Genomic DNA, 119328 nt, shown 5'->3' with positions numbered 1-119328 from the left:
TCTGACAGGGGATGCAATCCCCTGGTAGCCACAACTCCTGCCAGACACCTCTAGCTTTGAGAGAAAATGCTCCATCTGTAAAAAAGAAAATGCTTACCAGGTAATGGGAAAAAAAAGATGAAGGAAGGTGGCTACAGATCATAGTCAACTGAAAGAAATAGAAAGAAAGAAAAGAAATTAAAGCAAGACGATTTGCTGAATAATTCACCTGAGTGGTCCATTCACCTGCCATGATCCATTTGATGAGTGGAAAAGACCAGCTAGGTTTCTCTGAAATGAGAAATGAAAAATCTACATGCTATCTTCATGTTGCTTTTTGATCCCCTGCATCAAGAGTACAGACTGTCCAGCCTTTCTATGCAAAAGCGAAAGCCCAGGCATAGTCCCACCACCACCGGGAACCAACGCCCTGCAACACTCGACCTGGAGGCAAGAAGGCTCAGGTGACCCCCCCCAAGCATGCCCGGCATCACGTGGGTGTCAGGGTGGCATATATGGTCCTGAAAAGCATTTGCAGTGAAACTGCTTTTTGTCTAAAGGAGTCTGGCAAGCTGGTCAGACCAATACTGCGCAGGGATTACCGCAGAAACTCATTTTACCCACGAATACAACTCCATCCTGTCTAAAAATGCAACATCCTAGCTGCTTAGCAGTACAGGTCAGCGTTGAATGCACCTTCCCTGGTTGCCTTTCTGCACTGCATCTCCATTAGACTTTTCTCCTTCCTCCTGGGGACTTATCCTAGTCATTTTTCTCTCTGCAATCATAACTCCCCATGACAGCACTGTTCTCCTGGAAATGAAGCAACCAACAAACTGAGCGGTCAGAAAACAAAATTTCCAGACAAGCTGAGCTAAACAAAGAAAATGTAAGGACTTGCATCCCCAAATTCTTAGCTAATTGAACTAATTCTCCACTAGGCCAGGAAGAAGAAGAAGAAGAAATGGAGGAGCACTGCTGGTTTAAAACTTAGGTACTTCAAAAGCTGCCTAGCACTGGGGAATGGAACCTGTACCCAAACTGTGTGTGCTGAGCAAGGGAGCTATGTAGACACGGGGGATTGGTCAGGGTGACAGAATTTCTTCTTATTAAGTTACCAAGTATCTCTAACTCTTTGGACATTCAAATATTTTGGAAAAATCTGTTTTTTGTATATTTTTGCTATGGTTTGAGTAACAGTATGCTACTGTACCCTTTCAATAAACATGAAATCATGGTTAAAGCACCACATAAACTAACACAAGCAGCTGGCTAGTTGGCTTCGACATACAGAAACTTGTAACGCTATCATCAAACCCGCTAAACAAATCTTACTTGCAAAGCATGGTGTACAAATACCTGAGTTTTTAAAATCATTACTTCTGGTGTAGTTTATTTTCTTTCTTTTTGTATTTTTATGAAAACAACATGTGTGCTCCGATATGTGAAATTGAGCCCCACAGGCATTTAGCTAATAGCATCCTGTTTCAGCAGTGGATTGTTCAGCATTTTAAAAATTCAAGCCACGTGAAGCTGAAATTTACAAAAAGACTAAACGAATTCATCTGCAGCAAGCCTACCTTGCCTTTTAGGGTATTTGCTGCATACCTCACTTGGCTCTTGTTAAACTCTTATGGCAATTCTACCAGGTGTTTTAAATTACTGACAAGAACTGATTCAGGTGAGCAACATCAGTTTGATAATCAGCCCATATATGAACCTTAAAAAAAAAAAACCAAAAAAAACCCAAAACCAAGTTACCACCCAGAAAGACTGATGCAAAGTTTTAGAGTTTAGGAATATATAACACTATGCCCATTTACAGAACTGAGATTTCTCATCTGTACTCTAAAACATATTGAGACATTTGGCGTGTAGAATAAAAATTAAGATTTACAGCCTTCTACGTTTAAAAGAAACATATTGGAGGGGAATAAGGCCAAACAAAATGACTAAAGAATCTGGAAAGATTCACAGCAGACGCAAAAGTAAAAGAAAATTTTAAAGCTGTAAATTGCTCCATTTTATATTGATTTTAGAGGTGTTAGACAACCACAACTCAAGCTTCAAGTGTACTAAAACATTAAGACAAGTTGTGGGGGTTTTGTGCTGTTAATATTTCTGGTATAAAACTTGTCATTGTAGCTGTATGTTTAAATCATTATGCTATGCTCTTAAACACAGCCTTTTAAGCAGAACTTTGTGCATCAGTTAAGAAAATGCAGCCAGTTGTGTTAAGAAGCTACTTTTTGGATGTGGACTTTATTCTAATAAACATGACAGCTGTTTAAGCACAGTAAAAAGCTATGGTAGCGATTACCTCACTGCATCGTCTGTAACACTACAACAAATAAAACCACTTTGAAGGTTATTGCAGTCTTTCTTCACTTTGCTCCCCTACATGCACAAGCGTCTGGGACAAGATAACTGTACGCTCCCTTTTTCAGATGAAAGACCAGATGGATAAAGTCTAGTGCTGTACATAGTTTTCTCTCCAAAATATATAAATGTAAAGGCAATGCGAGATTCTGTAACAAAAAAGCTGAAATTGAAAGCCTCCTTGTTAGTTTACGTAGCTGCAGGATTGACTTTAAAAGCGTGTTTCTCAAGCCAAGCAGCATCCTGAGAAAGATGTGCTCCCTTCGGTCCCTGGGTAAAGCAGCTTCCCTTCCATTAATCATCCCCTTCAAGCGTGGTTTCTGGTCCTGCCTCGAGCACATGAGAGGAGCCTCTTGCCAGCCCGCATCCTGTACTGCGGCAGACGTCTTCATCTAACAAATTCCAGTTGTTATGGCAAAGTCACAGAGGGAGAGGGGAAAAGGCGCTTTCAAACCCCGGCCACCTGTGGCTCCGGCTTCATACGGACTACAAGGGCCCTACTGAGCTAAAGTACCATCTGTCCCCATGCTGAGGCTGCCCTTTATACCAAAACAGCAGCCTTTTAATGGCAGAGTTTAAAAGCCCAAGTGTTGAATGGATGCCTCCCAGAGACAAAAGGCTGCTTGAGAACGTTTTTCAACCGTGTACCCGCCAGACTCAGCCGTATGTCACACATCTGACGGGTGCGCCTACACGTGGGCATCATTTCGTGGTCTCATGTCCTCCTGCCAGGAGGACAGAGCTTGGCACGCCGGTCCATGCCGTGGCCATGTGTGTCCACCCAGAGACTTCTGGCGAGAGTCTGAGCAACTTGTTTAGCGCTTGCTCCTCTTCCGAAAGCAGGTTACCTCTGGGCTTGTCAAATAATACACTAAATGCTACATACAAGGCGTGCAGAAATTTGACTGTTTTGCGCCTACTGAGCTTGAAGTAGTTGATGTCCTTCTTTGGGATACAGACTACTATCTTTAAAGGCAGAGGTAAGCTTTCCTCCAAGTTCTATGGGTGGAAACCAGATCTACTTTACAGACAGTGGCGATGTAACAGAGCAGAATATGATTTCTGAGCCTGTTGTTTTTTTTTTTCCTGGGGGTTTTCTGGGATTTTTTCTGGATTTCTAGGGGTTTTCTTTGCGTCTTTTTGGGGGAAGCTATCTAATACAACCGAGCTACTCCCATTCACAAAAGTGAATCATGCTTCTTGAGAGAGACCATTTAGCAGGATGCACAATGCATTTCTAGAGATGCAGGAAGCCTTCTGAAGAGATGGATTACACACGAAAATTCATGTCATTCCCACCCTTATCAGTAGCAGTCACATGCAGATAAAAAGGGAAGAACGGGACCTTTATTGTTGGAGTAGTTCCTCCCAACACACAGGGTGAAAAGTCAGTCCAGGTCTGTTAAAACCCCTCTGCCCGAGAAGTAATGAGACCAGTGTACAGTGGTGTCCCATGTCTGGATAACTGCCTTAGGTGTTCTAGCTGCGTAAAGTAAATATCTGCCTGTCACTCACGAGCAAAGGGAGGGTGAACCAGTTACTGTTTATGCAGCGCTACAGTTGGGATTGTGCAAAACGCAGAGTGCATTTTAACACGACACCTCCGTGGGCTCGCAAGAGTCCACACGCAACACGAGGATCAGTGGGATGATAGAGGTGTGAATAGGTATCACACAGAAACATCGCTCGTTTGGATCGAACTCATTCAAACAAGCAGAAACCAAATGAAGTTTACACAACCGCTATTAGCTTCAGCATGCATGCTGGCACTTGTGATGGCGTTCGGGAGAAGCCAGTTTTGGGTACTTAGGCTGGCGTTTGAGCAAAGCATCAAGACCTTTAAGGACCACAACCAAAGAGGGTTCTTTCAACAGAAAATTAGCAGTGGGTCTGCTCGCGTTGTTGTGTAAAACGAGCAGGGAAGCAGGTGCAGATGCTCTTGGAGGTTCTTTTGCAAGGCTCGCAAACATCGTTACAGCTCCTGGGTCTCTTTGTTCCAGCCTGTTGCCCTTCCTTTGGTTTCCTGGTTCATAGCAAGAGCACAGCACAGCACCTCTCTCCTGTCTTTATGACAAAATGAAGTGTTAAGTGACTGGGTTGCAGTTCTTGTCCTACAACTCCGCAACATGTTGCAGTTTGGTTTAAACACTGGCAAGTTCTGTCTACAGCCTTTTTGTCTTCATGCGTGTGAAACATCGGGGAGCGTTACAGAAAGTACCAACAATTGACAGACACGAGGTCGCAGCAACAGAATTCAGACTTAAGTGCTGCACCTCTGCAAAACTAATATTGTAATTATTTAAACATCAGACCCCTTGCTTATGCCAGATCTCTTATAAGTGACTGTAATTACACTGGAAATGCCCCAGAAGCAACCAAGAACATCGTTCTAGGGACTTCCCAGATAAGAGCATTAAAGCAGCTGTAGCTTCCTTCCCTTCCACAGTCTAATCTCTTTGGAGAAGGGATTAGTTTCACAAACCAGTCTTACGGGCAGTATCGTAACACTCAGGCACACAAGCACAGCAAGATCCCAGGAAGCCTCACGTCACCCCCACGGCCCTGCAGGGGAAGGTAGCCGGAGGGATATCTGTGGAAATTGGGTGGCAGCACCAGAGGAGGAGGAGGGAGCCCATCACTGGGAAGGAAGGGCAGCCATGGGACAAGGCTAAGCTGAAGAGATGGAGAGGAAAGGACACGAGGGCAGGGAAGGGACATCACAGGGCGACCGCTGCACCGTTTCCGCTGGCGGTGGAGAGGTACTTCCACGCACGTAATGTATACATGTAATAGCGTTCAAACACATCCTTACAGGTGAACGGTGGTTAAATGCTTTGCTGCGTACGATCAACTCCTATTGTATCTCTGCCTGAATTCTGCCCGTGTGGGTGATGGTACCTTCTCCCTTCCCGCGTACAAGCCTCACCTTTGAACTTCATTTTACCCGGGGGGCACCTCTGATGTTTTATTTCAATAAAGGAAATGGGCATATTCTGTTTCAGAAAATATAATGTTGTTTTCTTGTACTTCCATTTCAGTACACTGCGTGTGAGCGGTTGAATCCCTTGGATTCCAGAAAACCGATTCCCCATAGCCCGACGTTCCACCCAGTTGACTTGAGGTAGAAGCAATTAATCTGTCAACGGTGCTAAAACCATCACAAAGCTACCACACCAGTTAATGAGGAACGGGGGGGGGGGGGGAAACCCAAAGGTATAATTAAGACAGCTTCCCGTTTTCGCTCAGCAAGCCTGAGCTGCCAGCTTGGTGAAGTAGATATGAATCTGAATTGCTAAAACCATTTTCTGCCCTTCCCTCCGTGGTGCCACTAGCAGTCACCGTGTTGAAAAGATCTCCTCCTTTTCTTGCCCCTCGCTCTCAAAAACATTAAAAAGTAGCAAGTTCAAACTAATGTTGAGAATTAAAGCATAAAATGAGACTCCACTGCCAAAATTACTCTGTCACTCAGACACTAAATGTGCAATTTTTATTAACCATGCCTTCTGTACACACTGGAGAAATGCGGGTTACAAAGGACCAAGAAGAAACGTCACGATTATTTTTATAATAGAAATGTATGTATTTCAGAATACATAGAGCATTCAAAGTTTCCCCCCTGCAAGCAATGTGCGTTTTAATAAATCGCTTACGCCGCGGGGGGGGGGGGGGAGGAACTTCAGGCTTCACGGCAGCTGTTTTCTGTACAAATCCCAAGCACGCGGTGGCTTTATTTGACACAGAATCACCATCACCAGCAAGGGTAGCGACGACACGCTCGAGGCGATCCCCTGCATTACGGTGCCACCTTCAGGAAACGTGCGACACGGCTCCCGCCTTCGGGCTCGGGCCCTCCCTCGCCCCGCTCGCTTCCTCACGGAGGCGCGGCTTCTCGCCGCTCCCCACGCCGGCGTTTACCCGCCGCCTCCCACCTTCTCCCCGGCTCCGGTTTGAAAACCCTCCTGCGCGGCATTTGCGCAGCGAGACGCCCCTTCCCCCCCGCCCCCCCCCCCATGCGTCCACACGCGTCTGCACACGCGCACCCCCGCGCCCACGCACGCACGCGTGCAAGCACCCCCGCGCCCACGCACGCACGCGTGCACGCCCGCAGCCCAGCGGGCCCCCGCGCCCGCCTGCTGCGCCACGTGACCACGGCGAGAAGGGCGGGGCCAGCGGCAGGCCCCTCCCGCCCCCGCGGCGTCGCCGCGGCGACGAGGCAGAGCGGCCCGGCGGTGGCGGCGGGCGGGCCGGGGGTTCGGCGGCGGCCGCCCGGCAGGCGCCGCCCGCAGCGCCGCAGTGAGTGGGCGGCCGCGCTCCGTGGCGGCGGGGAGGGGGCTGGGTCCCCAGCGGGGGCGGTGGGCGTCCCGCCTGTCCGGGGCCGGGCCGTTCGGGGCGGGGGCGGCCCCAGGGTCCCACCAGGAAGAAGGAGCTGCCGGCTTAGGCTGGAGCGGGAGTAGCCCGGGGTCCGTCGTCTGTCGCTGAACAGGATGGCTTCTCCCTGCCCCCGGGGCTGATTTGAGATGGGCCGGGTCACCAGTGGCCTTTCCTCGCGTGTGCGAGGAGCTAGCCCGCTCTTCAGCGCTGGGCTGGGGAGCGAAAGCGCTGTTCGGGTCAGGGGTGCAGCGTGTGGAGATAGGGATCCCGCCTGCTTTGGCTCCAGTAAGGCAGGTCCAGGCCTTGACAGCCTGACGTGTTCAGAGTTAATGAGAGGAGGTGAATTCGTGTTTATGACAACCGGGGTGAAACTTCCAGGCCAGGAGGTCTTTGAGTTTCGTAGCCCGAATAAGGGAGAGGAGAGTTGCGCTCCCTTTTCCTCAGTGGGCATATACTAAGGGAGGTAACGGCACGCTCTTGGGAGATAACTGAATGTCATCAGGTGAAACTAAAATTGGCATGGAAATGGGCATTTATTGAAACTTAGAGTGGCGCGGAGGTGTTGAAAGATGAGTAGTCTGTGTTCCTTCTGGACACCGCCCAAGGCTGGAGACTTGAAAGTCCGGCGGCAGCAGGTCTCACTGAAACCATTACTGTCCCGAAACTCACTGTACTGCTCATTACGCTGCAGCAAGAGGTTTCACGGGGGTGGGAAGAGGTAACCTTGCTGGCACGGGGCGGCAGCATCCAGGCAGGTCACTGTTGAAACATTCTGAAAAAGTTGGTGTGGATCATTTTGGTTTGAAACCAAAGCTGGTTTGGAACAAAACGAGGGAAAATATTTCCAGCAAATTGGAGTTCCTGCTCTTTTATATGCCCCGTCCTGAATGCCCAGTGCAAATAAGTGAAACAACGTATTAGCCTTTTGAAGAGACTTTTAAAAAAAATTTATTTAAGGCAGTATATTTGAAAGTACAAATATTTATTGTCAATGTTATTAACTTCTTGCTTGCAGCTGAGCAGTCATGCTTTTAAATAATTGCTGGTCTTTGATTAGAGTAATGGATTTGTAGTTAATCTCAAGAACTGGATCCACCTGTCATGGGACCTGATTACTGTCAGCTTTAGTAATACACAGTCACTACAAAGAAGGTTCTTGTAGCAACAATTTGTCTGTTAGTTTGTTGGGGTTTTTTTGACTTTTAAAATTTGTATCGGCATACATCCTGTACTGTGCTGTACTGCCGGTTTTCATCATTGAGAGTAGTACCATGCTCTGTGAACGGTTTTGGTGATTTCAGCAGTTACTGTAAACAGGTTGGTGAAATTGGGTTGTTAAGTGTTTTGCTTATCTGTGTGGGAGGTCTTTATCGGGTCATATATCCTAGTTTGTATTTTAACTTGAGAGTAGCCTGTTTAGCATGCAAATGTAAAACTTTTGGTAATGCATACTACTTGTACAGCAGAAATGCAGATGATTTGCTGTTATTCATTACAATTTGAAATGTAATTCAGACCTGTAAAATAATTTAAAGTTGTTTCTAATGCTTAAAATAAAACACCAGTAATATCGTAAAAGTGAAAATTTGCTTAAATTATTTAGTACTTGTTCAGATTCTCTAAATTTACACAAATTACTAGATTCTTTCAAGCTATTGTGTTTTGTCCTCTGTTTGTCCCCTGCTTTAATCCTTCCTTAATCCTGTGTGAAGAGATTATGGGCAGTATGTTATTAAGAGTATAAAACAAGCTGTTGTTTACAATAGGATTTCTCTTTTCAGTTTGGTAGCTGACTATTATGACAATTTTACATTTTAGAGCTTCGTATCACTGAGGAAATAATTTCATATAAGCTTTAGGATGGGAAAGGCCGCTTCGGAGGCTTGCGTTAACCAGAAAAGCTAGATTGAGCCCTTGCTTTTCCCCAGGTTGGTACAAAAGAGAAAACTGAACTGCAAATTTGAAAAAAATAGAGACCACAGAGAAAAAATTGCACACCTGAGCTGGGCACGTGTGGTGCAAAGTATGAAGCGTGCAAAAGTCTGTTGTAGTGAAATGTGAATCTCTAGAGCATTTATATTCTAACTCACAGGCTGACAAACCAGGCTCAGACCAGGCTGATAAACGCAAGTACTTGGCAGCCTCATTTATTCTAATATCGGTGGACAGTGGCGGTTAGAGTCTTGCAGGATCCAGCGCTGTACTTCTTGGTCAGCAAACCTCTGTCACCCTCCACTATTTCTTACGGACTACTGTGTGCCCTAGCATTGCTGTAAAATTGACTGTTTAGTTGTCCACAGAACTCTCAATTTTTTTAGATACTTCTGTTTGAAGGATGAATTCTCTAAAAAGTTGGAGAAGAGCCTAGGGTCAAGCGTGTTACCTGCAGTCCTTTTTTTCACTGCGTTTGGTTAGTTTTCAGTTGATGATGTCTCGCTGTAAGAGTTCCCTTGTTTGCCTTTTTTGTTAACTGTAAGTGACCGAGACAACTCTTTCACAAGGGTCATTCGATGAATGGCCTAGCATGCATCAGTGTGGTGGGGAATGTATGCAGTGTTACAGAACAGACAAAATGCACAATTTTGTCTGTCATGTTACATTACATAGGACTTCTGGAGGGAAGAAACACTTTATGTGATGCTGTTTCAAGTGCACGTGCTGAAATGATAGAATTGGACAAAAGGAATAATTGTAAAAGCAGTACATTTATACTCCAAAAATAACTTGGAAAGCTGATAGGATTTCGGCACCAAAATTAGAGGACTTACAGGTCAAAACTTGAGGTTTGAGTCTAGATCGGGGTCTGTTTATTTCAAATACAGAGGTTTTTATCTTGGTATTTTGGTTCACTTTGTTAGCAAAAAGTTGGGCATGAAATGCATGCAAGTTCTCCAAATTTTTAATGTATGTAACTCCATGAGTTCAGGCTAGGGCCATCTTTGGCAGATATTGCTGAATGCCCCCCAAAAACCATGTCTTAATGTATAATGATATTTGTTGAAACAGAGAAATGCAGGCACCCAAATCCTTTTACATTTAACTTCACTTCATGTTATATGTCTGTGTATATCTATACACAAAATGCATGCACAGTTCATCGTTGCTGATGCTTTAGATGCAGATGCTGTGTTTTAAAATGTGTATTAGAATACATTCAGAAAGTGTTTAATTTGTTTTTTAAATATATATATAAAAAACTAACAATTGATAACTTGTAAGATATGAGTAGTTAGTATGTATCTTAACTTGGCATAAACACTTGATCATCTGCTCATTACTGGAGTCAACAAATAGTTTTGTTGAAGAAACGGCATTATTCATGATATTAAAGACTAGAGCGCATGCAGGCACTTTGGGGAATAAGATACAAAGCTGAATTCTGAGAAAAACAATAGGCTTAAATATATGAAAATCCAATTTAAAACCCAGTCATAATTTGAATTGTCTATGACTGTTATTTTTTATTAAATCTTGTTTTTAGCTTTGTTATAGAATATGTTATTAACCAGTGATCTTATTTTACTGTAGCAATGGCTTTTTGGGGGGATGGATAAAAACTTCTTCACATTTTTCACTGCTAAACTGGTGGTTGTCTGGTGCAAAGATTATAAATCCAGATGTCCACTCAGTCACTTGTTAGTAGCATCTTGACAGCTGATGTAAGATTCCTCCCTGGTAACAGAAGCAACAGTGAGCAACAAGGTGCACATTACGCCTTCTCCAAGGAAGCAGCATGTCAAGTAATAACAGGTTAGAAACATCGGTGTGTCATCCAGGCAGATGTTTCCCTTACACAGCAGGCTAGTCTACTCGAGAATGCTGCTTTCACACTCATAAGAGGCCAATTTTATTGTTGAATTTTGCCAGGCCTGTAAATCTCAGGCCTGAGGCTTGTTACCAGCTGAATTTGAGTTCCTTAATCTGTTTGGACAGCCTTACCAGCCTGTAGCTAATTCTGGACTAAGGATAAGGACTACAGAGTTCCATGCTGAATTCTGCATCTCCTATAGAGGTAGGCTGACAGTGGATGCCAGTTGATTTGAGCTTTATTTTGCATTTTCAGACAGCAGAGGCAAAAGGCAGAGATAACGCTGGAATTCAGTTAGCAGTCAATGGTTTGTTTGTGTTTAAGCATTTGGGTTGCAGTGAGTAAATGGTACAGTGATTGGTTGTTAGTTTTTCCTAGGCCTGCATAAAGAAGTGGATGACTATCATGAGTTTGCATAAGTGCCTTAACATCAGTTTTTAGGATTGCGTCTAGTAGGCAGCCGGCGGTAAGGTTCGAATTAGGATTTGTGCATAGGACCTATGGGAACTGGCCTTCACCTGAAGTGTTGTGACAGATAGTATTGTGTACAATGAAAGCTAGGGTTCAGATTCAAGTTTGGATCAGGATTCAAATTAAGGTTTACATATATTCACAGATGAAGATTCAACATTGTTTAATGTGAATTCTTTTCCAAATGACAACTCAGATCTAGTCTTCCATACCAATGCAGGTGAGCTCTATATTTCCCTCTGCAAGCCTTGTAAAACTGAACAATAGACTTAACTCTCCAGCCATTAGTGTGCCTAATCCTAACTGTGGCTGTAGACTAAGAATTCTGTGAACTTCAGAGCAGGATATCCAAGTACGTTTACAACAACTCGATTTACCTTGGCGAAGAATGCAGCGTTTATCTTGCTTCTTCACCTCCCTTCCTCACTAACTTCAAGCATAGCGAGCCTGCTTGCACTACAGCGTTCAGACCCTAGGTTTACCATAGCACCCTGTGCAAAATTTGGGTCCTTCCATCTGTTCTCCCAAACTTCAGCCCTGCCTTCGCTACAGATTAGGAACCTGCTGCTATCTGCAAATTAAGAATAAGGAGTTCCATCGGAGGACACCAGCCTTAAATACACTTCTCTGGTTCTAGGGAATTATGACAGTAATCTTGACTCTTCAGTCCCTGCTTACTCTAACTCTAATCCTAGACTATGCACCTTCTGTGGTTTGAAGGATTTAAAGAAACTAGTTATATTGAAGTGTGCTATTTAAAGAACATATACAGGTCTGGGGGTTGTTATTGTGTTAGGTGCAAATAGTAGAGTGTCTCTTTCCTAAAATACTGTGAAATTACATATTTCCCCCCCCTTTTTTTTTTTTAAGGATCGATGTGAGAACGACTATGTTCTTCTGTCTCTTAAACTTCATATCTGGATCTCAAAGTAGCTGTAATTTGGAGGAGACTAGTGAATATCCTGCTCCGTTATGAGAAGACATTCACCAATGTAAAACAGGCTGGAAGAAGATTTCTCTAAGAAAATCAAAGAACATAGAATCCTTTAATAAAACAGAAGACATTTAGTATTTCATAAGCTTTTGGCTATCCGGGTCTTAAAAAAAAAAAAAATATGAACCGTTACACAATCATGAAACAACTAGGTGATGGCACCTATGGCAGTGTGTTGATGGGGAAAAGCAACGAGTCAGGAGAACTTGTGGCTATCAAAAGGTATGCAACATCTAAATTCAGTAAAGGTATTTGCAAAAGCTTAAAGATTTTCACTTTTAACTTTATTGTCTGCCATCTGCGTAGAATAGAAAAAAATGTCCACTTTTTTAAGGATATTAACATAACAAAATTAATTTTTTTAATTAAGATGCTCAACAAGGTGATCATGGGTCAGACTTCAGCTAACAGATCAATAGAGACACATCAGTTTGTATAAGTTACTGATTTATCTTGGCTTACAAAATTGCATGCTGCTTTTGTTCAGTTCGAACGTGCTTCTATCTAAAAATGTTGTTAGGCTAACACCAAAGGAAAAGCAAAACTGAATGTGCAGTTGATTAATTAGAGAGTTTGTTTATGAATTGTAAGAATACCCATCTTAACGGGTAGATTTGAAACACCTTCCCACCCCCCAAATCTTTTTAGGCACTGCATTAAGTTTCAGATATTGCTACAATGATAAATACCAGGTAACAATCTGGTCAGGTAAATAAAGGCTGTCTCCTTGGATCTAATGAAGTTGTGTTGTGCGTAATCATCAGCGTTGTCATACTTGCCTAAAAATATTATTACAAAACAACAAAAATTGTACTAGAGGAGTGGGGAAGTTCCCCTTGTATTCCTGCAGAATTGCAAGCAGGATGTAAAGTGTAAGTTGAAATACCAGAAATTGTGTGTTGCTAAGATTTTTTTTTTTTCTCCATTTGTGAATTTACTGCAGGAAGATAATTGTAATATAATTGACTTTTGTTTTAAGAATTTCTGAGAATTTCAGGTTTCTCTGTATACTGCTAGTACTGTTACCTAAGTTCTTAATATTAATATAAGCTAAAAAAAAAAATTGCAATTATTTTCATTATTTTTAGGCAAAAGGAACAACATTTTGTGGGAAGTGTTTTGCATTCTCATGATTTCAAGATTTGGAATTCTTTTGTGTGATTTTTAAGTTTGGGATTTGAGGGAGGACAGTTTTGGTTGTTTACCAAATAATAAATAAATGTGTAAAATAAGTTTATTTTAAATTAAAATCTTGGGTTTAAATCTCTTCGCTCTAGGTGCTAGAACTTTACAGAAACACAGCAAATAACATGATATTCACAACCCCATCCCAAGATCTGAGCAACACAATATTCATGTTTGTATCTATGCAAGACTTACAAATAAATGTATTACACTTATATATAACAATTAGTTTAGAGACTACTATATGTATGTATGAGTATTGCTTGAAAAAATGAAACCATGTTTATTTGGTATTTAATACCTTGGAACAGGTTTGTAAAAATGACTGATCACATCAGATGCTTAATTATAATGTTAAGCAATGAAGATACTTTGCAGATTTCAAAAATATAATTTTGTTTTCCTAAAATGCGCAGCTTAGGCACAAAGAGGTGATTTGTCTGGTTTGAAATACCTGTGTTTTATGTACAGTGTCACTGTTGCTTTCCTTGTTGTTAAGAGCACAATTCAAATAATAAAAGGGATTTTGTGTCCCTGATGTTTTTATAAATACCTTGGAGTATCATGGTCTCTCTGGCCAACTACTCCTCTAAAAATACGTTTGCAGTGATTAATCGTCAAACACTTAAATTTCTAGCAATTCTAAGAGTTGAGTTTGTTTTTAATTATGTTGCTGATGCATATTCCAGAATGTTTTAAATTCAGTTCAAAATACAGCTAATGCTACACTTGGAAAATAACACGTTTAGATTTTTTGTTCTAAAAGCATTCTGTACTGTTCACTGAAAATACTTTATCTCGGACTTGTATTTCAGAATGAAAAGAAAGTTCTATTCATGGGATGAATGTATGAATTTGAGAGAAGTCAAGGTAAAGTGGTGAACGTACCACATATAAAAATAAGTGTCTGGTTAGGTTTGCATGAAGGAAAAGGGCATCTACAACGTCCAAGCATAAGGCCAAACTCTGTGAACTCTTTAAATGGGGGCGACAGATTCCACAAAACCATGGCCTGCTGCCACGGCTAGAGCTCCTGCTGCTTTGTGGAATATCCCACTATTCTCAAGCAGTGGCCACGTCTCGTAACCAAGCCTCTTGTCTTTGAGAGAAGATAAAGAAATTTATTTTGTCTGTGTGTGTGTTTTTGTGTCTTATTACCCTGCACTTCCACTTTACTGCCAGATTTCTAGGTGTATATCCAGTCTTTGTATCTTGTATTTGGGGCATTTGTAGAAAGCACTGGGAGTTTTGGCTAGCCAAATGGTAGAATAACACTTGAAATCCTGGGCTTAAATTCCAAGTCATCCCATGTTTCGGGCATCTGATTTTCTGTATATACAAAACTCCCTAACAAAGGAGTTGGGTATCCATAATTTAGGTGTAACTTACTGGAGATTGCACGTAATCAGTATCTCCAAAAAGAACACCTGTAAGAGAATCCTTGTTCATGAAAGTTTCATAACAAAAAAATTGCTGGGTTTTCTTATTCAGTTCTGTGAGCAAGAGCTGTTACAGTTTCAGAACTGTCTTTCATTGTAGGGAATTAGGTTTTTGTGTTAATCTTCAGCCCAGCTATGATGTAATCCCTAGAAATAGAAGATTTAAACTACTATTAGTGGCGTTGCTGTTTTTATTTTGAAATGCTATTTTGTTGTTCTTTGAAACGGAGATTACAAGATAAATATGGATTATCAGATGGACATGTTTTGTAAATTCTGTGCTAGAAACTTTTACATGTTAAAAAATTTAGTTCTGATAAGGAATCAAAGTCACTGTCGAGTTATCTGAAGCCATATTTTGCTCTATTACAGTCTCTGAAGAAGCTAAATCATGCCAATGTAATAAAATTGAAAGAAGTCATACGAGAAAATGACCACCTTTACTTTGTATTTGAATACATGAAGGAAAATCTCTATCAGTTAATGAAGGACAGGTATGTCTTTTTCACAGAACGAATAGTGTGCTATCATGCTTTATTTAATGATTCTTATGCTATCTTGAAGAACACATTGGAATTTCTGGTTTTGGCTCTTCTTGCAGCCCCGCTGATGTGAACAGGAGTTGCTGCACCTGCTTATCTGAGGGTAGAATTCTGCATTGCTCTGCATTACAATATTGCATATTGTAATGCTTTTGGAAATAACAGTTTGTTTGGTTGTTAACACGATAGTTTGCATGTCTTTGGTGTGTAGAGCCATGAGAGAAATTCCAAATACTTTTTTTTTCTTTATTAGCCTTCACTTTAATGTATGAAGGATTGGATAAACACTGTTCATTCTGCTTTTGCTCATGGATTTGGCTTAAGGTGGGGATGGTCATCTGCCTGTACATGCATGCATGCCCATAAGAAAGACCTATATATGGACTAACTGTGTGATGTTGCAATCTTGGACAAACAGTACGTAGCAAGGCTTGCAAGGTGGACTTTGGAATAGGACCTGCCTTTTCAATAACATTTTTCTTTGCTGAATTCTCTTGCCTTTAATGTGTGTTTCCTTCAGACGTTGTCATGTACCTTTATCTCCTAATGAGCAAAGCTCTTAGGTTCGCATCCCGAGATAGCCGCTAGCGATATTAGCGCAATGTTACCCTAGAGCTGAGAAGCATTGCTCTCAATCAGAGTTCCCTTAAGGCTACCACTGGGTAACACACCTACCACAGTGCTGCGCTGTGCGGTCTCTTCCTTGGTACATTACTGTGCATTCCACGTTCATCTGGTCAAGCACACTACTGGCTGACCAGCTTCTGCAGAGAGACAGGATCATGAACCTCTCTGCAGAGAAGTCCCTCTGCAGCACTTAAAGTAAGTGAAAGTAAGGCCTGGCAGCAAGCGAGTTTTGAGATAGATGGGAGTCAGTTGCATCTGTCTTACTTTGTGCACAAGGCTTGACGGGTCTGTTTTCGTCTGTTCATGATGTGTTGTGCAAAATGAAGAAATATGTATGTTCTGAAAATACATTATTTTTTTTAATTATGTGAAGTTGTTAATCTGTTTCTTCACAGACACAAGTTGTTCCCCGAGTCAGTCATCAGAAATATGATGTATCAGATATTACAAGGGCTAGCTTTTATCCATAAACACGGTAGGTTTCATACTAGAGTTTAATTGTGTAGCACTTTTTTAGAAAATAAGATAATGCACAGTAATTATATGAATAAAAATATCTAGCAAAGGCTATTAATTATCTCTAATAAAAATTCTTCTTACCTGCTTCAAGTATGGTGCATTTTTTAAACCATACTTGAAGTTACACCTTGTTGTTCTATAATCAGATGTTCCTCTTTCTTTTTGAAAGCATTGGATATTTTTCATACACTGTTCAGTGCTTTTTTCCACCTTAGTTACCGAATGAATATACAAACTAAAGAAACCTGTATGCTGTGCATTGATACTTTACAGATGGCAGTTTCTGCTGTCTTGGGATACTATAACTAATATGATACCCTACATCTAAAAAATATTAAAATAACTTGTTCACTAAGAAATTCAAAGAGTCTCCTTACCAAATACAACCTGGATTTAAATATTTTAAGAGATGGGACTTTTCTAGCAATTACAAGCACAGTCTAAATAAGAGGTGCTATGTGTTCCCAACAACAACAAAAAGTTTCACAGCATTTTACAAAACTTTTCATTCTGATGTTTCATATCTGTCTGCACACTGCATTCTGAAATACTGGTATTAAGCTCCTTTGCATTTAAAAAAGTAGTAATTCACTCTCTTGCTCAACTCTTTTATTTTGTACTTGTCCTTCACATCACATTGGTATCCCTAAAACTTTCCAAAGGCAATAAAATATTAGCTGAAGATGAAATAAGAAACAATGTTCCCAGCCGGATCTCTGGCTTTCTTATACCCTGGCAAGGCCTGTTGATGAATTGAAATAAATAATTAGTTCTGTTCAGTATTATCAAATACCCAGAAATTGCCCTTTTATGTCTTTCTGATGAAGATCATATACTGCTCTCTGATTATTAGCATCCTCTTTTCCTTCCTCATTTCTACATGAAATAAATGAGAAAATTAGAATTTAAGAAAAACTGCCATTTCTAAGTTACAATATTAATATTTTGTTTTTACCGTAAGTGTTTGGGAATGACAGGTATGATAAATTTGAACATTTACATTGTACTAATAATTTCAGCCGATTTCTTACAGTGGTTGTCAGTTTCTGCATGCAGAAATTGAATGCTTTATTGTAGCAAGTGAATTTCAATCAAATTGATTTATATTATAACATTGTATATACCAATTAAACAGCAGAATTGATTTGCGTAGCAACTTAACCGCTTTCCAGGTATGTAGGTGCTCAAGCCAACAGTAAGCATTAAAGAAACTTTATGTGCCTGCACTACTAATATTAGCATTCCTGAGCAGAATTTTGATATCTTTTCTATGTCTGTGTCTGCAAATTGTTGTCACAATGATAAATAAACTAGTTAAAAATCGTTCAAGGAACTTTATAAATCAAGTAAGTGTGTCAGATGCTCAATTTTCCATTATCCAAAACTGACAAAGCAGTTGTAGTTTTCACATAAGATTTCATTCTGAAATCGGTTTGTTGTTTGATATTGCTGCAATAGCCAATTCATTTTCCTTAGTGTGTTAATGACAGTTTACATTTGTTAATTTAAGAACACTTGGTGTAGTAATCACTGGAGGGAAAATGTGCGTGCTTGTTTGGGGGGAGGGTTACCATTCATTTATTTTTAATTTGGGGGGGAGGGGGGGAATAGAAAAAAAGGGGGGGGGAAGCTATATTCTTCCAAAACATCCCAAAGTAAATTTTGGATTACTGTAATAGAGGTTGCTGTTTAAGAAGTGGTGACACAATAATTCGCCATTCTTTTCTGTCTGGTCTTCTATAGGATTTTTTCATAGAGATATGAAGCCTGAAAACCTTCTCTGTATTGGACCAGAACTTGTGAAAATAGCGGATTTTGGTTTGGCTAGAGAACTCAGATCTCAGCCACCTTATACAGATTATGTTTCTACCAGGTGGTAAGTATATTGTATATTAAGAAAATAATACATTATCTTAACTAATCACCTTTCTCTTACCATTTAATTTATCTATTATTTCTTTCCATCCTCATAGGTACCGAGCTCCTGAAGTTTTGCTAAGATCGTCTATTTATAGCTCACCTATTGATATGTGGGCAGTTGGCAGCATAATGGCTGAATTGTACACACTAAGACCTCTTTTCCCAGGCACAAGTGAAGTAGATGAAATCTTCAAAATTTGCCAAGTATTAGGGACTCCAAAGAAGGTAAGACTTTCAGAAAAAGTCATACAATAGTGTTTAAAAAAAAAAAAGTTAAATAAAATTATTATAAAACATTGCATGTTATCTCTCTTTCAGAACATACCTATAAATTACTGTTTTAGTAAGTTTCCTGCAGACTTAAGGTTTTCTCAACTGTATTTCTTTTAAGCTTCCGTTAAGGCATGTAATGCTAGTCTTTTGTTGTATATTGGCATCTGTTGTATATAATACTGTTATGAGTAGCCTTGCTCTCCTCTGATGAAAGCCAGATAAAATTGTTTGATTTAGTTATTTAAAGCTATGCCTATTGGAAAGAAAATCAGAAGTCTCCTAGGATTTCATTTTGCCACAGCCGATATGCTTTCCTTTCCCGAAAGTGTAATTCTTCGAGGCTGGTACCCAGAGTTTGGAGCTTATAGAAGATACCGTAAATAAGACAAATTACGCTTTTCTTATTTTTAAAGCTTAAAGGAAACATTTGATCTCACACACAAATCTCTCATAAAATATTATTAGCAATAAAAAGTAATGGAGGAAAAATGTGCAGTATTTTAGAGAGGAAACAATTATTTTCAATTATTTTCTGGAAGGGCTAAATACTATTTAAAATTACAAGGAAGGTTTGGGTAGTGCATATAAAATGTATGCAATTATATTTACTACAGTTAAAAAGTTGCATGAACATGCAAGAGAAGAGTTTACCTTCAAAATTTTGAATAAACTGAAAAAAGACGATATAAATATTTTTTTGAGAATAAGAGATGGCACATGTATATCAGTACTTTATGGGCGCAAACAGAACTTTGTGAAATAACTGACTGAACACAGAGTCTGTAGATCTGGAAAACCTAAGGGTGGGAGAGAAAAACATCAATTTCATTGGTGTTCTACTGATACAAAATAAAGCATAATTCTTGTCCAGTAAAGGAGCTGTTATCACTAGAGAAGTGAGGAACAGAAAACTTAAAACAGAAACAGATTAAGCTTAGCTAGGAACATGCAGAGCTTGAAGTGGTGGGAAAACATCCAAGAGAACATACTGAGAAACAGGTGCAAACTCATGACAGAGCAGAGAGTAAAAGGTCAGAGGTGGAGAGTTATAGATGATATGTTGTGGAAGTGAAAATTGAGTCTAGAGGACTAAGTGAAGATTGCTATGATGTGTAAAACAGTGCTTGCTGTGACAATTGTGCATCAGAAAAAATAATGTGTAATATGAGCAGTATTTTAAGACTTGAGGTTTCAAACGTTAAGTTTCTTAAGCAGCTCACAAGTCTAAGACAGTAAGAAGAACATTTTGATGTATATTAAGAATATCTATGAAAGAGCAACATACTACAACTTCTGGAACATTTTCAATGTATAGCGTAAACAAGTTCTGGAAGTGCAGGGAAATCAGAGAGAGATTTTCACTGTGTGTAGTAGCAGAGCAGTGCTGAGCTGACCGCTGTGGTTTTTCTCTAACCTTGTAAGTAGTTGAACAGAAGCAAATCGTGACTGTTTACGCCCTGTCATTCGCTGACTAGCAAGCTGACTGCTTGGGAAAGCAGGGAGCTGAGTATTTCAGCGAAAACTCTAGCTTCTTCTAAAGACCCTAAGGGTTAGAGACACTGTAAATCAGCCCTCTAGGATCAGGAAGCTGTAATTATTCCTTTGTGCCCCTGTCATCTGCTGGGCAGACTTGGGAATTTTATCTCCTTACAACGATGCTAAGACATTCTTCAGGGAGATCACCATGTAAGAAGAGTATTTAAATATTATGATAGGAATTATCACAACAAATGATGCATTTGTTACAAGTGCTGTTCTGCATTCTGAAAACACCAGCAGTTATTTTGATAGTCTGGTTTTGCAGATAGTTTTACAAATAGTATTTTTTTCAGACATATATTTTCATTTATTCCATTATCCTGCAATAAGGAATTACAAGAATTACACCCAGAAGCTATCTTCATTCCAATTTGCCTTCCTTTGTTTAGGTCCATAATACCATACTAATGACTTCTGTGAGTTTGGGTTTTTCAGATAGTGACAGGTAACTATTTTGCTTTACTTTATAAATGAAGTTGCTTTATTTATAAAATGTTGCTTTATTTATTTTATAAATAAAGCAATAAGCTGCACCATTCAAGTACTGGTGTGATGGTGCACTAGGAGTATGCCTATTTAATGAAAAAGCTGATGATGATGTGAAAAGGAGAGATTAATGAAATGCATTTTCGTTAGTTGAAGGTTGGCAATGGCAATTTAAATAATTCCAGATTCTTTTTTTTATAAATTAAAATGTATTTTTCATTTTTTACACTTGTACTATTTTCACCCTATCCCTGTATTTCACCAGTTCAACATTCAGCCCTTGTTACTTCATTCTAAATCGTTCCTTTATCACTAGCTCTGGCAGACAGAATGTCACCAACTCCAGTAAAGGAGGGAGGTGCAGTGGAGGAGGGAAGACTACCTCCATTAATTTAAATGAACAAATTACTCTCTGAGGTGGAATAGGAAGTCACTTGAAGTCTTGAGACTTATTTTAACCAGACTTGGTTTATAATTATGTTTGAGTTCTTTGATTACCACAGAATGTGTTAATAGAGCTAAAACTGTAAGTTGTTGATGTACATAGACAGATGACTAGTAGCTAACATGGTATCTTAAGATCAAATTCCATCAATTCAATCCAATTTACTCCTGTAGCAGTGTAACAAGCTTTGTGGATAGAGGAGAAGCACTAATATCAGAAGCCTTACTGAAGACAATGTGTGACACTGTCCTTCATAACATTCTCATCAGCATATTTAGATAAACAAACTGCATGATAAGTGCATACCTGTTTTGAAAGCCTTCTTTAGAGAGTAAGCTTTACTGGTTTGCATTCAAAATGAAAGATAGATTGTATTAAAGGCCTTCTGATGGAATAGATTTTACTTCTGAAGTTGGTAGATAGCAGGCTGGGAAGGATTGAGTATGTTAGAAGACAAGATTAGAATTCAGAGTTTCTTATAAAATTAGAGATGTAGCTTTAAAAAAAATTTTTTAGTAGTGTGTAGAATGCTGTACTTAGGCAGGAATAATCAGCTGCATAAATATCTGGGTGTCCTGGTTTCGGCTGGGATAAAGTTAATTTCCTTCCTAGTAGCTGGTACAGTGCTGTGTTTTGGATTTAGCATGAGAATAATGTTGATAACACACCGATGTTTTAGTTGTTGCTGAGCAGTGTTTATAGTAAGTCAAGGACTTTTCACCTTCCCATATGCTGCCAGCGAGGAGGTGCACAAGAAGCTGGGAGGGAGCATAGCCAGGACAGCTGACCCAAACTGGCCAAAGGGATATTCCATACCATGTGACGTCACGCTCAGTATATAAGCTGGGGGGAGTTGGTTGGGGGGCAGCGATCGCTGCTCGGGGACGGGCTGGGTGTCGGTCAGCAGGTGGTGAGCGGTTGCACCAATTGTTTTTCCTGGGTTTTGTTCCTTGCTCTCTCTTTCGTTGTTTTCCTTTTCATTACAATTTTTATTGTTTTTATTTTATTTCAATTATTAAACTGTTCTTATCTCAACCTATGAGTTTTCTTACTTTTGCTTTTCTCATTCTCTCCCCCATCCCACCAGGGGTGGGGGAAGGGTGAGTGAGCGAGCAGCTGTGTGATGCTTGGTTGCCGACTGGGGTTAAACCACAACACTGGCAATAACTATCCAGCTAACACACCTGTAAAAGAGGATGTAGGAGCTATATAATGCATTATATGTCAACAGTATTCTGTTGCAACGAAGACAAATACCATACCAGTGTGTAGAGAAAGGAGTATTGTCCACTGACATATGAACTAATCTTTCTGTTCCACTTGCTATGCTATATCCAGTTATAAGTTTTGCCTTTCAAGAGAGAAAAATCAGAGTCTGGAGAAGAAGAAAAACTTAAAAAGCCTAGACCCAGGAATTCAATTGTTTCAGTTTCTTTAGCCTATAGAAAGGAAGACTGGAAGGAGAAGAAATACACCTAATGTATAAAAAGGCTGTTCTAGAGAGAAGAAAGAAATAGTCCTTCTTGGTATCCATGGATGATAGCACACTCTACAACAGTCTTGTATTGTGTCAAAAGAGAAACCTACATCTTTCTAATCTTGAGAATTAGGCTCTGGAATAGACTGTTTGGAGTGGTTGTGGACTGCCAGAAACTGGAAGCTTTTTGAGACTAATACCTGTCAGGAAGGGACAAGGGCATGGACTAGATGATCTCTTGGGGTCTTTGATAATCCTGTGATTCTGTATTCAAACAGTGCAATTATGAAGCAACTAAGGACTTCAGGGTTTACTTTTGGAAAGTTAAACGCTAAAAAAAAAAAAATTCATCTGGTCGTCATGGCTTTTTTCTGTTGCAAAGTGTCTAGTTGTCATTTAATCATTGACTATCTTAATGGTGGAATCAATGGTATATTGTATAGGCTGCATCATGGTTACACAACCATGGTATGCTGGGTGGAAGTGCCTCACCTCTGCTATTCCTATAAAGAAGGTATGTTGAAGTCAGCTGTTGGAGCTCATTTCTGTGGTAGACGGGATGTTGGGTACTGCTCCTGGTACTGCTGCACTCTCTTCTCCTTCAGATAGAATACGTCCAAGAGCGGTATCCACAATGACAGTTCCACCTTTACCTATAGCAGAGCTTGAGGAGGACTGCCATTGGAGACTGATGCTGCGTTCACTGGTGGTGTAACAATTGTAATGGAAAATAGGAATGCCTGTCTTCTACCATATAGGAAAGGAGCTACGCAGACCAAGCGTGACTCAAGCTACATAAAATTAAATTTGATCTAATACCTCAAAGGTATATAGTCTTTGTTCTTTTTTTGGTACTCATTTTTCTTTCCTTTGAAACAGAGTGACTGGCCAGAAGGATACCACCTTGCTTCTGCTATGAATTTCCGTTTCCCACAATGCGTCCCTATAAGTCTAAAAGCTCTCATCCCAAATGCAAGCAATGAAGCAATACAGCTTATGAGTGATATGCTGAACTGGAATCCAAAGAAGAGACCTACAGCAAGTCAGGTCTGAGCACCTGAATGATTAAGTATAAGACTGAATCTTCTTGCATTGTTAAAAAATTGTAGATACAGAAAGCAACTGATTGTCTTAATACTGATGCCCAGAGAAATGTCTCCTCACTTTGAACGCTTTGGTGGGAATGAGGCTGAGTAGTGAGGAGAGAAAGTTCTAAACCTGGCTCAGCAGACATCATAAACTCTTTAGTTATTTCTGCAATGTTGTCTTCTGTATTGGCATATTCTAAAACTTTCTTTGTACAGGACAGAGAAAAACCTGAGCTGCAAGTTTCCTGAATTGTAACTATGTCACTTCTGCCACTGCCTTTTTCTTCCCCCATCTGTACGAAGGGGGATATTGAAAATTAAGCTTTGCTTTTTGTGAAGCTGCAGATGGAATGCACTATGGAAGAGCTAAGGATTATTTTTACTTGGAGATGGAATGTAAACTGTACTAAGTGATAAGGAAAGAACTTTGTGAAGAACATACCAATAGGTCACAAAGGTCACAGTTTTTCTCCGAGTTAATTTTAAAAAACATATTTCAAGTACCAAAGATGGTTACATTCTACTGATATTTTTTTTTTGAGTATTCATGCCTAATGCAGTCTTATTTAGAAAGTATAAAAGGGGAATACAATTGGGAAAGAAAAAAGACGTATCGCAGGTTATCCTAGGTGGATGTAATGTAAGTGATTCAGAAGTGGTTAAGCAGATGGTACCAAGAAAAGCAACCATTTCTCTCCACTTTATAAAGCATATCTATTGTTACAGTCACTGAGATCTAACTGTAGTCTGGTGCTATATATCTCTACACAGAATCCTGCATGGTGCTTTATGAAAGCAAATAACCAGCTTTTGCCCAAGTGAGTTGTCAAGGAAGCAGCTGCAGCAGTTGTAATCCACAGCCAAAAGGGAGAGTTTAATGGACATACATGGAAATGTGTACAAAGGCAGCAATTCTCAAGCACAGCTGAGGCAAAACATCTCTTTGAGAACTAACAAAGAGTAGGATTCTTCCCAGAAGGAGTAGCAGAGTGTGTTCTTTTGACATAGGAGGAGCTGTGTTAGTAAGGTATGTCTATGCTGTGCGGTGGACGTGAAAAGGTCAGAGGAAAAGAATGAAATACACACCTGCCTGAAGACAGACGCTGTAGTTTCCTAATAAACACTGTAAAGGCATAGCAAGCACAGTGACTGTACTTCAAAGCAAAACAAAAACAGGGAAAGCTGGTGATAAGAAAATGAAGGAGAAACCTTGCTTGTTAACATCCTCTAATTGTAAAACCCATTAATATTAAATGGCAATCATAACACTTTGGGGTTTTGTTTTTTTAAATTAAAAAAAAAGCTGTTCATCGAGTTGCCAAAACATAGTTAGCAGTGGAAACATGTAATAAAGCATGTGGTAAAGGTAGTGGAGACTACCTGTCTTAAGATTGGAATTTGTTAATGCATAAATATAGAATGGTGTTGAATGTAAAATGCACCTCGAAACACAGACTCCACAAAACCTAGAAGTAAAGGAGGGAAAGAAAGGACGTGACTGCTGTAACATGTACATGTGGATCCATCTTACTAAATTATATGATGGGAAGAGTTTAAAATACAGAACTGACAGTTATCAATACACACTGTTTACATATGATCTCATTATGCATCCATCTTGCATTTGTGCTGTAGAGCTTGCTCAAATGCTTCAGAAACCTGCTTAGGTCCTTGATGAGGTTACCAAAGTCAACTTTTTGAAGTAAAATTAGTATGTTATATCTTCTTCTCCAGGCTTTGAAGTACCCTTACTTTCAAGTTGGCCAAGTTTTAGGACCTCCTCCACAGTATCTGGAGAAACAGACTCCTATTAAACCAGTTCAGCCAACGGAGCCAAAGCCAGCTTTACCTAAACTGGAAACTATATCCAAGCCAGAACCTCTGTCTTCACCTGATGTACCTGACAAAACAGAGCCACAGCCCCTGTCAAAGGTTAACCACCAGCCTCTCCAGCAAATTCAGTTGCCTCAGAATACAGCTAACCAGCAAGTACCAAAACAGCAGCAACCACAGGCACAACCATTTTTTCCAACTATCAATAAAAACTCATCGCCAGTAAGTTGTCTTCAATAAATGGTGGTTTTATTAAAAGTTCTTACTATATTCAACCAGGCGATCCCTTGAAAATCGTCATACTTTTTATTAGAGGAAATATAGATAGATAATTAGGGACTAATTAACGATATAACTGGCCACTCACTGAAACTTTACAGCAAATCAGAAGAATACATTGTTTGTAACAACATTATGTTCATTTATAATAGCCATTACTGGCACGCTGATGCAGTAATATAGTTACGACAACTATCGTTTATTGACCTTTGAGAAACAATTCACAAAAATATTGTTAGTATACAATAGAGAAGTGGAAAGGGAGAACTTCACTTGCCTCAAGCAGGAAAATACCTGAGAAAGCTCAGAGTCTTGTTTATGATGGTAGTTCTCCAACTACCACCTGTTGGCTGCTAGTAGATAGTTGCAAAGTGAGCAACACTTGTAATCACATGGAACTCGACACTTCGTCCAATTACTAAGCTTGTAAGATTTTTAGCAAGATGAATATTAAACTTTGGTTTACAGTCGTCTTTTTGCTTTCCACTTATACCCACTGAACTACAATGTAAAGTACGTTAAAAATAACAGGTATTCAGAAAATACTGGAAAGGAAACTACAGTCAGATGAAAGGACAGCTTTAAAATCTAATAATTTCTTTGGAAGAGAATGTTAAGGGAAGTCCTGACTAACTTCTGTTATTTGCTGTATTTACTTTGGGGCCGTGGCAATTGGCACTCATAAACCCTGAGCGTGATTGCTGTGAATGTTCTGCACCACTGTGCCCTACTTCTTGACAGTTCCTCTACCACTGCCTAGAGCATGAGTTCAGCAAGATAGCAGTAGTAGAGGCTGAGCACTGAAATGGGTCTGCAAATAGAACGTTAACTTCGCTACTTCAGATAGATTTGAGCAATTTAAGGATGACAGTCCAAAAAAGCTACACTCAAAATACCTGCCAGCATTATTGTTATGTTTTGTGCTTAAAAACATTCTAAGACTATGAGCAAAATAGGCACAACACAATGGGAAAAATTCCCTCAAAGTTCTTAAGCGGTAGTCAGGAAGTGAACTAGATACAAAATATAAAATTTTAGAATTGAATTGAAGCTTTTTTCCCCCCTATTTAAAATAGAAACAAGCAGCTAGTGGCCCTCAGAATGGTGCAGCAGGTCCTAAAAGCTGCAGAAGACGATGGGGTCAGACTTTGGTAAAGGCTGCGGATAGCTGGGATGACTTGGATGACACTGAATTTGGAATGTCATGTTCAAAGAAGCCTAGCATTGCACTGTTAAAAGAAAAGAAAAATAAGGAATGTCTTTTTAGGTAAGTCCTATAATTATAAAATCACAATTTTTTTAGTAAACAGTTTCCAGTAGACTTATAGATTGATTAAGACAAATCTGCTAAAATTTAAGTCACCAAAAGTTTGCAAGAGTGCAAAGCGCTGTATGAGCAGACCAGCTTTGGGTGTGGTGTTGATAGAGCGCCAGTAATATCCAAACTGAATCAAATTTGTTTTCAGGCACTGTATGGTTTAGGTGTTTATCATGTTATTAAGAAACTGTGTGTTTTACTAAAATCAGATATACTAACTTCATTTCCTTTGTCAGTTAAGTTAGGAAAAGTTCTGCTACACTTATCCACATTTGCTTTTATTCAGTAGTGTTGGATGTACTTTTTTTTTCTTTGAAGTCCCAGGTCAAACTCTCATGAGGTATGAGACTTGGCTGTCACTTTCTGTAAGAATAAGTTCTACTGATGAAGGCAAGATAAGAGAAGAGCTCTGTACTCTTCAGGCCAGGGTCAGCTTGTGGTATTCTGAGCTGGAGTTGTTGGTCACATTGTTTGAACATTTTGATTTTTTCAGTGTGCCAGAACCAAAAGCTTCATGCTGTATCCAGCCAGGATGGGAAAATAAGGTTCCGATGAGAAATGATTCTGGAAGATCAAATGTATCAGCAAAACAGTACTATCTAAGACAATCAAGATATCTACCTGGTAAGGGTAAAAGTCAATATATATGGAAAATACAAGCTGTGAACAATCTATGTACAGTACATTTAAACTTTAGATTTCACACTGGATAATTTCACTTTTCATAACCAGGCTAGATTTTCAAGTTGTGGACTAAATGCCTTTCCCAGAACGTACCTCATCACAATTGATGCAGAAGGTCCTGGCTATGTAAACATGGAAGGGAGCTCAACACTGCTTGTACACCATAAAAATTCACAGGCCCTCTTATGACCAGTAACATATAAAACCCTCAGTAATATGAATCCAAGATCTCTTGAATTCCTAGGAGTATATCCTGATTGACCATAAGCAAGTGTATCTGAGGACTAAAGAAACTACCTGTGTATAAATATATAGTGCATAGTTCTCAGTTTTGCAGTATCAGGAGGTTTGGGGTTTTTTGAACTTTAAAGTTCTGATAAACACAGTTACCCTTCTTGGTAGGAAGTGTTTAGAAATATCAGCCACTTGCGCTGGTAGGAATTCACCCACTCACTTCCCTTCCCAAGGCAGTCATCCTCCTTAAAAATAAATAGATAGCTTAGTCTAAATCTGAGTGATTTTATCAGGAAAATAACATGAAATGATGTAATTGCTAGGAATAAGAATGGGAAGGAGAAAGAAAAGGGAATGTTTCCTTCAGTTAGTATTCTGAATATATTGCATAATCAAATTATTGCCTTGGTGTCTCACTTAGTATCTTTTCTTTATTGCCATGACGGTTTGCACAATTACAGTATGTGTATCATGACTTCTACCATAATCCACATATGAGAATTTAGGTGGCTCACAGAGGAGTTCCTGATTGTCAGGCAAGTTGTTTTGTTACAATGTATCACTAATTTCTCAGGAATTCATTAGGCCACTGATGACTTCTGAATATGAAATCCCTTCTTGAATGTTAAATAGGATGCCCAGAGACTCAAGAGTTTAAGTCCAAAAGGAAGGAAAAAAAAAGGGGGGGGGGGCATCCCTATCTAAAGGTAACACAGATGGACAGTTCATCTCTATTTCTTACCTTTTTTAATCTTTCTTTTTTCTTCTAATGTCTCTCTGGTTTTAGTGGAGTTTTCAATGAGAAAGGCATAGATGTAAAAAATAATTAATATCAGCTCTTAAGAGAATAATAGCTCCAAAAATCATATTTGTTATTTATCTGTATTACTTTAGTTCTGTTACCATTAGATCTGGGAGCTGCTTTCATGCTGTGTAATCCCATTAACTCTTGTAATGCTCGTAACACGCTGAAGTAACAAGAACCTCTTTGTCCTACTTTTGAACTTATCCCTTGAAGAAATAGTTTATTTTCAGCCTTGAGAACCCTAGGTTTTGATAGGTATTTTTAATTTGCGTTGTTTGAGTGTCAAAAATATCAATAATGAGATTATGGTTTTATAGAAACCAAGTAACTGTACTAAAAAGACTTTTAAAAGTTCTCTTGAAAGCATGAAGACAATTGTTCTTAAATCAATGTCTCTAGTTTTCATGGTTTGGCTGAAAAATCTAATCAGTGGACATTGTTCTTTTACGTTAATGGTGTTTACATTATATCACAAATAATTCAGTGTTGGTTTACTGCTCTAGAAATGTCAATTTTTCATTGGTTGAATTATGTTTGAAAATTGGTATTTATAACACTTTCCATAATTCGTTTTCTAAGGTGTAAACCCTAAGAGTGTCTCTTTAGTAGCAGTCAATAAAGAAGGATCACATGGAACCTGGAACAACCAGTTGTTTTCTAAACCGCTGGCACATACTGGAGGAGGAGTGACTTTCAACAGAAATACTACAGGTAAAAGTGTAATTAAAAGCCGTCACATTATATCTCATCATACTTCATTGAATTAATTTAGTTAAGACCATCTGGTTTAACTTCTGTTGTCAGCCTTAGCTTCTAGGCTAACATTTTTTTTGTTGTTTTTTTTGTCCATAATCCTCTTAGACCATTATTTTACTGTATTAATTTAAGCAAATAGTTTGACCTCATTACTGCCTGGTCAGTGTGCCGTGGAAGACTATCAAACAGCAGTCTCACATAAGAAAACAAGATGGTGGGTAGTGTGCTCATGTAATAACAGTACTGCCCAATATTCTAAACATGTCTTTTAACAATCTGCTAGCTTTGTCCTAAATACTTTGCTGCATGAAAAGTCCCCTTATTTTCAGCAAGGAACTTTCAATAAGGTGCCTTTTGGTACTACGTTTTGTGAAGAACACCATTATCAACGTTTTATAGAGTGAAGACTAAGACTAGTTAAATGGCTTATCTAAGATTTCACTGAGGAAAGCATCAGGTATCTTCTGACCACCAAGCTCTGTACTTTAAGTACACAGTCCCATCACCCTGTTATGGGAGGTTACCTGGTTAACAACTTTGCAGCCATTGTCCAACTAGCATGAGTCGCACCCAAATACCTTAATGCCAATAAACCACTTAGCCTTACATGCTTGTACAGAAAGAACTTTAGAAGGTTTGTTGATGTGCAGATGCTGCGCCCCTTTTTAATAGAACTTTAGTAGCCATTCTGCAGTGTCAACAAATCTGATTTTCCCTCTGAAAGTCAGGTGAGCTGTAAGTTGTTCATCTGAAATTGTGTGAAAGATTTTAGGAAGTGGAAAAATAACAGCACCTACCAGAATTTTGATGGAATAGAACAGACTTTTTAAGCAATCATCACATGTACCTTTTTCTTTTCCGAAATACAGTATCTGGGTGCCTCAGAATTAATATACTCAAAAAATAGTCTTGCAAGGGAATTAGGCACAAAAAGGCAAAGAGCTGTTTCCAAAAGTATGCATCAATAAGCTAGGCATCTACCTACTGAATTGCACTGAAAATAAAATTAAGATGAATGCTAATGGTAAAAATCCTGCTTTTGTCTTACTGGCTTACTTTGGGTATCTACCAAAAGTTTAAAGAAAAAACCCTAAAACTGATTATTTTGTATGTTTGAAAATACTTGGTATTATTTCCATCAGTATCTTAAATTGCATGCGATGTTTCATATACTGGGGAGGCAACAACATTTAAGACAGATACACATGAAACCAGGATAGCTGGAGCACCGATCACGGAAATAACACACATGTAAATTATGTATGCTTTCTTTTTTCATATTGACAGAATTGAAAGTTGACACTGTATGCTGTTTACTGTTTAAATAACTATGTTTAGTGTATTTAAGTGCTTATTTTTTGTCCTCATCCACAACATTGCCCTAAGGTGAAATAAGATAAGAGCAAATAGTTACAAATACTTTATTTATGAAGAATTGTAAGGTTATGATCAGTCAACTTTGCAGATACGCCCGAGTGCTTAAACTTGTGATTTATGTATTTGTGTGACTGGAATGTGATTGCATTGTTGGTAAACCACATTTTTATTCCATTATTAGAAAGGACCTTGTAAAGTAACTTGTTAGAGTAACATTTCCTGCTTGAGAAAACATAGGAATGAGACATTATAGTTACAAAAATGTCAGATATTTGTTCTTTCTTGCTTTGTTTTCCCTCATTTCTTTTACATCACCTAGCCAGGTTCTTCATACACTTTTTCTAAAATTCTGTCTTTCTATCTTTTTCTTCCTTTCATTTTCTTTGTCTACAGATGAGAACTTAATTATACCTATTGAAAAGCTATCATGCAAAGAAAGGTTGAATGAAAGATTAGAGGATCCAAAAGGTAATTTATAGCAATTATAGCCTGGTTCTTTGCACATTTCATATTTATGTTTTACATTTTCTTGTAAAAATTGCACTTATACTGCAGATTCCAGGTGATCATATACTTCATTTTCAGTTGTAATCTGTTTTGTCAAACCTTGCTCTCTTCATTGTGACTTCTTCTGGACTCTTCGCACTTATTGTGCTTTAAAAGACAATGAATATTTTGCCCTAATTATAATCCACAGCATGTCACTGCACTGTTGCTGGATAATGGTGAAGAAGCGATCCTGAAGCAGCAGCATGTGCATCTCCTGAAGGACTGCTTTTTCATAACAGCACTTGGGACTTGCATCATTGACTGCTTTCTGATTCTCTATCTGTTACACCGATTTTACAGCGCTATGATTGCATAGATTTTGGTGGAGTTACCTGAGTGTAAGAGGGGTGGAAACTCAGGTTTCCAGGCAGCCTAGTTTGTGTCTAAACACATTGTTCGCTGCGAGCATTTTAAAGCTGCTGGAATGTTTCACCTCTCCCAGTTTCTGGCCCCTCTGGTGTGTACTGCCTGTGTGATATGTTTCATTGCAGCTATTCATAGGGTTTTTTTAACTCGCTACCCAGCTCAAACGATTCAGTGACTTTATCCTTTATGAAGAATCAGGTATGTGTTGTTTGAGGGTAGGGGGTACGGCCTGGGCCACGCTTACACTTGCTGACATCATGGCCATGAGTGCTTGCCTATACACCTGCTGCCAGACCTCCTGGATGCCTCATGGATGAATACTTCTATAGCAAGAACCCCTTCTTTTGTGCAGCAGTGGTCAGAGGTAAGGAACTGTGCTTTTCAATAGGATTTTTTTTATTTGTAGTTTTTCTGTTATTTTATACTGAACTTTTTTTTCCCTCCTTCCCTTGTTCTCATCCAACAAAAGACCACCCCTTCAGACCTCTCAGTTTCACCTAGACTGTTCCTCCTGGCTCCACTCTTCCATTTCCTGCGGAAGGGTTCATAAAGGACATTGGACACTGAGAGGTAAGGAGAACCAAAAAATGGTTGAGCAATTTTTGACAGATAGGCAGCTTTGCTGAGCTGTAGATAAGAAGCAGACAGAAGTAGTCTTTTTGAGGTTATATTAATTGAGGCCTGTTATGTTCTTATTTTCAGACCTCAGAATTTTAAGGAATAGCTACTGAGCTGTCACAGCTATGAATCACTCCCAGTGAAATAATTAGGAACTGGGGGAATAAGAGAATGTGTGTGTATGTGCACAGGCAGGTAAACGAACCACTAAAACTGTGTTGCTTTTCTTTTTCAGGCAAATTCCTGAAAAGGAAGAACTTAAAGACTACGAGAAAGTTAAATTTTATTAGAATACTTTAATAAAGTTGTATTTTTCACCAGGGCTTTTGCATCATTCTTTACTGTGCTGGAGACCGGCATCAACTGGACACAGGGAAACCACATGGAGACCCAGCTATTCGCAGGACTGATAGAAGTGACAGGTTGAGGAGGCTGGCAAAACTGAGTTAGCTGAAGGCTTTTTTTGTTAGTGCTCCTGAGCAGGGAGGTATGCAATGACCCAACACAGCTGTAATTAGCTGAGGATACCTTTTTGGGTTTGTAGATGACCAATTTTGCAGCTTATAGATCCACTGCTCTGAGCTCTGAAATTATCACAGAGGACTGAGAGTGTTTGTGTGAAGAGGAACATTTTGGGATTGCACTGAGGCCAGAGATTTAGGAGACAGAAAAACTGTCAAATCAGATACTGCGTGTTTTACTGCAGCTACCATTGCAACCATGCTGAATATTACTATGATAAAAATGCTCACACTTGATAAAGGTCAAATTAAAACTGCTGTGTATGGCCTTGTAGTTCAGAAATTTAACACTACTGAATACAGAACCACACCACTGGAGAAAAGCATTTCTCTCTGGACGTTGTGCCAGCACAGTCTTAACACTGTCCCAAGTGATGACAGACATGGAGAAGGTAAGAAATTTTCTTGAAGCAGTGAGTCTAAATATTGTAACAGATCCCTCTGCCATTGAACAATGATTTCAGTACTGATTTCGTGTGTAAACGCACAGTGTTTCTCAACTTCCAAATGAGGATGGTTTTGTCAGCCTTCCCAAGGTAGCACTGCTTTAAAGAAAGATCTGGACCAAAACTAGGTACAACAAAATTATAACCGGGGTTAAAGAAAGAGGGTAATTGGGTCTGACTGTTATAGCAGGCCTTTAACTGTGGAACCAGCAAAGTCAACTTCAAGTGGTGCACTACTTCCCACAAGACCCTTTGGTTCCATTATTTTAGATAGATTTAGGCCAAACATGTTGAGCACAAGAGTACTGTTGAGCGCTAGTTTTCAACTACTGAAGTGCTTAAACCAGCTTCCAGCAAAGCAAGTAGCTGTAAGTAAGATCCTGCCTTTCTCTAAAACTCAGTGTAAACCTTTCTATGTGGTCTAAGTTTAATGAAAGTACTAACAAAATGTTCATCCTGCTCTCTTGTCTTTATTCCCGCTGAACTGCATATCAGATGTACTGGATCTGCAACTTAGTGAGTTTGTTAGGGGCTGTAAAGGGTCCAACTAATACACAGAACAAAGAATGTATATATACTTTTTTTCAACAGGGAGTTGGAAAAAACTAGGGAGTTTTTAAAGAACACTCATAGTTACTCTTGTGGTACTGCAAATGTATTTTGAAGTGACTATAAAAACTAGGCAAGGTTTCCTGTATGCAGCTGAAAATACTAAAACTCTGTAATGTCAACAGGAAATCCTGGCTTTGTAAGTGGTGCTGCTTACAACCCATCAGGAGTATATATCCCTTCCTGTCATAAAAAAGAGGTTGGATCCGCTGGACAACGGATACAGCTAGCTCCTCTTGGTGCACCTGCATCGGGTAAGGAACATCCTTTTACCATACATACCTGAGACAAAGAGAAATGTTCATTTCCCATGCTGCTTAAAAGATTTATTAGCCCTTAGTAAGGTTTTCCTCCAAGTTTTGTAAATAAAATTGTTTGGGCATAAATTGTTCTCAACATACGTAAATTGAATGTAGGTGTCTAGAGGCAGTCCTGATACCCTGAGAAACTATTGCTACTATTGTTTGTTACGTAAAAGAGAAAATAAAGGTGCAAATGTTTTGTAATTCTAGAAGGTTTGGACCATTTGCTAAACTACTGTTCATTAGTGGTGAAGGGCTAAGCAGAATTGTAAAAGTACTCCACAACTCTATAGTAATGGTCATGTAGATTAGACACAAATATAAATCCATGATTTATGTAGCTAGTAGGAATCGGTGCAGTCATCAACTAGTAAGTATGCAAAATACATACATTCAGGTTTTAAAAAAAGCCTTATATTTGAGTGGATTTGGAGGAATTTTCTTGACAGTGACTTTAATGTAGCTTGGGGCTGTCTTGTGTGGGTCTTTAATCAGTTTAATGTCACTTAATGCAACTGAATTATGCTGATCCGTGCTTACAGTGACCTCCACAACTTCAAAAAAAGGCAAAGACCTTCATCAAGTGACTTCGTACATTCACAAATAATGTTACAGATACGGTATAAGCAGTTAATTAAAATTACTTGCTCTCTTATTTACTGGCCCTATCTAGTTGGTTTGTGGTTTCTGCAGTGGTCATGTAAGGCAGGTTTTCACTGTGTCTTCATCTCACTATGTTGGCTATGTAAGTCTGTGGGTACTGAGATGACACTACTCTTGTACCCATGAAGTATCACAAGAGTGCTTTGTGACATCAAACTTTCAATGTTGCTACATTATAGAAGATAAAAGCCAAACAAGAGAATGCAAATGACCAGTTCTTAATAGTTATGATACAGTAACGACGTAGCTGTACATTACATTAACAAACACATTAAAAGACTGTTCCATTCATCAGTTAAAAACAATGTGAAGTCTGTTCTGAATGTGACTGTTACCTTGGATCCTCTGCGGTATGGATGACATTCTGAGCACCTTCTTTGTTGGTATGTTTCTGATTCAGAGAAGATGAACAGAAGTGCTCAGGATGCAGGAGAAACTGGTTTGTGAGCGAAGATTTAAAGCCGTTGTCCAAAACCCAGCAGCACACTTCTCTAGTTACTTCAGAGGAAATAGCAAGGCCCTAAACTAATCGTGAATTGTTTAACTAAAGGGCCTATGTCAGACCAATCTGATATGGTCCTGCTTAATAATGTTGTCTTTTTGCTGACTTGCTCTTTTGAGTTACCCGTTCCCCTTAGGAACCTGCGAGTGACTTCTGAGAAGGAGAGAGGGAGGGAGGGAGGTAAGGAAGGAGATGGCACGCATATATAAAATACACTTGGATGTATGCATATTCTGAGTCTGAGTTGATCAGAAACCCACCAGGGAAGGCTGGAGCTGCACTTCATTATCTTATCAACTCACCGCTGAAACACAACAACGAGAGTTTTGATTTGTCACAGTGTGTGGATCAAGAAGTTCACAGGAGGACAAAATCTGCAACTATCTCTAGACCGCTGTGAATAGTGAGAATGAAAAGGAATTACTTACGGTGATCCAAAGGGAAATAAATTCACTGTTAATCTGTAATTAGAAATGGCAAATGTGTAGTAAAAGTCAGAAAGGCTGGCAGATGGAGGTCAATTAAGAGACTCTTCCATGTCCTGGAGAAGAGCAAGAATCCTATTGCTTAAACCCCTCACATTTAGCCTAAACTCTGCAGACTTGCATGGGAAGAGAGATAAGGATGAAGCAAATGGCAGGTTTTATCTCCTATCTGTCAATACTTGAACATTAACATTTTTGGTGACCCTTTGCTTTGTATTATCCAAACTGAAACAAGTTGTGCTCCCAATTGTTTTTGCTCTCTTCGTTTGTTCTGTTAAGTTTTTTAATGCCATAATTTAAATAATTTAATGTAGTAAAAAAGATAAATTTCTCTGAGGAAAATGCAATGCCAAGACCCAAGAGAAGTGACCTTCATTGCCAAGAGAGGGTAGGCTGGAATTGTACTCGCTGATGAAAGACAGGGAATGCCAGCCTACAATAAAAAGGAACAGCATTAGTTTTCAAAGAGGTGGAGACCTGACCCCCAGTTTCAGGTCCGTGAGATTCCTCCTTTTTAAATGTCTTGACGGGTTCAACCCACTGTTGAAAAATACCACCAAAAATAGGTGGGTTTCCATAAGAAACAGAATGATACATAGGCACCAAAAAAAAAAGTATTTTACCCATAACATGTTAAATTAAAAAAAAAAAAAAGTATCAGTAACATCTAATAAAAGAAGACTAAACTACAAAGTAGGAATGCAAGGGGCAAGACATACTTTAGGAATGCTAAGGAAATAATGGTAAGGTATAGCAGGAGTATATATATTTCTTATATATACAAATCCTAATAGGATTTCTTCTTATATGTAAGAGAGGTCCCAAATGACTGACTTTAAAGGCTTGGAAAAATGGCAGAATTGGTGATGAACGTGAAGAAAACCATGAGCAGTCAGCCCCTGCAGCAGGGCAATTACTTTAATCACATGAAGCTTGAGGAAGTAGTGACTGTCTATCTGAAATGCAGAAAGGGGAAATCTGAGTAGGAAGGCTGGGAATATAGTAGTGCACTACTACCAGTGCCTGAAACCAGGTGGATGCCAGTATAAGGGATAAAAAAACCCAAGGACTTGGAACAGACCCTCTGAAATCGATAGAGAAACAGGAAATGGAGAGGAAGAGGACTCGCCACCAGGTATCCTAGGAGTTCTCAGCTAAGCAGGAGGGGAATAAAAGGCATAAAATCCCAACAGGAACAAGAGAGTCTCCAGAAGCTGTCCTTCAGTCCAGGCTGTTTGGGTTTTAATAAGTTTAGCAATGTTATAGTTATATGCTTTTTCAAATATTTGAGATAGAGGAAAGAACACCTCCATTCTGTAGCCGTTTTGTAATAGGAGATACAGTTGTAGACATACACATCAGTTTTTCCACTGAATTTCAGTCTCAGTGTTTTCCCAAGGGATTGCTCCGAAACAAGTATCCAGTAGATGAGAATTACTAGTAAGATAAACTATAGGAAACATTAACCTTATCTGAAAACAAGCATAGACAGCGTATCAGAGACCAAAGCATCCTGCTGTGTTAGCATCCTTGAGTACCACAAGTCATCTTTAAGCTCTCGTTCTTTTATCTGTAAAGGAGTGAAATACCTGTTGAGTCCTAACTAATTCTGAGTTCTTGTTCCTTTCAGATTATTCCTGGAAAACCAAAGCTGCTCGTGCTCAGTTACCAGGTCCTACTTTCAATTCAGCAGCAAAAAACGTGACTGTTTTAACTCGCTCACCAACAATTCAGCCAGTACATGGAAGAACAGACTGGGTGGCCAAATACGGAGGAAACAGATAGAAAATGCCATCCTATGTAGATATTGTGTGAGCTATGTTCAGTTCTCCTGCACTGGAAACCTGAAATGCCTATTTGCTCTCACTTTTCCTAAGACTATGCAGTAGTAAAGAAGAAAAAAAGACCTTTTGTTCTATTACCTGTATAATACATATAATACCACGTAAAATACTGGCTATAAAGTAGGATTTATTAAAGTATTGCGTAACACATATTGCCAAAACTACTGAGAAGTAGATTTCACTCGACATTTTTCTATAGATGGATCTCCTGTCCTCGTACTCTTAAAACAACTGTTATGGTTGTTCGCCCAATGCAACATCCTCTATTGGCATATGCTTGCTTTCAGGTACACAAGCAGCTAGAAGCAGGGCTAAAGCAGGGCGGCAGCAGGCTTTCAGGTCTTGGGCTGGCTCCTTACCAGAAAGATGAGAGTGAAAGCACAGATCGGGCTTTGTGAAGAACACCACACTCTCACACAACTTGTACCTAAGAGTTACTTAGGGTCTGTAATGTGCAAATACTCATAATAGCAATGAGAACTTAACTCGTCGTAGCGGGACATAAGCAATCCACTGATAAATACTAGACAAGGAAGGTCTAAAAACTTGGCCTGTATATGGCTATAGAATGATACAGCAATATTGGAAAATAGTTAAACAAGTACTGAACGCTAGACTTTCATTGCCAAGCTGTAGTGAAGCCTAAAAATTAGATTCTACTGTTATAATTAACTTATGACCATTTTTGGTCGAAGATCTGTGGAGATTTGTATCTGTCCTGTCAACGGAGGGTCACAGTGACATTTTAAGGAGCCTGAATCACTGCGGTCTGTCAGTCATTTTAAGGGTGAATTAGCCAAAAAGGCATGAATTATCAGTAAACTCCTGTTTCTACATGTCTTTATTGTGTGATCAAACTAAACTACACAAGTTGAATAAGCTACATGAGGGAGGATATTGGGCTGTTCTTCAAAGATGTTGCTTTCTGGTTTGGATCTTAAAGGCCAACTTAGGTACCTAAAAACACACACAAACTTTATTAATGCAATACCTCACTGTTTATATGCTCATTCAGTACCTTCCCTGGCTTCTGTGCTAAGTTTTATAGTCATATCCCGCAAAGGACCTTCCAATGTACAATAAATTGTTTTTTAGGATGTTGAGCTAGGCTACTTCTGTTAACAACTGCATTTAGAATAGATGCTTTAGACCTAGTAGTTACATTAAACCTGCCATTTTAAAGTACAAAATTAGTATGTTCTTTAAGGATGTAAAGCTGTTAATGATTACTTTAAGCATTGTAAAAAAGAAATGTATTTGTGTGGCTTTTATAACTGCATATAAATATTTAAATTCCTGTTGTTGACCTAATGTGCCATAATATATGGGTTATGTTAACTTACTGGAAATCAATTTAATCTAAAACAGTTGTACCAAAAAGTCAAGTATTCTGTTATGAAAATCACACCTAAAGAAAATGCCACTTTAATACTGGAAGAGCTATACAGAGATAGGGATATCTGGTTAGTAATGCGCTGGAGACTTTAATTCAATTGCCATTGGTCTAGGCTTAAGTATTTGTCATTCCCTTAGCATTAACAGATGTCCCTATGCTATTTAAATGCATCTTAATTTATCTGTAGAATAGATCTGTAACCGGCTATGGCAATGAAGGACAACCTCAGACTTTCTGTAACAGGCATAAATGCACTGGTTTTATAATTAAAAAACGAGAGAAATGAATCACTCATCTCTAGTACAAGATGTCTGAGACTTAGTTAAAATCACAGCCTGGTCAAGGAATTAACTAATAATGTGTCCATAGCTCACATGTCCATAAATCACCTAGAGCAGAAAAATAAATAGGTACTATTTATGGCACTAAATATGGCTAGAAGAAACCTGCTGTTCTTACCATATGCTGATGAACATTGAAACGGCTTTGACATAACCATAACAGCCTTTACTTGTCCATAACTAAAGCATGACAAGCGCTAAGAAATTTTTCTTGTAAACAGCAAGAAAAAACAGTCATAAGAGGCTGATAGGCTTTGTACAGTCATTTTAACTGCGATTCATTGGTACACACTGAACTGTTAGTGCAGAAATGCCATCTAATGCTCAAGAAATTTAGTATATACTGATAAAGTTCCAAGGGGGTAAAAAGTGTGTAAGGCTCAAGCTTTTCTCTCCTCCCTTTGTCTGGATTACTACTGTTTCTCCTGAACTGAAAAGTGGTAACTAGAGTTCTACCAGCAGTTCTCGACTCAAGCTACTGCTTTCCAAAGCTCATGGAACAGCAGCAAGGCTTAACACTTTGCTCTACGAGTTTAAAAGCTTATCAGTCCAATTCCCGGCTTTCTATTGTCTTTATTCCATTAAAGGACAACTGCAGCCCAAATGTGCAAGTTACCCGATTTGAGACCAGCATTGTACAATTAGAAAACTGATGGATCGTGGCTCTTCTCAGCTTATTGCAGGGGATGCATTTATGTTTGCATCTTACTTCCACAGAAGATAACTGCTTCAAAAGCAATATGAAGAGGCAAATAACCCGTACGGTAGTTTAAAGAGAAGTGTCTTAAATACTAATGTCTGGCTTATTAACCTGTTCGAGCTAGGGCAAAGACATTCAGACACCTGCCCACCAACGCTGGGTCCACAGCCTGGGATTAGGCACTTAAAAGGATGATTTATAAACAAACCATCTGTTGTCCTGCGCACCCCTTGTTTCTACGCAGGGAGGGTAAGAGAGCGAAGTAAATACGGGTGAGCACCTGAAGCTGAACTCTGCAGGCTGACGAATAAAGGCTCTAGGAAGGTGCCCTGAGTACGGTTCACGCCCAAGAGCTCTCGCTGCCTGTGCTCAAGCCAGCTCTGACCCAAATTGTGTGGCCTGGGAGCAGGCTGCTGAGACCCATGCCCTTGCCGGAGCTGTGCGGCAGCTGTGCCCATGCCTGGCCCAGGTCCCTGCGGAACTGGAACGCAGCCTGCTGCCTTGGCATCCTGGCTTGACCGCGGCCCTGCCTCATCACTGCGACCTGCCTGGCAAACCACTGCTCTGCTGGCAGAGCCTGGCTACTGCCACCGGACTAGCTCTGCACCTCCTGCTCAGGCAGTGCGGGGTCACTGCCCTGCCCGTTTTGCTGCGACAAGGAAAGAGGGAAGGAAGACCACAAGATACCACCCTCCTGCTAAGGTACTAGCCTGATATTTAGAGAACTCTGGTGAGACTCTGGAGTTGCTCAATCTAACAGATCGATCCCACTGCTTCCATCTCTCCCAGTACCAGCCACCAAAGAAGAAAGGTTGAGGAAATCGAAGCTCAGGATCTGTGCAGAAAGGGACGCAAGTTAAATGAGACCAGAAAAGGGATACACTACCATCTATGTGTAGCTCCCAGGATTACTTCTGCTTGGCAGGTTTATATTTAGAATGATTTCAGGCATCAGGGGAATCAGCTGAGGACAAAGACTGATCAACTGAGCCCTTCAGTCTTTAAATAAACTTTCATAGAGCGTTTTTCAAATCTGAAATAGATGATTCCTCTCAGAAAAAAAAAAAATTATTTTGATGTAACACTTGTCTGAACATATGGCCTGTATGCTTTTGTTCTCTGTACTTCCTCCCAGTTCATGGGATTTTTATATTTACAAGTCACTAGATTCAGGGAATGGAATAGAGATAATTTACACAATCCACGTTCACAAATATATCCAAACACCCTGCGGGAAAGGCACCAAACTGTATCAATCCAGATGAACAATTAAAGAAAAAAAAAATAGTTGTGTAGAACACAGAAGGTTGTAATAATAATTTGTTGGTTTATTTAGAATAACATTTTAATTCTCATGAAATGCAAGAGCTATGCCTACAGTTCAGCATTATCTAATAAAGCATATTTTTGATTTATGAATAATCTGTAAAAGTGAAACGATGACATTTAGCCGGGCACTTTTGCTTACAAGTAATTGCAAGTAACAGGTTTGCCTTCATTGCATTACAGCAGAACCTTGACAGCCTGCTCCGTGATTGTGTTTTGTGGGACCAGGTTCTAACGCACAGTGCTGGGAGAACAAAGTCCCTGACTGACAAACATGATGACCGGATAAACTGGCAGGGAAGTGGAAGGGGAGAGGTGACGTAATAAGCACGTTTGTTATATTAATTACTAGTGAGAAATTGGCAACTCCTCTCCCCTCGTTTTAGAGGATAGATGATTTTAGAATGACAAGTCCAGATGTACATTTACGCTTCAGTCCTGCAACTGTCTGTATGCAAGTGCCAAGAGGCCTTTGCCTGCAGTAAGTTGCAGGACCAGAAGCCAAACTAATGCTATACTCATATTTTCTTGCTTCACAGTGCAGAAAATGTTAAGACAAATACCATTCTGGAAGACATGGGATCTCAATGTTGGTTCTTTAAAAACACAACCCACATGCGTTAGGATATGAAAAATACCATGCACAGACAGCAGTGCCTTTTCCACTTTTGTGTAGCACATTTAGGCAGTTGCATTTTCAGGCTTCTCAAATCACGTATCTTCAAGGGACTTGATGCAGACTTACGGCTCAAGAGGCTTTTCCATGATCTGCAATCCAAGCCGTCCAACCATCAGTAAACTGTTGAACAAAACAGTTGTTATAAAAAAAGGGGGGGGGGGCAAAAATCCCATAAAGAACAAGAAGGAAGAAAACATTGACATTATTTCATTTAGCTGAACTCCACCGTAAGACTTCATTTTTCACAGAGCTTACCACGTAACATTTTTAAAACAATATAATCCACAAATAAGTTAAATAAAATGCCTATTAAAAAATACAGACAAGAACAAAAGACAGGTGACTACCTGGTACCAGCAATTATCCCTGGCATCGCTTTTCTGGAGTTGTAAAATCTCATTCCCATAACAGCAGACAAGGTTCCAGACGCCACTGTTGAAAAGAAGCCCAGTCAGATCTATCCGAAATAGAGACACCAGCGCAGCACTGCAACGCTTGGACATTTAGCGGTGCCAACCAAAGAGGCCTATGTCTACAGAGAGGAACGCCTCCCTCCTCTCCACAAGGAAGCATATGCAAACATTTTACTTATTTTTGTTGAACAGTAGAGCTGTTGCAAGCTTCCCAGCAGCTTTGGTAAGCACGCTCCACTGCTCATTAGAAGCGAGTAGATCTCATCAGGGTTGAGACCACTGTCTGATCGCCCACAACCTCCAGTCCTCCGGGCAGATCACTAACTCTCCCTCAGTTTCTCCTTGCTTGCAGAAGAACAATTATTTCCTTGAATACAGATAGGCTCAAAACTGCCAGAAAGCTGGGACGGTGACAAAGTTCACTATGTGGGAGGCAAATATTATTACAGTTCCCATTTCTCTGTACTGGAAGGTGGCACTAAACACTACAACTAGAAATAAAACAACCCCACCTGAACATATGAATTAGCAAACAGAAAGCAATCGAAGGGATCAAACTGAAAGAGCGACTAACATTTTAAACATTACTCCAAATTATTTAATCTCAGTCTGGAAAAAAAATCCCATCAATATTCACATAAAATCATAGAATCATTAAGGTTGGAAAAGACCTCTAAGATCATCGAGTCCAACCGTCGACCCAACACCACCATGTCCACTAAACCATGTCCCTAAGTGCCTCATCTACACATCTTTTAAATACCTCCAGGGATGGGGACTCAACCACTTCCCTGGGCAGCCTCTTCCAATGTTTCACCACTCTTTCAGTAAAGACATTTTTCCTCACGTCCAATCTAAACCTCCCCTGGCATAACTTGAGGCCGTTTCCTCTCGTCCTATCGCTTGTTACTTGGGAGAAAAGACCGACACCCACCTCGCTACAACCTCCTTTCAGGTAGCTGTAGAGAGCGATGAGGTCTCCCCTCAGACTCCTTTTCTCCAGGCTAAACAACCCCTCAGTTCCCTCAGCCGCTCCTCATAAGACTTGTTCTCCAGACCCCTCACCAGCCTCGTTGCCCTTCTCTGGACACGCTCCAGCACCTCGACGTCCTTCTTGCAGTGAGGGGCCCAAAACTGAACACAGTATTCGAGGTGCGGCCTCACCAGTGCCGAGTACAGGGGCACGATCACTTCCCTACTCCTGCTGGCCACACTATTTCTGATACAGGCCAGGATGCCATTGGCCTTCTTGGCCGCCTGGGCACACTGCCGGCTCATGTTCAGCCGGCTGTCGACCAGCACCCCCAGGTCCTTTTCTGCTGGGCAGCTTTCCAGCCACTCTTCCCCAAGCCTGTAGCGCTGCATGGGGTTGTTGTGGCCGAAGTGCAGGACCCGGGTTACAGGGCCATTGTTTCTTTGAAGAAGAAGGGCAGGTGGAGGTGTTGTATACCTTTCTCCAAAGCTTCAAGTTTGTTTGCATCAGACAGTGCAAAAGGTATTCTAAAGATACTCTGTCAAGGTTCTTCTTCTGGATTTCTACCCTTGATGTACTGTGACCAACCTAAAGCTCAGCAGGAGCTGAAACTGCACATCGCAGCAGGGCTGAGGAAGAATGGATGAATAAAGAGTTGTTCTAGACTGGGACACAACACCGCTTTCAGGAGGTCCACTTGAAAGCAATACATGCACCACATCAGGATATACGGAAGCTGCTCATCTTTCTGTCATGACACTGCCTAAAAACTCGTGCCGGAGATGCACAGCCACTCCCACAGTATGCCTGAGTGGAAGAGAAAGTTCACAAGTGGAAACTTTGCTTCTTATTGAGCTGTGTTTTACATTTCATTCCTTACTGACAAGGCAGTTTGGTCCTCTGCAGGATCTACCAGGGGCTTCATAAAGCCTTTCAGCACATTACGTGATCAAGTCCCCTTGGTTTCAAGTAGTCTTAAATCACTGTAATGCTGTAGCATCATAACACTAATAATACTATGGCGTAGCTACAGAACTAGAAGGAACCTCAAGAGGTCACCTAGGCTAACCTAGTGCCCAAAGGCAAGATCAATTCCTGACAGATACTGGGCTAACCAGTTATTAAAGTCCTGCAGTGATCGAAGTCCCTGAGGTTCACCTGATCTATTCCTTCACCTGGAAGGGTTAACTGCAAGCTAAGCCCACAACTTCTTGTCCCATCTACCGGTAAGCAAGAAGAATAGATCGTTCCCTCCCTTCTTTTATATACTTCAGACTGTTTCTTCCACAGCATGTGATGGATTAAAACATATACTGCTCTTCTTCTGAGATGCTTGTGCAAACCAATATTCCATAAAGCCACATACTGCTTGTCACAGTGCTTTCACTATTGCTAAAATGCCTATTCCATGACCATACACTAAAAATGCTGCTTCACAACCAAACATTTTTCACGTACGTTCGCTGTGCCTACGTTAGTTTAACACAGTCTCTCATCTGGCAGAGGAGATGGGTATTTCTCACCAACTCTGGCTTCCAGAAGGACAACCTACGTCTTAGAACCAGGTACCGTGCTCTTACACAAAAACATCCTGGCTATGGGCAGGAGGTCCTGCCACCACTTACAACATTTGTATAAATAAAAGGGCACAGATAGGCTGAAACGTGCTAGAAAAAAGGTTACTATTCCCACTGCTACCAGTAACGCTTAGTACTTGGGTGCCGAGCAAACTTACCGAGGGAAAGCCACACGTTCCTTGGATCTTTGGACTGCTGGTAGGCACCTAGTCCTGCTAAGCCACCAAAGAGAAGACCAGCTGCTAGAGAAGGGACGCTGCCTTGAATAAAATGAAAGATAAAGCAGTTACTGAAAGAACACATATAAAGCATGCCTGCAAACCAAACAAAAGCACTTGCAAGTTCACATTCACTGCTAACAAAAAAAAAAAAAAAAATCACAAACCCAATCTAAACCAAACAAAAGACACTGGAGTGGGGTTTTTTTACTAGTAAGATACTTTGCAGACCTCAGCCGAGCACCGTTTCCACGCAACAAGGATTTAGCACGGTTTGCCGGGGTCACTCCCCGCAGCGGACCAGGACCGTGCGCCCGCGCTTCCCGCGGCCCCGGCTGAGGCGGCAGCCTCCCGCGGGGCGCTCAGAGGGCCGGCAGACACCCCGCCAGCTCCCAGGGCGGGATTTAAGCCCCTGAGGTCAGCCCGGCAGCGACCCAGCCCTCCCTTCCGCAGCGCTCGGACACCCGCCGCCAGGCCGGGGCCGGGGCCGGGCGGAGAGGAGGGCTGTCTGCGGGCAGGACCGGGACACCTCCTCCCCCCGCCGCCGCCGGCACCTACCTGCCTTGGCGTAGCCGACGACGCCGCCCGCCGCCACCAGCGCCGCGTAGCCGAAGCCCAACCAGTCGTACTCCATCTGCGGGCAGCGGAGGCCGCGGGGAGCGCCTGGCCTCGCCCCGCCGCCCCGTTCTCCGACCTTGGGCCGCCCTCCCCGCGGCGGTGCCGCCTCTCCCGGAGGTCCCGCCCGCCGGCCGTGACGGGCACCCGGGGGGGAGGCCGCTCGCCTCGGCAGCCGCCCGCCGCCTTGCCGGGGCCGGGGCCGGGGCCGGGGCGCGGGGCTGAGGCGGGTGCGGGGGGCAGCAGCGCCGCGGCCCCGACGGGGCTGGCTGGGTGCGCGGGCTGCAGTGCGTCCCCTCCTGCGGTTCTGCGGGAGTAAAGATCACTCACCGGTTACCGACACGGGCAAAACAGGCTCGGCTTGGGGAGATTAATTGAATCTATTGCCAATTAATAACAGAGTAGGAAAGTCAGAAATAAAACGAAATAAAACCACCTCCTCCCCTTCTTCCCAGGCTCAACATCACTCGGACTCCCCGGGGGATGGGAAATGGGGGTTGCGGTCAGTCCATAATGCCTCATCTCCGCTGCCCCTTCCTCCTCACGCTCTTCCCCTGCTCCAGCGTGGGGTCCCTCCCACGGGAGACAGTCCTTCACGAACTTCTCCAACGTGAGTCCTTCCCACGGGCTGCAGTTCTTCACTAACTGCTCCAGCGTGGGTCTCTTCCACGGGGTGCAGTCCTTCAGGAACAGACTGCTCCAGCGTGGGTCCCCCACGGGGCCACAACTCCTGCCAGCAAACCTGCTCCAGCGTGGGCTCCTCTCCACGGGCTGCAGCTTCCTTCAGGGCATGTCCACGCTGTGGCATGGGGCCCTCCAAGGGCTGCAGTGTGGATATCTGCTCCCCGTGGTCCTCCACAGGCTGCAGGGGGACATCCTGCTTCAGCATGGTCTTCACCATGGGCTGCAGGGGAATTTCTGCTCCGGTGCCTGGAGCGTTCCTCCCCTCCTTCTGCTCTGACCTGGGTGTCTGCAAGCAGGGCTGTTTCTCTCACATGTTCTCACTCCTCTCTCACAGCTGCTGCTGCGCCGTGTTTTTACCCTTTCTTAAATATGTTATCACAGAGGCACCACCAGCATCGCTGATGGGCTCAGCTTTGGCTAGCGGTGGGTCCATCTTGGAGGTGGCTGGAGCTGGCTCTGCCCAACATGAAGGCAGCTCCTGGTGTCTTCTCACAGAAGCCACCCCTGCAGCCCCCCACTACCACAGCCTTGCCACATAAACCCGATACAGATGTCAAAAGAAGGCATCTGGATTCCCCGGAAACTCTGCTGACAACAGTGTGCACATGCTGAGCGATGGTGGTGATGTGCTACAGGGCACAATCCCTGGCACCATATGGAGAAGCCGTCCAGGCACTGCACTGGATGCAGTCCCAGCTCCTGAGGGAGGGTGCAGCTCTCCTGGTCTGGGGCTGCAGAGGTGCCTGGGACTGACTGGCTGGAGAGCAGCTTTGCAGGAAAGGTCCCGGGGGTCCCAGGGTGTCACAAGAAGTTGCCCATGAGGCAGCAATGTGCCCTTGCAGTAAAGAAGGTAGATGGCACCCTGGGCTGCACCTAGGAAGGTCAAGGGAGGTGAACCTTCAGCTCTGCTCTGTGGTGAGACACAGCTGGAGTGCTGGGTCCAGGCCTGGGCTCCCCAGTGCAAGGCAGACATGGACATACTGAAGCAGGTCTAGCAAAGGGCTATGAAAATCATTAACAGCTTGGAGCATCTTTGATACAAGAAGTGGTTGAGAGAGCTGGGACTGTTTAGCCTGGAGGAGAGGAGGCTCAGGGCCATCTTATCAATGTGTGTAAATATCTGACGGGGAAAAATAAAGAAGACAGAGACAGGATCTCCTCAGTGGTGACTGGACAAGGGACAATGAGCACAAGTTGAAATATGGGAAATTCCATTTAAACTTACGTAAAATAATTTTCATTGTGAAGGCAGCCAAACACTGGAAGAGGTGTTCAGGGAGGCTGTGGAGCCTCCATCCGTGAAGATATTCAAAACCCAACTGGACAGAGCCCCGAGCAAGTTGACCCTGCTTTGAGAAAGGGGGGTTGAAATCGGTAGTTTCTGGAGGTCCCTTCCAACCTCAGCTGGTCCGTGATTCTGTGTGACACAAGCACCATGAAATCTGTGCAAGTTTCCCAGCTGATCTCTGCCTCCTTCCTTCCCAGCTGTGCTTTGAGAACTGAGCAGTGAGGTTTGTGCTTCTGACAAGATCTTTTATGCATTTTACAGAAAGGAAAATATCATGAGGCCCACCTGACACAAGAAGCAAATTACCTTCTGACCTCTGGCAGAGCTTCTTCATTAATGTGTATCCAAAGGTTTGCCGAACTTGGCAAGTTTCAAGGCCTGCCTGTAGGACAACACAAATGACCTGTCGATTGTGCTTTCTGCTTTGTGGGTTTTTTTTTCCCCAACTGCACTACTGATAATAGCTATGCTTGGGCCTGGATATATTTGCAAGGAAAAAAAATTGGAGGATCTGAAGCTTGCACACTGGAAACTGTGATCAGACCAATTCCTTCGCAAAGCAATGAACTTTCCTCCACGCTTGCTTCCATAAAAGACTCCGAAGAAGAGGTGTGCAGGCTGCATCTTTGTTCTGTTACATATGAATGGTTAAGGGACTAGCACAAACATATTTCGATCAAAAGAAAGTTAATACAGTTGTCAGGTTTTCACTAAACAAACAAACCAAAACAAAACCAAAAAGGGCCACCTATTGCAGTTTTATGAGCTCTGTGGCAAACCAGCATTTTGCCCCAGGTTATCTGGAAAAGGCAGCTTACACTTACCAAAACAGTATTTTTATCCCATTTAGCTTATCAGCTCTCCACATTCTCAGTTCATTCCCTCATGCACTGTTTTCCTTTACCCTTCTCAGTTTTCCTTCTCCTACCTCCTCCCCACTTTTGTCCTAAGGTTTTCTCTATCTTTTCAGTTGTCCTCCCCTTTCCCATGTTCTCTGGTCCCCCTTGCTCTGAGCTCCATATATACTCTTGAGACCTCCTCTACTGCCCTTAGTGGGTGCATGGAAAAGACTAAGACTATGGATCACATTTGCAGAAGCTTGTTGTCTTTTGTGGAGACAACTTGATTTGCATTTTTGTGTCATGAGATGCGCTGCAAATATTTGTGGTTTAGGCACACAGGTTTTGCAGTGGAGCTTGAAGTATCTGGCCAATAGAGCGCTAATGACTGTCTGCAATGACTTACTGATCAAAACCAGGCTGGCTCCTTTGTTTAAAGCAGGACCTTTGCTTTTGGTTTGGTATACCTAACCAGATCAGATAGTAAGGTTTACCTGTTACCTACTTGATGCCATTGTTTTGCCTTGAGTGCCTATTTCTAGGCCTATTTCTAGTGCCTATTTCCAGCCTCTTCATGTGCCCCTCCCAAAAATGACATTCACACACCAGCCAGTTGTTTATCATTCCTACAAGAGAGCCTTGATGCTCACGTAGCAGACCACCATGGTGCCACCTTAAAACTTCTGCTGGCAGTGACCAGCCGTGAGCCAGGAGGATGTGCTAGGCAAAGACCTTTTCTTGGATGGTCCTCTGTTAGCAGAGGTCTGAATCATCCCTGGCTTCTCTGGTGTGGGGAGAGGAAGCAGATGCCAAGCAAAACCGTAGCTATAGGGTGGCACTGTGAATCTGGAGCATTGAAAATCCACCTTCATTCAAATCCATTAAGAATGGATTTATTTGCAGAGGGTCAGCAAAAGCGCCTCTCTGGTGTGGAGCAATGTCAGTAAAACTGTTTTTAAGCCTTATGTCAAGATGTTATGTTCATTAGATATTTGTATGTTAACAGGATGGTTCCTGATGGAAGCTGAGGACGTTATTGTATTCCTGCATGTCACTGCGTAACACAGCATCTTGACCTCTGAATCAGTGTGTGCTAACAGGCAGATGTTGGCACCACCCTCTGTGATGTTTGCAGCACCTGCAGCTTCTACTTAATTCATTGTTTGGTGTTGCTGATGTCACTGCTGACTTCACAGCTCACAGAAGTCAGGTCCACCAGAGCCTTTGATGCTTTAACTGAATTAGAAGCCAGCGACTGACTCAGAAGCCCATGAGAAGACAATCCTACCAGCTACTTTAGTTTTATGCCTCCTGTGGCTGTAAGATGATTTATTCATGTGCATCAAAGCTTCAGTCTTGCAGTTGTGCGTGCCAAAATGGTGGGTTTGTGGTAGCGGTGGTGCCCACAAATTAAGTGAGACCAGGTTTGCGGGACAAGGCAGTGTACTTTAGCAGAGGAGTGGGATATGGCAAGAGAGCAAACCAAACCAGACCACAAGCCCATTCAAGTGTGCTTGGCTTTTGCTCTGTTCTGCAATGTCAGTGTCACTTCTCCTTTTCTTTTATACCATTTCTGTTATTCATTTGGGGGGGGAGGTCCAATATTGGACCCATATTAGTTGGCTACTATATGACCTCTAAGGTGATGCCTAATAGTGGTGGTAAAACTGAAGACATGAATACATCCACATTACTTTCATTCCTTAAGTGAAGTTAAAAGGATACCTTGGTAAGCCTCTCTTTTTTTCTTTTTCTTTTTTTTTTTTCTTTTTTTCTTTTTTGTCACTAGACTCAACTTGAGCAGCTGCCTGGCTCCTAGTCCTGGGATCATCTCTGCCCTCCTTTCTTTGGGCTGGCACAAGTACTGCTTGGCCGGTAGAGGAATTGATACAGCTAGGACATGGACAAATCTAGCAGGAGTGGGAGGGCTGGGAGCCTGCTGGTTTAGGCTGGCTTTTGCAGCACTGCTGCCAGACATCGAGCCACAAGCTAGGCCTGAGACTTGCCCTCCCCTCTCTTAAAAAAACCCTGCTTGTGGACCTGTTGCCAGGGAATTTCATTCAGGCCTCTCGACCAGAGCCCTAGAGCAGCATTTGCACGGATGCCCAGTTTGCAATACCAGGCTCAAGCCCTGCAGTGAACACGATGAGGCACAGCGCTGTATCTTGCTTTTCTTGGACCTGCTCTCACAACAGTGCTCCCGGGGACTCTTTCACAATTCCTGCAGCCTGGCACGTGCTGCTGGACATTTTTGGCTGCTGGGCACACCGCTGATGTTGCAGGCACACACAGAACATACATCTTCCTAGGGGTGGGGGATTTTTGGAATTATTTGGGTGGGTTCAGCTGAAAGGGAAATAGCATGAAACCTGCAAGTTATTCACAGCAGGGAACGGAAGACCTGCGGCCACGCACATTGTGTAAGCCTAAAACTGCAGCTCCTGCTGATGTTGGCTGGCTCGGGGGAGTGCATGGCCACAGGGTCTCCGTCTACAGCAGCTCTGCTCATCACCCCACACCGAGCACTGACTGCACCAGCTCAGCCTGATCTGCGGCCCTTTCTGCTAACTTGGATCAGGCCCTGGGAGCTAACTAGTGTCTCAGCTCACGTATTAACTTCACGGTGCTGCACTGTGGGGTGGAAAATGAGCACCTGACGGTGCCTACTGGACCTGAAGAACTAGTGTGTCTTAGGAAGATGATAGCTTGGGAAGAAACTCTCAACTCTCACACCCAACAGATACTTTAAAAACCCTGTAGGAGAAAGTTCCACTTAATTTGAGACTTAGCAAGCACCAGGCCTGTCAGCTCATACGTCCCATTGCAAGCCCAACTACTATGCTGTACAGCCACATAGCAGACTACTCCTTGTCTTGCATGAGTACCTCTTTGCGTCAATAGACCAGTTAAATAAACCCCGGTGATGAGTCCAAGATTTGTCCTAGGCTAAGACAACAGCAAGCAAGGGGTGAAGCAATGGTGACATCTCTTCCCTACCACTGACAGAAGGTGCAGAAGTGCTCCTCCAAATGTCCTCTCCTCCCTACCTCACATACGGAGTGACAAAAGAATGCATTCTCCTTCTCTCACTCATTTTTAGTATTTTGAACATCTGAGGTGCTAGGGAATTAAGGAAAAACGTTGCAGTATCTAGAACAGGCACAGAAGTTTGCAGGGTCATGGAGCTGCACATATAGCGTCATACAGTATATAAAAATGTCCTTAATGTTAGGAATACACAAAGGTTGAGGAAGGGGGACCGATGATTTTCATCCATAGGCATGAATTCTAATCCCAAAGTGATGACAACCTGTGCAGATGCACTTGTCATGACTTCAGAGCTTTGTCCAGTGGGGTCCTGAGCCCCTCCAAGGATGGAGGCTGCACGGCCTCCCTGCGTAGCCTGTTCCCGTGCTCATTTCACTGCCCTCAGAGTCAAAAGTCTGCAGTTGCACATGCCCTAAATCTTACAGAGATATTTTGGCTCCTTGAGCGAGGTGTATAAAAGTCTTTAGGAGCTCAATAAGCAGAAAGGCATCCAGTGGGTTGTCTAAGCAAGTCAAACTGACTTCAGTGGAAAGTCTGATCTGCTTGGAAATCCCGTTAGAGAGAGCAAGTTCTTTACGTGACTCGTCCCGGTCAGCTTCTGAGTGAGCAACTGAACAGAACAGAAAACTTTGCTCTGGTGTTCATACTGATTTGGAAAGGCAGCTACAAGTTGCACTGAGAAAGAGTTTACTTTTTTTTTCCCCCCTTGCCGTAATTGTAGAAAACAAGGAGGTACAGACGTGGGTTACTCAGAGAGCAAGCTCCCTCTACGGAGGTGCACTGCAGTTGCTGAACTCAATCTCTGTTGTTACTGTTGTGCACAGGAGTCTAACCCTCCTTAACATCCTTCCTACCAGCCACCTCCTCCAGTTTTTCATCTCTCCCTATCTTTTACTGCTATTCCAAAATAATGTTGATAACTGTTAAGTCACATTGGTTCAGAAGCATTTCTTGAGCTTGGCTGCCAGAAGTTGTTCTGTTTCCTCTTTTCTTTCCACATCACTTCACAAACGGTAATTAACTGTACTGTTCTTTCTTCAAAAAAAAAAAGAAGAGGCTGATGAGGCAGGTGTTGCACCCCAAAGTCAGGCACACAATGAGAACAAATTAGTTGGCTTCCAGAAAAACGTAACATGGAGTAGCATTCATGAAAAAAAAACAACCCTCTAAATCATGGCTGGACAGAAAGCTAGGTCTCCGAATAGACTAACCAGCTGTAATGTTTTTTCTGGGTTCTTACTTAAACAGGTAGTATAACCCAGTCTTAAAATACCTATATTTGTTCAGGCTCAGAGTACAATACCCTTTTATAGATGTAGTTTCAAACTGCCAAGCTTACTGCTTCGCTGTTGGGTGATATTTTGCCATTTGCCTGCAGCCTGAACAATGAAAAGTAATCTTGTTTGTACTCTGTGCTACTTTAAATATTCACATAAAATGGTGAGAATGCCTTTATTTTATTTGGGATGTTTGAATCTGGGGAGTATTCAGCTTGATAAAACAAAGGGGCAGCTGGTTCCAGACCTCTCAAGTTGGACACCCTAAAACTCCCTCTTTAAAAGAATGACTTTCTCTGAAATCTCTCTTCAGCTGCCACCATGGCAGCAAGTTAGCAAAGCCCTCTTCTTCTCCCCTCCCCAAAAAACTGAACAGGGTTTCCACCAAAGTTCTGCTCTGGAGGTAAATTCTCAGTGCCTTGCTGCAGGGATCTGCGTTATTAGGTGTTGGCAGCTATAAATGCAGAATAAGCTGACTGAGGCAGACCCTGCCTGTTCAGAACCTTCCCTGGGGGTTACCAGCCATGCTTCAGGACATCTAAAGATGATGTGTTGTTGTTTCTGAACTGCTGCAGTTTGCAATCCAGTTTGTTAAAAGACCCTGAAATTAGCAATGGTTTAATAAAGTTGGTGGTAAATTGCTGTTATTCAAGAGATACTCTTTGAGCCATCATCCCTTGTTCAGAAGAGAGACGGGAGAGCAGCACACACTCTCTGTAGATTCAGGCATCCCAATTTATACTGCCTCCGTGCTGCTGACTAGGTCACTCAACAGTGCTGCTAAAATGCCACGTAAATACAACTGTCATAGCTACAGGGAGAAGCATTCATAGTTTTGCTTCCTCGCTTTGTTTTTCAGGACACAATGACCAATACCCGTAACTTTTACCTTCTGTTGGCCATACTAAAATATTCCCGAGCACTGATTTTTTTCTCTGCGGCATGCCTAGTCTGTTGAGATTTTGCATGCTTTAAAGGGTTATGTAGACTTGGAAGGGAAAATCTGCTCAGATATTTGATGGCCTCCCTCTAGCGGCTGTTATTGGGGAATAAAAATAGGGCTGTGATGAAGTGAACCCCAAGGTTAGGTGTGTGCATTAACCATTATATGAAGATGAAAGGAAGTAAACTTGGGAAGAAGGCTTATGCCGTATCAAAATATGACACAGGATTACTGAGTTATTGCCAAAGCTCAGTTACTGCTCTTTCAGTCCTGAAAATATTTATCTTGCTACTTCCTTCCCCGCTTTCCACCTCTCTCTCTGTGTCCTTACACATGATGATCTAAGGACGCTGGTGGGCCAAAATCTGTGTGTAGAGAGTTTTTCTTATTTTTTCCAGTTCTGTTAGTTGGCCAAGTAAGACAAATATGCAAGCCCCTGTTTTTCAGACATGGAGGAGGGCTCCTGTGCCTGAAAGCCTACCTGATTTTTCTAACCACACCCACTGATCTAGTAAAAGATGCTGTTTTCTCTTACAAACCTTGTCCCGACAGATATTTAAAGAACAGGTAAGATCTGGGAAGTGCAGCATCTTTATTCCATTTCCATCAGTTCTCTGCAGTAAATATCGGTATCTTTGACAAAACGGTATCTGTATGTATAGCCAGCAGTTGTGTTCCTGCTTTTAAGACCTTGCTGACTGTGAATCGTTACTTTTTTGCTTACCAAATGTGCACACTTGTCTTTTAGACATGAGAAGTGCCAGGGATGCATGACTCTGTTTATATTTTTATAGAGAAAGATAGCCATGACAGTGTAGCAAGACAAAAGTTGGGGCTGGAAAAGAGCCCATTAAAAATGGCAAAAGTGCAAATCTCCTCCAGCCGCAAGAGGAGCTTTGCCCTGGTGTCTCTTTTAGGATCTCTCGCACTTTGGCCTCTGGGTGTTAAGTGGAAGGTGAGATTTGCAGGCAGCGTGAGACAAGCTGACCCGAGCTGCATCTACAGAACTTCCTAAAGAAACCCATCTCATGAGTATATGCTTCTGGCACAGCAGAAATTAAATTGCTGCTGCTATTCTCTTAACCGCTTTTATTGATGTTGTAGCCTGGGGTTTTCCTAGCTAAAAATACCAGTTGGGTTCCACCTGAACCTCACTCTGGGACAAGGTTCTCTGCCGATGTCTCAGCTCCAGGCACTCCACAGTCAGAGGGTATGTTTTAAGCTCAAACTTATTTGCAAACATACAGGTGGAGTTAAAAAGCCACTTGAGGTCACCTGTTCCATATACACAAATGCCTCTGACATAATGGCCTGCCAAAAGAAAAAGAAAAAAAGCAATGTCAGAATCAAGGATCTAAATCATTCTTTTTGAAAAGTTTTATCTGCAAAGCCACTGTAAATATTCTCCTACACAACAAACATGCTAAAAGGCCTAGTGGACATGCAATGGGAATAAGTATGAATAATGGGATGAAATGAAGAAAGTTACTTCAGAATAAATAATGAACAAAATATGGAGATAGCTCAGAAAAGAAGTGTTACTATTTGAGACTCTTTCTCAGACAAGGCTGAAACACAGCAAAGGGGAATTTCCTTCTGCCAGTGAAGAGAAACCGATACTTTTACTCATACTAGATTTTCCACTAACTAATTCTGGGTGATACTGGTGTTGTTTCACTGATTTCAATGTAGTTATGCCCATGTGAAACTGCTGTAATTGAAGCTGACTGAAGTTCTCAAAATTTTTCTCCTCAACACAAACAACTATGTTATAGATTAAGAATTCTTGAAATAAAATTTGTATCATTAGCATTTTGGCATTCCTTTTCTCGTCCCACTTGGATATGTCAGAAGTAGTAGCGGTACGCAGTGTACAAACCAGTGACTGAAAAATTAAGCATGCTATACAGAAGATTATCTACTGCTAATGTTATGTCATGAAGTAACGTGACATAGGAAAACTCAAAGCTCAGCCATCATCGTCAGCCCGCAGCTCCTTAGGTTCCTCATCAGCTGTGGCTCTGGCAGGCATCGGTGCCCAGCTGAGAGCTGGGATTTGTCCGAGTTCACACAGGACACCTGCCCTGCACACTGCTGCTGGCTCTAGTGCATCTGCGTCCCAGCGTGGGACATACACGGGGGCTATTCCCACCCACCTGTGAGAAAATTCCCCCAAGGCTTTCAAGAAAATACTCAGCTAACTCATGTGAGCCCTAAGCGCTGCCAAATATCCCCCTTTCCAAGGCTGATACGTTCTATAAAATTCCTGATGAAGAAGCAACTGTTCCAGCTTTCTCACTGTTTATGTGTCTACTATCACTCCCATATGGACCATGAAGAAGATGACTCCTTTTTAATGTCTTCTCTCCGATGAAGTGCTGTCTAAAGACTGTCTCACGTTATTAGAGGCTGTAGGAGTACAGGAACAACAGCCGAGTGTTTTTCACTATATGAACAGGAAGAAGAAATGGAGAAAAATGTACACATTACCATGACAACCTCCATGGCTCTCTTCCATGTCAATCCACTTCACTGCTTTCAGGTCACCTTCCCATGATGCATTGGGCATGGAGCCTGGGACGCCTGCAATTAGATAACAGAAGATCAAATAATTAGTTCTTTTAACAGCTATGTGTTCAGGTTTATGTCCACTCTCTGAGACCTTTCTCCACAGAACTGGGATGAAATACTTAGGAAGATGTATCAACAGATGCCTTCCTGCTAACCTTGTTGTCAGGTTTCGTCACTGAAGGCAGCTTTCATGACATAAACAAGATGTCAGCCCAAGAGACCTAAACATTTCACTTGAGAAATAAAATCCCTCTTTTGCAACAGCCTCGGTATGATACTGCATGCATGTACGATCACTCATGTCACCTTCCCAACCAGCACTGCCCTCCAAGGGCTATTTGAAATCTGGGCCACCAACACCTAGTACCTTCGCATGAATTTAGTGGTAAATACTTCTCTTTTTTTCTTTTTTTAAGAAAGGAGGCTATCAGAACAAATTCAAGCATAATATAACTGGATGGAGTTGTTGAAACTCTGTTATATAATAATATATGTAAGTCTAGGCAGATCACAGGACCTATCTGGGTGATATATTGGTAAGAGGACCTCTCCTCATCAGTAAATGATCAAGTCCTCCTATAACCTGGCAAACATCCATTTTAAGTAATTAAGGGGGAAATGCTGAACACGCAGTGTTTGGTATTTGCTGAAGAGTAAATAGGTAACATGTATGCAATGTGTAGGCAACTGCTATGAGTCAAGGGAATTTCGGTATCTTCAGCACAAGGCAGTAACTACAACAGACCATCGCCATGGGTTGAAGTCTTTGCCTTTGAAAGCAAGACCTGATGAGGTAGGTACAGCTAGGGAAACCTCCATGCCTGATCTGTGCTGTAGTATCATATTCAATTCAGCGAAAGAAGTTTATTGAAGTACTTCCTAAAACTGTCTTCAGAATACAGGGGGAAAAAAAGGAAAGATATAAAATAATAAAAGCTTTCTATGAACTCATCCCTTTCAGCAAATTTGATCGTTCTTGTTGGCTCAATCAGCTGTTGAACTAAACAATTATATGGACTGTGTAACTGCCACCCGATGTACAAACCACTTCGCTAAGAAAAGCTGGACAAGCCCCAGTTTCTCACTGTAGCACAAACACTTGTATATAACTTATTTGCCTGCTTGGAGAAAACTAACCATCTTTTATTCTTTCCTGCCCGGCAAGCAACGACCAATGCTGTACCCGAGCTATCAAAAGGCAGAACAGGCAGCGTGTGGGGAGCCAACGTGCATGCCAGCAGGTACAAAAATGCAAACGTTACTTCTGCTTTCTCCTAATGAAGCTGAAAGCAAAGGGAAAGACTGACTTCCTCAAATGCAAAGAATTACTGCAGCGTTACCGCTGAGGAGTACCTGGGACTCAAGCTTTTTAAAAAATGCAGCAGAAGCGCCAGCACTAACTGGTGGCAGTGACCGGGGAGGAGAGGATTTGTACCAACCCGGCCGCTTCCTGCGCACCCCGACCCAGCGGGAGGCTGGAGTCGAGGGGGTGCTGGGGTAAGCTGGGGTACCGCCACTCTGTGCTGCCAACCTGGGCGTTTTCTAAAAATTAAAGGTGAAAGTAAAGTAAAATTTTGTTACAATTTTGTTTTTTTCTGTTTCTTCCCTGGATGGCAACAAGTACAGTACCTCTACAGTTACCATAACCCAACTTTGCTTGTGAAAGACACACCAGAACCTAAACACACTGTATAATGTCAGGGGGGTTTCGTTTTGGGGTTGGGGTTTTTGAGAAATTGGATGGGATTAGGTTAAACATCAGGTTTTTTTCTGTTTGCTTTCTTTGCTCTGTGTTTTTAAGGATAGCTTGTTCCTGGTGAGTAAGGATGGTTGTTTGCAAATACCGAGTCATGACTTTTATATCAGATGCAAAAAGGCTGTATGATCCAACAGCAGAACCACCATAGCACTTTGCCATAAACAGAGATATGTGGCAGCTATAACCAGAACTTCACAACCTTATTTCTCCCCTTTTGTATATTGGACCATTATCAAATAAAATAACATGCCAAAAAGTGTGGTTTTGTCCTGGGGAAAATTCAGAAAATCTTACTCTTTCGCAGAAAGCATTAACCTAAAGATAAGACTTTATAAAAGACAAAAAGAAGCAGTGATGGCAAGGGATAAACACTTTAAATGGCCCGGGACATGCATTATCATCCCAAATTAAAAATCTGTTCACAACAGATGGCACTAAATGTGGTGTGCGGAAAGACTTGGAAAATGCTGACATGGTGGGAAAGCGGAAAGATGACGGACAAATCAGGAACGACCCCAGGACATCCACAAAAACACTGGAAAGAACTGTCTTCCAGGAATACAAAAGTACTGACTTCACATTATTCACCATCTCCCAAATTGAGTAAACTAGGCATTTTTGTAAGTTAATTAAAGACTGGGGGAAAATGTAGCTCAGCGCTGGAAAAAAAAATGATTTACCACATTTTCCTTTAAATATTTGTTTGAGCAACTGATTTCATATTCGGAAGCTGTTCTGGGATCCTGTTCTTACAAATACGGTTTGCCTGAAAAGTGGTGCTGATGATGAAAGTTAATATAAACTTCGGCCTGAGTTGCTCACTCTACTTTTGTCCAGCTCTCGTCTCCCACTCCATTGAGGTTAGCAGAGTTTTGTCCCTGAAAACAAGGAGAGGGGGAAGAGCCGCCTTGCAGACAGTACTGAGCACTGCCCTGGAAACAAGTTTGCCACCACCAGGTCTTAGAAACAGCCACCACCAGAACTGCACCGCTCGGGTATGAAGACAGTCACAAGTGACTGGAAAGACAGGCCAGCCTCTCTGATGCCTTTAATTTCATGTCTTCCCTTGGTGGCAGAGGTTTGGAGGCAGGAAAAACACTGCTTCAGAGTCTGGACCTCATCCACAGGACAAAGGCAATACAACCTCCTTCTCTGCTAAGTCCTTCCTGGTTTTTTGCCGTTGCAATTCCAGTGAGAGTTGGTCTGCATGCATTGGCTCCAAGAGGCAGCCCACTCCCTTTACTTCTTGCATCGCTACCATGTATTATGAAGACAAACATCCGCAGCTTACACAAAATGAGCCACTGCTTTGGCATTTTTGTAATGTGCACATAAACTGACATTGGGCTGGAAATCTTGCAGCATAAAAGGCTGCCTGGTTTGCCTTGACCTTCCAAGTCCCGTACCTGTGATTCCAGGATCAAACCAACACATAGGTTAAAACCTAGCTGCCAAGGGGCTAGGCTTCACCAGTGCCCTGAAGCAGCCTGTGCTTCCTCGTCAGCATCTCTCTAGAGAAGGGGAAAACTTCTTTACACTTCTGTGCCACCAACTGATCTGAGCTTTTCTCCTGCATTTTATAAGGTGGTGCACAGGAGTTTGTACTTCAGAAATCTGCCTGAAATGGTGTACATATCACCCTCGGGAATATTATTCTGCAAGACCTGGTTGAAATCAACCATAACTTTTGCTGGACTTTGGGGTCATGTATTTATGTTTGGGAAACACGCAGGGCTTGGGGTGGGCCACGTGCATACCCTCTCTGCCACAAGTGAAGGCGTGCAGCCCACCAGTGTGTGAGAGGGACCTGGAAATTCACAAACCCCTTTGGTGGCTTTTGGAGAAGCAAGATGGTACAAGGAAGTACACGTGGGACTAGTGAGACAGTATGGCTGAAGAGGGTGGAAGCCAAGGGGATGCCAAGCTGCGTCCCCCTGGGTCTTCATGGGGCAGGGCAGCTGCTGCTAAGCAGGAAGGCATGTGGCGTCCCTGAACCCATCACACTGCAAAGCCCACCACCCCTGGGGACCTCCCTTACCCAGTCATGGGTGCTGTTCCCACCAGAAGACAGCTCAGCCAAGTGGATAAATCTCCAGGACATCAAACTCAAGGATGCTCAGTATGACTTCCTCGCTTGCCACTAGTGCCACCAACACGGGCTGTCACCTGCCTGGGTGTTTCTCCATGTGAAACAATGGGAGTGGCGACAACCCACTGGTGGGCACCACCAAGAGCCACAGCTGGAAACACCTCCATGGAGATGTGAGCTGTGGTGGCCACCACAAAGAGCTGGCACCATGCAACGGCCAAGTGGCAGCAGGTGCCAGGGTGGGGACCCCCATGCCTTCCCTGGACCTGATGTCCTACCTGGGATCCTGTTGAGCGTCACCCAGAAGTGCTCGTCAGGGCTGTAGGTGTCCTCGGACCAGGCCAGCAGATCAATGGCACGCTGGTCCCGCAGCACGAACTCCACAAAGGGCCGGGTGACGGCCACGTACGCGGAGCCGAAGTAGATGGTGATGTTGTGGGGCGGGGGCGCCTTGCGCAGCCGGGGGGTGACCAGCCCTGAGGTGTTGTGCCCCGCCCCCTCCCTGTGCACATATTTGGTGCGGGCGGTGATGTGGGGGGGTGGCAGCACCCCGGGGGTGACGTTCTTCCCCCTGAGGCCCTTCAGCAGCCGGACGATCTCCCGGTTGGTCTTCAAGGGGAAGTCCTGGCCGCAGGTGTTGAGCAGGTAGTGCCAGGGCACGGCCGAGGCCAGCAGGTCCCTCATGCAGTGGAGGTCGGCCCGCAGGCGGGAGGCGCCGCCGTAGACCACCCGCTCCGCCCGGGAGGCGAGGAAGGCATTGGGGAAGCAGCCCACCAGGCGCCGCACCGCCTGCCGGAAGGGGGCCGGCGCCTTGGCGTCCACGTGGATGCAGTAGATGTTTTGGGGCATGTACACCGCCCTGAAGAGCCGCTCGAAGGTCTCGAACTCCTTGTGCAGGGTCATGACGTAGGCAATGGGGAAGGTGGCCTCCTCGGCTGAGAGGGTGCGGGTGATGTAGTGGCTGTGGGACATGTACACGCTGCAGGGGACTGTCCCCAGCACTGGCTGCAGCTGCCTGCCCCTCAGGCGGGGGGCCTGCCCGGCCAGCAGTGTGCTGCACGCCCGCTCCAGTGCCGTGGCCTCCGGGGAGGCCCTGTTGCCCACCACTTGCCACCTGCTGTGCTGCAACAACATGGCAGTGGCCAGCAGCACCGTGGCGGCCACCAGCAGCCCTACCGCCCGCCGCCTCCGCATGGCCCACACTGCTAGCCTCGGCCCACCCCTGGGCTGGCAGGCACCTCCCAGGCAGTCCCACACCAAGAGGACACAAATGCGAGGCTGACCCATGAAATGCACTGCCGCAAGCCGCCTCCCACACTTAGGAAGGGCAGTCTCACCACCGCCCACAGCTGGCTCAGGGCCCCAAGGTGCTCCCTGCGCCTGCCGCCTTCATGGCGCATTTCCAGACAGAGCCCCCAGGCTGGTACTGGCAGTGCTGGGGGCAAGGGGACGCGTGCCCCACAGGCCGGCCCTGCCTTCTGGTGGTGGCCACCGCACTTGCAACCCTCCTAGCTGCATGAGAAGTCCCACCCGTGGACAGAGGGCTTCACTCCCAGGTTCATCTGATCTATTTTAGTCCCTTCCAGGTTCTCCAGCAGTAAATTAGGTTTGTTTTGGGTGTTTTTTCAACTTTTGTCATCTTACAGAACTGCAATAGGGAGAAGCCAAGGAGTTAAGCTGTCAGTGTTGGGAGGATGGAGAGAAGCCGATGAGCAAATGTGGGTAGGATGGAAACAGTCACTTCTTAACCCTGCACAGCAACAAGAATTTGTCTGACTGGGCTGGTAAGACAGCATGCAAGAACAATTTGCTCTGAAGTCCTGGTTTGTCTGTTTTCTTGTTTGTCCTGCAAGACAAGTTCTCCCACCTGTCCATGGGAGGGAGGTGGCTGGTAAAGATATGGGGGAGTCCTCAGAAGAAGAGATTTTCTTTCAAGATGAGATTGAAAAAATGGAGAAAAAACCCACCACCCCTCCTTAAAAATGTACAAAGGCTCAATTTTGTATTTTGCCACCATAAATTTTCATTTCAGTGGGCTATGTGAATGCAAAAATGTGTGTGTGGAGGGGTGAGGTGTTAACTAAAATAAACTCAAGATTGTCCAGCTTCAAAGCAGACCTCAGAACCTGGAGAGAAGGAAATAAAACTCAGGAAAAAAAGCAGCTTATTTAAAACTACTTCTTTCAAGACAGCGGTCTGAATTAAGACAATGCATACCATCTTCTTGAGCCGTCAGGCTGTTGACAGTCATAAGAGAGCTAAACTGCACCTCCTGTGTTGAATCATCTGACAGATAATAAGGAAAGGGTCTGAGTTCTAGTAGCTTCATTTGATGATATGTTTTGAAGGAGGTTTTTCTGAGCTGTTATTGACCTATAAACTAACTCTAGTGTCTTTGGCAGGGTTGCAGTCCTGCATCAGAGGAGCTGAACTCTACAGGGCTGTTCAAGAAGCACCTGATTCCTGGAGCGGGAGTGAGCTGGACCTGCGGGGACACGTTGGATGCCAAGGCCAGCCAACGGGAGAGATGCTCTTGCAGGAACCGCCAGTGCCCACCCCGGCACCAGTTCAGGCATGGTTCTTCTAGCTTCCACCCCGGCTGCCCAGACAGGGTGCTGGCAGCAGGGTTTGTCTCTCAACACATATAATGCAGCTTTAGGTGTGGTCAGATGAGTTTTCTCATAAGTGAAAGGAGGGAACAGGTTTAGGTGGCCTGACTGGAGTTCTCCCCTAACTAAAACAAGGGCTGTTGGCAGCTCAGCATCTGGGAACGTCAAGAAAAGTCTCTGTTACTGCAGTTGGACTGAAGTTTAGTTGGTTACATGCATGAGTTGTGACAGACATTACCTGATGTCAGAATTTAGAAAGAAAAAATTCTTCCTTAAATTACTCTCATCTGATTCTGTTCTTCAAGGAATTGTGCTGTTTGAAGCCTATTACACCAATGTCTGATAGTTGTGAAGATAAAGGAGAATCAAGCGAAGGAACACAAGCCCATTTGTTAGCTGTGGGTTTTCAAAAAGTCTTCTTGAAGACATACCCTTCCTTATCCCGTCATCACTAAGTAGTGTTTTAGTGAGAAGCAAACAATTGGTTGTGAGGCAAGGTATTGCTCCTATTGAAAGTAGTACTTAAATTCCAATGTCTGTGGATTGCACAGAGACCAAACCCTATTTTAAGTTATATCTTCCCAGATGAACTATGATATCTGAATGGTGGATAAAGGAGAAGAGTAATTTTTCAGGAAATTCTGCCATGAAGAAGGTGTATTTGTGATTGCTGTGACTGTGTTGAAACACCTTCCCTTAAGCAGGTTTTTCAAAAGAGGAAGGTTTGAATGATGAGATTACAACAGTTTTGCAGGCATGAGACTCAATATCAGTCACAGGAAAATCCCTATTTGTTTTATACCTTATTCCTATGAGAAGTTCTTGCTCAATCAGGAAGTCTCATTAAAATAATAGAGAACATGAACAAGAGAACAAGGATTAGTTATATGAGTAATGCTGCAGACATAGGTACAAAATACTTTTTTTCTAAGTATGACTTAGAAAAAACATGACTTATTCAACTAGCATCATTGTCTGGAGTCATATTAAAAAACTTCTGCCTCTCTGTCTGTCTTTTGAAGGGTGGGCACTGAGCTAAGGAAAAAGAAAAATTTTAACAGGCAGAACAGAACCACAGTGGCGCAAGTTAGTATGATGTCTGCATTGCAGAGAAGGTTGTTCCAAGAGCCTGTCTGCAAATGACAGTGGGGTGGAGAGGAACCAAAGTAGTTGTGAAGGATTAAGTTGCTGTAGTGAGAAGCTCACTGCAAGCTACATTGTCTGGAAAAAAACAGATCTGTTTGTACAAGCAAATGGTCATATAAAAACTTAAAAATAAGGAATTGGCTAATGTGATTGATTAATGTGCTAGCAATACTACTCAGAATTTACTGCTATTACTCTTGTATCTTGCACCCACATCCAAGGCATGTGAATGAGATGTTCCTTGAGAGCCACCAGCCTTTGTTTGGATGTGAAGCTACTGCTCCAGGTAAACTGCAGTGAAATTTTAACAAGGACAACTCCCATCTGTCTTGAGAGCATACTAGCTTGACTCACAGCATTACCCACCACATGCCTGCCATTACTTGAGACATACTGTATGCCAACTGTCTTCCTTATTTTTCTGTCTACCATTGAGCTCCCAGTCGAGGAGTTGCCATCAGGATGGCGCAGGTATACTTTCAAAGTTTGGGGGTGGTTTAGCATTCAACTTGCAAACAAAACTGTCCATCATTTGCATTACTTCCCAATCATTTGCAAAATGAATGAATATGTTAGCAACCTTAGAATCATAGAATCATAGAATCATTTAGGATGGAAAGGACCTTTAAGATCATCGAGTCCAGCCGTTAACCTAACACTGCCAAGTCCACCACTAAACCATGGCCTTAAGCGCCACATCTACATGTCTTTTAAATACCTCCAGGGATGGTGACTCAACCACTTCCCTGGGCAGCCTCTTCCAGTGCTTGACAACTCTTTCAGTGAAGAAATTTTTCCTCATGTCCAATCTAAACCTCCCCTGGCACAACTTGAGGCCGTTTCCTCTCGTCCTGTCACTTGTTACTTGGGAGAAGAGACCGACACCCACCTCGCTACAACCTCCTTTCAGGTAGTTGTAGAGAGCGATGAGGTCTCCCCTCAGCCTCCTTTTCTCCAGGCTAAACAACCCCAGCCCCCTCAGCCACTCGTCATAAGACTTGTTCTCCAGACCCTTCACCAGCTTCATTGCCCTTCTCTGGACACACCTTCGTCCTTCTCAGACAGAGCTGAGGAGACTCTGAGTCTTTGCATTTAGACAGACACAATACACAACTGTGTCAAAAACACTTAAAATTTTGGTAGGCGTACAGCTGGGTGAATCCTTGGAAAAGCAGACACAGGCTAGAATGCGAAATCATCTTCCATGGATGGGTTCCCAATTTCCATGTCAGATTAGCAGCCACAGGAGAAAGAACCTCACTCAAAGAGGTTGAGGTTGCTGATGTCCCCAGGTGCCTGTGCTCAACAGGAAGCTGCTGGAGGCCCTGTGCTTCTGTGATCTGCCCATTCAGATCAGAGAGTGGTCTGGGTTTGTGGGCTTGCACAGGACGCTGTGGGCCACCCCTTCTGTTAATCAACTACCTCGTGTTCACACTGATGCAAAAGTTTGTCTAGTTTTGCAGCAGGCAGTGATGGCATGCTGCATACCCAATGTCCCTTTCAGGCTGGCACAAGAGCAAAAGTGACATGATGCTCCTTTTTTCCTCCCCCCTCTCTGAGACACACGACACACAGCTGGTCCCTGTTCTGCAGGCGTCTTGCAGAAACCAGGAATAAAAGTGGTTCTGCCTTGGCCCTTTCCCTGCAAACCCCCAGCTTCCCTTACACCAAGTGACTGCCAAGCGTGACTCATGATCTCTGTGGAGGGATGTGCATGACCAAGGCACATCCCAGAGGCAGGACCGTACTGTCCGTGGGTGGCTGGGTGAATTTTGTGTTGGCCAGAATGAGAGCGGGGAAGAGAGATGCATTACTGTGGCTAACAGCTGGCACAGCTGCTAACCACCTTGCACTCCATGTGAGGACAAACAAACCTAAACTAGTTGCTGTTGCTCTCTGCAGTGACAGGAACCAAAGAATTGCTGAACATGGCACTATTGCTACATCATCAGCATTTTTGGGGAGAGAAAGGAACTCCATGTTAGGGTCTTTTCATGGAAGCTTAGAAGGGCTGGTCTAGCATGGCAGGATGTGCCTGCAGCCTTGTTCAGTTGCCAGAACATAACAGGGCAGGGAATGAGTGGGTGATTTCTGTAATAACCAGTTGCTACACACAAACTTTCATAGTGTGAGGGAATTGCTAAGGGTTTAACATCTCTTATCATGGGACTGGCAATAGTCATTGCATCTCTGCAAAACTGAGACTGATGCCCTGGACAAGTGATCCCCCAGTAGCCTAGTGTGTCCCCAACCCTCCCCTGCCATACGTGCATCTGAGTTGGAGACATGGGTACTGGGGTTGGGGTGAGGTAGAAAAAGCAGTGTGCCTGGATATGAGTGTTCTCTTGTAGGGTTTTTTTGTGATATCCAGGAACAAGGATTCTGGATGAGTGCCAGAACCTGCAATCTCCTGCACTTACCATAAAGTAAGGAAAGCAACAGGAAAAGGGAACAGTGAAAAACAAATGAGAGCTGAAAAAAGAAGTTCAGCATGGGAGAAATGGCAAAAGATGGAGAGCAAGGAAAATACTGAGGCAGGAGAAATGTTGTAGAGATAAGGAAGGACCAACCAGGCTGGTGTGCTGGTGGAAGACAGCAACTATGGAAGACCAGGCATCACCTAGCTACTTGCACAACATGAGCCCTTGATGTTTTGGAGTCTTCCACTGGCACATACTTGCCAGTGTGCACTTTAGGACCAGCACTGTGCTTGGCAGTGGTGCAGGCTATTCCCTGGTTCAAATCCCTGTGTCCCCCTTAGCTGCTGCAGTGCACTAGATGTGCTGCTAATGCACATCTTTTGGTTTGGTCCCACCGGAGAAGGAATCCAGCCCTCATGCACTAAGATCATTATCTTAATAATAAAACTAGCAGTAGGAGGGAACAGTTGGAGGGAAAGCACTTCAGAAGCAGACTTCTGCTCCCGCCTAAAACATTAATTGTGTAACCACAATCAGCAAAGCAAACGTGCTGTGCAAAGCTGGTGTCCAGAGCGCTGTGCTCTGTCTGTGCAGCAACAGAGTGCCTTTTGGAGGCACACTGGCTAGTTGCATGGCAGCGATTCCACAACCATTGCCCTCAGTGGCAATGCCATATGAAGCATATTCCTGAAGTTCTTGCTCCTCTTGTTCACGGCTCTACACAGGCCCCTCAGTTGCACTGATGCAATTTCTGTGGAGCCACACAGTGAACTCTGGGGGCACAGCATCCTGCTAGGAATAATCCTTCCCCAAAAGCATCAGAGTGCAGAGTGCAAAACCCAATTTCTGGTGATAGCTGGGTTTCTTGCTATGCCTAGGCTGCTTGTAGTGTTTGGCCAGCTTGGATATTGCAATGCCACACTCCACTGGGCCTTTCCAGTATGCTCCCAGAAGAGTGGTTCCCAAACTTCTCTGCTTCTTCACCCAATTTCTTGAGTCTTGACTGCAGTTCACTTCTAAATCCAGCTGTAGCCATGGCCCCAGATGTAGCAACTGGGGAACTATAGGCCTGTCAGCCTGACCTTGGTGCCAGGGAAAATTATGGAGCGGTTCGTCTTGAGGGCACTCATAAGGCCTGTGCGGGACAACCAGGGCATCAGGCCCAGCCAGCACGGGTTCATGAGAGGCAGGTCCTGCTTGACCAACCTGATCTCCTTCTATGACCAGGTGACCCGCCTAGTGGATGAGGGAAAGGCTGTGGATGTGGTCTGCGTGGACTTCAGTAAGGCCTTTGACACCGTCTCCCACAGCATTCTCCTAGAGAAGCTGGCGGCTCACGGCTTAGACATGTGTACTCTGCGCTGGGTCAAAAACTGGCTGGACGGCCGGGCCCAGAGAGTTGTGGTGAATGGAGTTACATCCAGTTGGCGGCCAGTCATGAGCGGTGTTCCCCAGGGCTCAGTACTGGGGCTGGTCTTGTTCAATATCTTTATCAATGATCTGGATGAGGGGATCGAGTGCACCCTCAGTAAGTTTGCAGACGACACCAAGTTGGGCAGGAGTGTTGATCTGCTCGAGGGTAGGAAGGCTCTGCAGAGGGACCTGGACAGGCTGGATCGATGGGCCGAGGCCAACTGGATGAGGTTCAACAAGGCCAAGTGCCGGGTCCTGCATTTCGGCCACAACAACCCCATGCAGCGCTACAGGCTTGGGGAAGAGTGGCTGGAAAGCTGCCTGACGGAAAAGGACCTGGGGATGTTGGTTGACAGCCAGCTGAACATGAGCCGGCAGTGTGCCCAGGCGGCCAAGAAGGCCAATGGCATCCTGGCCTGTATCAGAAATAGTGTGGCCAGCAGGAGTAGGGAAGTGATCGTGCCCCTGTACTCGGCACTGGTGAGGCCGCACCTCGAATACTGTGTTCAGTTTTGGGCCCCTCACTACAAGAAGGACATTGAGGTGCTGGAGCGTGTCCAGAGAAGGGCAACGAGGCTGGTGAGGGGTCTGGAGAACAAGTCTTATGAGGACCGGCTGAGGGAACTGAGGGGTTGTTTAGCCTGGAGAAAAGGAGGCTGAGGGGAGACCTCATTGCCCTCTACAACTACCTGAAAGGAGGTTGTAGCGAGGTGGGTGTTGGTCTCTTCTCCCAAGTAACTAGCGATAGGACGAGAGGAAATGGCCTCAAGTTGTGCCAGGGGAGGTTTAGATTGGACGTGAGGAAAAATGTCTTTACTGAAAGAGTGGTGAAACATTGGAAGAGGCTGCCCAGGGAAGTGGTGGAGTCCCCATCCCTGGAAGTATTTAAAAGAAGTGTAGATGAGGCGCTTAGGGACATGGTTTAGTGGGCGTGGTGGTGTTGGGTCGACGGTTGGACTTGATGATCTTAGAGGTCTTTTCCAGCCTTAATGATTCTATGATTCTATGAACTTCTGCCCCTGGGAACAGAGAGGTCCTTCACGTCTGCTAGTGAACAGAGTAAAGGGCATATCAAGGCTGGCTCTGGTCGGAGGACCTGTGGAGAAGAGGATGCTCTGCCAGCATCCATTGATGACTAAATAGCTAAAGACCTCATTTGGTTTTCAGTGGTACAGCATCTCCATGTGTGTTGGTTAAGTTTTGAAGCTAAAGATGGTGACTTAAAACACTGCTGTCCCCATCACAAGGCAGAAGCTGTTGCACATACCCTGGTAAAGCAAGTCACCCTGAGTACAGCTGCCACCCAGAGTAGCTGGACAAGGGAAGGATAAGAAGGGTAAAAGAGACAACACCTCGAGTGGGTTTCCCAGGCTGCAGTAACAGTTATACTCTCTTTGTAACAGGGCAGAGAGGACAGAAGCCAACTTGCCAAGAGGCTGTCAAGAGTGACTGCGGGAAAGGCCTCACCTAGCAACAGCAGCGTGATGAGCCCTCTGGTCTGGATAAAATAGGACCTTCTTGGCATGCCTGAATCTGGGAGAAATTCTCTAAAATGAAACCTGAACAAGAAACTTGGAAAACAGGTGCAGGGAAGTAGGAAAGAGACTTGCTTTTCAGGTGCACAAGTGCATTCAGTCACAGTGTTGAGAGAAGGAACGAGGATGGTGGTTAAAGTGCTCTGGGAAATGAGCCTCTTACCTAAATACGTACTGCTAGCCTCTGGAGATTTGTTCCCTGTCCCTGAAACACCCTGGCTGTTCATTCCCATAATGACCAAGCCCCTTCAGTCCTGCCAGCACAGCCATTTATAGGACTATGTAGTGATCCAGGGCAAGGACTGATTGCAAATAAACTCTTTTACGTTTTCCAGACTGGTGTTATCCCAGGTCATTTAAGACAGAAGAATCATCTGTGCCAGCAGCACCTAGCAGAAAGGTGAAAGTAGAAAACAGATGCTATTTTTACAGGATATTGCAGTAAACTACCTGTGGCACATAGATGACATTTGCTCTTCAGACTATGGGCTAGCCCTTTTAACATATTTATTTTGGCTTTGAGCATATATTCTTGAATATTTCCTTATAGCTTACTTGTCAGTTGGAGGGTGTGCATGGTATAATCTTGAAGATTAAAGCAGACAAAGCTATGACTTGTTTCGTTGTGATTAAGGTGAGAAAACTTCCTATAGGTAAAAGCTTTAGCACAAAGACCTGAGCATGTGAGTTTTAGACAGGCACCGTTTGTAAGAGTAATATAACCCATGGGACTTTAAAGTTAAAGTTTGTATCTCCGTATCCTCATTTCCTAGAAATATGTTTTAAATGCAATAACAAAAATATGTTCAACTAGTAGTGTTGGATTCCCCAAATACATCTCTTGTCCGTATTGGGATGAAAATTATACAGAAACTGTTGATACTGATAAAATATGGGTAATGCCTTTAGATATTTCTGCCCTACCCTTCAGATGTTAAAAAAATGCCTGTGTGCAGGTGGCGTTGTAGAAGGTGTCTTGAGCCAGGCTCATGGCTCACTGTCACTGAAAGGGGAAGGTTTGGCTCCTGTTCCTCTTCTCCTTCCCATTTTCCTCTCCTTTTTGCTCACATCTGCATGTTCACCCCCAGCTTTAATTTGTGCTGACTTCAGTGCTAGCCAGGTTCTTCACCAAGTCAATTCAATTCACAGACTCAGAAAAAAAGTAGATTGTTTTTCTTCAGATCTAGTGAGTTGAACTGGCAAAGCTCCTGGCACAGGACTGATGGGCAGAAGGGAGTGGGAAGGGATGAGCAGGAGAAAATTTCCTATTTTGGCAACAATGAGCTTTTAGCGCTCAGCCATGTTGTGCACCCTCACCCTTAGAAAAGAAACAGGGCTGGTGCAGAAACGACAGTGCAACCACGCTCTGTTATTCTGCAGGTGAGCGAGTTCTGAAAAAGCAGTTTAATCCAGTGCATTAGACTGGGAGTCAGGTGTCAGTGCTCCAGTGCTGGCTTTGCCCGTGGTCTGGTTTAAGACACTGGGAATACCATTTTGCCCCTTTCTGCCTGCTTCTGTGAATGGGAAATAATAGCACTGATCTCCCTTGTAAAGCGTGTTGGTGTCTCTGAATGAGAAGTGCTGCTATTACTTCTCCTGACCTTTATTTTCCCACTTGAACAATGTCTAAGTTACTAGTGGACCAACATATGCATATGTCAATGTACATATCGATGTGTACCCTGAGGGATTATCACCTGAGGCTGCCTGTATCCCAAGTCATGCATATGCTGTGACCCTATTGCATGAAAGTGGGGACAGGATTTTGGCTTGGAAAAGGATTCAGTAAGGCCGCCCTGAAGGACTCCGTAGCATGGACTGTGGATGCACACCTCCCCCACAGTGAACAGAACCTGCTTTCTGCTCTACGTGAGCAGAGAGGGGAACGGTGGCCCAGTGGTTATGCTGCTGGCCTGGGACATGGCCGCTAACCTGCAGTGCGGTGGTGTGCCCTTCTTGTGCGACCAGGGGAAGTGATTTAGGGCCAGTCACTTCAAGCCTACATACTTTGCAAATACTTTCCCTTAATTTCCCCATGTTTCTCTTCCTTATCTGAAAAGTGACTTTCAAGAATTTTCTATCACACAGGAGTCATGTGGGAGATAAGTGGCCTGAGATAAATACCAAAGATAAGCTAAGACTGTTATTTGAAAACCAACTGAACGGGAATTGAAATTCTCTAGCCTTTAGGGGGCTAAAAAACCCCCCTTGGTCTTCATTGCATGGCTCTGTGTAATCATGCTATTTTAAGATTTGGGGACCAAACAGTCTTTTTTTATCTTTTATCTGAACTGAGATTATCATGGCTGCCTGAAACTACAAATATCTGTTTGGTTTAGTTCTTTTATGATACATCCAAACTGGTCCTTAAATGATCTCTCCACTTCCCTGGAGGCCTCCAACTATTTGTTCTAACAGCTGGACCACTGCTTGACACTATTGTCTCCCTTCGTATGCATGAAAAGCTAAAAGGAAGTGGCTTGGCCAAACTTGGACAAGAGGTTTTTGTTAGAACCAGGAACCAAGCCCCAGGCTAACACCCCATGCACTGAGAGGGACTTCTCACCCCAGAGTTGCTCAGAGCTCTGGATCTGAATCAGATATGTTCAGATGAGACACTCCATACTATGCTTACATGTTTGGATTCAAAGTTCTGGACAACAGCAGCCCTGAGTCCTGACTACATCTGTCAGAGCTGCATGGCCACTTTTGTTCACCCTAAAGTGATGGCAGGGAATAAAAGCAGAGGAAGGAAACATATCTGCTGTGGAAATGTTTCATCTTTTTCAGATTCCTCTTTCGGATGCAAAGAGAACAAGCACAAAAAAAATGTTGTGCCAATGTGCAACACTGGAAAGCATACAGTGATGATCATGGAAATAAACAATGAAATACGCAGCTTACATAAGCTACACAGTGCAGTACAACAAATGGCAACCATCTAAAGCTTTCTGATCGTGGAGAACATATCTCGTCCCAGGTTTATTGCTTCTGAAGCAATGGACTACAATAAGATCACAGCAACCAGCTTCCTGGAAAAGTTAGCTAGCTACAAATAATATATGCTGATGATTATACCATAAATATCTCGATCAGTAATCGTTTGTGCATCTTGTGCATGCCAGTTGTAACATAGAGTTATTGGAAGAGCAAGCACTATTCTCAGAGAGAGTTATGTGATAATTTGAAAGCAGACTGGCCTTGCAAAATGGACCCACAGTCTGCTGCTTAGGTTAAAGTAGACATGCTCTGCCTCTCTGTTACTGCTCCTTGTTTTAGTTTCCCACAAGTTACAGTAAGGAGAGGGTGGAAAGAAAAAAAAAAGACAGGAGAAGAAATTTATCCTTGCTTCCATTCTGCATATCCCTGCTTTGGGCTGCTGTGAAGCTCTAGGGAGTCGGGAGCAGTAAAGTCCTATCAGGTGCTTCTAAAAGCAACGTGCATGGGGGAGAAGTCCTGTGCATCTCCTGACCCTTTCCCAGTCGTATGAACGAGGTAAAACTAATTGTAAATACATAAGGTAAAGATGAAAATACTGGCTCTGATTCTGCTTCTCTGAACAAATCCTTGACCTTGTACAATGGAGTTTAGGCAGAGGTTATGAGTACATGTTTATTTTGCAGGTGTTATGGGAAAGCTGGTGTGTGTGCATGTGTGTGTACCCACAGAAAACCACGTGAAGACTAGAAGCAGATTCGAGCCTGAACTCAAATTTTCTGACTCTGGAGTAATAGATAGAGAGGGAGGAATTGACTTCTATTTGTGGAAAAAAAGAATTCCCCCCAGCAAAATGAACATCTTGTAGAAAACACCTTCACTACAATGCTTGCATACCTTTCATATTTTAATCTTTATACCTTCTCTTTTCTTCATCTCAATTTTTACATGTAAAAGGCTTAAATCAGCTGAAATGTCCAAGGATTTCAATTTGAACTTAGGTCCCCTGGGCTTCCTCCTGCTCCGATGCAGAACGGTAATGCACATCCTGCACGGCGCAGTCATCTCTCCCTCAGCGGTCAGAAAGGGCAAGTAAGCTCATTTGATAGATCAGCCTTTTATATCAGTTATGATCTGATTAAATATTTCATCTAGGCTTTGTCAAAATCAGCCTCAGATTTACGTCTGTGTGTGTGTGTGTGTACATGTGCGCAGCTGTGCGTGCATGTGCGTATCTACAGAAAACAAAAGTGAAGGTGTACTCACCCGGGATCCTGTTGAGCGTCACCCAGAAGTGCTCGTCAGGGCTGTAGGTGTCCTCGGACCAGGCCAGCAGATCAATAGCACGCTGGTCCCGCAGCACGAACTCCACAAAGGGCCGGGTGACGGCCACGTACGCGGAGCCGAAGTAGATGGTGATGTTGTGGGGCGGGGGCGCCTTGCGCACAAACGTCCACAGCATGAAAGAAAAGAAAGAGTATAATTGCTCCCTGTGCACATATTTGGTGCGGGCAGTGATGTGGGGGGGTGGCAGCACCCCGGGGGTGACGTTCTTCCCCCTGAGGCCCTTCAGCAGCCGGACGATCTCCCGGTTGGTCTTCAAGGGGAAGTCCTGGCCGCAGGTGTTGAGCAGGTAGTGCCAGGGCACAGCCGAGGCCAGCAGGTCCCTCATGCAGTGGAGGTCGGCCCGCAGGCGGGAGGCGCCGCCGTAGACCACCCGCTCCGCCCGGGAGGCAAGGAAGGCATTGGGGAAGCAGCCCACCAGGCGCCGCACCGCCTGCCGGAAGGGGGCCGGCGCCTTGGCGTCCACGTGGATGCAGTAGACGTTTTGGGGCATGTACACCGCCCTGAAGAGCCGCTCGAAGGTCTCGAACTCCTTGTGCAGGGTCATGACGTAGGCAATGGGGAAGGCGGCTTCCTCGGCCGAGAGGGCGCAGGTGATGTAGTGGTTCTGCGTGATGTACTCCGTGCAACTGGATTCTCTGAATGACGTTTTTAAAGTGTTTTCCTTCAGAAAGGGCACCTTATCTTCAGTAAGTGCTTTACAGGCTTCTGCTAAAGTTGAACTCACCGAGAAGTTCAGCCTCCTAAGAGATTTTTGTGCATGCAGATTAACAGCATAGAAAACAAATGGAAGTGAAACACTGAGAATCAGGGCAGCGAAGAAGCAATATCTGAGTGTATTCATTGCTGCTCAGAAAAAGTGTCTCACTTGAAATAGTGCAAAGAGGTCAGATCGGACACCACAAACAGCTTGTTTTGCTGGCTGCGCTTGCTTCCTGCTGGAAAACACATGCAACCATCTGATGCATAGTATGCAGCTGCTGTACTTACTCTCAGTATTAATAGTTTCATAGTCATCATTGGTGTGGAAGCAGCATAAGTAGCAAACAACTTGCAGATGGAAGCTGCACCACAGCACCCTGAAGATTAAACAGACACATTGCATAATTACTGGCTTGGCAATGAATAGCCGGCACTACATATTCCACAGTGTCCCTGAATTCAATTTATGGGTATGTTCTTCACTGCTCCCTCCCCACTCTCCCTGCATGTATCATATAGCTGTAAAACTGCCTGTGCATGCACCCTGTGATAGGAAAATCTCATATTTACCTCTTATATAATTCTATTTTACTTACAGGAACTTTTTATTTAACCACCCAAGTATACCAGTCATTGCTGCTTCAGAATTATGACAGGTTTGGATTATAGGCAGAAATCACAAAAAAAGAAAAAAAAAAAAGAGCAGGGAAACAAAGAAATAGAGTATACAGATCACATGAGCCACCTCAATGGAAAAACTCTTTCTCAGGTATTGGCGAGTTGTAGATTTTACAGATTCATCTGAACTTCAGATGCAGGGAGAAGCCAAATCTAGACGTAAATCTGAACCATGTTATAGCAAATGTCAGTGAAAAAGCAGCAAGGTGGTGGGAGACCTCATGATGCCCGTGGCTTTTTCTGTCGTGGTTTGTACTGGACCTCAGCATATTTTGGGTGCAAAACCAGAGTTGCTGGGCAAAAGATAAGAGGAGGTCAAATTTACCATGCTATTCGACATAGGCTGCATAAGAGGGGTCTGCGCTGGCAGAACTAAAACTGCTGCTGACTGAGACTTGCAGTGAAGCTCCTTTTTATTGTTTCCTGGACCTGCATTGTAGCAGTTCTCATTTTAGTATGCGGGGAGCTTTTGGTGTGGCTCCTGTAGTGGAAACACACTCCCCAGTAGGATTAGCAATTGAAATGGCTTCCCTGTGGATGTATGGGAACAGACCTTTCCAGACAATGAGGGTATTATCGTAGGAATATAGTTAGTACTCAGTAAACCGCTCCTGGCCTTAATCAATATAGGTAATTGGTTTCAGCTAATTTGTCAGCTAATTAAAAAGCAAGGTGCACACAGGCTTTGCACATTGGTTTTGAGTTCCTGTTTGGCCTCGGTCAGCAGTGACAAACATTATACATTTCATGTCTGTTTGGAGTCACTTGGCGTTTTCTATTCTATTGTTAGGACAAAACCATCTGTATTATGACATTCCTTTTCATGACCCTCGCATGCAAAAACTGTCAGTTCGAATTGGCACCATTGTTAAAATCACAGCAAGGCCGTTGTGAGCAAACAATTTCTCCTCAATGTGGTTTTTCTGGTTAGGAAATGCAGGTAGCCCGAGTCCACTGTTTTGTGCGCAAGTAAAGGATCTCCTCCTCCCTCACACCTTCTTGCACTAAGATGAATCTGCCTTGGTCTAGTGCTGCTCTGGGATGCCGTGCAATGTGCACGGTCTCCCCAAAACTCTCCTCTTGGAGCAGCCCTGCATGGAAGCAATCTTCTCTAACACGTGCCTTACTCACACGCCCTGCCTGAGCTGGAAGGTATATACACACTGCATAACATGGGGAAAGAGAAAGCAGTCTTAGCACAAGAGCAGTTAAAGTTTATTGCTATCTCTTCTCTTCTGCCCTCCCTTGTTTTCCTGTTGAGAGCAGCCCCTGGCATTCCTGCACTTCCCAGCCAGCCATAATCTGGCTATTCAAAGAGAAGAAAATACAAGCCTACCTGAAACAGGAGCTCCCAGGCAGACGCACTGACACCGGACGGTCACAACGCAGCAGCACTCGCAGCAAATGGGAGGAGAGATGAAATGACACATCAAGGCAAACGCTAGCTCAGCTCACACGGTCCAGTAAAATCATTGAGTAATCTAATCGTACGCAGTCAGTGAGCACATCTGTCTGCACAAACAGTAGGGGCCAGACAATACACCATCCCATCCGCTTTTGTCTTGCCGTGCTCTCAAGCTCCAGAGGCAGAGCCTCCTACACTGTGGGAACTTCGCTGTTTGTCTGAATTTGCGGTAGACTTTTAGATATAAAGGTTTCAGGAATAGGTAAGCTGCCTAGCCTCTAGCAGAGCGCATTCTGCAAGTCAGACTTGCTACTGGTCCAAAGCAGAGCGCTCTACTGCTCCCTTCTCCAATTAATTTCCAACAGGGACACATTCTCACCTCTGTGCAAACTACCCCTCATCAGCTGCTCAGGAGCAACAGCACGGCGTTCTCTTCCCTGCTCATTTATCCTCCTGCGCAGAGAAAGCAAGACGTAATTAAACATGTCCTAATAGAGGACAGGCAGGCTGTGGTAGTGAAGTTGGTTTTCTTCTGTTAAATATGACTGGATTTTATAGGTGACACTGGTGTAGTCGAGGCATGGAGAGAGATCTGTTTTCTTACTGCAGATTAAAGTACGCATTAGTGTACAGGAAAGTACAAATGTACACATGCAGCTATTATTTGCACTGGAGGAGTGTCCAAAGGTAGCTTACACTGGATTTTGTGAACATTTGGGCACTTGCTAACTTTATGAACATGAACCCAAGGTGTTCCCCTCAGTGAGTGAAGTGGGGCAGCTGGTGTCAGACCCTTAGGGAGGTGCCAGGTCAGGGCAGTGTACCTGCAGCCGGGCCTCTGCTTGGCCAAGGGCCCGTTCCCGGCTACAGGTGCCTTAGCAGCTAGAGGAGTAAAGCAACTCCATCTGCAGGTTGGGAGTGACCTGCTCTGCCAAGCAAGGCTAACCACAGCCTTGCCTGCTGGTACAGGTGTCTGGCTATGCCAGAGAGAGAGCAGGCACATGGATGACTCCTTTTATTTCTAATGGCTCCCCTAAATGTTTAGCATTATCATGCTCTTTATTCTGGCAATATAATTTGTCGCCAGGTATGAAATGAGCAGCAAGTCCATAGGGATCTAGAAAACATCACCTGTCAGGGATGACTGAAAAATACACATGGTTATTCTGTCATTAAAAAAAAGGAAATAGGCAGAAAGTCTTCAAATATGCCAAAAAGGAAAACCAGAAGCAAATCCTGATGCAAATACGAAGGGAGTAGCTGATTCTCCATGTTCTCTGTGCATAGGACAAGAACTAATCATCTTAGATAGCATCAGGAGAGGTGAAGATCAGACATTAGGGAAGCTTTGTAGTGATAAACAGTTAAATGTGGATTAGATTGTCTGGAGAGACTGGAATTTTCCCGCTGATGGTTTTCAGGAGCAGGTTAGGCGTAGCTTTTTCAGCAGTTTTGCAGGTCATACTGGTCCAGACCTGGTAATTTTCTAGGTCTTTTCCAGCTCTCTTTCCTATGATTGTCTGTATTACAGTACCTCTTAGCTTGGCTGTTACTGGGCTGGGGATCCTATTACATCTAGGAACTGTTAACAAAAGGACTTTGTCATCACTTCTAGAAATATGCTCATCTCTCTGCTACTTACCATTAGTGTTGCAATTTTGGTAAGCTCAGGATAGTCCTGGACCACTCTAGAAGGAAAAGCATTTGTATGATACTTTTGTGATTCATCCTAAGCATAAAGAAAAAACATTTAATAAATTATAAATCTGTAACTGTTTGCCTATTGACAGGTATTTCACCTCTCATTAGAACACAAATTAGCTTGATGCCTGTTCCATCTCTTTGCTTAGCTTTCTTTCCGTGAATTATCAGGATCCTCTTTCAGAGGGCTGTGGTAGGTATCTGTTGCCCTTAAAGTCTTCCTGGCTGGGACAGGCTTTTTATTAGCTTTAGATAGAACCAAGCCAGGACTTGCCTTGAAAAGTCTCTTTCCCACCCAACCAGGCTATGAGCAGCGGTGAGGTGCCACCTGGTTTGTAGGGCTCCGGAGTCTCCCAAAGGGCTTTAGGATTGAAAGTGTCCCCATCATGCTGCACTCCAGGTCTGCTTGGGAGATAATGTTAGACATCCATGACCATTAGAGCCTGCCAGGTTCTTAGTGAGGAATGACAAGCCACTGGCAGAAGTAACTTGCGACTAGTGACAAACACTGGCTGCCAGACTGGGGAAGAAGTCGGCCAGTGCTGTGCAGCTGCGGTTTTCTTCCTGCCAGCACAAGTGCTGCCTTTTGTAGCCCAAAGTACAATGTTTTTCTTAAGGTTTAGCCTAAGATTAGCTTCCATTGCCTCGTTTTCCCTCTGGAGGCTTTACTGTATGCCAAGGTCTCCTCTTCCTATAACCAACAGTCTGGGCAAAGCAATCTGTGTTGGTGATCCATCTGCCTCACACTGTGTAAGACCCAAACTTGCACTTAAAATCACCACTGTCCTGCTGTGATGACAGTCTTTTTCCCCTATCCTTGCCATCTACACCAATTAACCAGTATCGCCCTTTTCAGAACCAGCCCTGCTTCAGGCTCTATTAAGTTTTCACATCCATCTCCATGTCTTTTTCCTGATTATCTTCTAGAGATGCTGATGTACACACACCCAAAACAGCGCTCAGCAAAAGCCCCAAACTCCACTCCTGGGTGTTGCAAATTGCCAAGCACCTTCCTGTTTGCTTTTGTTTTGGGTGGAGGCTCATGCTTATGTTTTGGTCCCTTGTTCTACTGCTTATGCAAAAACTTTTTATGGCTCTCTTACGGGAAGGGCAGTGGCTGCAATCACCAGTCACCATGAGGTTGAAGACAGACCCTGATGGCATTACTGAAGCTGGGACAATCTAGTATCCCCATATTGGGTTGCTGGAAGGTTGTAAAGAGGCTAGAAAACTACTGGAAATCTCCTGCCTTGCACAACATCGCATTCCTCAGCTCCTGCAGCCAGCCTCGTCTTGTCTGGTCCCTTCCTGCTAAACTGCCTCTCCCAGGCAGGGTTTTCTTATTGGGTTCCCCAGTTACCATACATAGCTGGCAGCTGGTACCCTGCCGTGGGTTTTCTGTCCCATGACGTGTTATTTCACGGTGCTTTCTGGGACTTTCCTTTTGCAGCGTGCCTGGATCCTGCCTTGAACTGCAATTCCACTCTGCAGTCTCAAAATTCTGCAAGTGTCTGTTTCTTTTCTTCCAGTTTGGCTTGATTTGTCTGTTTGGGAACTACTTACAGCTTCTTGCCTGTTGCTCACACTGATAATGCTCCTTGGCCTGAACCCCAAGCCTATATTTAGGTTAGGTTTTGCTATACTGCTTTTTATTTGCAAAGAATGTGCACAAAGACCTCTTTTCCCCGTACCTACAGCAAGCAGAAGAAAACAGGCTGCTTTACTCCTAAACCTCTGCTCACTCCATCTCTCTGTGGTCGCTGTTTAAGAAGTGGCTGGGTAAGTTCACGAAAGAAAGGACCATTTTTGGATACACAGAAACCACGTCCATCTGGGGAAGACCCTGGTCTGCAAATGGTTGGAGGCTGGAAGGGCGTCAGGAGAAGAGCCACATTTGCTTGCCTTGCTCCTTTGCTCTTCCGTAGGCCTCAGCTTCTGGCACCTGCTAGGGACACAATACTGGGCTGGGATGTTATGACCCTTATAAGTTCCTGCTCCCTCTCAGAGCTGCACACACAGTTGCTTTTCTCACTCTCAGATCCTTTTCATATACATGCATATAGCTCAAGACAGCTGCAAACGCTGCCCTGCTCCAGGCCGTTGGTTGTCAGTGGATACTGAGGTTTCTCCAAGTCAGGTCTTGCTCAGGACATTACATGCAGTCAGTGTCTCGGACAGTGGCTTCTGTTGTTTCGGTGATGACTAAACAGTATGGGAGTTCGAGTTGCTCCCGGTGGTTAGCCTGAACAGGCCACAGAGAGGCACGTTGCATCCCTCAGCAGGCTTTGAGGTTTCTTAGCTTGCTGCGTCCAGCATGAGACCACCATCTCCTCTAATCAATGCAGCAGTTCTTGAGTGACTTGGCTTCTCTGTCAGAAAACAGAGAAAGCCGAAAGCTGAACTCATGTGCCTGTATTCAGACAGTCCCATCTCAAAAATTTCAGCCGGGCCATCTCATAGTGGAAGTAAGACTTTTTCCAGGGGCATTAGCTGTGGGATCTCCAGAGTTATAGCCACATTAATCATGAATTCCCCAAGAAACTGCCCTACCCCATTAAATACACTGGCATATTTTTTAATAAGGTCACCTGCCTTGTGTCGGCTGAGATGGAGTAATTCCCACTTTCATTACCAGTTTGATCAATTTAATATCCAGCCTGCTCGGGGACTGAGCTCTAGTGATGCCGCTGTGTGTACAGCATGAAATTTGTGGTGTTTTACATCCTATTCAATTGGGTCTAAAAGCACACCATGTCTGTCGATGTCCCCCTGCTTTACCTTTCTCTTGCGCAGCTGGGTTCTTGCTCTCTCTTCCTTCAGCCAGTCCTGCTGTTACCACACCAATGTGGAAAACTACGTAGCCAGTTGGGGAGCTATGGCTGAAGCCTCTGCAGGTTCTCACTTTCTGACTGCTTCCATGGGGACACCAGGAGGGTGGTCCTGTTCCTGTTGGCTGCCTGGTCTTAAGTATCACATATTCCACCCCGGTTTCAGTTGCATAGACGCTAGGGTTGTGTATCAGCTCTTTGTGGCAAAACTGTTGCAGGCCACCACATTGTCCCCAAGCAGTCTGCCCTTGGCATTCACCAGCCAGGACCTTCTGTCCTGTGGTGATAAGCTCCGCTGTGGCAGCAAGACCTGCTTCACGATGCAGGGCCGGCAGCTGCATTGGGGCTTGCAGAGTAACCTCTGTGCTGTGCCGTCTACCCAGCTTTTGTAAAAAGAAAACAGTCCTTTTGACTCTTCTTCTGCAACCACTTAAACCCAAGCAGTTGTTTTTTGGTTTTTTTCGTCCAATTGGTAGTGGAAAGTGACTGCCATTGGCTCCTTTGGGTTGGGCTTTGGTCCTTTGCGACCCAGCTGATTCAGAGGATTTCCCTCTGGGCAACAAGAAATGGCAGCATGGCCAAGCCATGAAGAGCGGGTGGGCGATAGATATGTTCCAAAGCCCAAACCAGATCAATGTAAATATTGCAAGTTTTCTTGGGAAAAGAATGACCCTATATTTTTGCAGATTATTTTTACCAATAGTCTTCTGCACCGGTTACTTAATGCTTGAGGTTTTGGAGAGCATCCTGGCTAGCAGCATCTCAGAAAAAAATTCTATGGCCAGGCAAGTGCATTAGAGAGACCATTTTTAATTTACTCAGCTCTGCAATCTATAAAGCAATAATAAAGCAAACTTCTGCCTACTAAAGTACCAAAAAACTATCCCAGGGGGTGGCGGGGAAGCGAACAACTCCAAATACAAGCAGGATTTAGGATCCACTGGCAACCGTTCTCTGAAACAGGCCGGGTGCCCTTCAGTTAGCCCACCATTCCCTGGTTACGTTCAACGTTCACCCCCTTCTCCGCAACATCCCGGTTAACAGCAAGCTGGTGCTAAACAATGATGTCGCAAGCTGTCAATAAACGATGTGTTATATCCAACCATTAGGTTGCTGCTCAAGTTTGGGCCAACCTGTCGAGCCGCACCGTCACCGGGTATAGCGATTAAACTAACGAAGGCCCCCCCCTCCTGCCGGCAAGCCTCTCCGCTGTCATTTGTCCCCTGTGCCACTGGATGGCAATGCTGACTAAGGTATCGCCGAGGTTTCACGGCCGGTAGCGGTGACCGGGCTGAGGAGGAGGAGGAGGAGGAGGAGGGTTGGCAGCGCCGGCAGCCGGGCAGGAGCAAGGCAGGAGCGGGCACCGTCGCGCCGAATCCGTGGGAAACGCGTCCCGTTGGGACATCCCACGCTCCGCTGTTACTTCCAACCTGACAGGAGATGCACGACTCACAGGGGGTGATTTCTCAGGACCCCCAGATTTGGAGGACTTGCATCATGGAAAACTAGTATTTAGTGTCGAGGTTTTAAGCGTAGGAAGAGGTTGCCGGCAGGAGTGACTAAGAGTTACGCATTGGCACGGCTTGCTAGAAATTGCCCAATTTTTATACTTAAAAACTGTACTTAGACTTTGTAAAAACGACTTTGTAAGCACGGCATTGCTGGGTTCAATGACTATTCAGTGAACTCATTTGAATGTGCATAGACAGGGCTTGCTTGAACTGCTGCATCAAAGAGAAATGCTGAAATGAGTCATTTGTGAATCACGGCTTATTTTCTGTTGTTAGCTCATCTGGAATCCCATGGTGATCAAACAGCCTTTTACAATGTGTTAATACATTGCTACTCCATGTGTTTAGCAACAGCTCAGTTCCAATAAATTGTAGGTAGTCACCCATTATAAAGAGGCAGTGTTTTCTGCTGTGTGTAAACAGGCTGGGACGAACTTGGGAGATGAAAACGCATGTGAAATTTCATGCTGTTCCAAACACTCTTTTCCACACTGCTTCCACTCTGATTTCATACATGCTTTTCTGTCTCCTTGCTTGCAGGGCACAGTCCAGCGAGAAGAGATTGCCTGCAAGGGCAAATGCTCCCGTCCTCCAGGAGGGCTGCAGGCAGCCTCTCCATCAGGAGCCAAGCCGCTTTCCAGGCACAGGAATAGAAGGGAGGCAGGAGAAAAGCACCCTCAGCAGCAGTTTAAGGTAAGGCCCTGGTTTCCAAATTGGTGGCTGTCCTCAGCAACACTGGCTGTCCCTATCCCACACCTTCAGCTCCACAGGCTGGAGAGCTTGGGCCAGACTATAATCAGGAACTGATCTGCTTAAATTTGGAGGAGAGGGTAATCACCCCTCCCTTTTTTTTTTTCCCCTTTAATGAACTAAATCAATCCAGCAGGTCTGCAAAAAGTTGTCAGGAGGCTGAGGAAGAGGGTGTGAATCCCTTAAGGCTGCTATTGTCATTGAACTCTCTGTGGTGTGAAACCACAGCCTGAGGTGCTGAGCTTCTCCCTGGAGCGACTGAGGCTCAGGAATGAACTCCCTTCTGCCAGCTCTTTTATTGGAGTGAGCGGCTGGAGACGGAAACATCTTCAACCAGCACAGCAAGCTTCACCACAACCCGTCTGTCAGTGCCCTAAGCCCTGTCTGCTTGTATATGAGTTACACGGCCGTAAAGGCCAAATACGCTCTGCCATCAGCTACTTAGACTTCTTCTGTCACACATAATTGTAGCTCAAAGGTCCTGAATAATTGCATTCATATTGGGCCTGATCCAGCCCCCAATAATAATCTTAATAATGCTGCTCTTAACCAGCCACATGAATCCCTTTCAATCCCCAACGCAGGCTCAGTCATGCTGTAATTCAGTAGAGGAGGCCATTCACTGTGGGGCTAATTTAGTTTAAAATGCAGACAGCCTATTTATGGGACAATTTTTTTTTGTTCCTGCTCTAAATTCTTATGCTCAATCAACAGCCTGTAAACCGGGTCAAGCCAATGCATGACCCATTAGCGTAGGCAGTTGGGGCTTACAGCCCTTAGGAGCTATATTTGTGCTGTGCCCCCTCACAAGTGGGATAGATCCTCTATTTAGCTAATGGGCCCTGCTGTAAGGCAAAAATATAGAAACCCTTTTCCTTCAATTTCATACGATTGCAGGGTTGAGTTTGACCCCCACACTCACCCACTCAATTAGCCACCAGCTTTTGCAATCAACACTGGCCTTCCCAAAATGAAGAAGCACCACTTTCCCCCTGTGCAGGAAGAGCACAAAACGGAGGTAAGCAAAAGAGCTTCACCCCATTGAGGTGAAGACCATCCTCCCACCATTGGTGCTGCCAGGAGCAGGAGTCCCAGGAACACAGGGAAAGGTTTTCATCCTGGGGAGGCTCCACATGAACACAGGACTATTAACAAAGCTCAGGTTCCTTAATGGGTCTAAAAGAAGATTAAGAAGTAGCTTATTCACAAGTTTTGAAACTCAACCTGTAGCATGTCGCAAGACTGGGCAGGGGTTAAGACATGCCTGTATCCAGCAGGGAGGTGGGCAGCAAGGCAGATGTCTTGGGTCCTTACCCAGGACAAGTCCCCTGATTTAAGCACCCCCCTCCCTTTTCTCTCCAAGGTTATTTTAAGCTGGCTGGCTGACTTCAGCAGTGTGCCTCGCCAAGAGCTTTGGTGGGGCAAGCCGATACTGTGCGAGGGGAGGGGAAGGGTGGAAACAGAACAAGAAATGAGGGGGAGGGAGGTGAGAGATGCCTTTTGGGGCAGCTTCCCCTAGTGTGGGGAGCTGTGGCCTTAGGGGCCAGATTTACCTGCGACAAGGGAGGCTGTCGTGGAAGAGCTGGTGAAAGGAACAATAAGCACTCCAGGTGGGAAACAAAGGCAGGGCAACCACCCACCCATAAATATGGGCAGGGCAGGCCTACATCTACATCGCCTACAGCTGGGGCCACCTGTCTAAAGGCGGGGAAGGGTGTCAGGAGAGGAGGGCCTGTTTCAGGTTAGCGAGGTTAAGTACAAAGCTGACTCTGGGGCAAGTGATAGCCTGTCTGCATTTGCATGTCATATTTTTCCAGTGACACTTTGCAGAGCATGTGTGTGTTTTCTGAATAGCCCCAAATAACCACTGCACCCCTCAGACATGCACATCTCTTACATGTTTTGAAATAAGTACCGACAGCTGGAAGACAGGAAAGGGGACAAAGACTTAGGAGACTCACTTCTGCAGAGCCCATTTATACCAGGACCTCTGACAGAGTAACTCTCGCCAGAACTCAGGCTGGCTGGGTTCCCTTCCTCTTTGTCCAGCCGCCTCACCACATCCCTGTACCCTTAGGCAACTCATTTCATTCCTTTGTGTCCCAGTTATCTTGAAGATATGGGATAAATAATGCCACCTACCTTACAGAAAAATATTTACAGTTCCTCTTAGGATTTTCCTAAGTTTTTATGCTGAATTTCCTCTGCTACTGCCGTCACCTTTGAAGAACACAGGGGCTTATATTGCAATCCTGATGCAGAGATATAGACGTGTATTTCCCACAAGTTCCATATTGCCTGTCCAATTTGTAAATCTGACCCCTTGAGAGCCTAAGATACTTCAAATGCTTTATTTTTCCTTCTTGTCTTTAAGACTCTTCCCAGTCTGTACCTCATGCATACTGGGAGATACAGGGTTGTAGAAAAGATGATGATAAATGTCATGACTCCAGGAAGTGGTGCTTTAAAAACATTAGTCACTTTGGATAAAGTTGCCAAGGAAGGCAATTCCGGCATCTAAAGGAGGATAGGTAAGGAGGGGAAATTGCACAGCTCAAATTAGGGTCAGGCTGTTGGGTAGCGTTGTCCAGGCTGCCCTTGCAGAGCTCTCCCACATTCAAGCGTGGTGTTTCTGGTGCTAGGTTGAAGGAAGAAAAGTCTGGGGTTGTTCTGCCACAGAATTTCCCAAAAAGGAGACGCACAGGGGCGCCAAAGACTTAGGAAAAGAAAGCTAAGCTTGAGCCTTTTTCTGCGTGTCTCCTTTCTGGGCAGGCTCTTCACACCGTGAAGTCAGAGGGCTCTGCTCCGGAGCGGGTAGTGTTAAGGGAGCAGCTTATCAGCCCGGGCCTGATTTCATTTGCAAACGCGCTAGGGCTTCGCAATCGCTTAAACTTGCCTGGTGTAAACAGGCTAGGTGGCTGCTGGCTGCTAATAACCCTGTGCCTCTCCCAAGGGGAGTCCTAAGGAGCTGCTGCCCAAGGAGGGACGGTGTGCGCTCAGGTGTGGGGGGCCTCACTCCTGTGGGAGGCTGATGCAACGCTTTGTCCTTCATGCACAGCACTCGCAAGCATGGCCCCAAACTTGCTCTGAACAAATTTCCCGACTAAATTTGGAAAAGCTCCATTGTGTCGGTATGGTAATACCACCCTTTGGAAAATAAAAAGTTTGCTGTCCAGTGTACAAGTAACTGTCTGATTTCCTGGGTGTGATGATGACGGCCTGAATCTCTGTCCGGTTGGTTTGTCCTTGTGAGCTGAATCTGGCATGGTGGTGTCTGCACCTGCTGTAATGGACACCTGAAAATCCCCAGGACGGCTGTAATGTGGGTGCACGTCAGCCGTAACCTCCATCTTCCAACCGCACCCTCGTTTCCCTTTGACATAGGGAGGAGGCTAGTGTAAGAGCGATTACATCAGCTCTTGACTGCCATTAGATTATACATATAGCGGGTTGGTATTCCTTCAATGGCTATATGGAACGATTATACCGGATTATCCAGTGCATGGCCTGCTCTTTCACTCACTTCCAGAGGTTTTGCTCCATAGTTGTCAGAGAGGCAGGCAGGACATGTTGGTATAAACCACCACATAAACACAACTGAGCCAAGCAAACTAGACCCATAGTCTAGGCTGCCATGGAAAAAAAGCCATGCTGTTCACTGGTTTTTTGTTTTGCTCTCCACCGAGTGATATATCTTAGTGACAAGTTGCTCTAGCCATACAGCATTGCTTTTAATACCATAAAGTGTCGTGGGGTGTAGGCATGTGCTAGGACAATGGCTAGAGCTAATGTTAAAGGCTAAATGTATTGCAGCTGCATGCAAGCTGGGCTAGATTAAAGACTACAGCTTTGGAAGTTGCTTGTTAAAAAAAAAATCACTTAAGAGTTTTTTTGTGCGGATTAATATTGTTTTGGACATCAGAGCCTCCAACAGTCATTTTCCAGTAATACGGCTTTCTGTAATTATTTGACACTTTAAAATATATGCCTTGCAGACAGCAGTTCTAATGTTGGCATAGACGTATCAAAGTAGATTTTATTCAAACTCTGCTGTGGGTAATACCAGGCTTTGGTTTTTAAACATGTCTTGGAATTATTGGGGTGTTTTATTCAATGCACTAAAGACTGAAATTCCGCTTCCGATATATCATATCATGCCGGGATGGATGCAACACCAGCATATCATTCGAGAAGCTGGGAGTTTCAAACATGGGTGCCCAAGTTTAGCTATCAAAGAGCACAGGTAGGCACCGGAAATGACCTGTTTTATAGAGATCCTGATCACCTGCTGCTCCTCTTAATATCGCTTTCCTGGCTATGGGACACATTGTCACCAGCAGTAGGAGGAGCGGATACTGGTCTGGTGGCTAGTTCAGTCCCAGTTCTTGGTTTCCTTTCCTTCCCTTGATCTCCAGCAAACCAGCTGCAAGACCTTGGGGAAATTCCTTATCTTCCCCTTACATCAGTTTACTTATCTGTAAAGCAGATAAACTAATAACACTGCACCTCTCGAGGGTTTGTTGAAGCTTATTATACAGTAGCGAGTGCTTTGAGAGGGAAGTCATTATAAAAACGACAGTGTTAATATGACATGAAGGCAACAGGAAGGAGCCCCATTCTGCTACATGCAAGTCAGTGGAGCTCTGTTATTTGCTTTAGCAGAAGCAGGGATTTGGCCTACGCTTAAATGACTTGCATTTATTTTTCTTCTTGAATGCTAATATATAGTTAAGAGAGAGCATTGCAAGGAAAGCTCATTCCTGCCTATGTGTAAATATTTAGCGGCTGAATAGGCGTTATTTATCAGGGCACAGTTTCTGCTTCTCCACAGTTTCTAAGGATGTCAGTAGAGACTCATTCTAAGCTGCTACAGATCAGAAGATACACCAAAATTACCAGATCAAAATCCTTCCCATGTAAGTGTACACATACAGAATTTATTTTACTGGGCAATTAAATGTGTAAGATAAATATCCCCGGGGGAGGAGGGTTGTTTGAGGTTTTATGGCATATCTTATTATGGGCTCAGTTTCGAAATCTTAATCCAAACAAAACTCCCCATGTAGAGACTTCACACTAGAGCGTAACTTTGTGTTTCGTACTCAGGATATGTGCAGTTGGGTGGATATGTGCAGTTGCATCAGTGGATTTTAGGGCAGGGGGGGAGTGAAGTCAGTGACGCTTCGCCTAAAGAAAAGCAGCCCTTCCTAGAACATTTATATTAGCAATAATGCTTTGATCAGGCAGGTCACATTGAAGGACCTTAGGTGGCATACTGTTTTCTGGATTTCATCTGACAATTTTATTGATGAAAAATTAAAAATAAATGTCAAATAAAACTTATTTGTAATTATTTTTGGGTGGCATGGTCAGTAAAACTGCAATCTACTGCAGCTATGAGATTGTTGGCAAAATAGTTGCCTGTGTTTCAAATGCAAAAGCTTTTTTGGAGGACACGTGAGCAGTCAGAATTGCCCAGAAAATACTCCAATTTTATGTCCGAGCTGCAAATGCAACCATGTTCTTAAAACTGGGTGGGTTTTTTCTGTTTAAGAAATGAAACGTGCAACAGAAAAAGTGGCTAGGTCGGGGTAAACAAATAATCTGATCTTGGCGTACTTACAGTGGATAGATTTCTTTTTCTAAAGACAAAAGTGCTAGGTGGCTTTAGCTCTTGTGTGTTGCAAAAGAGACAATTTCCTCACAGACATTTACATTTCAGACCATACAGCTGCTCCCCGAGTAATCCGAAAAAGCTGAAGCACAGAGTTTTATCCCACCCATGCTTTATTCATAGAGATGGTCTTTTTAGGAGCTCATTTTCTGGAGACGGCAATGGCAGTATCTAGCCCTAAAGGGCCTAGGCTGAGAAAGAGGTATCTGGTGAAGCAGAACGTACCTGTTACATTTCCATAGGACGTCTATAGGATGGGAATTTCAACCATGTGGTTGCTCATGCAAACACCGACTAGTCCTCAGTAGCTGGATTGCATTGGTAACGCAGTGTGCGCTCAGGTTTAACTCTCAATTACTTCCCGGTTTTGCTTGTTTAGTTGCTTTAGTGTAGTTGTTTTAGCAAATAAATATTAAAGGAGCAGGCGAGACCCACGTGCTCCTTGGAAAAATTTTGCTTTTTCTCCCCCCCCCCCCCAAAAGTTTTCATCTCGCTTCCAAAAAGTTGCACTGAGACACCCCTCCTACCCCTTCACTTGGCATTGGAAAAAAAAAAGCTATTTATATCCAGAGCTGATTTCCAAACTCATCAGCCCCCTGACAACACTCTGGGACTTCAAAGCGCCGGGCCGGGGGCCCCGGGGGTCTCTGGGCGGGGGGGCAGCAGGCGACACGCGGAGAGGTACCGCAGTGCCGTACCCGGGGGCACGGCATCCTCATCTTCCTCCTCCTCCTCCTCCCGCTCCTCCGCGGGGGCTGCGCAGGGGCGCCGGCCACGCCGTGTCCTGGCGCCGGCTCCGCGCCTGCTCCACGCGTGACGCCCCGCAGGCGGGACGCCCCGCATCCCTCTTCAAAGCGTGTCCCGGAGCAAAGCCGCGACGGGGGGAGCGGGAGGGGGAAGGAGCATTGGTTTCGTGAGGTCCCGGGAGCGGCTGAAGCGACCTGATGCACTCGGTGAGCTTCTCTCCCGTGGGAAACGGGCTTGAAGGAAAACAAACTCTGCTAAAATGAGTAGCCGGGAGACAGCACCGTGGGCAGGCCAGTCGCGGGTGGAAGCGGACGAATTTCTTCTCTTACCCTTTCTTTCCTCTCCTTCGCACCATCCCAAGTCGCGCATGGCAAGGACTTCCCCGGATCCGCCGGGGAGAGGGTTGAGGCTGCTCCATCCCGGGAGCCGGCTCCCCCGCAGAAGGGCATGAAAACAAGACACAAACCCCCAAATCAATCGAGGAAAAACCTCTCCGCTAACACCCGAGACGCAGCACACACACCCCTTCTCCGGCACCGGCCTCCCAAAACTAATTGGATCATGTTGGACCGCAAAGTGCGAGGCGAGGAAGGGCGGGGAGCGCCTATTTTCTTCTCCTTTTTTTCCTTTTTGCCTTTGTTTTGTAGGGTTTGGGATGTTGGGGGTTTTATGTCCTGCCGGGTTTTGCCCCTTTCCTTCTGCGTCCCCCCTCTGCTCAAAGGTGCGCCCGGGAAGACACCTCGTCCCCAGGACGGAGGCGACGCTCATCCCGGGGTCAGCCGCTGCCCCGCTTCCCCCCACCCCCGTAGAGCCGAGGCAGACCCACACCAACCTGAACCTCTCCTTTCTCCCTCCGAAAACACCGACGCCAGGAGTTCAGCCCGGGCAGAGGACGGGGGAGGCTCCCTCCCGACCCGCCGGAGAGCAAGCCCACCCACCCCGCCGCCGGCCGCAGCCCCGCGTCCCCCGCCCCGGGACGGCGCGGAGCTGCGCCTCTGCCGGCCCTGGCGCTGGCCGGGCTGCAAGCGGCCCCACGGGCGCAGGCCGGCCACTGCCAAAAACGCATTAAAAAAAAAAAAAAAAAAAGGCGATTTATGTGGCAACGAGCCGGTGGAAATCAGCCGCGCCGAGCCTCTCTCCAGCCGGGCGGCACTGGGGCAGGGAGAAGGGAAAATCAAGAGTGCGAGGAGTGACCAACCCTAAACTTCCCGCAGAGCATCGAGAGCCGGGTTTATCCCACCGCTCTTGCGGGCTCGCCGCGGGGGCAGGCAGCGCAGGCAGGAGGGAGAAGGAAAGATCTGGCCGGCCGCTGGGGGCCGGGCAGGTGGGGATACTCCTGGCTCAGGGGCGCAAGGACCCGTCGGTAACTCGGTCCGGCTGGGGAAACTCGACGCCGGGCAGGGGAAAGCCCGCCCAAGAGCATCTCTTCCCCCCTTCCTGGCTGGGAAGAAATGCGTGGCGGGGTATAGCCGAAATGGTGCTGCTGGTGGAGGGGAAGGGGAGCGGGCAGGGCTTTGCCCCGTCTGCTGCCCGCGCTGTGACACACGGGGAGGGACCCGGCGTGTCCACCAGAAATAAATCAGAGGGGATGGATCTCCGCGGTTACTCTCTCCGATCCACCTGCCAAAAGCACTGCCGAGCTGCTGTGAGCCAGCCGGTGTGACAAAGAGGGGGCAGGGGAAAAAAAAAAAAAGCTGTATGTGTCTTTGCTTTAAAAGAGACGGTTTCGTCTGGGGAGAGAAGTTTCCTCAGCCTCATCTTCCCTTCGGACGGGGAGGAGGCAGGCGGCAGGGCGAGCAGGACGAGGAAGACACCCAGAGCTGGCACATCACGGATGACAGTAGCCCAGGGTGCGGTGGCTTCAGCCCCCTATACCTTTACGTGCCGGATTTGCCCTCAAGGCTGCGAGGGAAAGGAGTTCTCTAAACGCCCGGGCCAGGAAAGCCGAATTAACACCCGAAGTACGGTCACCAAACCCCCCAGGGAGGTGAAAACGAGCGTCCCACTACCCCGGGATCTGCAGCACGCCCAGCCCATGCCCTCCTCCCCTGGGCTAAAAAAAAAAAAAGCGCAGGGATGAGCCCGATGCGAGCCAGAGCTGCCCCGTAGCCCCAAAAGCCCGGCTGCCTCCCCGCGGGCGGGCTGTGCCGGGGCCGCCTCTCTGCCAAGTACCGCGGGGCAGAGCCGGGCTGCGGGAGCCGGGTCCTGACCGGAGAGATGTAACCCTGCGTGGGGAGCGATGGAGGCAGGGAGAAGGGAAAGATGCCACCGGGAGGACAACAGAAACGTGGCACCCAAGTTTGCCGGGAACGTTTCGCCGAAGGCCAACTTCAAATCGGATTAATTCCCCACCCCTCCCCGCAAAATAGTAATAATAAAAAGTAGCATTTTAAATAACCGTTACGGGGCCAAAATTGCCGTCTCCCGGAGAGGGCTCGGAGGGGCAGGGCGGCCGGGAAGCGGGGAAAGGAGAGGCGGCAGAGTCCCAGAGCCACGAAATCTTCGCGCATCTTCCCCCTCCCTCTCCCATTTTGCACGGGGCTGTCTTTGCTCCGCGTCTTCCCCGGGCAGGAGCGTCCCCGGGACCGGGGGTGGGGTGGGGAAGGGGCAGGGCTGGGTAATTAAATTCCGGTGCCCGGCTAATTGCTGTAATTTGACGCTAACTGTACACCGCGGGCAGGCGCTGGGCGAGGCGGTGCGAAGTGCGCCTCGCACGGCCCGTTGACCGCGCCCCGCCCCGCCGCCGCGCAGGAGCCGCCGATCCCCGCGGAGGGGGCCCGGTCCTCGCCGACCCCGGCTCGCTGGGGCGGGGATGGGAAGCGGAGCCCTGCAGGAGCCGAGGCTTTGACTGCCCGCGGCGCCGGCGTTCCCCCGGGGTCGAATGGCTGCGGGTGCCGGCTCTCGCCTCCCCCTTCCCACCTGCCTGGAGACGGGGCCTGACCTCCCTTCTGCAAGGTCCTTGTCCCCAAGCTCTTAGAGTGGGGCAAGGGGGTGCGTTCCCCTTCCGTCTACTGGAGGCTGAGACCGGCCCAGGATCGCAGGACCCGACCCAGCACAGCCTCATAGGTAGGGGGCAATGCGCCCCGGCATTTAGGAGGCCTCAAAGTGACCCACGCTTGGGACACGATGCCACATTCCTCTGTCTCTGAAATGCAAAGGACTTGCTGTGCAACTGCGAAGTGGAAATTAATTGCATCCCTCCCCAAAATCCCGTAGCTGGAGTACTGCTTCCCCCCGCTCCCACTGCGCCCATCCCCTAGAGATGGGACAGGGGCCGTGCTCCCTGTCTTTCGGGGCGTGAAATCAGAGCTGCGCTACACCCTGGCAACTTCCCAGGGCACTTCGACACTTGAATCCCGAAGGAAAAAAACACGGGCTGGGAGAAGGGGTGCGGACACCGAGGGTCCAAGGGCCACAGGCTGTCGCAGGCCGGCTTCCCCCAGGGGACCGCAGCATCCCTCACCCCGCGCCGCTCCCGCGCAGCCCAGCGGGCCAGACCCCGGCCCGCCGGGTGCTGCCACCCCGGGTGCCGCATCCCCCCAGTGGCTGCCGCCCGCCCCCCTCGCCTGGCCCGCGTACCACGGGCTGGGAAGACCGTCTGCACTTGGGGGGGGGTCTTTGTTTCCCCCTGGACTCCCCCGACCACTTTCAGCGCCTCCGTTACACCCTTGGGCTAGTTCAGCCCCCCCGGTGCTTTGTCTTTTGGGGCTGCTATTTTTACTATTATTATTATTGTTGTTGTTACTACTACTACTACTACGACTACTACGAGCACGCACTCACTGGCAACTTGCCCCCGAAGAAACCTACCGGCCCCCCGGGGGAGGTGAGGATGGGGGGCTCGCGCGTCCCCACCCCGGCCGCAGGCACCCGGGCGGGCAGAGCCGCCCCCCGCTCAGGGCTGGGGGAGCTGGGGGAGCAGCGGGGCAGCGAAGTGGGCAGCTGCCGGGCAGCTGCCCGGCGGCCGCAGCGCGCCCGCGGCACGCCCGGGAGGCTCCCCGGGGGCTGGCGGCGGTGCACCCCCGGGGGGCCGCGGGGCCGGGCCGGGCGCCGCGGGAGTGCGGTGGCGGGGGGCAGCGCGCAGGCAGCGCGGAAGCAGCGCGCAGGCGCGGGCAGGGAGCACCCAGCTCTTTATGGCCAGGTGAGACAGTCCCGGCGCAGGTAAGGGGAGGATTTACCCACAGGCATCCCGGGCGGGTCGCTTGCCCTCGCAGTCCATGACCAGCAGGGACCTGGGGATCCGGAGCCCGCAGCCAGGATGTCTATCCTTGCCAAAATGGGGGACTGGCAGGTAAGGCGACCCTCCTGCCCTGCGGGGGTTTATTGGTATTTTGGGACGGGAGGCAGGGCTGGAGCGGGAGAGGCGACGGGCCGGGAGGGAGCGGGAGCAAGCCTGGCGCCGGGGTTGGCGATTTTACGGCTCGCCGAGCTGGGAGCTGCCCCCGGCCACCGGCGAGGCCCGGCCGCAACAGGTAGAGAGCGGCGGGCCGGGGCCGGGAGGGGCGAGGGCTGCTCCGCCGCCGCCGGGGGTGTCCCGGCCCGGGGGTGAGCTGCCCGGCAGCGTGGGCCGGTGAAGGGCGGCGTGTGCTCGCCCGCCGTCCCTCTGCCCGGGGCCGCCGGCGGCGGCTGTCCTGCCGCGGAGCCCTGGGGCTGCCCCCGGAGCGCGCCGGGCCCCCACGCGGGGCAGCGCCCGCCGGCGTGGCCCGGGGCCGCGCGGCGTGGGCCCGCCGCGCTTCGGAAGCGGGCCGCGGGGGTTGAAACGTCGCTGTGAGCTCCCACCCGAGCCCGTCCCGTAGAAAAATAACGCCGACGTGTCCCACCCGGCAGTAGACGCGCCGGGAGCGCCCGTGGAAAGCACTCCCGCGGGGACGAGCTGAAGGGAAAAGCAGCACCCACCGGCGAAAGCGGCCTGGCGGGGAAAACGCGGCCCGCCGGGGCCTCGCCCAGCCCCGCGGACCCGGGGGGACCCACCCGCACCACGGGCGAGCCGACACGTGTGGAGTTACGGCGGCTCCCGAAGCGGGAGACACTTGGAAATCCCTACAGCCTCCCGACGTCCCTCCGCTCGGGCCGGACCGCCGCCGTTTGCCGGCTAATAAAAGGGAAGACGAACCGTCCTGTTCGAACACCCCGGCTTTTATTACCGAAAACGACTTTTTTTTCCAGGACAGTCCAGTTCAAGATGGGAGCCTAGCTTCTTTCTCTGCTCCCGACTTTTCAAATCTCTCGAGGAAGCCTTTCTCCGGACTGCCTTATTTAATTTTTTTTTTTTAGGGTAGCAGTAAGTCGTCTGAAAAAAAAAAAGGGGGGGGGGGAAGAAAACGCAGTAAACAAAAATATCTTTTTAATTATTTTTGCAGTTCGAGCTGGCGTCTTTTTATCAGGTCGGTGCGGAGAAGCGATCAAAAGAGGATTTTTAATTTTTTTTTTTTTTTTTTTTTTTCACTGGAGTCAACTCTTATGTAATCGCACTTACGGGCTATCTGCCCTGAAATCTGTTCCCGACTTTTCCTTACATCCCGGCCCTCCTTGCTCCCGCTCCCCGGCGCTGCGCACCCCACCCCCCCACCCCCCACGCCGTGCCTGGCCGGAGGGGCCGGGCCGGGCGGACCCGCCGCGGGGGCGCGCAGGAGCCGCCTCCCGCTGCCCCGTGCGGGTCTCTTGGGGGAAAGCCGCCCCCTCCCCTCCTACCCCCGCACCCCAGCCGGCCCGGGGCTGGGGGAGAGGAGGGACAAGGGCCGGGCCTTTGGCCCACGGGAGTCCCGGGCTGTCCCGGGTGGGAGGCTGTCCCGGGTGGGAGGCTCTCCCGGCCGGCCCGGCTCCGCCTGGACGGCGCTAAGGGGCGACGGGCCCCTTCGTTACCCGCCTCCCCTCTTTTTCTCACCCCCCCCCCTCCCCCGGGGCATTAACTAGGCTTAATCTGCCAGCTCCATTTGAACCTCAATGGGAGTAAAAACAACAGTTTACTCTCCTGCCACTTGCAGACAAAAGCGCTGGTGAAAAAGACCATCGGGGGGTGGAGGAGGGGGGAAAGGGAAAGAAAGAAAAAAAAAAACCATCCATTTTGGGGATGTCGGGGTGTGTGTGTGTGAAGGAGCAGGCCCGGGAGCCTGGAGGCTTTGCCGCCCTTCCCGGCGTGGGGACGCGTGTGCCGGGCCCCCCCCCGAGGGCCCACTGCGGCTCCCCCGCGGAGTGGACGGGCCGTTTGCTCCTGGAGGCGGTAAATTTTCCCCCGGCGTCGGGGGCTGGCCCCGGGAGGGTCTCCCAGGCCGACAGGGCAGGTTTTGCGGTTGGCAGAGGGAAGTTTCGGGGATGCCCGGCTCCGGGGGACGCCTGGGGACCCGGCGGGCGTGGGGAGCCGCGCCAGGCCCGACACGCCGGCCCCACGGAGAGGAGGGTGCCTCGCCGTCAGGAGCGGCGTGGGATCAGTGAGAGAAAAAAAGAAGAAAATCGAGGAAAACGAAGCCTTTCGGTGGATGGATCAAGGCTGGGCACTCGGGGAAATAAAAGAGGAGAAGGGTGGAAAAGCAACCCCCCGGGAGGGCGGGCTGAGCGCTTGCTCAGCGGCGCATTGTTAAGCAAACGAAGCGCTCCACCTAAGAAAGTACCAAAGTTTTATTATGGTCATTGTTTTGTCCCTTTGCTCAAGCGCTTGCTCCTGCTGCATTCACATTACCGCTCGCCCACTTCTATCTGGGAGGTTATGTTGGGTTTGTTTGGGGTTTTTTGGAAGACCAATAGCCGGCGGAGCCGAGAGGAACAAAACAGTTTGCAAAAGAAAGAAGCTTTTCAAATATCCACCAAAAAGATCAAATCAAATCCAGAGGGCAACAGAAGCCTCCGCAGACAATAACCTCGTTAGAGCAAGACCCGAGTCTCGTTTCTCCTCGCTTTGGTTTCTTTAAACCCCGTGGGGGGAGGGGGGAGAAAGGGGGGGGAGAGGGGTGGCTTCACGGCTCGCCCCAAACTCTCTGCAGATGAAGGGACGGTCGCCTTTTTGATTTCGCTGGCCACTTTCCTCCCCGCTGGCAGGCAGAGGCGCGGGGGGAGCGGCGGCCGGCGAGCCCCGCTCGCCCGCCCGCCGGCAGGCAGGCAGGCAGGCAGGCAGGCAGGGCCCGCTGCCCCCCCGCGCCGGGGCTCGGCGGGTTGGAGAAAGCCTTTTTTAAATTTTTTTTATTTTTTTTATTTTTTTTTTTTTTGCTCGTGGGTCCTTTCTACCTGTGTCCATCGCTGCAGGTTGTTGTGCTGGCGAGCAATTGGGCTGTTGTTGATATGCTAATGAGGCGATTAGGCTGCGGGTAAAGAGCTGGAAAAGGGAAAAGTTTCCACCATTAGAGGGAGATCTCCGAGCGCGGACGGGAGCGCTGCAGAGCCTCCGCCAGCCGCGCTCCCCACGCCGCCCCGGCACCGCCACCGTAGGGAAAGGCAGGGAGAACCAAATCCTCTCTCTCACGCCAATCCATGAAAATGCTTTGGAAACTGACGGATAATATCAAGTATGAGGAATGTGAGGTAAGCGCTTCCCCCAGCCGGGGCAGAGCCCCGGCCCCGCAGCTGCGAGCGGGAGCCTGCAGCATCCCTCCGTCTCTCAGTTTCGTTTAGGAAAACTTCTGCTCCTTCGCCAGGCTTCCTTGCGGTCCTGCAGCTGGAGAGGGGCTGGGGTCCTTCCCCAGGAGCTCCGGGGCTCGTGGAAACCCGGCTTTGTCGGAAGTGTATGAGGAAAGGCAAACAGGATCCAGCAGCAGCCTGGTCTATAGGTGGATCCTCCGTAGATAAGGCTCTGTAGGACGCTACACTCATCCATATGGATGGATGGATGGATGGATGGATGGATAGATGGATGGCTGAATGAACGGACAGACGAACGAATGAATGAAAGAGCAAAGAGACAAAGGGAAGAGAATTATTCTTACACGTCAGGTACCCGAGGCATCCCAATAAATCGGCTCAGGACCGACGCTTAATTTCAGCCTTTTCGATGCAGCTGCGGGTTGATCCTACCGAGCTGCACAAATTTGCAGGGGTCAGCTGCCGAACTGAAATCACGGGTTTGGGAGTGGTGTTCCCCCAGCCTCCTAATTTTCAGGGCCACACTCCCACGGCTTTGAGCAATATTTTAACCGCTTGAAAAAAATTAAAATCCACCTAATTTGGTTTTGGTAGCCGTTCGGCACAGATTGCGTGCACGCATCTCTCTATGTGTCTGTGTGTGCATCCATATTTTTAGAAAGAGGCGAGTGTCTTTTAATCTGACAAAAAGAAGAGGAAAAAGAAGAGCGATGCCCAGGACCCATGCCTAGTCTCAAACCAACGAATACTGTTGTCACCCCTTTCGCAAAAGTTGGCTGTGCAGTGCGTTTAAACCGCGCAATAAAGGACTCCACTTTGCAAATGAACGCAGTTATTTGGTCGTGACCCACGCGGGAAGGTGCCCCCAGCCTCGGCGGAGCCTTGCCGACGTGCATGTCTGGGGCGAAAGGGGGGGGGGGGGCACGCTCCCACCCGACCCTGCCGCTGCTTTGGGCGATGCTGTAGCTTAGGAAAGGGACCGAGGGCTTGCCAGACTCGCCGCCGACTAAATGATTTGGTGGTTTTGTCCCGGATCGAGGAGTTTGGGATAAAGCTGTCTCCCGGTGCGGGAGCCGAGCTCTTAGATCCACTCGCTGGCGGATGCTTGATTTCCAGGAATGGGGTGTCAGGGGTGTTTTGTTTGTTTTTTTTAAGCCGGCAAAAAATAATATCTATGTTCCTCAGCTGGATTTCGGGAGGAAAGCGTGCCTCTCCCCCTCCCTCCCCCCAGGATCGGTGTTCAAGAGTGCACACGTGCGAGCGTGTGGATTTCATCGCAAATGGCTTTTGTTGCCTTGCGCTAATGGGACTTTGCACCGAGGTGCTACCAGACACGGAGGGAGCAGCGGCCGCTCCGCCGGAGCCCGCCGGCTGCTGTGCGTGCGTGTGCGGTTTGGCTCTCCGTGTTTTCCTCGGGAGCGGGTGCGAGGTGGACTCGCGGAGAGGATGGAAAGGAGGGTGGCTGTGCCCTGGCGGGGATAGGACCTGCCTTTAAAAGGGGAAAAAAAAAAAGGAAAAGGAAAGCGGAATAAAAGCCCGGCGAGCCGCGCTCAGCGCCCGGAGCGCCGGGAGCAGGCGGGCGGAGCGCGGGGCCGGGCGCCGGCGGCGCGGAGGCTGCGGCGGGGCAGCGGCGCGGCGGCGGAGAGCGGAGCGGTGCCGTGCCTGTTTGAGGGAGTTGTTTGGGAGTTGCACAGCCAGTCCGACGGGTTGCGCCGGAGCCCCGGCTTGTCTGGGCCGGGAGAAGCGCTCGCCTTGCCTCCTTCCCGGCTCCCTCTCCCCCCCGCCCTCCTTCCCTCCCCGCCTCGCCGCCTCCTGCCTCTTCCCCCCGTCTTTTCCCGGATCCTCCGAGAGGGGGGCCGCGGGGAGCCCGGCGGATGCTCCTTGGGCTCCCCAGCCCCCCCGCCCCGGGCGCCCGCCGGCCTCGGCGCTGGGCTCGAACCGGAGGAGGAGGAGGAGGGCTGACACCCAGAAGGGGAGACACCCAAAAAAACTTTCCCAGCCGGTTTCCGGGACGCGGGGCACGGAGGCGAGCCGGCTCGGCGGCGCGGGGCGGCCGCCGCGGGGGCAGCGGCGCGGGGAGCCCCTCGGCGGGGCGCCGTCGAGGCATGGACGGGGCGGCGGCGGCGGCGGGCGGCCCCGCGGAGCCCACCCCGCGCAAAGGCGGCGGCGGCGCGGCCGAGGGCGGCAAGAGCCAAGCGGGGAGCCAGCAGCCGCTCTTCTCCCTGGCCTTCGAGGCCGGCTACGCGCAGCAGCCGCAGCCCGAGGTGCGCCCGCGAAGGACCGTGGGGCTGGGGGCCTGGGGAGGCGGCGGCAGGGGGGAAGGGAGGGGAAGGGAAGCGAAGGGAAGGGAAGGGGAGGAAGGGGGGATCCCGCGCCCCCTCCCCTCTCTCCTTCTGCCCGTCTCTCCCACCCCACCCCACCCCCCCCTCCGCACCCCCCTCCTGGCTCCCACCCTCTCCCTCTCTCCGGATCTCTTTCTCTTTCACTTTTGCATGCCCTGCAACCTTTTAAAATGTTGCCCCTTTCCTGTGATTCGTCAGACGCAGCAGCATGTCCCCCCTCTCTCTCTCCCGCTCCCTCTCTCTCCCTTTTTGTCTCTCTCTCCCTCTCCCTCTCCCCCATCTCTGATTAGATACACTGATTCTTCATTCAATGGACGTCATTTAGAACAGGCTCTGCCTTGAGTTGCCTTCTCGCTTCACGCTCGATTTCCAGCCATTCTTCCCTTATTAAGTATTCGTGTAATATTAATAGTCATGAATATCTGCTATTAGGAGTCTCCAGGAAGGCAGCAGATCTGTTATTAGGAGCTCAAGTGAAGCAGCAGCTAAGTCAAAGGAGAAAAAGAAAGAAAGAGACAGAGGAAAAAAAAAAGGATTAAGAAACAAACACACACACGCTCAAAACAAAACCAAAAAAAGCGCGCAAAACAAACAAAAAAAAAGCAAAAAAAAAAAAAAAAAAGCAACCAACTTTGACTCCTCACACCACGCCAGGATAGAGAGCTCGCCTTGGCAACAACACCCGATGAAGGGCAGCAGAGATCGGTGCAAGTTCTGATGGATTATCGTGGCGCGCCCGCGGTGCAGGAGCAGCCCCGGCGCCCCGGTCCCGCCGCCCGCGCCTAGCGCCGGGCTCCGGCCGCGCTCCCTCCGCGCCCGCGCCGCGCCCGCACCCGCGGGGCTCCGCCGGGGGCTGCGCGCTCCGCCGGTCCCTTTCCTCTGCCTTTTTTTTTTTTTTTTTTTTCCTACCTTGACTTGTAACCCCCGACTCTTCGCAGATGTTAGTACACAGTTTTTCGGCTATGGTGAGTTGCTTCACGTTTCTCTCGGAGGGGGTTTGGTGTGTGCTGGGTGTTGCTATTGTTGTCGGCGGTGGCGGTGGCGGTCGGGGTTTCGCACCCAGCTTTCCGGAGAGGGCTTTTTTCCTTTCCTTCGTTTTTATAAATTCGGTGGCTTACCTTCCCCCCCACCTTCTCGCTTCCTTTTTTCTTTTCCCACCACCCCTTTTTTTTTTTTTTTGGTCTGCTTGGAGCGAACGGCAAAAGGCTTTACTTGGACCCTACCGCTTCGATTTCTTCACCTTGCCACCTGCAAACGGGATATTTTCAGCCTTCTCGTTTCCCTTTTTCGGGATCGTGGCTCTTTCCCTTGAATCCTCCTCCTCCTCCGTGGAGGCCATGCCTTTTCCCCCGGACGTACCTGTGGGCTCTTCTGCCCGCCAGCGGGAGCCGGCAGAGCCCTGCCGAAGCGCCCGGGCGCGTTTCGGCGCCGCTCGCCCGTCGGTGCGGCGGGGCCCGGGGCGGCGCTACCCCCGGCTGCCCGGCGCATTCCTCCGCTTCCCCGGCGCCCTGGCCGCCGCCGCCGCCCCCTCCGCTCCGAAATGGCCCGCTGGCGAGCGGGGAGCTCGGCCGGGCACCGGGGCGGCTCTCCCCCTGGGTGGGGGACCGTGGCAGCGCCTTCGCCCCGAAACGTTTGTAAAACTCGCGGGGGGAACGACCGGTTTGTTTAGAGCCCATTTCGGCGTCTTCTGGTAACAAAATGGCAGTGGGTTTGGATTTTCCAGGGTTTTCTTGGGATGCGTTATCGGTGATCCCAGCGACAGTATTTGTCTCGGTTCATGTCCAGGGCCAGCGGGAGGATTTTGGGTCGTGGTAGAATTATTATTTCGATAATGCCCGCTTATGAATTGTTCTTTTTATTTGCGGGAAATACCTGCTCCTGAAATGCCGGGGCGCGATCTGTTGGGAATCCACGCTGTATCGCCGCAATGTTTTATATTAATTATTATAAGCAGTCCTGTTATAATTATTGCTATTATTGCTGTTATCATTATTGCTATTATTATTATTATTACTTAAAAAGCGAGACTGCTGCCTCTTAATTGTGTGCGAGGGGAAATCAGAGGCAGAGAAATGTCCAGATCTGCTCTTCTCCGCCTCGGAGCGGACGAATTGCCCATCTTTGCCCGATAGATGAAATTCACAAGCCAGTTTTGAGGAGAAACAGTGTGATTTTATCTTTGTTTTTCTTTTCTCCCCCTCCTTCCCCCTCCCCCCCCCGCCTCCCCCCCCCCCCCCCCCCCACCTCAGGAGCGCCACGACAGTACCAGCAACGGGACAGCCCGGCTACCCCAGTTGGGGACCGTGGGTCAGTCTCCCTACACCAGCGCCCCGCCGCTCTCCCACACCCCCAACGCCGACTTCCAGCCCCCCTACTTCCCCCCCCCTTACCAGCCCATCTACCCCCAGTCTCAGGACCCCTACTCCCACGTGAACGACCCCTACAGCCTCAACCCCCTCCATGCCCAGCCGCAGCCCCAGCACCCAGGATGGCCGGGACAGAGGCAGAGCCAGGAGACGGGGCTGCTCCACACGCACCGGGGTTTGCCCCACCAGCTCTCGGGGCTCGACCCACGCAGGGACTACCGGCGGCACGACGACCTGCTGCACGCCCCGCACGGGCTGGGCTCGGGGCTGGCCGACCTGCCCCTCCACTCCATCCCCCACGCCATCGAGGACGTGCCGGTAAGCGAAGGGGCCGCCCCGGGGCCCGCTCGACCCTCTCCCCCGTCCCGCGGGAGCCGAACTTCGGGGGGAGGGAGGGACGGAGGGAGGGGGACCCCCCCAAAAAAAAGGGGGAGGGAAGAAGAGAACCCCCCCCCCCAGGGAAAGGCGAAGCCCCCACCTAGAACAATAGGTTCCCGCAGCTCGTCCCTGCGCGACGCCTTCCCGCTAACGCGCCCGCTAAAATATAAATAAATCAAATTACTGTCATCGTTAACAATATCTTTCCTTCTCAATGACAAGAAGCTGTTACGATTGGAAGAATATATAATATCACCACAGGGCCGTGCATTTGGGGATTTCTCGCTGCCTTGGGAAAAACACGAGTCTGAAACGCGAGATCTCATTAAATGTCCTCCCAGGCAAACGTAAAGGGGGAAGGAAAAAAAAAAGTGGGTGAAAGTGGCCTAAGAAGGAAAAATCGGTTTCCCGTGATTACAGAATTGGCACATGGGATAACGACATCCAAAGTTGTAAGAGGATACAGGCAGATCCTCTTCTCTAAAGGAATTAATTGACAAATCAGGGAAGAGGTATATTAAAACGCTGCCGCCTTCTTTTAGCAGCAGTGCAAAGGGATGACCTCATAAATCATTAGCTATAGGTTATCAAATTCGAGCCAGACCTGCTACACCCTATATTAAATTAAATGTTGGAGGATGCATTATTTGGGGGACCTAATTCTGTTATCGATAAATACAGATTAAAAAAACTGATTTCTAATTAAGCATGACATTAGCGCACAGGCTATTTTCAAAGCAAGCCAGGGCTATTGTTCGGTTAGGAAAGTGGCCTTATGCAACGTGATAGGTCGTGATCAAAGTTCATCTTTCTGGGTTTCTCCCCGAAAATGGAATTAGAACATGGCAATACATTTATTAAAGCCCACAGAGCTCGTGCTGAGGGATTGAAGCTGCTCGACTGGCAGGAGGAAAGAGGAGGAGGGAACTGTGGTATCTGGATGTGATTTTTGCTGAAATGCCATCCCAAATTACAGGATCAAATATTACAACAATATATTCGCTGACAGTTTAATGAGTACAGTTTCGTGTTGCAAGGATAATGTTCAGATGAACTTACCTGGTTTTGGGGGTCATTTTGAAATCTTTTGTAAATTATACTCGGGGAAAATAGTGAATTTATTACAGCCCTCATCTGGCTAAATTAGCCACAGAAAATTGCTGGTTATGTTTAGCAGTTTTGCAATAAACGCATACGTTGCCCAAAGTGGAGGATTTAGTAAGCAATTTGGATCCGTTAAAAGCAGGTCGATTCTTTAAACTTGATATAAAATAACATGGAGGCAATAGTAAAAATAAACTAATTTGTTGACTGCAAGCCCCTGATTGCTATAGAAGGAACATGACCTAAAATATTCTCTTGAATTCTCCCTCTCCTCAATTGTGCTCCGTGGCAGCGGGCTGATTCGGGAAGCCTCCTCTGCAGATATTTTGAGTACAAATCATTTGATTTGCCTTTCAGGGATCTATGAATTAATAGCGTTGCTATAGTTCGTGAAAACCAAATGCCATCTGGTTTAAATCCTTAAACCAGCCCAGCCAATTTTTTTTTTTTCTCTGTAAAACTGAATCAGCAGGCTGCATGAAGGAAAGCATAAAAATAAGAGGATGTATCTTTTAAGAGTATTTTATCTAGTTATGAAAAAAAAAAAAAAAAAAAATCCTTTACAGAAATCCGGGTCGGGAAAGGGTCATTTTTGAATTTTTCCGTTGCTGCAACAGTTAACCTTTAATAAAAACGACCGCTAAATATTTAAGAAAATGAAGTAGACGGTGAAAATTATTTAATCATAAATATCTCTGTGGGATTTTAAACTTAACAGTCCTCCCTGTATGGAATATGTGTAGAAATAACACAAATAAAAGTATTATGCCACAGTACATTTACTTTATGGGTTTAGGGTGCATGCATAAAGGGATCATATTTCCCCATATAGTTAAAACACAAGAACTGCAGCACTAGTCATTTCTGAACATTTCTCAATTTAATTATACTTAAATCCAGAAGCACTTTAGGCAAGTTACAAATGAGAGCATTGAGTATAATAAAACCTGTAATAAAGCAACTTAGTACCATCCACCCGGAATCATTGAGATCAGGCACAATTAACAGGAGCATAAATCCAAGACAGAATGGAAAATGTTAGAATCAGTATTATTGTTGGACAAAGACTAGAGAAGGAAGTAATAGTTTTTTAAATGGTAATGCCTGGGTTTTGTAACGATTGCGAAATCTTCTATCTCAGCAGCACTGGTGTTAATTTGTAAACACAGCCAGACATTATATTGCCTGTCAGTTTTTGGAATTAGAAAACACGATTTCATTTGACTTTCTAATCACGTCGTGACTCCGCCGCGCGAAACCCAGCTGTAGCCGCGACCGCGGAACCTGCGAGGGGACAATAGTGGGGGAGCCCGGGGTGCGTGGGGCCGCCCGCCGGCCCCCCCGGCACCGCACCGGTCCCCCCTCCTTTGTGCCTTCCCTCCCGCGGGCGCGGGAGCGGGCGCGGCGGCGTGGCCGGGCCGGGCCGGGCCGGGCCGGGGCTGCTTCCCGGGGAGGAGGGAAGGGAAGGGGAGGGGAGGGGAGGGAAGAAGGGAGGAGGGAGCCCGCAGAAGCTGGAGGCCACTCGGGTGTCGGGCTCGGCCGGGCGAGCCCCGGGGGTCGGGGGGTGATTTTATTTTTTTCTTTCTTCTTGGGGAATGGGGGAAGAGCGGGGAGGGCTGCAGGATTCCTCCCGATAGAGGAAATCCCCCCAAATCCCGTCTCCCCACCCACCCCCGCCGCCGCAGGATCTGTTGTTTCCCTCCCCGCACCGCGCCCGCGGAGGGGGGACGCAACTTCTCCCGCACCCCGGCCCTCCCCGCCTTTTGTTGTGGTCGTACATTTACATCCCTGCCTGTTCCTTTTGTTGCAGCACGTAGAAGACCCCGGTATTAACATCCCGGATCAAACTGTAATTAAGAAAGGTAAGCCGTTTCCTTGCACATACCAAACATGTCGTCACAGGCTGGGGACTACTCGCAGGGAGGACTTACCACCCCCCACCCCCACCCCCCCCACCCCCCGGCCCCGGGCTCCTTCCTCTGGCACGTACCGTTGCCCAAAGGTCGGAGGCAGAGAAAGAAAACGGGCGATGCGGACCGAAATCCGCCCTCTTAAACGGCCCCGTTTGCCGGGTATTTTAATTATTGTTGTCGTTAAGGAGGGAAAATGTTAGCAGATGATCTAGAAAATCTGAGCCGGTATTTTAGTGCATTAGCAAACAATTCTGTTTCACGGTTTGCCCCTTGCATCTGGCTGAGCGGCGGGGTTTAATCGTTGTTGGTAAACTGGGCTGTGAAAGAGAAAGCGTTGTTCCTCTTTCTTGGGGTGTTCTTATTTAAATCACGGCGGTGATGAGGTAGGCTGTCGGGAGAACAAGGGGCGAGTTTCTGGAAACTGCTGGCTGTCCGTCAGGGCGGTTTGGTTTTCGTTGGCTTTGTGCACTTGCTTCACCTGGGATTGAATTGCTTGGACACTGTTCCCCACATGGTGCAAAATATTTATGGCGCGTTTTCCCTCGATTTCCTTTCCCCGTCTTCCTTCGGACGACCGAAGGAGTGGGAAAGGTGGCACAGGACAGTTTGCAAAGGAGGTTCTCGGTGTAAAGCCGTTGGTTTGCGTTTGGATCCCGCGCAGGGAGCTGCTGCTGGAGTAAAACTCGCGGGGCTGAAGGCGCAGTTTGCTGCCGCCTGCTCCGAGGGGTGCCGCGGCTGTGCAGCCGCCTGGAATTTGGGCACCCAGGCCGCCACCGGAGCAAGGTGCTGTACAGAGCCGCTCTCCTCTCTAGCCCTAATCGCTGTACAGCCAGCGACCTCAAAGTTTCATCACACACCCCACACCCCCCCCCCCGTCTGCGAAGCCTTTGTCACGTCAAATTAGATGCGCAAGGGATAAATCTTAAGAGATGCTCTTTCCAAGTCGACATGATAATTGGCTCTTTTATTAGTAATCTCAAGAGTTCGTTTAACTCCTGTTGTATCTATTAGCCTTCCCAGAGCTATTAACGTCACAAGTGATCTATCCAAAACGGAGAGAGCCCCCCGCTCGGTCGGACTGCGCCCGCGAAGAGTAGCGGGCTGGGGAGGAGGAGAGAGGGAAGGCGACCGCACGCCCGCGGCGGCCCCGGCCGGGACCCGAAGCCGGCGGGCACCGCACGCCGAACGGCGGCCCGGCCCGGCCCGGCGCCTCCCCGCCAGCCGCCGCCGGGCAGGGGCGGCCCGCCCGGGGAGGGACCAGGCTTTATTTTGGGGAACGACCGGCGCTGGCCGCCGGGTGCCGGCGGGGCGCGCTCCGCCGGCGGGGCACACGCCTGCCGGCTCCTCGCTGCGTTACGGTTTTTCCACGTCGAAAGTTGAGCGCTGGGAAGGCAGCGGGGCGGGCTGAACGGCGCCGTCCCCGGGGGAGCCTGCCGGCACCCCAGCGCGTATCGCTGTGCTGCACCGACGCCCGGCCCGCCGGTCCTGTCGCTCCCCTGGGCACAGCCTGCCCTCCGCGGGCAACGCAGCCGCCGGCGCCCGTTGCGGGCCGGCCTCGCCCGTGACGTCTAACACGGCCGGTACTGACGTGCTTTAACAAACAGCCATCAGCCCCCCGACGGCGCGCGCCCGCTCCGGGCTGGGGGTGCCGGGCAGCGCGGGGGGCCGCCGGGTTATTTTTTAACTTCTTTGCTGCGGGTCGGGGGTCGCCCTGCTCTCTCCCTGCTCCTCCCGGCGAGCGGAGGGGTGCCGCCGCCGCAGCCCCGCCGGCCGCCCTGGCCTCGCCTGCCCCCGCTCCCCCCCTGCCCCGTAGGCGGTGCGGGGCCGGGGCTGGCCGCGGCGGGCGGCTCGGGTGCCCGCCGGCGGCCTCCCCCTCCCCGGCTCCCCGCCCGCTCCTCACCCTCACCTCCCTGCTCCTCCCTCCCTGCAGGCCCCGTGTCCCTCTCCAAGTCTAACAACAACGCCGTCTCCTCCATCCCCATCAACAAGGACACGCTCTTCGGCGGGGTGGTGAACCCCAACGAGGTCTTCTGCTCGGTGCCGGGCCGCCTCTCGCTGCTCAGCTCCACCTCCAAGTACAAGGTCACGGTGGCGGAAGTGCAGAGACGCCTCTCGCCGCCCGAGTGCCTCAACGCCTCCCTGCTGGGCGGAGTGCTCCGGAGGTGAGGGGCGGGGGAACGCAGGAAGGCGGGGTGGCGGCGGCGAATAACGCCCGCTGCCGCCGGGCCGGGCCGGGCAGGAGGGAGGGTGGGAGGGAGGGAAAGAAAGAAGGAGGATGAGGATGAGGATGAGGATGAGGATGAGGATGAGGATGAGGATGAGGATGAGGATGAGAGCCCATGCGGGACGACGGGGGGGGGCGGCGCGCGGCGCCCGCCGCTAGGGGTCGGGGTGCGCGCGGCCGCCGGGGCAGCGCTGCCAGGCGGCGGGGGGGGGGGAGGCCGCTGTAGCCATGGCAACACGCAGCCTTGTGTGGCCCCCGCGCCCCGCTTCGGGGGGCCTGGGCCGAGGGCAGGGGGCCCAGCACGGCCCGTGTGTGTCCCCCCGGGCCACACTGTCCCATCACGGCGATGAACCCCCCCCCACACACACCCCCAGGAGCGGGGAGGGGAGGTTACCAGCAGGCGCCCTGCCACAGGCACCCACCCTGCCGCTCGCCGCCCTGGGCCTGCAACCTCACCCAGGCAATTACGCAGCACCCAGGCAGGGAATAACATCTAGGATTAATTAAGCCAGCTCCCACCTCCACGGCCCTGCTCGGTCCGGCTCTGCCGAAAAGCTGCAGATGGGCCACGCAGGGATCAGTGTGAGGGCAGCGATGCTCTGTGGCGGTAACGGGGGCTGCTGACCTTACAAATCAGCCTCCTCCCGTTAGGCCTGGGCCACTGCCCATGGGCTGTGGGGAAAAGCTGCCCCCGGGTCCATGGCGCCTTGGGAGCTTAGGCGGCTGCCTCAGGGGTCCAGCCCTGGCCATGATGTGCCCAGAGCTCCCCACCAGCCTGGGGGCTGATCCGGACCTTAGTGACGGCCCCTGTTCCCTAGACAAGGAGCCATCCGAAGCCCCATCCCTATGTCTGAGACTCAACTTTCAGCAACACTCGCTCTTCAGCCTCCCCCCCCAACCCTATACTCCCCCCCGTGGGAAGGCAATGTTTTGGGGGATCTGGGAGCGGGTGCCCCCCGCCAGCCCCATTTCTCAATGCCTTTCTTGTGCGGAGCAGGGCGAAGTCTAAAAATGGAGGGAGATCTCTGAGGGAGAAACTGGACAAAATAGGATTAAACCTGCCAGCTGGGAGGCGTAAAGCTGCTAATGTTACCTTGCTCACTTCGCTTGTGGAGGGTAAGTGACTCAAAGAGCCGGGAGGGCTCGTTTGGAAAATGTGCCCGTTGCTTTTGCCTAACAGAAGACTTGGTGTTGGGTTGGGGTTTTTTTTTCCCCGAGTCAGTGCTGCTTGTTGGAAATTGGAAGGGCATTATTTTCTATGCCTCAGGAAGAAAAGGTGAATTATGTGCCTTTGCTTTTTGTTTTAACCTGAAACGGGCTTGCGTGAGTCCTGCAGACTCAGCATTGCATTCTACCATTTATTTGCTTTTAAGTCTCTAAGCTAGACGTTTTCAGGGCCCCATCTTGCTCCCTCGTTCAAGTGAGTAATCCCAGAGTAAGTGGATCTCATTGGGAGCAGCATGGGAGAGATCCCTGTGAATGGGGGCTGTGGGTTCAGCCCCGTAAGAGACCCCTGAGTGTCGAGTTGGAAGTTACGGGGAGCAGAACCTCTAATCCTTCACTGCCGTCCTTCTGCCACAGGTGGACAACCAAGCAATTTTAAATGTCAGAAACTGCAGCTACTTTATAAGTTTGTTCTCCCTCCCAGCCCACAGCCACATAACAGTAAATCATTTAAGTTTTCTGACATCTGCATTTGAGAAATGCGTGACCATTACTTCCTGAATTAATTTGGGAATCCTTGACCTCAGCCATGAATTAATGGTGTCCTGAAAGCCTCAAAGTTGCACGCCCCCCCGCCCCCCCGACTCCCTTTTGGTTCTCATTTTCAGAACACATGTTCCCTTGGCTATATCATTCTCCTCTACTCTGCTGTGGCCAGAAAAGATGCAACTTACTTCTAAGGCCGTGGGGATGCCCTATGCTGTCAGAACCGGGAGGTGGGAAGCTCAAGAGTTTGCAGTCGTTTAGTTTTGAAGCACTTGCTCTGTCACACTGACTGGCACAAAGTAAGCCCAAGGCCAGCAAATAGATCCTTCTCCTTTCCCCTCGCTTACGGGTTCGACAGCATTTTAGGCCAGTTCAGTGTGTAAAGTGCTTTTAAGCTCAGCCTGGGCTGCGCAGGTTTAGCTTAAGTTTGGTTGTGCAGGAGGGAATTTGTTGCTTTGTTTTGTTGTCGCTTCGCATTCTGCGAGAAATGTTTCATGTTCAAAGGGACGGGGAAAGAAGCGCTGTGCAATGCCAGGCTTCATTTTTTTTAAACACCAGGATTAGTGGCCGCACTATATTTATACTGCGTGAAAATTACTGCGTCTTCATGTTTTTGAAAAGGCTTTGCAATTGCATCCATGCGCTGTAGTAAAAAATCACAAGGGGAAAACTTGTAAAAAGTCTAGATTTGGTAGCTGCTTAACATTATTTGTGATGTTAATGAATATGGAGCAGGTTTTATGGTAATCTGTTGTTCTGTTTAGCTTTCGCATACAATGGCTTTAAAAGAATGATTTTTTAAAAAAACAAAACCAGAGGCCCGATCTCCAGATAACTTAGCAATGGTGGCTAATTTTGGGGGGATGATAGTATAAACATTGCTGGGGCTTTGAGTCCTGTAGCGATGAGGCAGTTTCTAGAGTACTGTTATTGTTTATGATCCGCTCCATTTTATGGAAACAAGCTCACTGGACTGAGGCTTTGAAGCTCTAATTGGCGCATGCGTTCTTCCGGAGCTAGAGCTAATGGCAGGAAGCCCTGCAGTAAAAACCAACTGGTTCAGGAAATTAAAACCAAAGATTTGAAAATCAACAAAACAGACAGACTCGGTGGAATGACCCTAAAATTCTCATGGTTAATCGTTCGGGGGTGAACATGTAATTATATGCGATCAAGTTAAATTTTAAACACTTAGCTGTTTAATGCATTTTATTTAGAAGAGCTCTAGGAGTAATTATGATCAATATTAATCATTGATGCATTGCAAAAGAATATAGAGAGGTGGCTGAGGCAAACAAACATTTCCAGAGTAAATAGCTGTGGATGAAATGTACATAAATGGCTGTGTATAGGTATGGGTATGTAAATCCAAGCACACATTCTAGGTGGATGGAGCCTGCCTGTCTAGAAGTATCTGTTAGTCAATGTAAACTTTAAAAAATTCTTATGCGAGATTTCACTTGTAACGATTGTCATGAAAATACACATTTGCATTGCCCTCGACTGAAGCACAGAAAACTCCTGCAAGATAAGATGCGATTAGCATTTCTTACCCTACCTTTTTCAAAGAAGAAAAGTCCAAGCCTTTTAGAAGAACAGCCCAAGTAGAATGTAGTGCTTTTTTTTCCTAATGGATTTTTGCCTCTGTGCGATGTGTACTGATGAGCTGTGTGTTTCCCTCCCATCCCCACCCGTACCTCCCTTTTCAGGAGAAGCAGTACATCTAGCTAGAGATTTTGGGTACGTTTGTGAGACAGAATTTCCTGCCAAAGCAGTAGCTGAATTTCTCAACCGACAACATTCCGATCCAAACGAGCAAGTCACAAGAAAAAACATGCTTCTAGCTACAAAGTAAGATATTTACCTTTCTGGCACGTTGCTCAGAAGTGAGGGGAGGGCGACAAACCTGGGTTTGGGGCTTGTATTTGTGAGCGGTTGCCACATAGCCGGTGGCTGATGGTTTTGCAAATTGTGAGGGGGTGTGTTTGCCCTCCTGCTATAGAAGAACTCTATAACCCAGCTTGGTTTCCATCAAATCAGTTTGTGCAGATAACCTTGAAAGTGAGTCGTGAAAATTGTGGGTGGATGTTTAGTTAAAGAAAAAGCAGTAATTCTTCAGAGCAAAACATTTTCCGGGCCTTTTCACTTAGCTTATCAATTTAGGTAGAAGGGGAAGGCTTCCCATTGACAGTAAAATAAAACTGGCACATCAAACTGATTTCAGTTCATTAAAATCGGCAATGGTTCTTTCTGCCTAAGCAGCTCTGTTACTTAGTGAATATGGGGATATTAAAAATATATTTTAAATTGCAATCTGTACGCAGTTAAAATGCTAGCGGAGTTTATCATTGGTGGGGCTGCCTAGACTTCCAGGTGGTGTGTGAAAAGAAAATGATTGTTTTGATATGTTTGCTGGAAATTAAAAGGGTTGTTTAGTAGCCCTTAATTACCAATGGAGGTGTCACCAAAGGGCACAGTGCCAGAGGGTGCAGGCAGAAGATGGGAGCTGCTTTATGGCTGGAAGACATTAACGCGGGTTTTAGAATACAAACCGTTTCAACACACCTCTGAGCTCTCTTGCTATAAGGCGTGTTATTTCCCCAACCATTTGTGCAGCGAGTGGATGATATAACCTAACTTCTGCACCGTGCCCTTGTATCCTCTCTTCCCACCTCCCTGGAAGGAAATTTCCAGACCCCAGTTAGCGTCAGCCTTCCCCTCTGTGGGAAGGTCCCTTTGGATTTGGAGATATAGATGTACCTATATAAACGTTTCAGAACACCCTAATTTAAAGCCTCGATTCCCCTCTCTGCCCTCGCTCTTTCTTCCCGACACACAGGCGTGTTTCAGCCTTGTGAAGGAAGAGGCCCACGCCTCTCTCCAGTTCCAAAAAAAGGGATCTTCCAAGATGTGGATAAATCCCTGAACCTCCCTTTGGATATCGCACCCCGTCTATTCCCTTCCGCCTTGCTGGGGAACTTTAACCTGCCTGTCTGCCCCAAAACCTAGCTGGGAAGGGATGTTGTGTTTGTGGGGAGGGTGTGGGGGGCTGCAATAAGGGGGTTGGCAGGGGTAGGCGGGAGGGGTGGGTGTGTGTATCTGTGTGCCTGTTATTTGTCTGTGTGTTGGCTGGGGCCGGGGCCTGATGTGTGTGCGCAGTCATGTGTGCATGCGAGGTGAAGGGAAGAGGTTTGTGCGTGCTGGGGAAGTGTGAGAATTAGGGGGAAGGATGTGTGGAGAGGAGAGGGAAAGGCGAGAGAGAGCGCGTGTGCACTCAGGGGCAGGAGCCCCCTTGGTCCAGGGGCTTGTGTAATCTAGCAGGGAGCATGCACAGGCTTTGCTGCCGCCAGTGATGGTTCATTTCTCTCCCTCTCTCTTCCCCTCCCTCCCTGCCTCCCTCCTTCTGTCTCTCTGCTCCATTTGTGCTACAGACAGATCTGTAAAGAGTTCACCGACCTGCTGGCTCAGGACCGATCTCCCCTGGGGAACTCGCGGCCCAACCCCATTTTGGAGCCGGGCATCCAGAGCTGCCTGACCCACTTCAACCTCATCTCGCACGGCTTCGGGAGCCCGGCGGTGTGCGCTGCCGTCACCGCCCTGCAGAACTATCTCACCGAGGCGCTCAAGGCCATGGACAAAATGTACCTCAGCAACAATCCCAACAGCCACACAGACAACAGCACCAAAAGCGGCGACAAAGAGGAGAAGCACCGAAAGTGAGGATCCCCCCCCCCACTCCTCTCCCTTCCCCCTCATAGCCCATCGATCCATTCACCTCCCTCCTCCCTCTCCCCTGCACCCAGCACCCCAGGCTACAGCAACAGAACGAGCGTCCTTCTGCCAATCCTGTTCTCTGACTCTGCAGGACTGCTCTGCCCTCTCCCCACACCCCTTCCCAGCATCCGCATTTCCATTTGCTCCCTCTTAACTTCCCCCCCTCTCCCCGCTGCCACCATCGTTTTACCCCAGTTTGGAGCCTAAGAGAACAGAACAGGGGGACGGAGCCAGCAAAGAAAAAAAGTTCTGTCTTGAGTTTGTGAACTTTTTTTTAAATAAAACAAAAGGAGGAAAAAAAAAAACCACAAAAACAAAACAAAAAAAGAAAAGGACTTTTTTTTTCTAAAAATATATTAAAAAATTAAAAAAAAAAACCAAAAAGAAATAAATGATACTTAAAAAATTCTATGAGCTTCACCGGACTGAATCACCACCTTCCCTTACATAAACTTCAGTTAAGATTGTAGCCATATTAAAAATGAAAAAAAGCGAAAAAAGTACAACAGCAGCAGCGACAGCAAACAAACAAAAGGCAAAAAGGACTGATGACATTTTATCAGTATTGTGAATAAACTTGAACACAAACCACAAGCAGTTCCATGTCATATCTTCAGTTGTAGAACTTTTTCCTGTCCAAGGTAAAGCGACCAACTTGAACTTTCTATTGCAACACGATTCACGGTTATTATATAAGGGAATCAGTGTTCATGTATGTATATATTTATTTATGTGTAATTTAATGGGAATTGTAAATATGGTGAGTCTGTTTTAAGCCTTTTTTTATTTATCTGGTGATCTCGTTTACCTCTTGTTTAGTGGGTTTTAAATCTTCCCCTCTTAGTTCATCATGTGGTTCATGGTACTTATTTAGATATCAGAGGTTTTTTGGGGGTTTTTCTCTGGGATTCATCATTTTTAGCCCTGTTGTAGCATGTTAAAGGCAACAATGAAGCAGCTGAACAAATAAAAAAACCATGAATTTTTATATATAATTAGTATGACATTTAGTTTCTCGTTGAAGATAAAATAAAGTGATGTTGGACCCTGGCAAGGTTTTTAAACATGTTAGTGGTTTTACAACCCTTATGTGTTGTGGAAAATGAAAGAAGAAGTTATTTTCATTCACTGTCCTTCTCCCGAAAGCACCATCAGAGCAATAAATTAATACTGTCTTTTAAAACAAGATATAGCTTTTCTTTCCTTTTTTCCCCCCTCTTTTTTTTGTTTCTTTCTCCCTTTCTTTTGTTTTTCTTTTTCTCCTTTTTTTCTTTTTTTTTTCCCAAAGAACTTCAAACATTCGGGACCACCTGGTATCCTGTATTTCCACTGGCCATATTGGAAGCAGTTATAGTTGTATTGTATTGAGTTGTGCCGGCAGTAGTTTCCATGCCTATCAATGTATCATAGTCCTTTGTTGCCCAGATAAATAAATATTTGATACGCTTTATGTCGATTTTTTTATTCAGTGGCTGTCTTTACCCAGGCGTATTTTTGTTCTTGGCAGTATTTTTTATTCAGTATGGTTACAGTAATTGAGTTTAACTCTCCCTTGACAATTGCTCCTTGCAATAAGCAGCTGAACCCATTGTTTCCCTCAAGTATAATAAAAACTTACTTTCAACTTGGAGTTCAGAGCAGGGTATCATTTAGATATTCCACTGAGTCTGTATTCAGACAAATGACACAATAAAGCACAATGTATTCTTTTGGATAAAAAATTGTCTGTACTACTAACAAAATGACACACTATCTTTTCTTTAACCAAAACATAATTTTATTTAAAAAATAAAGTTTTATTTTATTTATGTTGACCTCTAGGTTTTTATTTATGTTTCTATCTAGCGTGCAGAATTATAAGCCTATAAAATTTTGTACATGTAGTTGTCCTAACGGAGAGCGGAGATTAGAAAAGACATTATCCCGAGAAGGACATTTTAAAAAGAATCGTTACCGAGCAAATACTGAAAAGGAGGTGCTGTGAAAAAAATTATATACTGGTGAATCAGAGCCGGGTGCTCCCTCCCCCTCAAGAAAAAAGAAAAGCTCCGTAGTCGATGCCGACGAAATCGTCTCACAGTTGTGAACTTCGGTGAAATCTTGCAGGAGACAGATGATTTCTGACTGATGGTTCGTGTTTTAGTGGAATGCACAGACTGACGTTTTGAGGCGGTCGCGCCAGTTTGTAAGGGACTGACATTTTTATCTTGAGTTTCTTCTCGTGGAAACCAGTTGTAAAATAGGGAAGTTTGCTTTAAAAAAGAATGGCGTGTACTTCTTGAAGATGGGCTGTAAAAACATGTGAGAATTCAGACTTTGAATCTATTTTCTTTGGCCCAGGGGGCAGGTGAAGTCAGGATCAGGCTGGATTATATTATGTCATAGGAAGGGAGGCTAACGCAGTTTAGAATGTAAAGGCATTTTAAGGAGATGGTCTCCTTTAAGTGCTGATGATATTTTGGTGGTGGTGGCTGATTTTTCTCTCTTTCTCTTTCCTTCCCTCCCTGACTCTCTCTTTCTCTCTTTTTTTTCCTTTTTGCTCAGGCAGAAATTGAGGAGGTTAAGAGGGAGGTGTTTACAATAAAGCTGCAAAGAGAATTAACATTTGCTCATATATTTTGACGTTTGGTAGGGCTGGTGAAGCAAAGCATTAGATAAAGCCCAAGATGTTTCATTTTGCTTTGGTAATCTACTTATGGAAGGCAGTGTAAAATCAATCTTGCCAAGCAGAAAGAGAGTTGGTGGAGTCTAAATTCTATTTTCGAGAGCCAGCCAGTTTATAAAAACCGTGAATATTTTTTTCCTATAAATTGAAAGTGGATCTTTTGAATGCAAAGCTGCAATTGTTTTAAAAACAGTTATTTATTATTTCCAAGAGAGACTGGTTAACTGTAAAGTAGATGTAACAAAATAATGAGGTGAATGAACCCTAACTGTACATATTCTTGACATAAATGAAATGCACAGTATTGTAGCAGGTGAAGTGAAGCATTGTCTATCAGGGCTGTTTTTCTTGGCTGCATCTCAGATTGTGTGTGGGATCCTAACCTCAGGCACAATAGCATTCATAAACAGCAATACATTGCTGCTCTTTCTACAGCAACACATAAATACTCATTTTTAAACGAAAACAATCTTATTAAATACCATTCATTCATATCTGGATTTACAGATGCTTGTTACTTTTTGAAACCTGTACCCAATATAATCGTTTTATACTGGGCAATGTATAAAGCAGTCTTATGCTAGAACATTATAAGGTCATAATAAATAATGTTTTAAAGATATAATTAGCTACTTTATGCTAGGAGAGCGCATTTTAAGTATCCTGCTGCTGCATTAGCAAGCCACCAGAAAACAGAAATGAAATGACCTTGCATAGATTTCTTTATTACTATTATTTCTAAGGAAGGATTTTACAGGCGATAATGGAAATCAGACTAGCTTCGGTTCAGCCCCTTCTGCTGTGACCAATATGCAGTTACTAAAACGTGCTAATTACTTCAGTGTTCTTTGGATGCGTTTTTAACGTTGTGATCGAGGCGCAGCAGTGAAATTCTAGGTCATGCTTTTATACACTAAACAAAAATCTGCTGTTATTTTTTTCCCCCGGATTGGCTGAAATGAGGGTGAGCGGTGGCTGAATGTTAGACCGTTGCTGCCACGCTAAGCTAATTCCTACATGTGAACCAAAACGCAGCTCGGTGCTCTTTCACCGTGAACAAGGACAGCCCTCCTCTTTGTACCGTAATTTACCCCACCCTCCAAAAATCGAATATTAATATAATTTGAGATTTAACTGGTGGAACAGCCATCAGGACAGCAATGCCCCGCAGCTGAAATAATATTTAAAATAGAAGGGATTTGACATTTGAGAAGTCAGTGGCTTGAAATACCCAGTTGTACTTAGCTAATTCAGTCCTTAACCTCTGGTTTCAAATAAATCAATTACAGTCGATTCCACTTCAGTTCAGAAGTGCACGAGGTTTTTAGTTAATTGAATACATTTTATTCACTTGCTAGGAGTATTCATTTATCCAAACCCTTACATTTAAAGGCGATTTCTTTATTGTCCATGATAAATTCGACTGCGTAATCAGATCAGCTCCTTGTTTGTTTACTCGTCTTCTGCCTCGCATTTACATTCCAGAATGTGCACTTCCCTTTCCCTCCTCGGTACGTGCATGTCTCAGCCCAGACCAGATTCCCAGAGCGTCAGCCCTCGCGTTCACAAAGTGTAGTTAAAACAACAAGCGCCCTTCCGACGGGGAGCAACGTGAAGCCCGTCCCAGCCAGCGAGGGCAGAGTGATTTAAACCGGCTCGATAATCAAACGCGAAAGGTCGGGAGTGTAAAAAATAAATGGTGCCTCTGATTCTGTTCCATCTACCTTTTCTGAATGGAAGGGCTACGTCTCTGCTCCCCGTCCTGCGAGCGGCGGGAGCTCTTAGACCCTTAGAGCAGGTTTGGAGCCAGCTCGATGTCGGCGGGAGAAGATTTTTGTCGAGCACTGGGCAGTGAAGTTGTGTCACTGATCCACTTTGAACAGATATTGATACACGCCGTACTTTGTGTGTGTTGTTTGCGGAATCCTGCTGGCGTTCGTTTGCTGTTTTGGAAAGGGAAGGGGTTAATTAGCACCATTATCAATCACTAATGCTTGTCTAACGTGTCCAAAGAATAATCAAGTTAGGGGACTGCATGAAGCTAACATCTGCTTCATTCCAGCTAAAGATTTTTCCCTATATCGTTCAATTATTGGAAGTCCACACCGGTTTCAGGCTTTGTCAGGGCCATAAACCAGGGTCAGATCGTTAGAAATCTAGAATGGAGGGGAAAGTGCAATATAAATAACAAATGGCTTCATTATTTGAGTTACAGGTGCAAGAATGGCCGTGAAAATGAGCAGGGATTACTAGAATGTGTTCCTTCTTTTTATCTCCAATATGGAGGAAAAAAGACATCAGCCAAGCCCGGTTCTTAAAGAATTTATTCTGCACAGGTTGCAGCCTCTCTATTTGCAATATATAGTTTAGTAACCCCAAACTCCCCAAAATAAGTAGTTTAAAGCAAGCGATTGGAAACAGAGCAAAAGTAAATGTCTCTCATGACCCATTACTAGTGGACCCTTACCGGCTTCAGAATAGCAAAATAGCCTCGTTTCTCCTCTTCTGGTTGAAGTTTCTAGGCTTTCTTGGGTGGGTGAAACAGCTGATATTTCGGGCAGGGTAAACAGAAATACAGCTTATGATGGTGGAAAAGATTTGTGTCCTTGAACTGTTACTCCTCCGTTCTGGTAGATATAAAGGCGTCAGATCTGTGGTCTTTTATTCCCTCTTACAACCACTGTAGTCATTTCTCTCTGATGCCGACTTCAACTTCGGTGGCCCAAAGGGCCAAAAGTTCTTATCTAACCAGCAGAGTGGTTAGAGCACCTTCACTGGGTGAATGCAGTGTGGAAATCAGACTAAGCCTAATGAGAGCTTTCTGGTAGGGTAGGAGCGACCTGTTGGTTCCCAGTGGCACTTTTCTTTTAGGGCCTGATTTTGCAAGGCAGGTGCCAGCACCCAAAGCCTGTAGTTTCCCCATGCAAGTGTGTGAGTCCCTCCCTTTTGAAACCAGGGCCCTGAGGTTACTCCAAGCTCCACGGTTATTGTCCTGTTCGTAGTCACAGCACTCGTTTGCGCAGACACCTTCAAACCAGGGTAAGGAGGGTAAACTGGAAAAGCATAGCCTAGGTGAGGAAGAAATCATCTTGTGTTCGGAGCGGGAAGGTGGAGGATGGCCGGGTGTGAAGTGCGAGCTATTTCACCATGTCGTTGCTCGCGTGTGCTGTGCACGTGTGCGTGCGCACATACACACACACACACATCTCCTAGTTTCTACAGGAGATCTGCAGCATCGACATAAAGACCTTCCCCATCCAGAGATGCTCTCAAGCCCCGTTGCTGTTGTTGCCTGTGGTATAGTTAATTCTCTTTGTAATACTCTATTGAAAGCAGATGCAGGGGCTCTGAATAGAGAGTTGTTTTCTAGCAAGAGTGTGGGCTGTGCAGTTACACTCGCAGGCTGTGGGATGT

At 46.3% G+C, this 119328-nt stretch overlaps 4 protein-coding genes across 17 annotated transcripts; 2 read left to right on the top strand and 2 right to left on the bottom strand.

Annotated features, from left to right (window-relative positions):
• Window positions 1-6588: 6588 nt before the first annotated feature.
• MAK (male germ cell associated kinase) lies at window positions 6589-39030 on the top strand. 9 transcript variants are annotated; one of them, XR_012994665.1, is made up of 17 exons: window positions 6589-6651; window positions 8548-8657; window positions 11879-12224; window positions 14003-14057; window positions 14999-15120; window positions 16191-16270; window positions 18058-18190; window positions 18288-18459; window positions 23334-23501; window positions 25277-25597; window positions 26731-26921; window positions 27466-27596; window positions 29275-29406; window positions 31222-31296; window positions 31963-32107; window positions 32213-32313; window positions 32597-32793. XR_012994665.1 is itself a non-coding variant. In XM_076330520.1 (16 exons), the coding sequence occupies exons 3-16, from the start codon at window positions 12124-12126 to the stop codon at window positions 37672-37674; spliced, it is 1965 nt and encodes a 654-aa protein (XP_076186635.1). In that variant the 5' UTR covers window positions 6589-6651; window positions 8548-8657; window positions 11879-12123; the 3' UTR covers window positions 37675-39030. The 9 variants fall into 9 exon arrangements, 8 of the variants coding, with proteins under 8 accessions (XP_076186635.1, XP_076186640.1, XP_076186641.1 ...); XM_076330520.1 differs by lacking the exons at window positions 31963-32107; window positions 32213-32313; window positions 32597-32793 and adding exons at window positions 34063-34191; window positions 37520-39030; XM_076330523.1 differs by lacking the exons at window positions 8548-8657; window positions 31963-32107; window positions 32213-32313; window positions 32597-32793 and adding exons at window positions 11154-11228; window positions 34063-34191; window positions 37520-39030 and having other exon boundaries at window positions 6623-6651.
• A 2447-nt stretch (window positions 39031-41477) lies between these two features.
• LOC143156686 (transmembrane protein 14C-like) lies at window positions 41478-46066 on the bottom strand. The gene is made up of 4 exons (XM_076330529.1): window positions 45915-46066; window positions 45297-45398; window positions 42523-42607; window positions 41478-42295 (listed from the first exon to the last, which is right to left on the bottom strand). Exons 1-4 carry the CDS (start codon window positions 45988-45990, stop codon window positions 42238-42240), a joined length of 321 nt encoding a protein of 106 aa, XP_076186644.1. The 5' UTR covers window positions 45991-46066; the 3' UTR covers window positions 41478-42237.
• Window positions 46067-52841: 6775 nt separating this feature from the next.
• On the bottom strand, window positions 52842-74717 carry GCNT2 (glucosaminyl (N-acetyl) transferase 2 (I blood group)). Of its 3 annotated transcripts, XM_076330518.1 has the most exons (4): window positions 73796-74717; window positions 56541-56633; window positions 55326-55361; window positions 52842-52861 (listed from the first exon to the last, which is right to left on the bottom strand). In XM_076330518.1, exons 1-4 carry the CDS (start codon window positions 74715-74717, stop codon window positions 52848-52850), a joined length of 1065 nt encoding a protein of 354 aa, XP_076186633.1. In that variant the 3' UTR covers window positions 52842-52847. The 3 variants fall into 3 exon arrangements, with proteins under 3 accessions (XP_076186633.1, XP_076186632.1, XP_076186634.1); XM_076330517.1 differs by lacking the exon at window positions 52842-52861 and having other exon boundaries at window positions 55101-55361; XM_076330519.1 differs by lacking the exons at window positions 52842-52861; window positions 73796-74717 and adding an exon at window positions 60748-61456 and having other exon boundaries at window positions 55101-55361.
• Window positions 74718-94035: 19318 nt separating this feature from the next.
• Window positions 94036-115057, top strand: TFAP2A (transcription factor AP-2 alpha). 4 transcript variants are annotated; one of them, XM_076330515.1, is made up of 7 exons: window positions 94036-94160; window positions 102030-102464; window positions 105439-105490; window positions 107472-107703; window positions 108763-108881; window positions 111185-111326; window positions 112907-115057. In XM_076330515.1, exons 1-7 carry the CDS (start codon window positions 94128-94130, stop codon window positions 113193-113195), a joined length of 1302 nt encoding a protein of 433 aa, XP_076186630.1. In that variant the 5' UTR covers window positions 94036-94127; the 3' UTR covers window positions 113196-115057. The 4 variants fall into 4 exon arrangements, with proteins under 4 accessions (XP_076186630.1, XP_076186629.1, XP_076186628.1 ...); XM_076330514.1 differs by lacking the exon at window positions 94036-94160 and adding an exon at window positions 97187-97381; XM_076330513.1 differs by lacking the exon at window positions 94036-94160 and adding an exon at window positions 99305-99702.
• Window positions 115058-119328: the final 4271 nt, after the last annotated feature.

This window comes from Aptenodytes patagonicus, chromosome 2 (genome assembly GCF_965638725.1).
Source record: "Aptenodytes patagonicus chromosome 2, bAptPat1.pri.cur, whole genome shotgun sequence".
NCBI lineage: Eukaryota > Metazoa > Chordata > Aves > Sphenisciformes > Spheniscidae > Aptenodytes > Aptenodytes patagonicus.
The sequence above is the reverse complement of the archived record's forward strand: the minus strand, read 5'-3'. Positions and strand labels throughout refer to the sequence as shown.

Coding starts and splice junctions, on each gene's coding strand:
- LOC143156686 (XM_076330529.1), bottom strand. CDS start 45,990: ATGGAGTACGACTGGTTGGGCTTCGGCTACGCGGCGCTGGTGGCGGCG. Junction 45,399..45,914: donor CGTCGGCTACGCCAAGGCAG/GTAGGTGCCGGC, acceptor ATTTTATTCAAG/GCAGCGTCCCTTCTCTAGCA. Junction 42,608..45,296: donor GAACGTGTGGCTTTCCCTCG/GTAAGTTTGCTC, acceptor TCTTTTCAACAG/TGGCGTCTGGAACCTTGTCT.
- TFAP2A (XM_076330513.1), top strand. CDS start 99,313: ATGCTCCTTGGGCTCCCCAGCCCCCCCGCCCCGGGCGCCCGCCGGCCT. Junction 99,703..102,029: donor CGCAGCAGCCGCAGCCCGAG/GTGCGCCCGCGA, acceptor CCCCCACCTCAG/GAGCGCCACGACAGTACCAG. Junction 107,704..108,762: donor CTGGGCGGAGTGCTCCGGAG/GTGAGGGGCGGG, acceptor TGTGCGGAGCAG/GGCGAAGTCTAAAAATGGAG.
- GCNT2 (XM_076330517.1), bottom strand. CDS start 74,717: ATGAATACACTCAGATATTGCTTCTTCGCTGCCCTGATTCTCAGTGTT. Junction 56,634..73,795: donor GACGCTCAACAGGATCCCGG/GTGAGTACACCT, acceptor ATCTAATTGCAG/GCGTCCCAGGCTCCATGCCC. Junction 55,362..56,540: donor GAGCCATGGAGGTTGTCATG/GTAATGTGTACA, acceptor TTCTTTTGGCAG/GCCATTATGTCAGAGGCATT.
- MAK (XM_076330520.1), top strand. CDS start 12,124: ATGAACCGTTACACAATCATGAAACAACTAGGTGATGGCACCTATGGC. Junction 18,191..18,287: donor GATTATGTTTCTACCAGGTG/GTAAGTATATTG, acceptor CCATCCTCATAG/GTACCGAGCTCCTGAAGTTT. Junction 27,597..29,274: donor ACAATCAAGATATCTACCTG/GTAAGGGTAAAA, acceptor TCGTTTTCTAAG/GTGTAAACCCTAAGAGTGTC.